This window comes from Saccostrea cucullata, unplaced genomic scaffold (genome assembly GCF_032062105.1).
Source record: "Saccostrea cucullata isolate Sc308-1 unplaced genomic scaffold, CSIRO_AGI_Scuc_v1 ctg2987, whole genome shotgun sequence".
NCBI lineage: Eukaryota > Metazoa > Mollusca > Bivalvia > Ostreida > Ostreidae > Saccostrea > Saccostrea cuccullata.
The window spans coordinates 237-144,415 of record NW_026918383.1 but is presented as its reverse complement, the minus strand read 5'-3'; the positions used below and the strand labels follow the sequence as shown (position 1 = coordinate 144,415).

Here is a 144,179-nt window from a genome sequence, read left to right as displayed (position 1 = left end):
ATGTGCAGTAATTTGTGTTGATTATATAGAGCCGAAAGCGAGGCTACAGTGGCGACCAATTTACTCTGATGATATTCAACAGAAAACATGCCTAAACATCCGCCACAAATAGTTCTTGTCATTTTCTCCTGAATTGATCTAATTTTTATAATTTGAAATGTAAGTAAATGTAATAATAAAGTAATCTTATTTTGAATAATAAATTTCGTTCAAAGTAAAACTGAATTATAAAGAACCTCCAAAGTTTTTCGTAATGGAACTCGTTTTAAGTGTAGCGTCATCTATAAACACCGAAAGATACGAACGACAACTCTACATACTGACGGCAAGCGGCTAATCTAGTCTTCCCGATGCCCGACGATCTCGAATTTAGGTTTTTAGCAATTTTTTTTTTACCGGTGCACAGAATTCATTCCAACTTTTCATGAACATTTTCTTGGTTAAAATGAATTCATTAATGCATAAAAACTTTAGGAAACATGCGTATTTATTACTAAATCCGCAGTATCACCTGCCAAAAAGTGGTAAATCTAGTGCTCTGTTATAAATGTTAAAACCAAAAACGGACACCGATGTTTTCGTAGAATCGGGATTAAAAACAACAACATGAAGCATATTATTATATTTTTTTTAATTAAAGGAAAACCTCATTTATATACCAGATAATTTATACGCACACAAACTCTCACATATACCACTGCTTTTATGTTTGGTCATTTCAAAAATATTTGTTTCTAACTTTGTATTGATTTTTTCTGCACAATATTGAAAAATTTAAGTTCTGGCGCACTCCATGTATAATGTTCAATGTTCGTGTAATTGAAATTATACATTTATATTCAAAGAGAAGTTTTATATATCAAACCTGTTAGCTCTTAAAAGAATTATGTATGGAAATCCACATTTTATCAACATTGATATTATTTCTGTGAAACTGAAATTTTCATAACACGTGGGTAATGGTGCCAAGGAAAAATATATTACAAATTTGAAGATAAACAAGAGATACTGTAAGCAGTGAATTATATAAATGATCAACTGCCTCTAATATGAATATAATGGCAGTGTCCATGTTTTGCAAAGGGAAACCCAAAATATGTGTAGGATGAAAAAGTAATAGAAGGTGCACAACGGCAATATGTAAGATTCTATAAAAATTTCAATCAGTGGTGTAAGAGGAGTTGCGGGAAAGAAATGGGTATACCTAAAGCGTAACAAACAGATGGATGGACATCCCGATTGATAAATACCCTCCCGCTTTTCAAGCAGGGGGTATAAAAAAAGGACTAATGTAGGCAGGCAAGAATTGTGGCCTATGAATTTTTTTTTTGCTATTCAATGTCTCTGAATGTCTTTCTCAAGATTGTTGCAACACAAAAAAATCTTAAACAGTTGTCTGTATTTGAAATTATAATATTGTTCACTCACTTAACCTCCCGATCAAAGATTTTATTTTAAACCATGTTCAACTCCCATGAGTACTTTCAGTACTTTAATTTTAAAAATATAGTTGTATGTTAACACTGGAGTTTTATGAAGAGACTTACTTTTACATTCGACAGCTAACTTTTACATTTTAGTAATGGGAGTTGGTCACAGTTTAAATTGTAAAAGTCAATCGTCGATTGTAAAAGTAAGTCTCTTCTTAAAACTCCAGTATTAAAGGAATAGGCTATTATTTTTTTTTTACTTTTCTTAAAAGAAAAACAGAAAAAAACATCAGTCGGCGATTTCCTGAAGAATTACCTCACTTTATTTTTCAGGGTTGGATGTTCTATATCTTGAACTCAGAAAAATATTACTCCGTTGTTTACTTTATGTTCTCTGGTTTTATTTCTTTTATATTTCACTAACATACATATATATATATTTTTAAGGAAAAATAAACTTGCTCAATTGCGCTATTATGATACTGTAGATTCTATCATGAAATATATCTCAGATATCATTTCAAACCTGTAAAAGGATGGTAAAAAACAATTTATTTGTTGTTGTTGTCTAATTTCTTTTGATGAATATGTGAAATATATACCTCCAAAGAAGTAGGCCAACATTTTTGGAATGTTATACCTTCTCTTATCTGAAAAAAAAAATCATGTAAAGGATAAATGATAGTTCAATCAATTGCAATCATTGGCTAAAGAAAAACTGAACATATGGATAAAATTTTCAGTCCAACTATTATATCTTAAATTTTAAGAATCTTTAAAATTTAAAATACATACGTTTACAATATACCTCAATACTTTTGGGAATACTTGCATATTCTGAAACACAATCCTGTAAATTTTATTTAAAAAAAAGGATAAAATAAAATTTTATATAAAAAATTCATAAATGAGGCATCCAAATTTTGGATAGATATACTTACTTCTAATGCATTGTTCACCTGAAATTTAATAGAAAGATATTCTAATAGTCATCCAACCATCAGTTTAAATGTTAAAGAAGCTTAAAAGTTGTTTATAAGAATAAATGCATATTATAATTTGTTGTTAAAGTCTATGAATTTATCAAAATTAACCGCTTTGACTTTGATATTGAAAATTGAAGATCTATCATAATTCTGATATCTTACCTCAATGGCTGTGATAATTCTTTCAGAATAGGAATCCTTTCTGACAATTCCAATGAATGTATACTTTCGTCCTATTTTTAGAGCCTTTGTGAGTTCATCTAGAGTAATAATTAGACAAGGAGGCGGGTAGGCCTCAATGCTCACCTGGAACCCAATGCTAAAGCTCAACTATTACAACTGTATTACAATTGTAAATTGTACTCTAATCACTCCCCTGTATACGAATATCTTAACTTTTTGTATGGAAATGGTATCTTAAGACATTCCCTGTTGTCCAATCCATTTAAATTTATATATAAAATAAATATTGCTTAAAGTATTATTCAACTATATCAAATATTTCTCATTAAATTAAAGGCTCATTAAGTTGAAAATATTTTATATTCATTATTGATAAGAAGAGTTTTATATTTGGGTGTTTATCTTGTACATTGCAGGAGTATAATAATTATTATAAAGCTTAAGTAAATCTGCTTAAAACTTAAATACCCCCTTTAAATTGCAATTTATAAGAAGACTTCCATTGGAAAATCAGAGTGCCAATTAAGTCACATGTCTTCTAGTAGGTAATATGTGTACATGTATTAGTGAATTGTAAATTTTTTCAGAAAGAAGATGACAAAAGTTATTCCTATGTGTCACTAGCTGTTTTATTAGAGAAAATAGTCACAGTTTTCTAAATGCAAGTTTGTGCTGCCAAGAGGTAAATTGACAAACTCTGAAAAGATGGGCAAAAATTTCACGAGCCATGAGCAGTTTAGATGAGTTTCACTGGCAAAGTTGTTATACAAATATTTGAGAGAAACAGTCATTGCTAATTTAAATGTTACAAATCAAAAAAGTATGAAACTTCATGTTTAAAGTCAGTCTTCTTCAGCTTTTTACATAAAAAGATAAATTCATTAAATGTGAAAATGCAAGTAATACAATTGTGTAAATTATTTTAACTAATCATAGCCATAAAAGAAAAGAATAAGCTCAGTACATGTATATGTAATTTAAGTCCAATGAACTGTGTTTTCATTCTGATTCATGTTTAAAAACTATCTATCAATACTCATGCAGTCATTTACAGTTTTACCTCTTAACAGCAATGTTATAATTTGCTGCTTGAATCTTGAGAAATTGTTAAATTTCAAGTAGCTCTCTGGAATCACTTCTGCCATCATTTTATCTATAATGATAAAGTTTCTTATATCATACATTAACAATCATTTTTCTAAAGTGCATCATTGCAACATAATCTTTCATGATGACAGATATATTACAAAAGTTTTCACCAGATTGAAACTAGAATTTCTTTTCTAAATTTCCTGCATTGTCAATTAATTCATAATACATGTAGTTGCTATTGTACAATTTGATACTTAGCTAAAGAGTTCTCTCACCTGATAGATGCCTACAGGAGACAACTTCTTCTAAAATCTGACCACAAAATCGGCATTTGAAATCTTTCCTGTAAATTTTGAAAAAAAATTACAACTGTAAATCATTTTTTATCTGCAAGAACTTTATTTTTGTGTAATTACGCGAGACAGTGTGCTCGTGAAATTCTAATTCTAACGATAGTATTCCTTAATATTAAATAGAGCGATAACCACAATTTGAAAAAATTTTGCCTCGCTCATTAAGACTACTTGTGAAAATAAGATGTCATGAAAGTATTGAAGTCAAATAACATTATCTCAGAAAAATATCCCTCTTTACATAATAGAAAAAAAATTCTTCTCACCTAATGGTTTCAATTTCTAGAGCTCCAGGCACATGAATTCTAATGTAATGATTTCCCTCATTCCCTTCACAAGACGAATCTGTGCAAATGTATCGCGTACTTTGACTGAAAAAAATAAATCAATTTATTTCATGGCAGCAGGGAGGATCAAGGTCTAGGTATAACAATGCAAATAATTATTTAAATTACAATTTCGTTGTAAAAGTATAATAATTAAACTAGAGGTACTGTGAGCAATGAGCTCACTAAATAATATCCCCGCCTCTCATATGAATATTATGGAAGAGTCCATGTTTTTTTTTTGTGGGAAACCCAAAATTTGTGTCATTCAGGCAGATCAAAAAGTGAATAAGGAGGTGCACAATGGCAATATGTAATAAAGATTCTGTGAAAGTTTCATCAAATTCCATCCAGTGGTATGAGAGAAGTTGCAGATGAAAGATGGGTACACCAAAGCGTAACAGACAGACGGACAGACAGACATATGGATTACTATATATACCTTCCCGCTTTTCAAGCGGGGGGTATAATAACATTTGATAAATAAAATTAAATAACTGGGATTTTTTTAAATACAAATTTTAATAATTTATTGATAATGAATACAGTACATGGTATTTAATGCTCAGTCTCTACACTTATTGTACAAGAAATGAATATAATTTGGGTGTTGTATATTTTAAAAATTAAAAACTTTCTGAACAATTAAGTCTGAGATTATTTTAATTGCTTGAAATGTTGGTGTTCCTAAACATAAGAACTAAATATACATATGTATATCAATTGATCAAGTGTTAACTGCTATTTACATATATATTTTAACCATACTTTAAAATAAAAAGATACAAAAATATGCAATTATATGTAAACATCTGATGCAGATAAACATACTAACGTGTATTTTGAAATGTCTGTTTTTCCAACTACAACACCAGTGCAGCAGACGTACCCTTTTCCACAAGAGCTCAGCTGACTGTATGTTTTAACTTCTGTAGCTGATAAATAATCCATCAATAAAATGTAATGATCAAAGTTATCCAAATAAAAATGTATATTTGTATGTCACAGACGAATTTTTTTTTTATAAAAAAGGAAAATATATGTAAACATTTTTTTTTTTCATTAAGATACCTCTAGATCTCGGTAATGATGTTAGCGTTGTTCTCACAGTGATCTGGTTTTCCGAGACACATGGTGATAATAAACCTAGCTCTTTTATGACGGTGCAAACCACCTTAAAAAAAATTAAAATTCTTTAAATTTGTTTTTTTTAAAATTACTTACAATGTTAAAATTTTACACACAATAAATTAATTTCTCTTAAATCTATGATTTTAAAGAATCAAAGCCTTTTTGTCTAATAATTAACATAAAGAAATTTATTATAACAAGACAACACTTACCTTTTTAAATAATGTATTTGCATTCATAGGATCAAAGATAAGGAGATTTCCAAGGGAAGCTATAATTTTGAAATGACAAGTGTCGAGTTCTAAAGATGCTTTTCTGATGATAGTATGAACAAACCGTATATACTAGTTTTTCATGACATTTAATTATGATGAGACTTAAAACTTTGCAAACTTTGTGTGTACAGTAAACATCTTCTCCAGTTTTATTACCGGTACTAACTTTATCAGCACATATTTATAATCGAAGTTTTAATACTTTAGGTCTTTTAAAATTCATACCATTGAAGTCCAACAACTTAATGGCATCAACAGCAACTTCAAATCTGTAGACCAACAATTCCTAAAAAAAAAAAAAAAAAAAAAAAAAAAAAAAAAAAAAAAAAAAAAAAGAAAAGAAAAAAATATTAACAAATACATAAATAAAATTTACTTTATTTTGCATGTACTAGATGTAGGCCTACCTAACCCACCCTGCATCACCTGCACTGGTTTAATTGGCACTTGCACTGCAGGGCAAATTAATAATTCAAGTTTTTGAAAATTTTAAATGACTTATAAAAGACAATTACTTTTACGTCATATTTCACCAAAATATATCATTTTGCCCTGCAAAAGAGTAGTACCGCAGTTATCGTGAAAGGGTCTCTATTCAATGAAAATTTTATCATTTGCTTCATGAAAGGTTTAATTAAAATAATTAATTAAGAAAAATGAATAGATCTTTTATACATATGTAAACTATATGTCACATAAAACTCTCTTCTTCAAGTTCTTGTAATACATAGCTGTTTGAGCTTGCTTGTTATAAAGCCTAGAGGAAAAGTTGCACTCTGACTTTACATTTGCTTCTGAGCCACTGTGGGCACATGTTCATGTCAACAACATTCATGGATGTTTTTTCATTTATCTGACGAACCTTTGACATGTTCATAAATTTGAAAGCTGTCTCTCTGATTCGCTGAAGGTTTCCACTAACATCCAAAAACTGCACAGCATCTTCAGTCAAGGAATCGGTGGAAAATTCTTCCATTCTCTAGAAATTAAAAGTATAAAGTATGGCTAAAGAGCTGTATGACGAATGATTGAATACCTTTCCTATGAACATTTTCTTTTCAACCCATTGCATGATGATGAAGATGACAATAATGTAACAGACTGACAAGACAATATATCGATACTGTTCAACAAAGAATAATACTCCAGCTATAGATTCCAAAAATTTACCTAGATGTATTCCATTCCCTTAAAAACAAACGCTGAAATGGAAAATCTCTCGTCTGCGATATGCATACAAGGTAATAGCACTTGCAGACGTGTTTACTGCTTGCAGACGTGTTTATAATTCCCGCCATTTTGACTTTGTTTACGAAGTGTTATTCGTACGAATTGCTCAAATGCGAGAAAATGAAATATTCATTGAACGACTTAATACAAAAATAGACGCATTTTTTTCATCGTTCATCCCATTTTAAAGAAAACTGTTTTAAATATGTCTACAGAGGTAATTATTAATATGAATTCATTTTTATATGATGTCTAAATTGACAACATTGTTTAAAATGCACATTTGTAACCATCCATTCGTAAAAATTGATAATATTGAAGTGTTTGTTTTTACTCGAATTTCCTCATATGTTTTAAAACAACTAAATATAGTTTTACTTAGTTGTGTTGCATTTCATAATGATATTTGTTTGAACATTTTCTCCGAATATCTTTGAAATCTTTTTTTATATAAATTTATCAAATTAAATCATGAGGCTAAAGTGCTGTTAAAATCACAGGTGCTTGCTCCTGGAGTCATGCTCCAAGTACTAATAATAATTAACTAAGGATAATTTCATTTCTGATTTAATTGCAAGTTGTGTATTATATTTGCAGGATGTACAGAAACATTCAGTACACACACTATTGGGTTAGATCCCTAGATTTCGTTTGAACGTCTTAGGTATACCATACGATGGATTAGGGTTAGTTTTTATCAAGTTAAGAAATTCAGTTGTTTCAATAATTTTTCCACATAATTCAGATTCATAGGCATTTCTTTCAAAAGGTTTGTAGATTGATGGAGAGGATTGATAGATATTTTGTACAGGATATGAAAAGTTTTATTAATATAAAAAATTTGTGAAGAATATGTCTTTATGTATAATATTATACCAAATATCTGATTTGATCTCAGTAGGTATAAATATTCATTGAATTAAGAAATAAGGTATCATTTTTTGAGTTTTATTGAGATGTAAAACGGGTTGGTCACATGATCAAATCCCATAAAGATTTGATCCTGTGCCAACCTATCTGATTTGATCTCAATAAAACTATAAATATTCAAATGATAAATTGTGTCAAAAAATGATACCTTATTACTTATATTTACATTTGTGACTTATTCATACTTTTAAGTCTTTAAATTTGCCTGATTGTTACTTTTAACGTGCGAAATGCGTTATTTTTCAAATCCAACGGCATGTATGTTATCCACTAAACGCGCGTCGACCCTTTATGACGTCACACAGAGATTACGTCAAATGTTTATCCAAACTCACATCTATGACCTCTTGACCCCGTACCTGTATTTATACAGTTATAAAATCGCTTGATTTCAGTAGTGTTATATAAAGGAAAACATTTGCAAATGTTAATATTAAATTGTATCAAAATTAATGTGAATAAATCTTCATGTGCTATGATGTGGACAGTTTTTCTGAAAACTTGCTCAGTTTAGGAAAGACCAACCCCCTGATGATTAAGTTAAAAAATGTGTTATTTTCCACAGTTCAATGTGTTTGTTTTATATAAAAATGATACTAGTATTCATTTTTCGAAAATTATGTGCACATTTTATAAATATGATATTTAGAGTCCATATTATATACAGGGAAATTTTGCCTCTATATTTTTTCTGACCCTTTCATGCTTGTTTGAAGCAGCACTCTTAAAACAGCTTGGACAATTCAAAGAAGACAGCATTATGTCTTTGAATACATCTGTTTCTAGGTGAATTAAAACAGGACAAATCTGTATGGATTTAAAGTGTTAAAGGGCTAGAATTACAAAAAAAACATGTATACAGTATTTTTTGTCACATCATTGAAACTTTACACCTGCCAAATACACAAACACGGGTACAAACGTCACCTACAAGAAACAGAAAAAAAAAACTGAAATAATTTAAGGTAAAAGTATTTTACTTTCCAAAATTTAAATTTAGTATAATTGCTTTAATTTCAGTGAAGATATAAGAAGAAAAATAAAACTATCAGATGAATACGGACTTGTCAAGGACCTTCCAAAAGAGGGACAGAGAAAGAGTCATGGCAATGTTGTAGAGCCATACAATGATCATCAGTGGCAAGGTAAGTAGAATTCAATATGTTTGCTAGTCCTGGATTACTATGCCCATCAATTTTGTATACAAAATATCCATATTTTAGCTGAATATTGTGCTATAAACATTAAAATTGTATTGAGTTTATATCAAGTGTGTAGAAATACCATCATGCACTATTATTTAGATGTTATTTTGCTCAATGAATGTCTTAATTAAATTACATTTATACTTTGAAGCTTACAGGTTTTCTGTATTTCATGTACATTATGACTATTTCTTTTTTCTAACTTTCTTCCAGAAAATGGAACATCAATTCAAGGAACACATCCATATCCTTCAGGACCAGGTAAATTATGCAAGATATTTTCTCTCCACTCCATGTTAAAAGTTTACTGACTCTGTCAGTCTGTTTGTCGACTTTATTTCATATCTGAAAGGATATTTTTAATGCTCTGTTCAGGTTTTTGTATGAGTGATCGTGTCATTTTCCAGAAGCAAAGTCAATTAAGCTGGGTCAAGGCTATAAAATAGATGTAATTTTTTTAAAAAGGTTTTTATGCTATTTAAAAAACGTAGAAAGGAGAAGTAAAAATATTATAAAACAATTTTGATTTTAAAAGTAAGATGATGTCATTTTGAAAAAAAAATGCTACAAAAAATTAGAATTTCATTCTTAATGGATATATACTGGATAGATATTCTACTGAGAGTACAGTATAGTTATTTATTGACAGGTGTCCAGTTAAGTGATGGTACAATGATGCAGACAGACCCCAGTCACACCGCACAGATGGAAATGGCTATTTACGAAAAAAACAGGTGACCAATCAGAATTTGTTTGCAACTTGAAATGAAATCATATTCCACCTGTAGTTTCATAAGCATATATAATATGTAATGTTCTTCAAACACGTACATGTATTAAAATATCTATATTAATTCTTGACAGTTAGTTTATCAATGTATAGTAAATGTCTGCGTTTAAGATACATAACTTGTGAGGCTTTTTCTTTTCTGTAGAAACAAAGAAGTTCCAAGTGGGGCTGGCATGCATGATATCAGGACACATCATGAAAAATCTGATCCATCAAAGGTCTGCTAAGCTTCAGTATATTTTTACTAATAACATATTTGAAGGTTTAAAATTGTTGAGCACTATGTATGATTTGAAAAAGAACAAATTGAAATTTGAAATATTTAGGAAGCAAAGAAAAATATGAAATAAAACGTATTTTAGCATTGAAGAAAGTAACAGTTTTGAATTTGTTTTGCTCCTTAAAGGCATTAGTTTCAATAGGAAATCAACAAGCACTTGTTCCAAAGAAAGCCATGACAATGCCTAAACCAGCCTGGCATCCACCATGGAAACTTTATAGGGTAATTTATCCACTAAAAATGTAATTCTTAATATAAATCCAAATAAACTTCCATATGTACTCTCATATTGTGTGTTGTGTATACAATTTGGGCTTTAAATAAAATAGCACAAATCTTTGAAGATCAACATTTTTAGCTTATAAATTGAATTTTTGTACAAAGTTTTTTTTTCTCTGACCTCCAATTTACCGGTAATTGTATTAAATGTTTTCTTACTCCTGAACTGTGAGTTGCTAGTATTAAAAGTGTATTTTTATTTCCTTTAAATCAGGTTATTAGTGGTCATCTTGGATGGGTCCGGTGCATTGATGTAGAACCAGGTAACCAGTGGTTTGTTACTGGAGCTGGAGACAGGGTTATCAAGGTGATTTTTTTTCTAAAATAAAAACTATATAATCTAAAAAGGGGGAAAAAATTCAAATCAAGAATACATGAATGTAAAACAGAAAAACAGAAAATTCACAATTAATTTTGAATATATTTAAAATTTTTTTTTGGGGGGGGGGGGGGGGGGGGGGGGAGAAGATCACTGAATGACTGATTAGAAAATATGATATTTAATTAAGATTGTTCATAATTACTAGATATGGGATCTGGCCTCTGGAACTCTCAAGCTCTCGTTAACTGGTCACGTCAGCACTGTACGAGGGGTGAAGGTCAGTCATAGACAGCCATATTTGTTTTCCTGTGGAGAGGACAAAATGGTTCGATGCTGGGATTTAGAGTATAACAAAGTAAGCACTTATTCAAATGAAAGTGGTATTTTCTCTATTGATAAAAGCCCTTACTACTTTAAATTACTTCTTATTTGCAAGAACTTAAATTTCATGTAATTGCAAATCTGTCATCTCTCTGATATTTTATTCTTGCATATATTTGTAATGAAAAGAATTATATGCCACAATTACAACAGCTTGCAAAGATGTTGTTTTGCTTATAAATAATTGTAACAAGTAGCTATCTTATATATATATAAAGTCATTATGGTGCAAAAATATAGTAATCTACAGTATTTCATTTCATAATATGTTTAATAACTGTCATCTCTCTTTGTAGACAATCAGACATTACCATGGTCATCTAAGTGCTGTGTACTCAATGGACCTCCACCCCACAATAGATGTGTTACTGACCTGTGGTCGGGACGGGTCGGCCCGCGTGTGGGACATCCGGACCAAGGCATGTGTTCATACACTGGTGGGTCATAACAACACGGTGGCTGAGGTCAGGTGTCAGGCAGCAGAACCACAGGTGAGAGAGATATTTAAAGTTATCAGTTAATTTGACTTGTGAATTAATGCAAAGGGGAATAACTTGAGCTCTATGATTACTATTTGTTTATAGTTGAAGAGGGTAGAGTGCTCGCTCTATTGCTAGAAGGTCATGGGTTTGTTCCCTTTCTGCAACAGATCTTAAGTTGATTTAATTTTCAAAAATATAGAAAATATTCATTGCAAAGTATTTGACACTACTGAAGTGAAAGTTGCAGGTCTTTTGGATGAGACCATAAAAAATTAAGGCCCATTGTCTGACAGGTATGAAACCGTCACTGCTCATTGCCTGTATGCCAAGTAGTCTATCATGGTTATGTTTCACAAAATTGAAAAATCTAACATGTAAAGCAATAATCAATCAAAATATTGCTGACAATATGATACTGGCCTTGGATTTTAACTTTTAAAATGGCTACAAAGAATTGTTTATGGGATATTTTCAATGTTTTTCGTTTGAATTTATATTGCTTTAAAATAAATGTATAACCTTTAAAGATGACCCAGACCATTACATTTGAACATTTTTATATTTCTGTTACATGTAAGCAGCAGAATGTAGTTATGAACATTGTTGACTGTAGTAATCAGTGTTTATCACTAAAAAATATCTTGGTCAGAAATAAACCTAGAAAAGATTTCTGTCCAAATAAAAAATAACAAAGAAAGGCTTTTGATGTCCTTAGGCCAATTAGAACTCTGATGAAATCTATAAAACACAAGTGAACACTTTTAACTGCAATCATTCCAATAGAAAACCTCTGGACTATTTTTGAGCTCATTGTTAAATCAGATTCTTTTGAAGCAGAATGGAGATCTTAGACCATTTTGATTTTTTGAAGGATCCTTCAGGGGTAACATAGTTTCAGAGAAATCTGTAAATATTTTGACAGCTTTTGATTTTTCAGAGTAAAATGAATGTACATTGTGTATAATTTTGTTTTTTTACAGGTGATCACTGGTAGCCATGACTGCACCATCAGGTTGTGGGATTTAGCCATGGGGAGGACACGAGTCACACTGACCAACCACAAGAGGAGTGTCAGAGCACTCTCCCTCCACCCCAAGCTGTAAGTATGACCCCCCCCCCCCCCCCCCCCCCAAAAAAAAAAAATTAATAAAATAATCATTTACACTTCTAACCAAATTCTTATGAAAAAAATCATGAACAGGTCCAGGAAAATCACTATATTTAGCTAAATCTACCTATATAGCTTTATTTACCTATAAAATATAGCTTTATTTAGCTATTTCAGAGTAAATTTCTGTTTTATGAAAAGCAAACAAAAAGTTGCATAATGAGGCAGTATTAGTTTTCAACTTTAAAATGGACTGAAAACAATTCACCAAAGACCCACTTCTAAAAATGTTTCTCCTTTTGTGCAATTGCAATCAAAGATCTGAAAGTTTTGGGGCTATGTATAACAGTTAATCTGTGATTAAGCAGCTATTTTAACAAAAAAGCAGTTTTTGGTCAACAAGATAATTGATTCAATGGTAATAATTCAGCACAATGCAAGGCAATCACACTTAGTCATGCCTCACCACACTTCCAGTGAGCCTTGAGTGAGGGACAGCTATCCAAACAATAGAAGTGTCTAAAAGAGACAATGTTTTTATCATCCCTTCGAGCAACTTGTTGCGGAGGGGATATAGCATCGCGAATGTGCGTATATGTGTGTGTTAGTGTGTTTGTGTGTGTAATTCAGTGTTATTTTGATTACTGTTCATCAGCATGGTACGAAAGTCTGTCCAAATCTTTGAAAAATAAGTTACAAGTTCTTCAAAACAAAACAGTAAGATTTATTTTAAATCTGAGTCCTAGAACCAGGATCAAATTGCGATATTTTAGATTCAATAAATACACTACGTGTATCTGATCGTGTAAAACAGTTAAGACTAAATCATGTTTTTAACATCAATCAAAGCCTAGCACCAAATTATCTAAATGAGAATTTTAATAGGAATAATAATGCTACTAGGGGAGCGTCCAATTTTAATTATCATGTACCCAGGGTTGGAGCATACAATGATTCAAATTTTTATTATCAAGCCATTTTAAACTGGAATTCTCTTCCATTGGAAGTAAAAACTATAGCCAATAGAGCTAGTTTTAAATCTGCTGTCAAGTTGCATCTTACACAAGAAGCTCGAAGGATGGAAGAAAGTATTTATATATAATATTTTTACAAGGGAATGAAACTTTTTAAAAATAATTTGTATTAACCTGAAACTGTGATTATGTATATACCAGGTATATGTCAAATTATTTTATTCAGGCTAGGAAAATTATGTAATCCTTAATTTTATTTTTTATTTTTTGTCTATGCTGTCTTAGTCAATTAGATTATAATCAACTGGTACCATCTTAGGACCCCATTGGAAATAAGCATGTTTTATATATTGCTTTCGTGGGTTATCCTAGGCAAAGATTGTGTTGTATGTGATAAGATCTGGTTCTGAGATCCGTTTAATTAATCCTGTGATAATGATAACTGTGATAATACCTGGAGTGATATTGTTTTAATGTGATAGCTACATGTATGTGCTAGAACTTTTAAGCGATCCCTAATTAATTTTTGAATGTAATTTGTGTTATGATTTGTAATGAATTTGACTCTTTGCCTGAATAAACATAATTATAACTAGGGCTAATTGTAACGGGGACCGTTACAGATGTTCCCCAAACGCTCCCCAACTCCCTTCTGGTGCCATATTCCCTGTAAGTTCTATTAAATAAGACATACTTTATGCAATTTAGACTTAAACAACGTTTTCCAAGAAGAATACAAAATATATTTAAATCTTAGCATTACACGCGTGCTCATGTGAATGCATGTGCGTCATGACCATTTCATCTTGTGTACACTATCTATATATTTTAATATACTTAATATCAAAGCATTTAATCCAGAAGTATTAAAAAAAATACACTCATTTAAGCGTATTTTTAATTTTACTCATTTCACGTGCACACACGTGCATGCATGTGCATGATGACCATACCTTCTTGTAGGAGTTCATTATGTCTATCTATATTCTAAATCCCATCCTGTTTGGTTGAAAAACAAGGGAGTTATAGCCATTTAAAGTTTAAGCCAATCAGATTGCAGCGCACGTGCATGCGCGTGTTTACATGATAATTGTTATATATCCTATTGTAGGACATCCTAAAGTATGTCTATGTTTTAAATTTCATCGCATTTCGTCAAAAAACAGAAAAGATACTGGGATTTTTGTTTCAGCCAATCAGAGCAAAGCGCACGTGCATGCATGTGCATGATGACCATACCTTCTTGTAGGAGTTCATTAGGTCTGTCTATATTCTAAATCCCATCCTGTTTGGTTGAAAAACAAGGGAGTTATAGCCATTTAAAGTTTTAGCCAATCAGATTGCAGCGCACGTGCATGCGCGTGTTTTCATGACAACTGTTATATATCATAGTGAAGGACATACTAAAGTATGCCTATGTTTTAAATTTCATAGCATTTGGTCAAAAAACAGAAAAGATATTGAGATTTTTGTTTCAGCCAATCAGAGCGAAGCGCACGTGCATGCGCGTGAGTTCGTGCTAATTTGACAGTGTCACGTTATCTACACTATTAAGATATCTTTATATAATGAGTTTCAAATCATTTCATTAAAAAATGTAAAAGTTATAGCTATATTAAGTATATCAGTCATTTCACTCTTATCACGCGCGCGCACGTGCATGCGTATGCGCGCAAAATGACCTTCGTTCCGCACACCTACACTACACACCTATTAACCCTAAAAAGGTTTTAGGTCAGTTGGGTGAACAGTTTCTGAGAACACTCGCGGACAAAAAAGTACCGGAGAACAAAGAAGAAAAAAAAGAATAATAATAATAACTAGTGCTAATTGTAACGGGGACCGTTACAGATGTTCCCCAAATGCTCCCCATCTCCCTTTTGGTGCCATATTCCCTATAAGCTTCATTAAATAAGACAAACTTTATGCATTTTAGACTTTAACAACGTTTACCCAGAAGGGTACCAAGTTCATTCAAATTTTAGCATTGCACGCGTGCGCATGTGAATGCATGTGCGTAATGACCATATCATCTTATCTACACAATCTATATACTTTGATATACTAAATATTAAAATATTTAATCCAAAAGTATTAAAAAATACGCTCATTCAAGTGTATTTTTGATTTTACTCATTTCACGTGCACGCACGTGCATACATGAGCATGGTGACATACCTACTTGTGGAAGTTCATTACATCTATCTATGTTCTAAATCCCACTCCGTTTGGTTGAAACCAAGGGAGTTATAGCTGATTAAAGTTTCAGCCAATCAGATTGTAGCGTACGTTCACGCACGTGCATACATGAGCATGGTGACATACCTACTTGTGGAAGTTCATTACATCTATCTATGTTCTAAATCCCACTCCGTTTGGTTGAAAACCAAGGGAGTTATATCTTATTAAAGTTTCAGCCAATCAGATTGTAGCGTACGTTCACACACGTGTATGGATGTGCATGGTGATCATACCGTCTTGTAGAAGTCCATTATATCTATCAATGTTCCAAATCTCATCCTGTTTGGTTGAAAACTAAGGGAGTTATAGCTATTTAAATTTTCAACCAATCAGATTGCAGCACACGTGCATGCACGTGTTTTCATGAAAATTGTTATACATTATGTTGTAGGATATCCTAATGCAAGGCTATGTTCAAAATTTCAAAGGATTTCATCAAAAAACAAGAAAGATATTGAGACTTTAGTTTCAACCAATCACAGCGAAGCGCACGTGCATGCGCGTGAGATCTTGCTATTTTGACCATGTCATATTGTCTATGCTACTACTATATCCTTATATTATGAGTTTCAAAGCATTTCATCAAAAAGGTAAAAATTTACGCCTATATCAATTAAATCGGTCATTTCACGTGTTGCTCGTGCGCGCTCTTGCAAGCACGTGCATACAAAATGGCATGTTGACAATGTTATCTTATCTACATTTATTATATGTCTATATATTCTAAATATCAAAGCATTACATCGAAAAAAGTAAAAGTTACAGCAAGTTCAAGTATATTGGTCATTTCACGTGTTGCACTTGCGCGCTCTTGTAAGCACGTGCACGCAAAATGACCTTCGTTCCGCAAATCTACATAACATGCCTACTTACCCTAAAAATGTTTCCCCTTAATCGGATGTGTACTTTACAAGATCATTCGCGGACAAAATTTTCCCGAGAAGAAAAATAATAATAATAATAATAATAACTAGTGCTAATTGTAACGGGGACCGGCCGTTACAGATGTTCCCCAAACGCTCCCCAACTCCCTTTTGGTGCCATATTCCCTATAAGCTTCATTAAATAAGACAAACTCGTTGCATTTGATACTTTAATTAACAATGTTTACCCAGAAGTGTACCAATTTCATTCAAATTTTAGCATTGCACGCGTGCGCATGTGAATGCACGTGCGTAATGACGATATAATCTTGTCTTCACAATCTATAGATTTTAATATACTAAATATCAAAGTATTTAATCCAAAAGTATTAAGAAATACGCTTATTCAAGTGTATTTTTGATTTTACTCATTTCACGTGCACGCAGCTTGTAGAAGTCCATTACATCTATCTATGTTCTAAATCCCACCCTGTTTGGTTAAAAACCAAGGGAGTTATAGCTGTTCAAAGTTTCAGCCAATCAGATTGCAGCGCATGTACACGCACATGTATGCATGTGCATGGTGACCATACTTTCTTGTAGAAGTCCATTATATCTATCTATGCTCCAAATCCCATCCTGTTTGGTTGAAAAACAAGGAAGTTATAGCTGTTTAAAGTTTCAGCCAATCAGATTGCAGCGCACGTACACGCACGTGTATGCATGTGCATGGTGACCATACCTTCTTGTAGAAGTTCATTTTATATATCTATGTTCCAAATCCCATGCTGTTTGGTTGAAAACCAAGGGAGTTATAGCTATTTAAAGTTTCAACCAATCAGATTGCAGTGCACGTGCATACACGTGTTTTAATTATAATTGCTATACATCATGTTGTAGGATATCGTAATGCATGGCTATGTTCAAAATTTCAAAGGATTTCGTCAAAAAAACATGAAAGATATTGAGACTTTAGTTTCAGCCAATCAGAGCGAAGCGCACGTGCATGCGCATTAGATCTTGCTATTTTGACCATGCTATCTTGTCTATACTACTAATGTATCCTTACATTATGAGTTTCAAAAAATTTCATCAAAAAATAAAAAAGTTACGGCAATATCCATTATATTGGTCATTTCACGTGTTGCACGTGCGCGCTCTTGCAAGCACGTGCGCGCAAAATGACCTTCGTTCGGCAACTCTACATAACATGCCTACTGACCCTAAAAAGGTTTCACCTAAGTCGGATGTATAGTTTACAAGATCACTCGTGGACAAAATTTTCCCAGGAAGAAGAAAAATAATAAGAATAATAATAACTAGTGCTAATTGTAACGGGGACCGTTACAGATGTTCCCCAAATGCTCCCCAACTCCCTTTTGGTGCCATATTCCCTGTAAGTTTCATTAAATAAGACAGACTCTATGCATTTGAAACTTTAACAACGTTTACCCAGAAGTGTACCAAGTTTATTCAAATTTTAGCAGTTCATGCGTGCGCCCGTGAATGCATGTGCGGAATTACCATATCATCTTGTCTTCACAATCTATATATTTCAATATACTAAATATTAAAGTATTTAATCCAAAAGTATTTAAAAAATTAGCTCATTCAAGTGTACATTTGATTTTGCTCATTTCACGTGCACGCACGTGCATACATGAGCATGGTGACCATACATACTTGTAGATGTCCATTACATCTATCTATGTTCTAAATCCCATCCTGTTTAGTTGAAAACCAAGGGAGTTATAGCTGTTCAAAGTTTCAGCCAATCAGATCGCAGCGCATGTACACGCACGTGTATGCATGTGCATGGTGACCATACTTTCTTGTAGTAGTCCATTATATCTATCTATGTTCCAATTCCCATCCTGTTTGGTTGAAAGCCAAGGGAGTTATAGCTATTTAAACTTTAAGCCAATCAGATTGCAGCGCACGTGCATGCACGTGTTTTCATAATAATTGCTATATATCGTGTTGTAGGATATCCTAATGCATGGCTATGTTCAAAATTTCAAAGGATTTTGTCAAAAAACAAAAAAGATATTGAGACTTTAGTTTCAGCCAATCAGAGCAAAGCGCACGTGCATGCGCATGAGATCTTGCTATTTTTACCATGTCATATTGTCTATGCTTCTAATATATCCTTATATTATGAGTTTCAAAGCATTTCATCAAAAATTGAAAAATTTACGTCTATATCAATTATATTGATCATTTCTCGTGTTGCACGTGCACGCTCTTGCAAGCACGTGCGCGCAAAATGACCTTCGTTCCGCACATCTACATCACATATCTACTGACCCTAAAAACATCTCACCTTAGTCGGATGTGTAGTTTACAAGATCATTCATGGACAAAATTTTCCCAAGAAGAAAAATAATAATAATAAGAAACAGAGTAAAAACAATATGTTCCCAAACTTCGTTTGGGGAACATAATAATAATAAGAAACAGAGTAAAAACAATATGTTCCCCAACTTCGTTTGGGGAACATAATAATAAGAAACCGAGTAAAAACAATATGTTCCCAAACTCCGTTTGGGGAACATAATAAAAGTGTGTTAGTTACACCTTGTGGGCAAGATTGACAGAAAACCTTTGCATTAACCATTCTCAGTGTTTACATACATGAGTGGCAGTATAAAAGGACGAAGCCTATTCATTTTCAAGTTCATTGATGAAATATTTCTTCAGATATCGCGTTTTTACTGCCTCAAAACTCTGATATTTTATGTACGAGTTGACAATAATCATTTGTGGGCAAGATTGACAGAGAACCTTTGCATTAACCAATCTCAGCATTTACATACTTGTGTGGCAGTATAAAAAGATGAAGCCTAGAGTTTGATGAACGTCGCCGTTTCATTACTGAAGTCCAACAGGTGTCTGGGAATTTGGGGTGCACGTTATTCCTAAAAGCTGTAAATACAGTCCACAAGTTCAATTAACCTCTCGATGTACATATTGTGTTATTTTTCATTATGAGAAAAAAATGCATATTGCTTGGAACTGTGAGATATACTTAGGTAGGTAAATAATTAAAATTACTGAGACTTATACATTTAGCATACGTGATATGTTTCTGCTAGGTATAAGGGAAACTGCTCAATTATGTATGCATATTATTATTATGCCCCCCTCCCCACTAAAATGCTATGCAATTTGATTTTCGTTAAAGATAGACACCCCAACCCCCGTTGAAACAAGTTAATTAAGGAATCACTGTCTAGTTTTGAGAGTATGCCAGGGCATCAACAATAGTGGGAAACATGGGATAATTTGCATAACGGGCGAAGCCCGTTATGCTAAAATTATCCCATGTTTCCCACTATTGTTGATGTCCCTGGCATACTCTCAAAACTAGACAGTGATTCTTTATATTTCCATTTCATTGTGAAATAAATTTGTAGACTTAGACATTAAGAATTTAGACTAATCAATTTAAATTACATGAGGACTTCCATGCCGATTTCAATAGTCCTCGCACACTGACTTCAAACACAAAGGCAGTCGCACGAGATTTATATGCATATTTGGCCTCCTTAGCATCAGACACAGAGACAGATGCGCATGAGATTTGCATGCGTATTAGGCCTCCTTAGCTGCTGACCTATCGATCTGCCTAATTTACATTCCGGTAGAATTATCAGGAAATCAACTCTGCTTACTTTCAGAGGGTTATTATAGTAAAAAAAATTAGAAATGGAAATATTATCATATATTAAACTTTACTACCCCAAATTAGGTATCCATGTTATGCCCCCTCCCCTTTACCAAGACGCTATGCATTTTGCCTTTGGAAAAACTGGATCAACAACAACACCCGACTAATAATTTTGTCAAAAGTAAGGCAGTTGATCCTAATGTGGTTTTGAATCCCTTTTTGGGACGTGGAGACTGGTCCTTTGAATGAGACCGTGTAAACCAAGGGCCCATGTCCCAATAGATGCTGGCACTAAAAGATTCCTCACTGCTCAATGGTCGTCAGTTCCTATTATAGAAAAGAATGTGCATCTCTCCAACGAAAAACCTTCATATGAGCAAAAAAGTCCTGGGAGGGACATAAAACAAAACACATTTAACTATTAATCTTTAACATGTTTTACGTCCCTCGAGAGAATTTATCTCTTATGAGATATTGCCATTACCAGTAAAGTTCCTGTCGCGAGGGGATGCTCCGCTTAGCAGTGCCCTTGTTTTCTATGCCCCAGGTTGTTTTTATCAAACCTTTTAAAAAAAATATCAGCCATTATTTTCATGCGACTTTTTGTTTGCTTTTCACAAAACAGAAACTTATTCTAAAATACTAGTAGCTAAATAAAGCTCTAATATATAGGTAAATAAAGCTATATAGGTAGATTTAGCTATATAGCTAAATATAGTGATTTTCCTGGACCTGATGAATATTTGGAATTTAAATAGCCTTAAACACTAGTATTCTGAACATTTTTTCAGATATACCTTTGCTTCAGCATCACCAGATAACATCAAACAGTGGAAATTCCCCAATGGAGACTTTATACAGAATCTCTCTGGTCACAGTGCCATTGTTAATGCGCTGGCTAGCAATGCTGATGGCGTCCTTGTGTCTGGAGGTAGGGTACATTTTAAACTTACACCAGAAATAATGGTTTAAACTTTATCATGCAGAGGGATTGTTTTTGTGTTTTCAAGTTTTTAAAGATATTTACTGGTATAGACCACCTTATATGTGTACATGTATATAATTGAAAAGTGTAATTTACAGCCAAATCATACATGTTATAAGTATTAGAAGCAATGATAAAGCTTTCCCAGAACCCCCCCCCCCCAAAAAAAAAAAATGTTTGGGACATAGCTATGTACATGTACATATGTTTAAATGAAGCTCTTTTATTCTAATCAGCTGACAATGGATCAATGTACTTCTGGGATTGGAAAACTGGATACAACTTCCAGAGAGTCCAGGCTGCAGCCCAGCCTGGATCCATCGATTCGGAGTCTGGAATATTTGCCATGACCTTTGACCAGAGTGGCAGTCGTCTGCTGACCACAGAGGCAGACAAAACCATCAAAATTTACAAGGAAGATGACTCTGCTGTAAGTTTCTGAACTTTTAAATTTGGGTTCTTGTTTTTGCTGAAACCATGTTGGAATTTAGTATATTTCTTGCATAAAAGAAATGGGATCATGCAGAGGGAAATAATAAAAAATAATTTTCCAAGAAAGATGCAACAAATATGAAAATATAATTGCATTGTACAGCAAAATAATATATGCAGTTGTCAAAGAGCAATTAAAATATGATTTTTGCAAATTAATAAGCAAAAATTCAATATTAAATGTTTATAAATTATTAAAATGAAATATTTTTTTCTAGACTGAAGAAACACATCCAATAAATTGGCGTCCAGACATCGTGAAGAAAAAGAGATACTGAGGAGTGAGGAATCAGAATGTGAGGATGAGGAGTGAGGAATGATAGAATGACAATAATGGATCAAAACAGGTGTCATCCATTTATTTAAATAAAATTGGAAGTGATTTTAAACACTATCAAGAAGAATAGAGAAAATCAATGACGACCAACATTTCCAAAGATCAACTTTTAAGATTGAAGGATGGTTTAATGAAGAATTCTCTTCGTGCAGTATTCAGTAATGTGGAGTCAAAACTGATAACACAAAACAAACATTTAACAAAATAATTTTAATAACATGAAACAATAACGAAAAACACAATATGTGAAAAAAGAGTGACTTTTCATCATTTTGCTATATTGTCCTAGACAATAATCATCAAAAATCATCATCACTCATGAAAAATTGTCATCTTCATGTAAATAAATATGTACAAAAGGAGATTTTGGTGTTTTCTTATGAATTTTTAATACTGCAGAGTTGATCATTCTAGGAGGTCTTAATTTCCTGTCCTCTCATCAAACAGAATGTCCCTGACTGTTTTCCTCCATTTCTATAATCTGTATGATGTCCTCTAAGGGTAAGTCGTCATTGTTTTGTGTTGGTGTTGTCATTTCCTCAAATTCTCCTTTGCTCTGTAATTTATACAGGTACACATGTACTACATTGTAGCATTTCTTACTTTATTCTGTACAAGAGGGCATAAGTTTTAATAGTAGGGAAAACAATGAAATTAACTAGAAAAAAAGATGACATGCCATTTTTTGTAACATTTCATAACTAGATTTGAGTGCCCACATTTGAATGCATAGATAGACTATGACTGAATAAAAAAATAAAAATAGTGACAATATTTTGTGTACGTTAACAAAATTTTTCATTCTAGTTTGATCTACTTGTGTAATCTTGATTTAGTTTATTTCACTTTTACTTACTTTTTCTTAGTCAGCTGCATGCTTAACTTGTTACTGTTGAGACTAAGAGGGAAGAGTTAAGATCAAAGAAATAAAATAGTCAGAATTATTTTTAAAATATAGAATTATAGAACAACAGTAGAATAAATAGACAAGTTCAGGATTAGTTATATAACAGAAATGTTTTTTACAGAAACATGCAAAAACAAATCCTGCATTTCATTTTCATATTACAGTTAATACATTATACACAGACACTCTATGCTACATATTTTTCTTACTTTAAAAAATAAACCCGGGGCATGCCTAAAAAAAATGTAACATCAAGAGCCTGTGGTAATATACGTTTTATGATAACATTAGGAAAAAACATTACTTTATTTGCGTCGGAAACTTAAATGTAATATGAGGTGTTTGAGATTAAGGAGTAAGAGCTTTGAAAATTAACCCCTTCCTTTTTTCTTAAACAAAATTATTTTAACAAAAATTGAATTATGTAGATATCTCCATTTTTATTTAAAAGGAATCCTATTATTTACAAACAGACATAATTGTTACCGTGGAAAGAGGTTGTCGCTCAAATTCGGACTGAATCAGTCGCAGAACTTGCTGGACTTTCGGGTGATTGTGATGTTGGTGTATTGTGGCGGGGTTATTTTCAATTTCAGTCAAAATCATCTGAACCTCTGGGTCCTAAATAAAACATTAATACGACTACAGTATCACTACAGAAAGAACATTCTAATTTTTCAAGAAATGTTGGGCTTAGAAGAATATACAATAATAATAAAATTCTGTATATTGATATCGCTCCTGCAGATATGGAGATAAATCTGCAGATATATAAGATGTATATTTCAATATACAAAGGGTCCTTATAGAAATAACAGTAGAGATTATTTATCGTACTTGATAGAGACGCCTGAGTTCTTCATTGTTCAGGAAGTCCTCTAGTTTAGGTAACCGCTCCTCACCATCTTGTGGCACGCCACCTCCACCCTCTGAAAGAAAACTCCATTTTTTCTAACGGTTCGAAATTATTTTTGTTTAAAACTTAGCTAAGGCATATTATCATTGTGTTGCAAAACATTTTGCAAACAAAATGGACGTAGTTTTTGTACCAGAACAGAAATTTGAGAGAGAGATAGAGATTGGTTTTGTAAGCTTTACTATACCTGCCATGTTTATGTTTCAGACACAATATATTAAATGCGGAAGTTTATTGATTTTTATAAACCGAAAGTACAGTCAAAATTAATAGACTAATCCCATGCTATTTTTAGTACCCGAAAATTATAGATAGAGATTGGTTTTGTAAGCTTTACTATACCTGCCATGTTTATGTTTCAGACACAATATATTAAATGCGGAAGTTTATTGATTTTTGTAAACCGAAAGTACAGTCAAAATTAATAGACTAATCCCATGCTATTTTTAGTACCCGAAAATTACTAAGTCTACATGCCTCACAAGTTATTACATGTATCTTTCTAATATATCTCGGATCCACTTTGGTGGGATAAACCCTATAGTGCTTGCACCACAATCCATCCACATTAAGACATATACTTGTAAAGTCATTTAATTACACAATAGTAAAATTCATCAAATCACCGGATTCTTTCATTTGATATCTTACTCGAGAAAACTAATAGGCTCACAAATATACTTTTTCTTCCCACTTTAAAATTACAGTAAAACTCGTTTAGTACAAACACAGATATTGCGAATTCACGGATATAGCGAAGTTATATTAGATACCCAGCTTTATAAACGAATTCCTTATACGGATATAGCGAATTACGGATATAGCAAAGTAATTTTTTAGGTCCCGTGCAGTGACTTCGTTATAACCGAGTTTTACTGAACAAAATACTGAATGTTGTATAATGAATATGATAATTTACAAAATTGAAACCTCATGACTCATTGAAGTTGATGGAAATTAATAGATTTTCAGAATTATTAAAGAAATCATTGCAAAATCATAAGCTTTACAATCTTTGCAGACACGTCATATTTCAGCATGGTCGTACATGCAGTAACTTTCATCAAATCGTCATGTTTGGTTAAACATTTGTTGTCTTTCGTACGTATTCGTTTATTTGCCACTTACTCTCGTACAGATGAACTTTTATCTTGTGAGGTAAGGATTATTTTAAAAAAAAAAGTTTCATAAATGTGACTACAAAAACTGGCCAAGAGAAAAAGCGGGATGATTTTTAAAAGAATTCTTATTAATTTGGAAAGGACATGAGAAAGGCCCCTTTATATCTTTCGTACAAGTAAGGTAAGGTCTTTGCAACTATCAGCAGAGAAATTTACTCTAGTTGTTTACTTGAGCCTTAGCCTAAATGTCATTCTGCTAAGAAAAAACGAAAACCTTTAAAAACTTATTCTTGTGCTTTTACCAATGCATCGATCAAGTATTTCCTAATGGCTAAGCATTAGAAACAAATCCTTTATATTGCAATTTTTTACGACCTATACCCAAATTTAAAAAAAAAATAAGCTTTTATTAGTCAGAATATATTGCAATTTTGATTTCGCAAGAGAAAATGAAAACTTGAAGGAATCATTAAGGTTTTGATTAAAACTGGTGCCAATGTTAATGAGAGATATATGAGTTATTTGTTCTTGTTCTAATGTTCATATTAAACTTCATGCTTGTCGTGTAAGCAACCATTTCAGGTAAGTCAGACGTCCATCAGTTGCTCCTTGTTTTCTACTTTCTTTCCTTCTGGAAAAAGAGACGATGGCCAACTTCTAGAACGAAATATACTTAACGAGACCCAATGTAGTTGGAAAATTTGAAAATGGAATATCCAATTCAAGCATTACTTCATAATATATAATACTTGTATGATTGTTCTCAATGTCTTTCACTAACAGAAACAAAACGGCAATCATTTCGGTGGAATTTTGAAGAAGAGTGTTGTAATTTTCCAGACATTCTGGTGGCATTCAGACATCCTGGTATTATGCATCTTCAAACTTTAGCAGCAGTTCTTATTTTTACCCTTTCTCTGACGCATTCAGCTGTATTGCCTCTTCTGAATACCACCATTTCTACACCAAGCAACGACGAGGTATCAACCGATGAACAGCAGACGAGTATTGCAGCTGCGAATGAAGAAAACCTTTCGGTAACTACTTCTGTTTCATTAGAGTCAACATCGCTGTCATCAACCGAAACGTCATTTGATTCAACCATTGACAGCCATGGCATGTCATCATCGACGGTAAATTCGGGGAATGTGAGTACCACAACTGCGCAAGAAGAAAGAGTTCCTTCGCCTCTACCAGGTTACACGTTTCCACGGGTGTCGGAAGTTGGTCAAGTTGATTTCATTTACGGTCCAATCGTTATCGGTTTGTCTTTCCTGTCTACCATTATCATTGTCATAACATTTATGAGGAAATCAATGCGATCCCCAACGACCATAATTTTGACCGGGATAGTAGTTTCTGATACCCTTAAATCCCTCCTCAGGTACGGAAACTATCTATACATTTACTTTACTTACGGATCGGGAACGGTAGATATTGTTCTGCCATACTGCATCTTTCTGTTCTACAGTGATTTCGGCGAAAACGTCTGCTATTCCGTTGGGCAGGCGCTGTGGGCATGTCTTGCTGTTCAGAGAGTCTTGGTAATAAAATTTCCATTCAAAAGTAGAGAGATTTTGACCACCAAGGCATCTCTTTTGACCGTTGTCGTGAGCGTTTTGTTGGCCTTTCTTTACCGATTCCCAGAGCTTTACTTTTCGGGTAAGTTCACTTCCTACCGAGATTATTTAATTTCGTCTGGTTACAGTCCTTCGGACTTCTATTATTACTACTACTATTACTACTATGAAGAAGGCTCAAACGAACCCGTGGGTTATGAAACCTATATTTACTCTACCATCGCCGGAGACGAGGATCTTTGTATGGTTTACCGCGACCCTGCTTTCAGCAAAGCGTTCGATACATACCATCCAATTTGTTCACTGGTTCCCTTCTTCGTGTATTTGATCTCAAGTATTTACATTATCTACTCCGTGATCACCCGAAACGAATCCACCGACATCCACGAAAGCAAAGGTCGGATGCAAAAAATAGAAATGATGACGCGCTCTATTCTCATAATCCTATTGGTCCAATGTATAAAGAAATCCATTGGCCTATTCAATCTCATCATCACTTTTATTACCAAAATGGAGATCTACGATGTTTGGGGCAAAATGGATCTGGAGGCTATGAAAGTACTGTACAAATTCCGTGAAATTGTTTCCGCGGCTGCTGCTTTGATCAATTTCTGGATCATTGTGGGAGCATGTGAGCAGTTTCGCCGGGAGATTTTCACCATGTTCACGGTTTGCTGCAGAGTTAGAGGCATCTTTTCCAAAGCTAAGGCCAAAAAGCTAGAGGAAAGTACAAGCAGTACATCTACTAAAGCGTCTAGTGTTGTGAATAAAACTTAGAGGAATATTCTAGCTGTATCATCAGTGTAAATCTTGAATCAAATTGCGGATGTACTGAACACATCTGTTAGCTAAGGAAAGACTGAATCAAGCATAATGCTTATTAAAATTTCTGTCTCATCTTCTGATCTAAAACTGTTCATAAATTGTATGAAAATCATTTTAGTGAGCAGGACTGGTCCTTCTTCCCAAAAAATTGTTCTTATCCTTTGTTTGTTGAAGATGTAGTCGGTTTGTACAGTGGAACTCTACTTTGTTATCTTTATTTGTGGACGACATAATGTACCTGTTATATAAAGTCGTACCTAAATTGCTCTGATTCCTTTATTTGTTGATAATATGCACGGTTTGTATTGTGACATCGATTGTTATCCATTTATTTTGAAAATATCCAAGTTATGTTCAATGGTACCTTCTTCATCCTTATTCCTTTATTTGTTGACTATATACCCGTTATGAACAGTAGTACCTTGATTCGACAATCCCTTTTTTTTACACAGATGTTGATCTATTATACTTTGAAGCGAGATCCTGTGCATGTCTTATTAGTGCCTTGTGATGTACTTAAGTTTTTATTCAAGAAACAAATGTGAATTCTTCTAAACTGATGAAAATGTCATCTGAATTCACAAGGTGGAATTAAACCTCTTAAAAATTTTGTATTGACATGTACTTTCACCCATTTAATTGAAAATTAAAATATGATGATTAATATAAGCTTTTGGCATTGCCATTTACATGTATATAGCAATTAGTTATTGTCATTTTGTATTATTTTGATGTTTCTTGATGTTACTTCATATATTAAAAAATAAAGCATCTCATAACATATTACAAATTTTATTGGCAATTTCTTTAATGCTTAAAAATATTTTTTGCAGCAAATATTTTCGAATACTGCCTCGGAATTTATACTCAACAAGAGAAAGATTTATACCACGCATATCTTATTTGAGAAAAAAACCCATAACATTCTCTCTAACTTCACAAAAAACAGTTAAAAATCAGCATCAAATAAATTAAATGATAACAGAAGTTCTTTTGAGAAGACCCCTGTTATAAAAATTAGACATTGATGACGATATCCTAATGATGACGTTGATCAACTCGTGAGATCATCAATAAGACTTTTCTTATACAACTCCCAGTTCTCTTTTATCTGAAGATTGTTTTGGAACGTGTTTTCATCTGGGTACGGTCGGACTTGATGACGTATCAATTTTTTGACTTGTTCGTTGGCGTGTTTGGCAAAAAATTCTTTGTTCAGCATTATGCATTCTGCTCCTCTGGATACCTAAGGAACAAAAAAAATTAATGGTTACTTAATTAAACAATTTAAATTTTTTTTTTCTTTGAGAGAAAACATGTGAGAATTTCAATTTTTCATATGCGTCAAGATTTAGTGTTGGTGGTGTTGAAAGAGAGGATAAAGAACTTGAAGGCTGTGTGGTCAGTATACGTTTTTGTGCAAGACTTTTTAATACCTACAAAATATTTTAAAGAGATAAAAACCTTAAGAATTGAATTGAATGATAAATCCTTACCAGAGTAACCACTGTCTTTGGATTTTCTATAGAGTCCTCGAACTGTATCGTCTCTAAGCCCTGTAAATGATGCAAAAAGTTTAGGCAAAAACTCTTTTCTATAGATCTTTGCTAGCTAAGATTTCAGATCCCAAAACTTTTTTTTCCTGTAGAATCTTCGCTAGCTTAGATTTCTGATCCGCTCCGTTCACTATCACCAACACCTTATTAGAAAAGGGTTGGATAAAAAAAAATCCCAAAGTTATAATGCAATAAAAGTATTCTATTTGAATGAATAATTTTGCTCTTACAAAGACATCCTTAGGTTTGAGACTTCCAACCTGGACGAACACAGGAGGGGGTTTGCTAGGGGGTATGTCTTTTGGGGGCTCCTTTGGTTTGGGAGGTTTGCATTTCTCTGGAACTTCGTATTTTTTCTTAGTATCATATTTTGACATTTTTATGGGAGACTGAAAAAAAAATAAAAATAACATTGACTTTTTATCCTATCACCACAGAAAGGAATTTCCTTGACACTGCATCTATAAATATAGTCACCGATACCAATTTGAAGCAGAACAAGGAAGCTAAGGGCATACCAGATGGGCCTTTCGAGTGACAGGGTTCAGTGAGTATTCAGCTTTTGAGAACTTTTTGGTAGAGGGACCGGGAATGGCTTGTGGCACAGAAGCAGGTTCTAAGTTTTCTTGGTTTTCCTGAAATAGAATATTTTCAAATCAGCATATATATTTTTTCTTTGAAATTCAATTTGTTGTGTGAAGTTTGGGATCAAAAAGATTATAAACTTACTAGCCGTCTTTCATCACCGGCAGATTTTGTTTTTCTTCTCTTCCTTCTCCAGGTATCAACTTTTGGACCTGGAAAAAGGAAAAAAAAACATTTTTTAAAAAAGAAGTGAAATGGTCAAGTATACCTTTTTATGGGCAATACTTTTATTGGAAAGGGGAGATGGGATGGTTGGGTGAGTGAGGTTTTTAACACCATGGCACACCATACCTGGTAAAGGAGTTTCAAGTGTTGGAAGTTCTATTTTACTTTGGTTAGGCTTTTCTTTCCATCCAATTTTAGGCGTTACGCCTTTCAGCTGCTTTAAGACTTGACAAAAGCCCTATTGAAAGAACAAAATAAATCCAGTGATTTATTCAAGGTTTCGGCAAAATGAGGTGGGCATATTCTTGCGTATATCCAAAGAAAAATCATATTTACCGATTTTACGACATACAGCCATTCGGAATTTGTACTGTCTCTAACTATGACCACATTCCTTCTGCAAGAAAAAAATCAAACAGAAACTCAAACTAATGATCAATTATTAAATAATAATCAATAAATCTGTAGTAAATCAAAGCCAAAATACTGGTCAACTTACTTGAAGAAATGTAGGAGACAGTGTTGTGGATTTTCTAAGAGTTGTTCTAAGGGCCAATCTTTCATAAAATCACACGTGCTAGAATGGGATAATTAAATTTTCAGAAGTATAAATTCAATTTTAATAAATTACTTGAAAGAGTAAACAAAAAACTGAAAAAGAAATCGAAACACGAAATATTGCAGGAAATGGAAACACTTCATGAGAAGTGCATGGAACTAGATGGTTCACGAAATCCCAGTTGAAGTGGGAAAAAAAAACTTTAAAAGTATTAGTTTAAACATTGATGACACGTATGTCCTGTGAATTTAAAATGCATTATCACCAACATTTCAAAAGATGTTACCAAAGTTAACGTTTTTCAAAAGTGGTTCAAACTCCCAAGGTCTAAGTCAAACGATCAAATTTGGTATTCAAGGGAAGAGATCATCACTCAAGGTATATATTTTTTTAAAAGTAGCTTTAACTGCAAGATCACTTAAAAAGGTCAAATCTGTTGGTACACAAAGGAAGGTGTGTTAAAAGACATACAATGTGAAAGTCCCAGCACAAATTGTTCAAAAGTTCAAATACATGTACATGAATATCGTCAAAATTGTTGGTATCCAAGAAAAGAAATTCTTAAAGGAAAACAATAGTTCTGACCGTTTTAAAAAAGTTTTAACTGTAGTTAAAGAAAGGTCTTATACGGAAAAAAAGATACAAAGTGAAAGTTGAAGACCATACGCCTACTGGTATGTTTTTGGGAGGGGCAAAAAGGAATTAACACGCCAACTAAAATCTAAATGCCCCCATATTTTCGCTTACCATAAGCATAAAAACCAAGATGTGTTTATGAAAAACTGAAACATAGATATGGCATGCAGCTCAAGACAGAGGTTTATGTCAAGGTAAAAAGTAAAAAAAGCCAAAGAAAGGCATTGTCTAAAAAAAACGCATATAAAACATTAACGCACCAATCAGAAAATTTGTCAAAGATTTTTTTTTTCAAATGTGCATCATAGTTTAGAATATTGAGAGAAAAACCATTGGTACCCTAAAGATAGTCTTGTTACAAGAAATACACTTTTGAAATATGAAAGCCCAAGCACCAACTGTTGGAAAGTTATGGCTAAGGTTAAGGTTTTTCAAATGAAGGTCAATCTTCAAGGCAAAATTTTGCGACAATAGAAGGTCAAATTCCATGAGCATATATGTTGGTACCAAAAGAAAGCTTTTGTCTAACAAGGAATACACATGTAAAATATGAAAACCTTAAAAAGCACCAACTATTCAAAAGTTATGGGCAAGGATAAGCTTTTTAAGATTTTGCGTTTTCGGACAGATGGACTGACATGTAAAAAACTGCCCTTGAATCTTGTTTACCTGGGGAACAAAACAGGTACTAGAAATACAAGTGTATTAGATGTTAATCTACCCTTATCACCAGAAAGGATTTTACAAAAAATGAAAGTATATAACAGCAATCAATCTTAATTTGGATAGGATTTAATCTCGTGCATGTTTCTGACATGCTGAACAAATCTTAAACAAACATAAAACATTTGAAAAACAATCTCCTTACATACAAAATTCATCTCCTTACACATGAAACTCAAGTGTCTTAAAAGGATTGTAAATAACTGTTATTATTTCTAACGATACCAAAAAAAACATGACGATGCATTTTAGGAGTTAAAAGTACTTCAAATATACATGAAGAAGGACGGGTTAAATATCAATCTATTTTTTCAATTATTTTTAAGTCCAAGTCACAAATTTTCATGCTTTATTGACAAAACAGTTATAAAAAAAATCAGTACATATCACTGTGAATATATTTTAATATTCTGTGTAAAATGTTTAAAACGTTGTTATCAATTGTGACTTAAAATTACTAGTAGCCATTCCAATTCCAATTGCATAAAAAATATAATTGCAAGTACATGTAATTTTAATTTCACACTTACATTTAGAAGTATGTATTACCTCAAATCATCCAAATTAATGACATATGAAAATATGGCTTATTAGAATGCTGTTTCAATCGTTGATAGTAAGTACAATCTATAGAAAACTTTTTTTTCATAAAAAAAACACCACCCTTCCCTTTTTAATAGACCTTCCTTTTCAAGAAAGTCATAGGCAAAACACTTACCTGATAAACTTGATATGCTCTGGTATTTCCCCAGGACCAGCCCCACTCATGAAAATATCAAAGAAATCCGCCCTCCCCACGGACAGTAGCTGTACCTCCCCTTGACTGGTGACGGTAGCTGTCCTACGAGAATGGTGGAGGAGGGCCAACTCCTACAAAATAAAAAAATGCTTGAAAAATGAAAAAAAAAAATCAGCAAATGACAAATTTTAATCGTATAATTTATATGAACAATATTTGTGTGACAATTTAGTTGAAGTGGATCAAAGATTTTTATTACCTACCCCAAAGCTCATGCCCCTTCTCATGATTGTGGCAGTTTTTACAAATGAAGCCCCGGTTTTTGGATCTCTAAGCAGAAGTGTTACGACCGCTGCAAAGAAAAATATTTAGCAATTATTATATTTTATAAACTTTATAAAATATAAAATCATCTTTATCATCTTGATTCTTTCTTAATTCAAATTTGTAAACATGTTCTTTGTATGTTTTTTTTAAAAAGGTTCAATAAAAAATATATATTCAAATGGACAATTTGGCTTTTTTGTTTTGGAGTTCATGTACATGTATATTGAAAGAACACAAAAAGTATTCATCGAAACTGTTATTGCCAATTCTCTTTAACCGCTGATTAATTCTACATTTAGCTTTTGTCGTTATAGCAAATTTATATAAAGACAAAAACTTGATAAAAGACAGAGAGAATTATTGGTTGGCAATAACAATTACTATGGCATGAGTTGGCATTGCTCAACATTGCAAAACGACACTTTCAGGCAATTTTCCACGAAAGCAATATGCTCAGGATGTGTTCGAATTACACGTTAAATGTTAAAGTATAATTTGGATAGCTAGAAACAATTAACACCTGTATTTACTTTTGATTAATGCCCTACCTTGACCTGAGACGATGAAATAGAAATTTTCTGCAAAATGTCCTTGCCTAATGATAATTCGTTTTGGTGGAACCCTGTAATTAACAAACCAAATTTGATTTAGGTGAAGTGTTTGGGTTTTTTGCCAATCACTCCATAACAATTGGTTACTTTCTTAAAAAAATGTAAATAGGATAGAATATTTGGAGTATGAAGACAGTACATGTAAAGAAAATACTAGCGAACACTGTCCATACAGTAAAGTCATACTTTTTAATTCTAAAGATTTGGATTTAACTAGTAACCGGTATTGGTAGAAGTATTTTGGATTCAAATTATTTTCAAAGAACTCGTTTTTAAAGTGATGAACAAAACCATGAAACCGTACGACGCAACGATCTAGATTTGGTTAAATATTTGGCAAAAGAAAAAAATTACAAAATACGGAATGACAGGCGTCCGCAATTCCACATATCAGCAAATTCCTTGTGTAACAGAATTTTTTCAATGGTATTTTAATCAAAGTACAACTTACACTTCAAAATACGCTACTTTGGCCAATTTCTCCTGCATATGGAGAGGGTATTCAGCAAAGGACCGCATTATTTGTAGACCAAACATTGCCTGTGAAAAAAAGTTAATAAACTCGTGATAAGTTTAACACTCCCGTAATCAAATCATTAAAAGTACTTTTTCAAAAGTAATTTATGTGAAAAGGTCGACTGAATTAGGCCATTGCTCAATATATTTCGCACTGTGAAAGTTATTAAAGTTGAAGAATTAACGGCAAGCAAGCCGATGATGGCTTTTTGAATTGGAATTTAAAGGTAACTTTTCAGCACAAAAGAAGTAATTATATTCTGGTCATGCATAGTTGGACATAGTAAAATAAAAATGAAGGGAAGTTTTTGCTCAAACCAGCTGGCTAAATGCTCTTTACTAGAATAAAAAAAAAATTCCATCTCTCTCTCTCTCTCTCTCTCTCTCTCTCTCCTCTGATATCAATTTAGATGTATCAAGGACCATTTTAATTGTTTTAAGTATCGTACACTATACCGTTTGGACTTGTTCAGGCGATCTTTGCTCCGATGGTAAACTTAAGATTCCTTTGACCTCGGTGCTGAGATTTATCTGAAAAACAAATTTACATAGCCATACATCTAATGTTTTAAGGCCATCAAAGATCTATATCCCCATTTTCCTTAGGGGACGCGCCGATTAACGCTCTCAATATCAACAATTTCTCTTGCCATGAAGTCTGTATTATGGATAACAATTTTCATTATACTAGCTTGCAGAAAAATTCGTCGACAAGGTATCCATGTTTGGGGCATTTTCATGAAAAACATTTTGGTAACTTTCATACATGAAACAAAGATCTGTTTTTCAAATGCTCATATCGGAACCATTAGAGGAAACTTCTTTTCCACATTTTTTAATACTTGGAGGAGGTTTTTTTTTCCGGTGAGCCAGTTTCCAACGAGATGTGTTAATTGGTCATTTAAAATACATGACCCCCTCCCCTCCAACAGAGTGATGACAAGTCTTGAACGCGGATACCTTGTCAATGAACTTTTCTGTATGCTTGTAATGAAAATTTAATCCCCAAAACCATCTTTTGGGAAGACATGTTATGAATAGCAAACTTGAATAGATGACAAATTACTTTCAAATTTGAATTTAAACGATTGCTTGACTTTTGGAGATAATTGATTCTGGTTTTTGTAGGGAAAATGCAAATTTGTATTTTTATTTTTATACTAGAAAGTGAATTATATCCATGGATAGGTTTTTGGTGATATGGTAATATGGAAGAATTCACAAGTTCATTGTCATCATCATTATTATTTACAATGTTGAATTCTGAAAATGAAATTTTTATTTATACCTCTTTGTTTGCCTTGAAATAATTAGGATCAAATGAAAGTCCGGAACTTTTCATACTGGAGGACTCCACTTCGCTGGAGATGTCCATGAAAGTCTTCATACCCTCTCCTGGGTCGCTGTTTCATGTTAAAAATATATTATAAATGTATAATGTAAAATTTAGTATCTCATTCGAACTTCAGAAAAAAAGTTCTATATATATTACTAGTATTTGATTTATGTGGTACATGTTGCATAATTTATAACATTTCACCCGTAATTATTAAGTTTTACTTCAGTTCTTATTAAGAATTACTATAGGATATATAACCTACTGCGTTCATATTTCGAATTCAGTGAATTCAAAAATTAATGATTAATATCACATGATTATATACTACATATTTATAATTTTTAAATATTTTTAAAAATGAATAAATTTCTTACCTGCCAGAGGCTGAACTTGAAAACTTGAGAGCAATTTTCACCCAGAAAATAGCTTTCCGAAATTTTTCTCGAAGCTGCAAATATTAAAGCTACTTGTCATGCAAAGCAATGATGTCTTATTTCGATGACGAAAATGTACACATAAGACAAATAACAGAACTTAGCATTTAAATGCTTTATTGTTAAAATGCAAGTCAACATCCTTAAAACCATTGTTTTGTAATTTTTAAATGTCATCATGCCCTTCTTTTCAGATTTAACTTCTGGATACATCTCTTGGAGATTTTAAAGTCTTTGTTTTTAAAAATATTGTTTGCAACTATCGTAACTTTAAACCTTTACACATCTACTTTATAAAACAAAAATAGCTTTAGATTCGACATAGCATTGTAACTTATTAGATTTACTGAGTGAAAATTGCTTTAAAAAGTAAAGTAAAAAATACATTGTATATTATTTAAATCATAACAGATATTTAGACATCGAAACTATATTTTAAAACTGTTCATACTTATAAGTTATAATTCATTTAAAACCATCCCAGTCAGTAACATTATTAATGTACGTAGTATCTAAATGATATTTAAGCTGTCAGAGATAATAAATTGGAACAGAGGAAAACGCATGATATTTACAGTTCTAAGATTTCTTTTTTTTCAAAAACAAAATGTGAATTGTACTCACTGCACTTGCACGTAGTTCCTTAGCAATCTGCTGTTGCTTTGTAAAACGCAGAGAAACCGACGACCGTCCCCCAGAAACATCTGGTTGCCCCCTGGGTTTGGGGGGAACAGGTGAGGTACTGGTGACACTGTCTCGTGGGGACGGGGTCGATTCGAATCCCGGTGGAAAAGGACTTGCACTCGAACGCCTCCTGGAATCAGCCGGAGATTTTGGAGGTTTATCTCCAGAAGGTGAAACAGTTTGATCAACCTTATCTTTCACATCCTTTTTCTCTTTGTCTAATTTATCTTCACTAATTTCCTCACTTTCCTCCTTTATATCTTCGAATTTAGTTTTCTTGGCGGAATCTTCCTTCGCTTCCTCTGTTCCTCCATCTTTTCCTCCTCCTCCTTCTTCCTCTTCCTCATCTTCTTCTTCTTCATCTGATACGTATCCTTTTAAGATGTGTTTGTATCTAGCGAAGAGATCGAATCCACTCTTCTTCTTTTTAGTTTTTAGATTCTGGTCACCTAAAGCTTTGTCCTGCTTTTGCTTGGCAAGAGTGAACTTCTGCAAGGACTGGAGGTTGCTACCGGTGTAATTTTCGGGTCTGGAATAATAATCGAGATCTGTTTCCGGCGGTTCACTCATCTCGACTTTATCCAAAATCTGGCATCATTTAACACACTTCTGTTTTAAGAAATAGGCAATAAAACAATGTCATTATAAAACACTTACACATCACATCAACAAACTCTTGTTTCGTTTTTTTCAAGAAATTAGCTTTTACATCTCGGCAACTGCTAAGAGTGATATGTGGTCAGAATTTTTTTTTTTTGGTAAATTCCAAAAGTTGATAACAATTGCTTGTTTGCCGTAAAGATATGGATGAATTGGACGATACGACGAATTTTAAACTGTGAAGTATCTTTAAGTATCACTCCAGTAGATTTATTCCAGCCCAATTTTACCGGTTGTCTCCTAGGTATTGGCAAGAGTCAATGCTCTCAAGCAGTTGACAATGTTTTGCCATCACTTTACAATGGGACAAAAATTATTGATCAGTAATCTGAAGTAATAAATCAAATGCGCATTCACACCTTCGAAACACCAGCTAGCAAAAATAACTGGTCATTTTACCAAATCAACGGAAAACTTTTCTTGTGGGGTAATTGCAAAACAATTTCGTAGAAGAATATTTCTCAAGAAAATATTATTTATCAATTGTTCCATCTCTAAGCACGGGGAAAACGGTAGATTGCAATTTAATATATCAAAACGGTAAAATATCCAGTTTGATTGACCTAACGGGCGACAGGATTAGGCTGTGATTTAAATTGGTTTATATTGAAAAGTGAAAATTATATTGAATATATGGGATACAGAAACGTAAAATGTCTGATATACTTGGTAAGATCCCATAAAATGACGACTTTACTTTTCTGTGGAAAATATTTTTTGAATCTAAAACGTTTTGATCTACAACCCCCAAGTTACTAATATTTACTGTTTTCATATCAAATTTTGCTAAAGAAAATTAAACTTGGTAATTAAGTGAATCAATAATAGGTTGAGAAAAATGAAAATTTTATTAAGGTTTTAAATTCGTGGAAAAAATCTTATTGGGGGAGGGGTCATTTTATATCACGGAACAGACAGGCATTAGTTTATTTTTTTTCTCAGTCTTGGTTAAGTAAATTTACATATAAAGATATACCACGCATGTGTCAACATACGGAACGCTCAAAAAAGGTCTGTATTCTGTTTTTGCGAATAGGTGTAAGGTCTAACTGATTTATGTCGAAGTTAAGTATCATCTTGTCTTTAAAACCAAGACGACATCAAATGGTTTCTTCATTTCTAAGTAACGTATGATGGAGTAATGGGTTTAAATTACGCAAGATGCAATTTTGATTTGCTTTTTTGAACACCAGTGTCAACATTAAGAAATGAGTTTGATGTACTCTTAACAGATAACCCATATCCATATATTTGTAAAATAATTAGGAACAAAAATAAGAACAGTAAGATGAAAAGGACTTACCTTTGTTTTTGTCCTACGGAATTTAACAATTAATGAAACGTCACAATCGGCATTATGACGTCACAATAACATATCTTTCAAAAACAATAAAAAGCAGAAATTTTTAGCGTCAGAAATAATATTTTACTCCCTTAATGTCACTTGGGGCAATGACTGACATACACTTTCATCTTTCAAATCTATTCGATACCAGATCTATTTAATCAGGACAAAAACAGAACAAAAAAAATCTCACACTGGTTTCATTATTTGTTATATTTGCTATTAAACTCAATCAAACAAAGATTGCTGTGAAGTATTGCTCTATTCAACGTTTTACAATAGAAAGTGACCAGCCATGTTGATTATACTGAGTCAATGTTGCTATTTCATTTCTGTAGATTTTTTCTGCATTTTAAAAGTCTGCGGGCCCTTTAAACCCTTTAAACCCCCGTCACACGTTCCTCAAACCCAAAGAGACTTCATTACGAGATATTTATGCGATTGTCTCGAAGAAACAGGCATACTTCAACGTGTTTCTTCTGGAGACGATATTTTCTTGTGTGGGTCAACTTAAATAGCGGATTATATATTTACGCCTTTGACACATTGGGTCGAATTTTCAATATTTTAATATTTGTTTTACGATTGTGACCTTTTTATACTTTCCTCATTAAATACCTTCCATCTTAATTGGTAATTTAATCACATAAACACGGCAGATTGAAGATCCAATCCTTTTGTTCTAACATTTAAACAATAAAATATGTTTATGTTCAAACCGAAGGTACATGTACGTAGGAAGTAAATTTAGTTGAGAAGGGGGGGGGGGGGGTTGCATACTATATACTGTATGCGCTATCGAGATAAAAATTTCTGACAAGCAAAATTAAAAAAAAAAATCCTCAAGTGAACGCAATTATTGAAGGGACATAGCTATAAAATGGCTTTTTAAAATTTTTTAATATACATTTATACAATATAAAAATATATGAAAAATTAAGGGGGTGTCATTTAAATAATGAATCAGTCATAATTTAAGCGTGTTTATAAACAAAAATATTCAATAAAACATTAATCTATTTTTGTTTCTTTTCTTGGTTAAGTTTACTTTAGAAACAAGAGTGATGTGTGTAATTTTATTACTACTATCTGAAACGTATTTATCGACTTAAGTGGTTTCATGTTCGACTTTTTATTTGTTTACACAGTCAGTGAGAGATTTAGCAAATAGTTCTGCACCATAACAAACCCGAAAGAAATTTCATGCAAACTGTAGTATCAATGTCGGGGATTCAATATACAAAAAATTTAAAGATTTGCAAAACTTAAGAAGAATTGATATGACATAAAAATAATACATTTTTACATTAATCATGTTCGATCAAACTTAAAACTATTCTTCTTTTTAATAAAGTTTGATAAATATTATTCATTTGTTGTGAAGAGTCCATTCTCTATCTTTCCCCCTCTATTGTCGTTTATTTATCAACTAAAATTTTCACTGTAGAATAATGTGCCTTTCATTTATGGTATTCTTTATTTATAAGTTCAGACTAACTAAGATTAAAAAAGATCTTTTATATAAATTTGTTTTGTTACTTTATATAAAGAGAGGACTTTCCTGTAAATTATATATTATGCAATTTAAATCAATCTCCTTTTCATAGATATCCGAGATTTAAAACAAAACCCGATTTATTTACCGACTCCACAATTAAATACCAGGTATCAAACACAGTTTAAAGTTAATTTAATTAGAGAAACATTGAGATATTTAAGTTCAAAATCGGTGAATTTGATTGTAAAAAAAACAAATATGTTAATGTACACTTAATCTCATATTTTAATTTTTTTTTTTAGCTCAGATACGCCATATACATGTATACATGTAGCTTTAAAAATATTGCTAAGGTATTACTGTAGTACATTTTTTTTCTATTGCATATATCATCTGAAAGAACCCTTCAAAGAAGCTAATCATTAAAAATTGATTTAAAAAATTGAGTTTTTGAAACAGAAGTTTAGTTATTTAACAAATACATTGCTGTACAATTTTTTAAAATTTGTTTATTGTAAAAAATAATCAACAGAAACATAACATAAAGCATCAATGTAATTTTCATGAACATGCAAATAATAGTGGCTATTTTATATACATTTGTAGTACTGTATTTGTGTGATTTGATTAAAGGAAAGTAACAATTTAACATTTCCACATTTTCAATTTTCACACTTCATTTCAATAAGAAACTTATTAAACCTTAACAATATTGGATAAATAAATATCTGACATGAGAATAAATATTATGATGACTTCAAACAAATTCAGCTTATGATTTGAAGAGTACAAATTAAAAAAAAAAAACTATATAAGTATTGCATTGTGAGTATTATCTTTATCACAGTCACATAGCTATGGAATGTTTTGTCGTCTGCTTGTTGTCCTAGACTAAAATGGCTGACAAGGATCAGGACAATACTGGAGCCAGCTCTCCAGGTGACCAGAATTGACTTGCATCACAGCTGAGTAAGTAGTTAACTGTAAAAAATATTCAGAGGGGAAGTTTGAAAAATTCAGCAGGTCAAACTGTTTCATTTGAATATGACTATCAATTTATCACTGAAATATTAGAAGTAAGCATGTACCTCAAAGTAAAAATTAAATAAATGAAAGGTAAGTTGAGTAATTCAGTGGCTTACACTTTTGATATCAATTTCTGTTTTCCATTTTGAAATATAAATCAATTGATCACAGAAAAATTGGAAGTAATTAAGTGTGTACCTTAGTGTAAAAATTACATAAGAGGCAAAGTTTGACTAATTTAATAAATCACACTGATATCAATTTCTATTTTTCATTTTTATATCAAACTCAATTTATCACTAAAATATTAGAAGAAAGCCTGCACCTTTATGTAAAAATTATCTTAAAGTTAAGTTTGAGTAATTCAGTGGATCACACTGTTTGATATCAATTTCTGTTCTTTTTCAATTTGATATAAAATCAATTTACCACTGAAATATTGGAAGTATACATGTACCTTATTCAAAACAGGCTTTGAAGACAATACATTGAATAATCCTTTGATTGACACATTCTGAAATGAACAATTCAAAACTTTAATTAGCTCTGTTTTTAATCTTATATGCCTATTGAAAATCAATATCTGACAAATATGATCTGTTTTTATTGAAAGTTTACAAAGACAAATATCAAATCAATGAAAACTTTGCTAATTAGGGAAAATTCAAAATTGACAAATGACAATTATATAAATGTATTTGTAAATCTAACACACATTAGTCAATGAATCCAGCCCAAGATACTGATCTTGTACATGTATTTGTTTATCTTTTATGTTTATTTTTAATAATATTTGAACACTAACCTGTGATGTAGTTTTCTGCATACATCTGTGGGCTGGAGTACGCCGGTCATCTAAGAAAAGGGGGTTTTCCCAGTGGTCATAATTTGTCTCCAGAATGTACCAACCATTGGCTTTCTTCATCTCCCATACATCAATGGCTGCCTCACGAGATCTGGTGATTACACAGCCCTACAGAAAAATTTATCATGTTTGATAGTGATTAATCATGTACTAACTTTTTTCTTGGGGAGGGGGGTATGTGATCCCCCCTTTCAATATCGTTCAATACATATATTTTTGTTTTTTATAAGCCTTCATCATTTTTTAAGAAACACCATGATTTAAACCTGCAGTTTTAATTTTTTGAATTTTGAGTAAAATTTAATTCAAGTATATGTCAGGAAGTTTTCTGTTAATCAAAGCACCAAAGTGCTTCAATTTCAAAACATTAACTGAAATCATTGTATACTGTATGGTTTAACAGTGCATTTTATTTGGTAACTTTCATCAGTTTGATACACATGTAGATTAAATAATATTTCTCCCTCTCCAAATTACATTTTTATATTTTGTTGAACACAAAAACCAACAGACCTCTCCCGACTTGTTGCCTCCCACTATGAAGTAGGCTGGGGCCAGCATCTCTGTCTTAGACAGCATGCCTACTGCCTCCTGGTAAGAACCAGCATTTAGCATTGTCTCTCTGGTCAAAAATCCCATCCATTTCCCTGTTCTGATTCCCAGAATCCATTCAATGACTCCTACAGGTAAATAAAGAAGTGTATGAATTTTTTTTTTTTTTTGAAGATTGTCAATTTTCAGGTATACAGTAGTTGTACTTTTATATGTAGTTGTACATTTACTTCACTGCATCACCATCAAACTACTTTATTGATAGATAATTCTTTAAATAATTATAATAAAATATCTTTCAATATGCATGATAATCATACCAATATATCCACCATCCAGACCAAATCTCTCATTCATAGTCAATGTAAAAATTCCCTGAAATAACACAAGAAAGAAGTCTGTTATACCATGACTATAACACAAATACATGTATATGGTACATGTACTAGACAGGTACGAAGACGTAAGAAGCATTTTAAGATGGAGGTGACAAAGTATAGTTGTCCATCACAAATTGAAAGATGGAAGAGCTAGATATGCTGATGTATCCTTTTATCAGTAATGAATACTAACTGGCTTGATGGCTGTAAGGATTCCAATGTATCCTGCAAAGTTAACAGACTTGAAGACAGTTTTTCCTCCTCTTTGGAAGTCCAGATTGACGATCGTAGGTCGCAGGGTATCTGTTATTTCCCAAGTTTTTGTTCTGGTGTCCCAACTACAACAAAAACCTTATATCAGTCCTAATTTCTTTCCAAAATCTTACTTATTGGTCTTAAATGCTCACACTGTGCAATCATCTTGCTCGATATACTGGATAAAAATACTGCTGTGTTTCCTCTTTGTAGCTTAATGTCTCTCAGATATTGCACAACTAAAATATATTTGCATAGTTATCCCCTTTCTCTCTTTGTCCTCGGAAAATACCTGAATGAATACTTTCTTGAATTAAATTCTTCTCTATTAAATTTAAAATCAAAAATGTGTAAAAAGGATATTTTCAAAACCTTGTGGTAAGCCAAGGGATATAACTCACTCAAAGTTGTGCAGCAATCACAACTTCTCCGGCCTTTCCGACTATAGCGGAAAAACGACCTTGAATGTATATGGTAGACGCCATGACAACCCTCCCTTTTCATGATCTTTGAAATAAATGCATGGAAACCTTTTATCTGTGGAATATGGAGTTTAACTTTATTCAATGTAATGATATAACCTAAAATATATGATAGAAGGGACTTCTAACTCTGTCTATCCTATATTTGAATAAACAGGAAATGTATAAATTTTTAACATCTGGTGATGTTAATACATTCGAGGTTGTTTTTCCGACCTCTGAAAAGAAATGATTCAAAAGGCATATAAGTACAAGCTTTATAATAATATGAACATTAGCTATTATAGATTTTAATAGTGATGCTTAAAATAAAATCAAAAGTCATAATTATTAATTAAGCATATATCACTTCTAAATCTGCAGTACATGTAAAAAAAAACTGCTAGGTGTATATTGTATCTTTCATTCTTCCTCTTACCCCAGGAACAGCCCAAAGTCAAGATTTCTTGCATGGAATAGTTTTCCTGAAAAATAAAAATATGAAAATAATCAAAATGTCATCTCCATTAAAAATTAAGTAATGGGAAAAAACAGAATTTCTCTGCATTCAGCTGGCTCAAGAACAAAATTTAGATGCTAGAATATTCACATTGAATCAAGATTTTTTTTTAAATTGTCTTTATCTGTTCTTTTTACAGAATATTTTTAACAGTTAATTCAAATTAACAAGAGGCCCACGGTCACCTGAGGGTCATGTAACAACTTTTAACAATTGAATTTATTTCGTGTTTTAAACCAGAGGCCATGAAATTCATAATTTTGAAAGAGGCACTATTGCTTATCATAATTATACACTTACCATGCTTACTCTAGTTACTTAATACCCAGACGTAGATCAGAGTAACAAAGAGAAAATGCTCTTCCACTTTATAACCAGTTATGCACCTACACACAGAAAAAATTTTGGAAATTTTATCATAAATTTTATTTCATCATAAATGGTTGATTAATACCAAAAAGCAGATTTCAAAGCATTAATTTATTTTCAGACTATGTACCCCCCCCTATACCCCTGACCCAGGGGGCATGAAATTAACTGTTTTGCTAGATACACCTTTTTTCATCAAAAATATATATATATACTTAGATCATTGGCATAATCTAATACCCTGGAGCAAAGGAAAATATTTCCAAAGAATTAATGCATTTTCACTATATAATCAAAAGTCCCCCCCCCCCCCCAAAAAAAAAAAGCAAATGGCAAAACCCCTGACACAGGGGACATAAAAAATCACAAATTTGGTTGAGGTGCCATTCTTGCTCATCATAACTATGTACTTTATGTTGTTTATTTAATACCCTGAAGCAGAGAACATTTTCAAAGAATAAATGCATTTTCACAATATAACCAATAGAGCCCAGCCTTAACCCCAAAACCCCTGTCCCAGGGGCCATAAAATTCAAAATTTTGAAAGAGGCACTCTTGCTCATCATAACTATGTACTTAGTTTATATTATACCCAGAAGCAGAGAGGAAGATTTTCAAAGCATAAGTGCATTTTCACTGTATAATCAATAGAGCCCCACCCTAACACCAGAACCCCTGACTTTGGGGCCTTAAAATTCAAAATTTTGAAAGAGGCACTCTTAATCATCATAACAATATACTTAGTTAGTTTATTTAATACACAGGAATAGAGAAGAAGATTTTCAAAGAGTTAATGCCTTTTCACTAATGCCCCACCCTAGCACCAGAACCCCTGACCCTGGGGCCATGTTCACAATTTTGCATTTGTTCAAACTTTACAAGTTTATTTAATACCCAATTTTCAAAGAATTAATGCATTTTCACTAAAAATGTTAGCACCAAACCCCTGACCCTGGGGCCATAAAATTCACAAATCTGAAAAAGGCACTCTTGCTCATCATAACTATGTACTTAGATTGTTAATTTGATATCCAGGAGCAGAGAAGAAGAAAAGAATTAATGCAAATATTATCAATAGAAATTTGGGGCCATGAATTTTTTGGTAGAGGACTCAATGCTGATTTCATACCAACAGTTTGTCTGCTTGATGTCCAGGAGTAAGAAGAAAATTTTTAAAGATTGCACTATTTTTAGTGGTTTTGGCCCCACCCCCAAGGCCCCAGGGGGACAGGGACCATGAAATTCACAATTTTTGTTCCCCTTCACCCATAGATGCTGTATGCCAAAATTGGTTAAAATTGGTTCAGTGGTTTCAGAGAAGAAGCTGAAAATGTTCAAATGTTAACACACGACGCACGACACACGACGACGGACGAAAACGGATAGCAATAGGTCACCTGTGTTTACTCAGGTGACCTAAAAATGTCACTCTAGAATTTAGAAGAAGATAGATCAGAAAATGGCTAACCAGATGGGTCCTCTGCCACAATGGATGTACACACAGAAAACAATTCATAAAATATGTTGTACAGCACAATTTCTCCTGAAAAATAAAATGAAATCAATAAATGTATAAACACAGTCTAATTAAAATTAGATGCTAGATCCGCTCGCACACTCGCTACATCTAACATCTAATTTAATAGATTGTTATAAACATAAACTCATTTCAGAGCCAATCTGGAGCATTCAATTTTATGTACCGGACCGGTAGATACAAACCTAGTGGTATCCCTGTAGCATCTGCCAAACCTCTCATCTCATCAGCATAAGGTTGTGGTAGTGTATCATCTAATTTACTCTGAGGAAAATTTCAAAATTAAAAATAAAATCCTGTTGGACAACTTCAAATTTCTGCTTTAGCAGTACCATCTTTAAAAATAAAAATCATTGTAACTAAAACTTACCCCTTCTTTGATTAGATAATTAATGACTTTTCCAGTGGCATTCTCACTCCATGCTTTGGCAAAGTCAACAAATGTGTCCACAAGCTTCTTGATCTAAAACCATGCAATGAAAGCAATGTGCATCACAACCTTTTTTTTTTAAATTGAAGGTAGTATTTACAAAGTGATAGTGCATGGATATGAGATATTCAACAAATTTACTGCAAATATCTTTCTATATATAAATTAAACACACAAAAATTCAGTAGCAGTTTATAATGATACACTTCTAGGAGTAATTCATAAACCACTGTAAATCAAAATTCAAATCTAGAGATATGCAGTTTACAGGCCATCATCATTTTAATACTTATGCCAGATAGGTATATACCATAGAATTGACTGCAATACAAGACTATACATATATATCAAGATGGACAAGTATGTGACATACATGTAAATTTTATATAGATACTTAAATCCTTCTTAAGAAAATATATATCTTACATTACTTGTATATGTACTTATGGTATTAACTAATGAGTAGATTTTAACCCCCTCCCACCCTCATCCACCCTATTAAGGAGACAATTAAAAGATCTGATACCTCCACTTTTTTATCTTGACCAACTTGAGTCCATCTTTGCTTTGCTGGTAAGTCTAAGTTTATGGTATACCATGAAACTGCATGACTGCAAGATATAAATATATATTTCACATACTTCAAATGAATAATAGCATTTAAGGTCCACTTAGTATCTAATTATTCTAAGGGATTATAAATCCAGTTCTGCTGAAATTGTATATAATTATTCAAAAATAAAAATTGTTATAAAATGTTTTTTTTAATTTTTTTTTTTTGTATTAAATCATTGCACTTCATTTTTTGCTCCTAAACACACACTATCATTCTTAGTGATTATAAACAATATATCAAATTAAAGAAAAAAGAAATGATTGGAAAAGTCCACTCTTTGTGGTCACAAAAAATTCAAAATATAAATATTTATAATGAACACTATAATTTCAAATAGGTTATCATAACCTACATACATGTATCAAGTTTACTTTGTTGATTTTGAAATCTGATAAGTTTGATTTTGAAAGTGGCTATGTAAGCAGAGACAAAATTGATAACTAAACAATGCACAATTATCACACAACATTTACTTTAGATAAAATTGTCTGTTTATGAATATGTATAGACTGTGAATATAGGAAGCCTTTGAATATAGGAAAAAAATATAAACTTACGTCTTATTTGGAGGATATGCATTGTAAATACACGTTTCATTAAACTGAAAAAAGGGTAAAATATATGTCAAGAGTCGAAAAAGTATACATTTCAAAATGATATCCATACAATAATGTTTATGATTATCTAATTCAAGTTTCAATACAATACTGCAATAGAAGTAATAATTATCTACCGGTGGAAATTGACAAGTTCCAAAACAAAATAAAACTGAAAGGATAAACACGACTGGAAACCACATTGTTAACCCTTCCCCTTTGATGTTGAACAATGATTAAATGAATCACAAAAACAAAAACTCGTGACTTTAGACAAAGTGAAAGTAGATTATACACAAAAATACTGAAATGTGAAAATAAAAAATTCGGGTTAAAACGGAAAAAAGAAATATTGAAATAAAAAAGCTGGGCATTTAAAAAAATGCAAAGATATAATTTAATATCATGTTTGATAATGTTAAGTAATATAATAGTCATAAAGAATGATTAAGATATAAATTTAATTTTTATTAAACTTTTTTTCACATGAATCATTGTACGTTAAATCAAGAGTTACCGTTCTTGAGATGCACACATCTTTGACAGCTGCCGACACGTGAACAAGGAAGGAAGATGTCACAGGTATGTGGAATATTTTGTACCTGTTTTAAATTTTTGTGTAAATGTCCTTTGATCAATGTGTAAATCAGTTTTAATTTATTGAATTGACATATTTCAGACATACGAGTTTGAGATGGCGATGACTTGTGAGGGATGTGCAGGGGCCGCGAAAAGAGTGCTAGGAAAGCTAGGTGGTAAGTGAATTTTAATATTGAGTTAGGCGTTGCGGTTTTTTATCAGGAATAAAATTAAAAGAGTTTAACCTTGATCTAAAATTATTTTGCCATTATTCTTAGTTCAGAAACAAAAAGTATTTTTTTTTTTGGATTTAAAAAAAAATCAATTAATTAGGTTAGAGATAATTAATTGACTACCTTATAACTTGTACTGACATACAATACTCAGGTGTACTTATAGTTATACCTACATGTACTCTTCTTAAAACTGTTACAACGTTTGGATAACATTAAACATATATATACAAATGGTCAGAAAATATTTCACAAAACAATTACAATTGTATTCAGGTATACACCTTTACATTGTACACTTGCTTTTTTTCAAACACAATGAATCAATGTAAACAAAATGATAGATCCGGGACCGCGTAGGTATGTTATTTACACAAATTTATTTTATGTATAAACCCAACCCATCCTGTTTAAGCATTGAGTAAAGGCATTCACAGACACAATCACTGTTCGTTGAATTTTAAGTATACCATATTTATTACTCAGATACACGTAAAGAAATAAAGTTTTTAATTATATTTCACCAACAAAATCATTGTAAATGTGTGAACTGAGTGCTTTGTGGTAAAATTTTTGTTCAAATGAGATGAATATAATACGAGAACAATGTTAACAACTGTGAACAATTATCTATATATGCAATAATTCATTGTGTTTTTAATAAAAAAAAATTCTAGTATAAATGTCTTGATCATATCCCTTTCCATAATTTACAAGATAAATTGTATGTTAAACATCATTTCAACTTTTCATCAAAATAACAAAAGAAGTCTATTTTTCTGTTGACCTCATTTTTCATTAACACTGTAAAGATTTGATTATTGCAATCAAGTATATGTTTCCTGTATAATTATAAAGGAAACATAATAAATGATTGAGTCTCTATTCTTGTCCCAAATTTGATCCCACCTCCCCCTCGACTGTCTTTTAAAGTTATATAGGCCTATGACATATTTTTGATAAGATCAGAATAACTAAAATTAAAAAGATTTTTCTAATTGTTTTGTTACTTTATATAAAAATAAGACTTTCCTGTAAATTACACAATTTAAATCAATCGTGTTTTATAGATATCTGAGATTTAAAACAATAACCAATTTATTTCCAACTTGGATAAAAATATCAGACAAGGTTTAAAGTCAATTTAACATATAGAAACGTGGGGATATTTAAGTTTAAAATCAGTGAAAAATTAAATTTGAATGTTGTTAACAAAAATCATCTTAATCTACACTTAATCTCATAGCTCACTAGATACGCCATATATAGCTTTAAAAGTTTAACTGGTATTAAACCCTTGCAATACTGTTTCAATTGTTTTTTTGGTTACATTCAATGAAAATTAAAATAGAAACATTTTATTAGATAAAGTGACTAATGTGGAGACCAACGTAGAGACTAAGAAGGTCAAGGTGACATCATCACTGTCCTCTGATGAGTTGTTAGAACAGCTTAAGAAAACAGGAAAAGAGACCAAATTCCTGGGAACAGTGTAGTCAGCTTCATCATTGAAATGGTGGGTATTCAAAAGTGAAGGTTAGGACAATCAGAGTGTTCACAAACAAAGCTAAGGCTAATGTAAAATGATTAAAATCATTGGTTAAAATTTATTATATGAAGTAATGAAGTAGTGAATGATACTTAAATTATTAAATTCAATAAGCTGGATCCAGATCCCAGTAAGCTGGATATAAACCTCAGTAATCCAGATAGTAAGCTGGATATATACACTGTAAGCTGGATTTAAATCCTCAGTAAGCTGGATATAAACCTCAATAAGCTGGTTATGAACCCCAGTAAGCTGGTTATGAACCTCGGTAAGCTGGATATGAACTTCAGTAAGCCAGATAGTAAATTGAATATTAACCTCAATAAGCTTTATATAAACCCCAGTAAGCTGGATATGAACCTTAGTAAGCAAGATATGAACTTCGTTAAGCTGATAGTAAGCCAGATATTTACCCCAGTTAGCTGGATTTGAACCTCAGTAAGCTGGATAGTAAGCCTGATATAAACCTCAGTTAGCTGGATATAACACCTCAAATAAGTTAGATATAATACCTTAAGCTTGGGTTTTGTTTTCCTCCACAGATTTGACCAAGTTGGAGTGTAAATGGAGGCTAGACAGAGAAATTCATCTGCTGCATCTAATATCTTCATATTTAGGAGGAGGAAAAATAGTGATATCATCCTATCACTGCATCTCATATTTTATTTTAACCTACATGTATTGACTAGCTCTTTATGAGCATGGTAATTAGATATTGAATTAACATTATCTTCACTGATTAAAAAAAAAGTTATCATCAGAATAATGTGATGTTTATTTAAGACTTTAGATTTTTGAATTTTCCTAATCATGTTTTTTTAAAATTTATAATTTGGATTGATTTTTTAAATTATAATTGAGTGAAGAAGATTTTTATAAAATTATATTTTTGAAAAGAATCTGTCTTATTTCCGAGTTAATAAGTTTGCTTTGGTCATCTTGTGTAAGTATGCAGATTTATAACTGGTGTACTGTTAATGGATAGATGCTTCTTCATAATAAATCAGATATTATCAATTTCTACTTTTTGGGTCATTTTTAAGCTCATTTGAACATGCTGAATTGAGAGTTTTCATTTAGATCACATATAAATGGTTCTATTGTTTTTTTCTGACATGAGTTATTATAAATGCGTTTTTCTTGAAGTATATATTCACTTATTATAGCTGCAAATGTTCTTTTGATCTTAGCGAGATTCATAGCAACTAAAAACACCAAACCAAAGTTTTTAGTTTCTATGGATTTCACTGAGATTAATGTACCTTCAATGTTGTTTAAAATTTGTGTAGGGACAAAAGTTCCTAGCATTATGGTTTGTGTATAGAAATGTAATATCCTCCATTGTGCTCCTGGCTATCAGTATTTGACAAAGTAACTTGGAAAAAGATGAATTCATTTTGAAGTTATCAGCAACGATGTTAATCGGCACTGATTCCAAGATTCCGTTGCAGAGTTATATTATTATATTTATTAATTCACCTTTCTTTTTCACTAACTCATTTCATTTAATTAAGCAAAGCCCGTAAAGAATTAATTATCTCCCGTTTACAACAATTTACACCTGCCATTAATGTCATAGAATACCAAAACAGACTAGACAATGGTTCCTGATATGTATATTTATCATGAAAATATAAATTATAATATAAACCAAAATATGTTGTATGTTTAATAGAATATTAAATTAATGAAGCATATCAAATTAATTTCCATAGTGTTCACTCACTGACTTTGGGCACAACGTCAGCCCAGGAAAATGACGTGCATAGTCCGTATATGAACTTTTACTTTGCATTGCATAGATATTTCAAGGTCATCAGGATCAGTTCTCGTACCCGGCCCCCAATATGATAGAATGTTCTCTCAATGGACGTGAGTGTATTAAGAACTTTATATGAAAGTTATTTCCCACTACTCGTATATATATATATATATATATATATATATATATATATATATATATATATATATATATATATATATATATATATATATATACTGTTCACTTTTTATTCTCAATAATTACGCGTGATAGTGTGCTCGTGAAAATTTGTATTATAATAATTCCATTTATATACCGCAATAACCACAATTCGTGAAAATTTTGTCCCAATCAAGAGTCTACACGAAAATAGGTGTCTTATATTTATATATTTATAAGCTGTTGTAGACTTGTGGGATGCGACCGTTTCTGGTGATTTTAATCCGCCGATTTAGATGTCCGGGGTAAAACATGATACTTAAAGTCAACATATCGCAAGCTCTGTGAATGATACACTGACACTCTCAGCCAATACAATCTATAATAATTCTGAAGTTGACGGACTTTTTCAAACAAAATTTGTTAAGCCATTATTTTTACCCCGAATTATTTAATTTTATTTCCATTCGTCTTGTCTTTCCGACATATTTTCTATTTATCAATAAAAGTACGCATTATGACTACTTTAAAGTAGTCAATAACTGTCATAATGCATATTTTTATTGATAAATAGAAAAAAAAATGTTAGAAAGACAGTCCTATCATGGTAAAGAGCAGATGGGTGTGACTGATCAAAAGGGACGCTTACTCCTCCACCAGGCACCTGATCCCACCTCTGATATATTTCTTAGGTTTGTGTTGGCTTTGCTTCCAATTTGTATCGTTTCAATGGATCTTTGAACTTGATAACCATCGTTTGTTTCATTTATCTATAAAAATGTATGATCAAAGTATTTTATACGTGTATTATTCCACGTATTTAAGTTCTTTCCGAGGCTGTTGTCTCTTATTTACAGACTATGTTATTGTTTTACTTTCGTTTATTTCTGAAGAAAACCAATTGCTGTTCATCAGTCGATTGATTCTCCACATTTGTACAAATGGTTTTAAAAGGCATCTGTCTTATATAGATTTTTTTTAAGAAATTGAAACTTTCATCAGCGTAACGTTTGGGTAAATAAAACATTTTACATATATTTTTATACAGTCAAATGTAATTGTAATATTTACAGATACTTTTTACATGTTGTATAAAAAACAATAAACCGTTTTTAAAGGGCTTTCAGTCATAGCAGAACGAAAAACTTCCTTTTTTCAGTTGTTAACCTGTTATTAATGGTAAAAATAAAATGACGTCGCGCACGTTGTTATAATTATAGAACTGTAGTTCACACAAAGCTATGAAAGGGCACCTTTGAAGTCACTATAATTTTTTCACTCTATCTAAACTACTTGTACCAAATAAGATATTCAGGGTAGGACTGATTCCTATCATAAACAACAAACTCTCGATCTGAAAAAGTTCCACCATTGGCCACTACACTGTCATGTGACTCTTGATGAGTAGTACAAATATCCCTGCGGCAAATTTTACACGGGGGGCGTCTAAAACTTCCTCCAGTTCCCGTCAAAAACACATCCCCAAGACACATCCTAATCAGAAACATGGGATGTTCTCCTTTATTATTTGGTCCTGTAATACAAGGTAATATTTGTTTAGATTGTCCTCCAAGTTATCTTTTTATTCATTAGTTTAAGCAGAAAATTTAGTGAGGATGCAATTTAAAGCGAGAGTGTTAATAAATACTAGGTATTGTTAATATATTTTATTCCTACATTTTAGGTTACTCTTATCTTAATTTCAAGGCATCACAAAATCGCTGCAAGATTTCTCGCTAAAATTAAATGCCTTTTTTATAAAACTAAAAAACCGCTAAATTTTCGTATAACTAAAATTTTACTTATACGGTATTTAAAGAACTTTCCATTGTCGGAACCCACGGGTTTTCTCTCCGTTATACTACGTTGAATGAAGTGTAACGGGGAGAAAACGCGTGGATTCATTCCGACGTTGCCAAATACCTGAATATCCATGGGACTTTGATGCCACCTCTGCTCCATAGACGCCACTCCCGAGTCTTCCATTAGCAGCCAATCTACTGTCTAATCCTTGTGAACATATCACGTCTACAAACGGGGCTTTTGTAGCATGGAAAAAGTAATAATCGTTAATTTCTGGGTAGGTATGTCGGATCAAAGACGCGTCCAATTTCTTCATTACTCTAACAGGGCCTTGTGAACTGGGTAATTTTTCAAGTGCAACAAAGTTTCCTTCAACACTTGCTTTCCGAAATAATCTTTGGCATTCATCAGCATATTTTTGAAAAAGACCCACATTTTCTACTCTTTTTATGCTTATGATTCTTGCTCCGCCCAATGTGCTTTTCAGAGCAGCGCTTATTGAATTGAAAGCCAATTGGTCTACATTTTCTAAAGAGTGAGTATTTGTTTTGACATCCAAATTCCAGTCTTTTAATTTTTTTGTACTTGTGTATTTTGTCCAATATTTCGGTGTTCTCAGGTCCTCTCTGTACTTCCATGCAAACCAAGCTTTAGTCCCACGCTGAGGTTCCGTGTATTGCGAATACTGTCCGCTCGGTACTGGGTGACCAGCAGCGCTCACTAAAGGGAAATACACCATAAACTTCTGACCAAAGGTAAATTTTAATACTTTTATCGAGAGCACATCTATTAAACCATTTCATAGAATTGCTATGATTTCAGAAACTTTATTAGAATGAATCTTTTTTTTTCCAAATCTACCTTTTCTTCCAGGATTAGTCAATTCATCTTTATACGCCTGCAAAGATGTAAAAATTGGAAAGTTGCAAATCTTAGAAAAACAATTTGACACTCAAAATATGAGACTGAAAAACTATATCGCACCTTTTCTAACTGCTTTAAGTCCGGACTTCCGCCATACAATACGATTCGTACTTCAGAAATGCTATATTTGGCTGAAAACTTTCGAATTGCCGCCACAATGCAAGCAGCAGCTACGTCTAATGGGAACTTTAGTTGTCCCGTTCCAAGTGCTGGGAACGCTATGGACTTGTGTCCACGAGAATTGGCCGTTTTCAGACACTGATAGACAAAGCCCTCCAATATCTGAAAATATCATATGGTTCAATTCCATTAAAAACCTTGCACAATCAATAATAAAAAATGCTCCCTTAGAGACAGTACATGTACTTACAATATCAGGTTGGACGGCTTTGCCATGAGCTTTATCATACCATGACAATAAGGCACCGTGAAAAACTTCGGAGCACTTTAAATTGTAACCCTTGGTAACAACAACAGACCCTAAAGCAAGCTGATTGGGACAATTATGATGAAGCTCTTTTACGAGGTTCGGTCCGGCAGCAGCCACCAGGGCGGTGGAAGAGGCATTGTTCATGTTGAGGTCAGTTCCAACGGCATTGACCACTGCACTCACCTGGTAATATATCTCTTGCAGTTAGAAAATACTGCCCAACATTTAATTTAAGTTCTTTTAAATTATCATAGTTTTACACACAGGGCCTGTAACATGATACATGTATACACATGTACATGTATTTGATTTAACGCAATCACTTTATATACAAAAATACCTTTTTGAGTATAAACTGAAGTGATGCGTAAAATTAAATATGTAGTACGTATGGTACCGGCCCCTGTGATATTATTAGTTATCCAGGTTCAATCAAGGGTGTACGGGGATTTACCCCGGGTTGTATTCCATACACCCTGAGGCCGCATTGTATTCCATACACCCTGAGGCCGCAGGCCGAAGGGTGTATGGAATACAACCCGGGGTAAATCCCCGTACACCCTTGATTGAACCTGGATAACGAATTTATTTCCTTTGTATCCATAAAAATGCTTTGTAAACATACAGAGTGTATCTCAATCTATCGATAAGATATTTATCATAGAGAATGTATGCATTGTGACGTCTCGTTTTATTTACACCCGGCTCAAGTCGGGTGCACGGATATTTACACCCGACTTTGTAACCAATCAAAGCGTGTTACAAGCTAGATAGGAAATAATACAGTGTATGATCTTACATATAATTTGTTGAAAAGCTTACAACATTGCAAACCTCTTCTATATTTGAAATTAAACACATGATACTATTTTTAAATTGAAAAAGGCTTACATTTTGATCAGGCAGACTTCCTACTATAACATTCACAGCAATTTTGCCTATATTTTTGCTAAACTTTGTACGTGACATTCCAGTGGAAGAAGGTGCCGGTGTTGCTTTGGAAGTCGAACCTGTGGGAATAAAGAAATATACCCTGGTTCATAAAAAATGAAGTATAAAAGTACCAGATGAATTTTTGACATGGACATACCTGAAGCACTTTTACCGATTCCAAGTTCATTTAACAGCTCCTATAAGAAGACATTAATTAAACAATATCACCGAGCCCGCTTTTTTATGAATTAAATATATATTAAAATTGGGAGAAGGAACAGAAATAACTTTGGCAATTTTTTTTTTTACAATTTGATTTTAAAAAAGAGAGATAACTTTACATACAGATTGGACTAATGAAGAATCTTTGCTTCCTTTAAATATCACAATGCTGACATCTGTAAGACTAGCTTGTGGGTGTTTACTGCTGAACTTTTGGATGCTCTGTACCATAACTTTGATAGCGGTTTTTGTGGGATATTCCAAAGCGCCAATGCCTAACGTTGGAAATGCTATCGACCTTATCGAGTTTAAATTCGCCGTTTCTAGACAACCGGTAACAAACTGTTCCAAACACTAGAAAAGATACCTTTTTTGTATTAGCCAATTACGAAAAAAGGTGTTTTGGCACCATGAGCACAGAATTGAAACTTTATTTTTCAATGAACAACAGAAAAATATGAAATCAGTGTATGAACACACCCCAGCAGGATCAGGAGTGGGTGTTCCCCATTTTGGCAAAGTGCCATGGAAGACATATTTGCATGACAAATTGTATCCATTTGTAATAGCCAATCCTCCAAAATTTATTCCCTTTGCGGCTACGTTGTTGAGTTCCGTCTGCAGTCCAGACCCTGCGTCATTTAGTAAAACCCGTGATAGAGCACCGGTGCTGAGGTTCAAGTCTTTTGGTGCGCAATGAGCTAAAACATCAGCCTAGAATAATACACATTTTTTTAATTTCAAATTTCCAATGAAATAATATTAAACACACATATTTAGTGACGCTTTTAGGCTCTAACAGTTTTATTCGTAAAATGCTGTCAAAGTTTTCATACTCATTAAAGGCATATGCAATGTGAAAATCAAAGTCAATGAAATGCATGTACTTACACTCTGCTTGTTTAAGGCACCAAGAACTACTTTCACATTTACAGTTCCAAGCCTAACACTATTCCCAGAATTACTGGAAACTTTGGAAGGACTGCCGCCATGTTTTTGATCTGAAAGAAAAAATAGGTCTATTTTTCTAAAGATTTATTTCATTATTATATTACATGTAGGAAAAGTAAATTGGAATCACAGACTGTCAACTTACATTTGTTTGATGTTGATGAGGAATACTTAACTGCTGCATTTAAGAAGTCCTTTAAAATAAATGTTCATAAATTCAAAGGCAACCTTTATAATGTTTTTTTTTTTTTTACAACATTTGGATTTAACGAGGTCCAATCTACTTGATCTGCGATACGTTTTAACGCAGCGTCAACCCAGGCACGTCACACAAGCTCCAGACAGCTCAGTATTACGTTACGCTACAACTCCATATGATATTCGTAGGGCACGAAAGTAGTCCCGGAGAATCGACAGTGTATGGAGTTTGGTCACAGTACCCTTGACTGCCGTCACAATTAAAAACAATAACGTCACAATTAAAATGACGTCAAATTGCGCTAAAATGTTTCGCTGATCTTGCATACCTGGTAGCTCTGTATACTGTGCATGTTGAAAGCTGGCTCATTCTGGCATTTCTATTATTTACATTACGGTTTTTTTCTTTAAATTAATAATCACTTGTAGAACATAATTTATTTTGAGGTATCAATTTCTAGGTACAGGATCATTAATTTTATCTTGTTTTATTTCAATTAGTGAGTTAGAAAAAACAAACACTGCAACCAAATTGATTTTAGTCTTTCTCCTTGAACATGTTGAAGAGTTTATACACATCACTTTCATCATTTATATTTTTTTTATTTGTCAATTACTTTGTTTTTATGGGAGTTTAGTATGTAATTGTGTATAAAAACACGAAAAATGGTCCATATCTTGAAAGTGCCCCCATTTAACTACAATGAAGGCAAGGTAACAAAATTTCACTCTAATTTTCCTTGGCATAATACATACAAATTTATTTCCAAGAATTGAATCTTTTTATCAAATCGTTTTCGTAATTTCCAACTAGATTGGGCCTCGTTAATAATGTTTTTTTTACCCTTTGACCAGGAATGGGAAAAGAAATATTTATACAAGGAATACATGTCCAATAAGTGTCAAAATTTCCTTCTTACGAAAACAAAACAATACATTTTAACTGTACTTGTTTAAATTCTGGATCACAGTCTGTGGTGAGGATAAATTCATTTTTATTGTTAATTTTAGATCATTTTAATCTTTCACTTTACATTTCCTTGTTTGGCAAAAACAGCAATGCAATATATTGTTTTTACGTAAATTTTCAAACATCCATGTTAAATCTGAATTTGGATTTCTTGTAACTAGGGCATGAGAATTAATACAGGAAGCGTTTAAGAAACTCACGATTTGTTAATTATATTATTAATCAATCCAAGCATATTATAGATCCATATTACATGTATAATCAAAATTCAAAGGACAAGAAACTTCATCAACTTTTAAGAAAGAACAATTTAATGCAATAAAAGACTTTTTTTTAAATCAAATGCAGCCTTGCAATTAAAAAAGAATTTGTTGCTGACCAGGATATGGTTAAGACAATCATATTTATTCAATTTTTGAAAGTAATAGCCTGGTATGATTTTTAATGAACAATTTACATTTACCTTATGGTATCATTCTGTAAAGCATCATAAGTAGTAAATTGTTTATACCTGGAAAGTGCTGCTTTCTTGTGAGTATATAACAATGGCCACAGATGTTATTGATCGAGAAGTACAATCTTCAATACATTCCAACATAATTTCAGCAACTCTGGGTGAGGGGTAAGACAGGTACCCGGTCCCAATTGGTGGGAAGGCGATGGATCTGTAACCGTCAGCATCAGCCTTATCCAGACACTCTGTCACCAAGTCTGCTAGAATCTGTGAACAAGGACATATCTTCCTTAAATCGGACATAAGGTAACATTCCATTTATTTACGTCATAAAATATAGAGATGAAGAATAGTCTTCATGCTCAAAACTCGTATAGAAAGCACTAAAACTGCCTTTTGGCTGATTTACTAGTACTCAGCCCTAACCCCTGAAATCCTGAACTTGAAAGCTTCTTTTAAATTAATACATTTGTAAAACTTATACCTTTTCGTCTTTTTTGGATGAATATTTTGTCAGAACTCCATGATAGATAGCCTTACAGGTAAGATTTCCTCCTGTTGTGACGGCTATTTCCCCTGGGGATAACTTCTTCGGATATTTCTGAATGCATTCTCTCTGAATGCCCTTCCCAGCTGCAGATAGGAGAGAACTGGATGCTCTCCCTTGTCTCAGATCAAGACTAGGATTTGCACTGTGAACTATTACGTCAACCTAAAAGAAAAAAATTAAGACTATTTTCAACAATAATATAGTTTTGTACAGTTATTTTTCAAACAATAAGAGTATGTAGGTTTTTTGCATCAATCCTCTGGCATACTCATGGTACAGAGAATTACCACTACCTACATTGCAAATCTAAATAAGAATACTTATGAAATGAAACAATAAAACATCTAATGAATGAATAGGTACCGAACGACAAGTATTCTTGGGGAAAGAATGTCATATAAATTTCCATTATCACTTGAGAGATTTTAGCATGCTTTCATTTCATTTTTTAAATTTTTAAGGATTCAATCTTTTTTTCATAGTGTTACCTTTTGTCTGGTAATATCTCCTCCAACAATATTGACTGTAATATTACCGATCTGGAAACCCGATTTGACTTGAAAACTTGATCCTGGGGAACTGTGCTTGGGAAAATAGGTGGCCCCTTCTAACTCGTCGGAATCCTCAGTTGATTCTACCGAGAGAATATTTAAGTTTATCACACAGAAAAAGAAGAAAGCAGCACTCATATTACCTTATAAATATATCAAGACAGGTCTTGGCATCAATATGAAGAAGTTGAAACTTATAGCATTCATTTGAATTTTTAAAAAAAAAATAAAATTCTTCCAGAAATTTAATTTAAAGCGACGAATCTGTTTTCTTACTCACCCTCTTCGTCAGATTCTGAGGTTTCCGACGATTCCGGCGATGAAGAATCGGAATCATCTAATAAACTGCGACCTCTGTATCCAGCCATTCTAACGTGTTCAGTTTGTCGGATAATTGCAGCAGTTTGATATCACGATAGGATACAATTGCATATTTTATAATCTTTTATATTTTAGGAATTTTTATAGATCTCTTGCATCCTTCCTCATAGATTTTGCTATTTTTGTACAATACTGGTTTTCTTCCTCGAGAGAATCTCATGATCCAGGAAGTTGTCTCATGCATTGAAGAGATTGACTGATATAAATGTATTTTAATTTAATTATTGATATTAAAATATTTTAATTATGATATATACTATTTTACGACTTAGTTCTATTATCGAAGCAGCCAATTTAAAAGTATACAGCAAAAATAAAGTTGTATGCAAAAAATCTATAAAAATGATGTATCCGGTAATTGATTTTTAGGCCCTTTTTTACAATTAGTTTGTCCTGAACTGAGCGAATTTGAAAATGTAAATTCTAATGTTTTACAGTTTTATGTTTTATTTATATTTTTTGTTTTGCATAAAGTTTATTCAAAAAAAGTATTGGAATGAACTACCGGTAAATTGAACAAGGAATTGCACTTTCGGTGTCTTTGTGAGTGAGATGCCATTTTTTATGACACATTGTCTCAAATATGGCCCTAATATATGTCGAAAATATCACTGAAGGTTTTTTCCATTATTTTCAAAACATGACAAATATATTGCACACGGTGGCACATGCGTGAAAGCTGGTTCTCAATATAAGGCAGGGGATGCTCACTTCTCCATGGCAGCTGATCCAACATTGGATGTTTTAGTAGTCCGTGTTTGCTCTGTTTTGATTTGTTTGAATGAACGTTTGAGCTTGAATACTGTTCGTGATCTCCATATATTTTTTGCAAGTGAGAGATAAGAAAGAAATGTGTTTCACCTATGTAATCAGATTTTTAAATCATCATACAAAACATTGTTATATCAAGTACATATCCTTTGTATTTTGGGGTTGGCTTTTTAGCTCACTCAGTTCAAGTAAGTTTGCCGTTTTCCTAATCATCTGTTGTAAAACATTTATCCTGAACAGAGTGAATTTGAAAATGTAAATTCTAGTGAAAATTCAAAATTAACACTTTTATGTTTTGTTTATATTTTTTTGCTGATAGATGTCAGCAAATTATAGAGAGCACAAACTGGTGCAAGTGGAAAAAGTAATGGAATGGACCACGTATAAATTGCAAAAATTAGAAGCAAAGAATTATAATAATATTTGGCTAATATCGTTACTTTTCATGACAAAAATAAAAACAGAAATATTTTGTAGAAATATTTAATAATTTTCATGACAAACAAACACTTTTCTCGCAATTTAATTGCCTATCTCATGTGAAGGTAAAGGTCACATTAACACCTTTATCCCCATCGTTCAGCTGATATACCAAATAAGAAATTCGGGATAAGACTGATTTCTATCGTAAACCACGAACTCCCGATCAGAAAAGGCTCCACCATTTGCCACCACACTGTCGTACATCTCATGATGGCTTGTACAGTAAGCACTGCTGCACTTTTTGCAAGGGGCCCTCCTAAAATTAGTGTCTATATTATTTGTCAAAAAGACATCACCGAGACACATTCTGACCAAGAACATGGGTCTTTCACCTTTGGTATTGGTTCCTATGAACAGAACAAAATATTGGGGTAGTGTTAAAATTCTCAATGTATTCTCTGAAAGTCAGCATGACTTTAATTCTGCTAAATTCTTTGTTTTCCTTGTAACAAACGTTACATTCTGAATCACCAATACTAGAATATTCATTTAATACATGTACATGTAATCCAATTTTCAGATCTTTTAAATACCGGTTATATTGTTCAATAGAACTTTAAAAAACGCTGATTAAATGAAAACATAAAGATTCTAACCTCTACATAGAAGCTCGGGCTTGTTGTAATAAAGATAGCGTGTAATGTACCTGTGTATCCGTGAGACTTTGAAGCTTCCTCTGCCCCATAGACTCCCACACCTAGTTTTCCTCCCCCTAGTCTACTATCCAGTCCCTGTTCACAGATCAAATTAACAGCATTGGGTTTTGTACCATGGAAAAAGAAATACTCATTTATTTCTGGATAAGTTTGCTTCGTTAAGGATTGGTCAAGATACTTCATCACCTTCACCGGGCCCAGTGAGTTCTTTAATTTATGCAAAGAAGTAAAATTCCCTGCCATACTAGCTTTGCGAAATAATCGTTGACATTCATCGCCGTATTTTTGGAACAAACCAACATTTTCAAGCCTTTGTATACTAACAATCTTTTTTACGGATACAGATTTTCGAAGGGCGTTGGTTATGGAACTTTTAGTAGCTTGATCCACATTTTCAAAAGAGCTACCTCCCATATTCCAATGTTTTAGTTTTTTGGTGTCGGTGTATTTTGTCCAATATTTTGGTGTTCTGAGATCTTCCCTGTACTTCCATGCCAACCAAGCCTCTGTGCCTCGTTTTGGTTCGCTGTATTGCGGAAAATGTTCGACAGGAGCTGAGTGGCCTGCTTTACTCACTAAAGGATGCAATTTTGAGAATCAAAGTAAATGCAATACATTGTAATTTTTATTAACAAACATAAACACAATTCTTCGCACGAACAAGATAACGGTAAATGCACTTATTTTCAAGGGGTAATTTTTTTTTTATATTCGAGAAATTGATATTGATTTTATTGGTAATTTGGCAGACATGGCACAATACTCAGTACGTAATTTGAAATGTTGACCTTTCATTGAGTGAGTGGATTTCAGAAAACAACTAGAATTAGCAATCAATCATTTAAGATTTTTTATAAGAGAATATATCGTGAAATCATATATTTTCATGGGGGCTAATTCGAGTTATGTCCAAGACACGATGTAGTTACGATATCGACACATTACTTTTTTATAGTTTACTATAATAGTTCTATATGCTCATGTGTTTATTACAATACTTTCTGTTTTAAGCATATTTCCTTACTGTTAATATCCTCGATATCGGCACGATATCGAATCATGGTTGCTCCAAGAATTGTGATTTCCATCCTTAATATGATGTTTTTAACAACTGTTACTTAAAAATGTCTTTATAAATCTTTCCCTGATGTGTCGATATCGTCGATATCGACGATATCGCTTCGATATCGAATCATGTTTGCTCAGCCCTTGGTAAGTACCTTTCCTGTTACTTTGAATGTGTTTATGTTTATTTACTTTACTTTTACGGAGATTTTACCTGCCGTCGATATCGTCGATATCGACGATATCGTATCGATATCGAATCATGATTGTTAAAAGCATATTACTTTACCAACCTTCACCATAATACAAAAACTTTATTTATACATCACTTCTGTGTTTAATAAGTTTACCTTACTGTCGATATCAAATCGATATCGTATTTTATCGAATCATGATTGTTGAAATATTTTCAAGATTTGTCACCCTAACCAAACACCTTACTCTAAATCTAATCTAAAACAATAACAACACTAAAATTTTCTTAATCATATTAATTTATTTTTATATTCATGCCAATAAGGAATCATTTTTGACTTCACTTGTGACTTTCTAAAATTCTGTAATACATTAATGTGAAATATATACTGATGGGAATTAATATCGATACGAAATCGTCATAATATTGTCGATATCGACGACATCGACATAATATAGAGTTACTTTAAGTACAGCACCAGGTATTTCCAATTAATAGTGCTGATTTCCATGATCTTTATGCATGATATCGACATAATATTGTCGATATCGACATCGAATTCGTTCTTGGACATGTATGAAATGATTAAGAAACATTGAAAAAAAAACTCTACCTTTTTTTCCAGGACTGGCCATTTCTTCCATATATGCCTACAGAGAGATTTTTTTTTCAAACCGCAGTTAGTATTTCTTCAGTTAAACATTGATAAAATCTTTATACTTGAAAGGGATAAAATGTGTTTGATGTTTTTGACTGAAAAAAGCAAGTCATGACAGTATCAGACCTTTTCAAGCTGTTCCAAGTCTGGGCTTCCGCCATACAATAAAATTCGTACTTCGAAGTTGTTGTATTTGTCAGAAAACTTTTGAATTCCTGCTACAGTACAAGCGGCAGCTACATCTGGTGGAAACTTTAACTGTTCCGTACCTAAAGCTGGGAAAGCGATGGAGTTGTGTCCACGTGATTTGGCCGTTTTCAGACATTTATAGACGAAATATTCCAGGACCTATAATTTATTTACAAAGAATCAACTCTTTGCAGAAATAATATTTTGATAGACAATTTTCAACAGGCACTTACAGTATCCGGTTCTTGTTTACTGCCAGTTGTTTTCGAGGTCCATGGAGATAAGGCACCATGAAATACTTCTTTACAACTTAAGTTGTAACCCTTAGTGACAGCAACAAATCCAAATGGAATTTTACCAAAACAAGTCTGACGAAGCTCCTGTACGAGATTAGGCCCAGCAGCAGACACTAGGGCGGAGGACACTGCGGAATCTATGCTGAGGTCCTTACCAATGCTATTGACTATAACATCCACCTGGTACAAATGTATTGGTTATCAAATTCTTGATTAAATATGATTCCTGTAAAATTCTCTCAATAGAATATCATCCATAGTGTTTGTAATTCTTGTTTCATTATTGCTCTTCAATATATACTGATGGGAATTAATAAGGGAAAGCATAGTTACTGTTACCTAATGTTTAGCATGTTTGATATGTTCGAGGCTCTATGTAGCTAAGTTACTTTAATTAAAAAAGAAACTTTGCGATTGAAAATTGATTTCCATGATCTTTATGCATGATTACGCCCTTTAACACTACAATAGACGACAATTGTCATTATACCCTTACTTTAAGAATCATGCCAAGAGCATACCTTTCTGAAAATCAGAAATGGCAGGCTGTCGGATGCATAAACGGGTGTCAATCAATAAACCAGATTTATAGACAATATAAGTCAAAATTTGTTATTTCACGTCTGTGGTACCGCCAGACAGGGAGCGTAAAAATTAGACCAGATCGTGGTTCCAAACGTAAAACAACAGCAAGTGATGACCGTGAGCTGGTGCTGCTTTCCCTACGTAAAAGATTCAAACCAGTATCAAAAATAAACTCTGAGTTGAGGGCAGGTAGAGGAGTAAACAAATAGTGATCGTACTGTCAGAAACAGACTCAAACGCAGTGGGCTTCAAGTCGCGTCATCCTTTTGTAGTAGTGAAGATGACGGCCTCTCAGGAAAGCATGGGTTACTCAACACCAAGCACGACAACTTCGACATTGGCGTTTTACCATGTTCAGCGAAGAATCTAGGTTTACATTGGACTTTGCAGACGGTCGAATTCGCGTTCGGCGACGCCTTCGTATACGTCATTATTAGTGTACCTTTAAACAAAATGATTCCTATCGAGGTGGATCGGTGATGAAGTGGTGCGACCACAGAACTGACTTGGTTCGACTTGATGGAAGAGTGACTGGTGCCCAATAACGAGATGAGATACGGAAATTGATACAGAGTGTCCCACGACGGTGTGAGGAAGTGATAAAAAAAGCAGGGAGGACACTCCAAATGCTAAAATTTTACTTGGGATGCACATACTTAATAAAATATCATCAAAATCCACAGACAATGAAGCAAATTTAACGATTAAATATACATGTAAGTGTTCCCTTCTTAATTTCCATCAGTATAAAATACTATAAATGTATCATTATATTTTTTTTGAATTGTAGCATTTCAAGATGATTGTGAAGTCTTACTTTTTGATCTTGAAGAGTTCCAACAGAAATATTCACATTAATTCCGTTTATATTATTATTAAAGTTTGCGAGGGGGATTACAGGCGATGGAACTTTAGGTTTATGCTTTGTATTTGAACTCAAGCCTGAAAAAAAATGGAAGCATGTTTTAAAATTTGAACAATTAAGACAAGTTGGGGCTTATTTTAGAATTATTACAAAAATACTTACTCTGTTTTGAGGTTGATTTTGAGGTTGAAAACGAACATTTCATAGCTGCGTTTACAAAGTCCTTTGAACGAAATATTCAGAGAATGATTATTTCCAGAAAGGGAATTGCAAGAGAAAAGTTTAAAGGTGTACAGTATCTTAAAAAATACGAGTTGGTCTTGTGATAAAATCCCAAGGAGCCTGAGAATATTTTATGGTAGATCATGCTTCAACCCGTATGTTTAAAATTATACATGTACCTTTTATAATACATTTGTTCTTTTATAACAAATGTTTAATATCTTGAGATATACTACTATAAGGAAAGAAGGTACGATTCTTTTTTCTTTGGAGGAGACTAAATATCATGTCACAGAATTTTTCTCCTTAGTATGAAATGCCCTCCATCTTTCCACCCAAAATTAAACTACTAGATTAATCATGGTAAAATTGTTCATTCTTCATTCATTTACCGTCTTTAAATAGTCTTATATGATGGAAACATTTGCAAATGTTACTTTTATTAATTTATCAATCATTAACATAATTTCGATTTAAAAAAATTGTCTTCATATAATTTTCTCAAAAGATTCGATGTATGAATGCATAATATGTAATGATTCTAATCAAGGGGGGAAAGAAATCTCGGAAATGCTTAGACAAACTTTAAAGAAAAAAAGATTAAGTGACTATTAGCTCTCTAATAAACTTTTTTTCTTTTTATATCCAGTAACCAGTATCAATGAAGAAAGATTTGCTAGTGTTTACCTGAAAACAACTACTTTCTTGTGAGTATGTAACAATGGACACAGATTTAACTGTTCTTGAATTACAATTTTCAATACATTCCAACATAATTTCAGCTACTCTTGATGGATTGTAAGACAGGTACCCGGTCCCAATTGGTGGGAAGGCGATGGACCTATAACCGTCAGCATCAGCCTGATCCAGACACTCTGTCACCAAGTCTGCTAAAATCTGAAGAAAATATTCTAAATCAAATGTCATATGAAAGAAAAAAAACATTTCCTTTGAGTCTAATATCGAGTTTCTTAAACTGTTTACATGATTTGCCTGAAAATTTCATTTGCTTAAGCTTTCATTGAAACCTTTAATAAATTTGAACAAAGTACAACATGCCCTATTTTTATCAAAAGAATTGCTTTGAAGAGTGGTTGTAATTTCAAATTTTCAATTCATTAAATGTTCATTTTATTCTTGCAAACACAACATTACAAATGTTCAAATCAAATACTTAATAATTATAGTTTGGTGCTTCTAAATCTATATATAAATGCTAATGAGAAATATATTTCAGATTTTATTACTATGGAATCATTGAAATTCTTTGGGTCCAATTTACGTGGATTGCCTAAATTTTACAGGTTCGTGGAGATTTGTGTTCACTCAGTCTTCCAATAAATATTAGACATTGATCGTTAGGATGTACTCTATTGCAATGAATTTCCACATTTTACCCCTTATCCTACTTAAAAATGGATAAAACTTGAACATTAATACCTGTTCGTCTTTTTTAGAGGAATACTTTGTCAGAACTCCGTGATAGATGGCCCTACAGGCGAGGTGTCCACCTGTTGTGACCGCTATTTCTCCTGGGTCTAACCTCCTAGTATAGGTCTGACGGCACTCCCTCTGAATGCCCCTCCCTGCCGCGGCTAGGATAGAACTAGAAGTTCTCCCCTGGCTCAGATCCAGACGAGAATTCGTAGTGTTAACTATTGCGTCAACCTTCATCGAAAAATTGAAAGTGAAGAAGACAAAGGTAAGTAATTTTGTAATGGTAGAAAATACTTCAGTTTAAAAAAGAAAAAAATATATCATGTCTTATTTTTACTCAAATGTTTTGAACATTTCCTGAAAATGTTTTTAAAATTTTATGTAAATGACAAAAAATATGTATACATATGCCACCATTACCAGAGCTAATATTTCACGCAGACCTGCTACTTCTTTAATCAAATTTATTAATGAAATGTGAAGATAAAAACACTATCATTTATTTTTAAGAACAGTTAATTTTTAAAACATTTAATATGTATGTTAAGTTAAACAAAATATTTAAATAATTTTATTGATTTATCTCTTGAAAACTTCCACCTTTTGTCTGGCAATGTCCCCTCCAACAACAGTGACCTTTATATTACCGATCTGATACCCTGATTTGGTCGTGTCACCAGAGCCCCGAACCCTCCGTTTAGATCTGTACGTGGCCCCTCTTAAATCCTCCTCCGATTCCTCTGATGATTCTGAAAGTGAATTAAAATTTTTAAAAACATACAAAACTAAATTAGAAAAAAATATAACTTCTGTATAAATTCAGTAGCTCCGGACTTGTAAAGTAGGCTATTCTGCTGCATGAAGAATGCTCATAAAATATGACACAATGAAGCACCATAAAGAATACGTTTTTTTCGTGTACTCGTTATCTCCAGAATATTAAAATACGTGTTCGGTACTTGGAAAAACACTAGACATACAATTTTAACTTCCATGTTATCATTAATCATCATTTTTCGATGACATACCTTCATCGTCGACACTCTCAAAATCAGACGACTCAGACGACGAAGAATCCGAAAAATCTAATAATCTCCGAGATCTGTATCTGTGACTAGCCATTCTAATTGTATATTGAAGCTGGTGATAACAGCTGGAAATAACACGTCAAAAAAAGAGCATTCCTATTTCAGTTATGCATTTGTAAAGGGTATCCTTCCGTGTATGTTTCAATAAATTTTCCTCTAAATTTCGCGTAAAGGCAAGGGAACTTTTCTTCCGCGATTATCCAATGGACAAGGAAAAAAAATGCATGAAGAACATTACATCTCGAGATATTCTGTTCCTGTCGTTTATTTGAAAATTAAGAAAATATCGACATTAATGTATAACACTTTGATTTCAAACGCATTTTTTTCATTCTTGCACCAAATAATTTGCAAAAAAATATTGAATTTTGAATTGTTATTATTTTTATTGTATAGGGTGCAGCCAAGAAGAATTGATTTTATAGACCCTGTTTACACTAAAACCATTTTTTGGACTTATAGAAAATAGTACATGCATAGGGAAATTCCATTTAAATAAAGGGGGTGCCTTTTTAAATCCAAAATAAACCTTCAAATTCTCGATCTGAAAAGGCTTCACCATTGGTCATTACACTTCAGTTTCCTGATGAGTAGCACATACAGGGTTTGTGCATACTTTTCATGGTGGCCTCTTATAATTTCCAAATATTGAGTAACGATTTTGGTTGTTACATCCTAAGTGAAAAGATGGATAAACATTTACAATTTCTACGAGCCTATAAATAATTTAATTGATCAAAGTATTGCATTAAATATATGTCAAATATTCCAATCAACAAATTTGCGAAATTATTTTTCCCGTAAAGCTTACATTAAAATAAAAGACCAAAATGACAAAAAAAGAGAGTTTATATACTCAGTATATCCTGCATATGATTTAGAGACTACATCAGAAGCGTACAAGCAGAGTTTTCCTCTCATTGCACTTCGACTGTCCAATCTTCTTGACTGCAAATGTTGTCTACGTACTGTGACCATGAGCCATGAAAAAGTAGTACTCAATGATTTCGGAAAGAGTAGGTTTTTTTCATGGAAGAATCCAACAAACAAATTCGTTGCACAGGCCCGCTTGACTGGAATTTTATCTAAGGTTGTAAATTTTCCCTTCACGCCTGCTTTTCGAAGTAGCCCCTCTATACTATATTTTTGTAATCAGGGTAAGCATTTATAGTATTCCTCGTTGTTGGACAGGGCGTGGAACAAATCAAAGTCCTAAAGACATTTTTACTTCAAATAAATTTTCATGTAAAAAATTAATATAAATAAAGTAGAAATTTTAAATTCCTTGCTATATAACCCTTAACATATTTTAAATATTGTAATATATCACTTGATTTTAAAACGTAATATTATGTGGTCGTCCAGTTCTCATTCTTGTTAAATCTATGTTCAACATGTGCCTGCCAGGAAAGTTGTTCGTTTATGATTTTATTGAAAATTATATGTCAGCTTATCTAGATACGATTTTAGTAATGGCTATTATCATCATAATTTACCTGTTGTCACTTCATGTAATATCGTAGGAGTTATAATATCAGGGAATAGAGGGTGGATTTTACATTTCATGTTTTGGAAGCCATCATACTTTACTCGGATCGTCATTTCCGGTTTGGTGACCTATATGTATTTACTAGTAATGCATTGTTCTATTGAAGTTATGAATATGGGATCGTATTCTACTTTTTAGTTTGAGTTGTTCTGTGATTTGAAGCTACAAGTTGTTATTTATTGTTAGCATTAACTTTATAATCAGTCAGCTTTATCGGGACTACATTTGTTTACGCTAGTGTCGGTAGTTACGATATTCATACGCTATATTGTTCAGCACATATTGTGCAGTCTAGGGATGTTTTATAAACATTGAAGGAATTTATTAATTCGTCTAGTCAAGCTTATTTTATGTGTTATATTTCCACTTGTTAATTTTACATAGTTTTACTAGTTACGATGTTGTACGGTAGCTTGTGTGGCAGAAGTAGTTCTGTGTTGGAACTTGTGTGGGAACTCAGCCTCCCGTACAAGCTTTTGATTGGTTAATAGTTCGTACGGCATAATTTTATTGGATAATTCGAGTCATGTGACAGAGAATAGGAGGTTATATAAGCAAGCGCGTACTACGCTACGACAGATTTCAGCTAGTTGTATGGCGGCTATATTTGAAAGTTAAAAAGAAGAAAACAAAGACGGTGAGATACTTATAATGTTATTTACGTATAATTAGCCTAGTTAGAAATCTCCTACCACACTGGACGACCTAAACTTGTGTTTCTGAAGAATCAGCTGTTTTATATTGGTATTTACATATTGTATTGTTATGATTATGAGATGCTGCACATACAATAAATGCTGAGTATGACTGATCAATCATCTTGAGTATCATTCAACAAAGAATCTACACAGAGTGGTGCCTGGTTTTTAACAAAATTTAATTACTGGTACATCCTGACAAAAGATGAATTATTTAGATGATAAACTATGGCCTATATAGATGCTGAGGATTCAGAAATACTAGCCACCCCTGGGGTAGCTTACAATATAACCAAAAAATATTTTGAAGGTGTGTTCAAAAATGTTTTGTTCTTTCTCTAGGTGTATATGTATTGCACGCCAAATTCACAAAAATGAGATAATCATAGTTTCACAATCGATAAACTAGGTTTATCGGTTGTAAACTATAGCTAACGGACTGTAAACTATAGTTAACAACGTTAATCTATATTTCACATCTGTAAACCGTAGTTAACGCAATAATCTTTATTTCACAACCGTAAACTATACTTAACACCTAAAACAATCATTTGCGATTGCAAAACATAGATTATCTAATAAATACAGTTAACTGTAGTTAACGATCTGATAAATATAGTTTCACGATTTGTGAAACTATGAGTAACAACTCTTAACTATAGTTTACGATTGTAAACTATAGTTTACAAACGTGAATCTATGTTTATCAACAAAATCTATTGTTAACTCTTTATTCAAACAGAGAAACTTAGATTAGCATTCGTAAACTATAGTTAACGACCGTTAAATATAGTTTTACAGATGAAAACTATACTTAACGAATCGTTAACTATACTTAACGAATCGTTAACTATAGTTTACGGTTTGTAAACTATAGTTTACAGTAGATAAACCTAGTTTATCAATTGCGAACTAGGTTTATCTCATTTTTGTGAATTTGGCGTGCCATAGATATGTGTTGGATTATGTCTTAGATCACAGAAAATCGTATAGAATGTTGCTAACTCGATCTCTCTTCACAACTCGATACACATGAACTTTAAATTTAAAAAAATTGATATATTCATACAATTAAAACTGCATTGTGGGTATTTGGATATAAAATCATAGTTTCGGTTTCACACGTACAATATAACAGTCGAATGAATAAGGTAAAAAAATTCAGGATCATGAAACTGAAACCATGGTATAAATCCTCCTTTACGGGTCCAGGATGCTTTCTTATTTTTGAAGGAAAAATGTTTTTTTTTAAAATACATGGTCATAGCGAGGTCACCCACCGACCCAAATCCAAACACATCCTCAAACATTCACTTTCCTCAAACAAATTAGAAAACGCAAACTAATTACGCATGATTTATTTTATTGCAAACGCAAGCAACAAAATTTTCAATCTAGAGAAGTGACAAAAAGTTGTTCTATTCTTAATACATTTAAAACTGCATTATTGTAAATAATAGCATTTATGTACTCATGTAATGATTTTTATGTACTCATGTAATGAAGTTTTGAGTTTGTACTTTTAGCTTGTTAATCAATCCGTTTTTATCCGTGTTTCAATTTTGTGTCAATATTAGAGCGATCGATAGGGGGTAATTTTACCGACCAATCAGAAGAGACACTAAATGTAGATTCTACGTCACTTCTTGTTTTGATTCGATCGCAGTAAGAACACTCGGAACTACTCGGATGTCTCGCGCACTCGACAATAACCTGAATTATGGTTAGAACGGTACCTGGTGAAAACGGCACCTGGTGAAAACGGCACCTGGATTATGCAAAACGGCACCTAGTGAAAACGGCACTTGGTCAAAACGGCACTTGGTTAAAACGGCACTTGGTCAAAACGGCACTTATAGAAAAAAGTATATATGTAATGACAATTTGATATATATATTGATATATATTTGCATGTTGGCATATAGATATGTACAGTTTATAATTTTTTTTTTCTGGGAAGGGGGGGGGGGGGTCCATTTTTTTTTCCAAGAAAACAATATATATATATAAGTGAATGTCCTTATATTTTTACATATTTTTTTATTCCTTAAATGTGCAAATTTAATTACTAAATATGAAATAAATTTCTTTTTATTTCATTTCTTTAAAATCTGGTATTAATATCCATATCGTCATTCTCATCTTATAGCCTCCTTTTTATAGTAAAGATATAACAGCATTGTTTTTTTAATATAACTTTATTCATAAAAAAACATCAATAAGCAATAACAACATCATCTTTTATTACTTTGAAATTCATTAATTAAAAATAGACAAGCATATAATTTTTAATTTGCTTATCTATAAGTAAATTCCTATAAACCTTGATAATATGTAATAGCTACTATTAATGTAAATTATTTTAAATAATAATGATGATATTAACTTTATTTTGTATTACATTATCATAAAATAGCATTGTTCTCATAAGATGTTCAGCAAAAATCACATCACAAAACTATTAAACATCACAATCACATATAGCAATCATAAAATAGCATTGTTACCAATGCGAATAGTTACATGCACTGCAAACATATAAATTAAGTTTTCATATTCATACAATCATACAATCATCAATAGGATATGTACATCATAAGATGTTCAGCAAAAATCATATCACAAAACTATTAAACATCACAATCACAATCACGTCAATAAAGTTCAGTCGGGAAAATGGAACACCTTCCTTAATTCAGTTCATCCATATTACTGGGCAGGGGGTCCATACACAACGGCGCACTCCTTCAGTAGATGACTTGCAGACAGGCTTCTCTCGCAATACCGCTCCCACAGATTGAACAGCTTCCCCTGGATCTGCCTGCTCTTCTTCCTTTGGTAGCGCTGGAGTTTCCCCTCTGTAACCAATCGGAGCTGGACAGGAATATCGCTGGCCTCCGCGTACAACTCCTGGATTAAATGGTAGAAAGGCACAGGTCCCCTTGTCAGGATCTGCAAAAGATGATCCCAAGGAGACGTGAAAAGTGGCATCAGCTGCTGGTGGCTGCCCGATGCTATCTTCAACATCTGGTGGCTGCTCGATGCTGTCTTCAACATCTGGTGGCTGCTCGATGCTCTCTTCAACTTCTGCTGGACGCTCATCGAAATCGTCTACTGCAGCCTGCTGCAAATGAAGTTATAATTGTTAATTTAATGTATTTAATAAATAATTATTATAACTTTAAGGCACAATATCACTTTTATTATGAATATTATGAATAAATGTACTAAACAAAGAGAAAAAAATATTTATATATAAAACTTTTGTCCAATTTTGATTTTATAAACAGTGAAATATGTTGAAATCAAATTATGTTTATACCATGGAGCATTGGCTGCAATTCCACTCCAGCTCATCCGAGTTCTTCACCAATCGACGATACTGGTCTCTGCTGATCCCTATAATTGATAATTTGAAAATATAATACGATATAAAATGAATATTAAGGCTTCTTGCATTACATCCGACATATAAAAGATATAATATAAAATAATTAAGGCTTCTTTAACTTCATTGATATAAAATAATTAAAGCTTCTTAAATTACATTGATCACCATTTAATAAATATATTTTCTAGATCTTGACCTTAAGAAATATCTAATAAATAGAACTTACCAGTGTTGCATGTTCTGTGCTGCCATAAATTACATGTATCACACTGAATGGCCTCTTGTCGGGGATGTACAGTAGTTTTGCAATGCAAACAGTTGTCTGGAAAAAAAAAATCACTTTTCAACATTCACATGTATATAATGTAATTTTCTCAGTAAGGAAACATACAATGAGGTTTTAACAGTGATTGATAATCAAGTACTAATTTATCATTATGCTAGCTATTACTTAAGGTGGAATGTCCCTCTGATAAGACAGACAAATCTTCTGATAAGAGAGATAACTTTCTTCAGACATTTTGTCATGAAATTCAGTGAATTGTCATGTCAGAGTTGGCAAGTTTCATTCTTGAGAATAATTTCAGAATCAACTCAAGCAACCCTATTCTATGCTACAAATGTTGATTTCTAGTTTCTATTGCTAGTATGTTGATTAATTATTTATAATAGTTTACTTAAAACATCTATACTTAGTTCCTTTAAACAGTTTAAATTGAGAAATATCTATCTCTTTAAGTAGATTTCTTTTAATTGTAAAGAAATTTCAGATGCAGTATTGTTTATAAAATTTAGTTAATATTTTGTTTCATTTAAAATTTCGTACAGAAATATTTCTTCTTAAATATTTTAAAATTTTATTTTGGTTTTGTTGATCATAATTGGGTTTAGATTACATACAGACATACCGATTAATCAAAATATCACATTTTACTTAAATGCTTACTATGCTTAAATTTTAGATGAATGGATTTTGAACAATTCTAAATAATTTTAATGTGTGAGCAAGTACAATCCCAACTTCAAATGAAACGAGATCTTTTAAACAACTTAGACGCTCTATATAACTTCGATGTCAACCAAATTGTCGATAACTTTAGTGATATCTTCATGAATTATTAAATTTTATAATATCAACATTGTATTTTTCATCTGCAGTTATATATAATTTTTTGGCACTTCTATATATAGTAATTTGTAGAAACTTAGAAAATGTATACTTATTCAGATTTTATGAATACATAAGTTTTAATTAGTTTTTCTAAGATTTTTACAAGTGTGTGCAATGCATATTTTAATATTCAATAAAGAATAGTGAAACACACAATAGTACATGTTTGCAAATTGATAATCAGCAGAATGGGGGAGGTGTGAAATGGTCTTTTGTTTCTTATTCCTACATGTGTATTCTAAGTAAACATTCACTATAACTGGCTTCTAATTAGTCATCTGTAACTGGCACCTTATAACCCCCCCAAAATATACATGTAATAAGTTAAAAAAAAAATTAAAAAAAAAAGATGAATAAACCAATTTGTTGAAAACTTCTACTATATGACACATACATTATTTTGAATATGTTGTACAAATGAAAAACAAAAATGCTATAAAATTTGTGTCAATACAACTCTAAATTATCTTATTTTTTAAAAATGTTGAAAATTATGAAGTTTAAGGTATTAAGAATATACATCAATTAAATACTATACCAAACAAATCTTAACTAAATCATCACTTTACTCTTTTGCAATATATAATACTTTAAATGATTTCTTTCACAATCATAAAAATTTAATTATCAAAAATTTATGATTATTAAATACATCTTAAATGCTAAATTTATAATTCTTGTATATATACCACCTAAAACTACCCTAAATTTGGCATCATCATGAAAAATATAAGAATTTTTTAATAACTAGCTTAAATATATTTCTTAACTAACTGAACTACTACATATACATATAATGATTTCAAACTACATTATTATTTTCATAATGTTAGAAAAATAAACTAAATAATTATTGCCTACTATTTTTGCATATATATACCACCTTAAACTACCTTAAATTTGCCATTAATTATCTTGAAAAATATAAGAACTAAATTTTAAAGAACTTTCCTAAATATTTCTTTACTAATTGAACTACTATACGTAATGATTTCCAACTACAATATTATTTTTTATAATGTTTAAAATATATAACTGTAAGGTATAATAAGTAATACTAATTTTTCATAATTCTTAACTAATAACTTACCCATCTTTCTTCTTCTTTTCTTCAGTGTAGAATGGTAAACAGGGTACACCAACCCCAAATTCCCGGCAGTGTCTCATCATTACCCCCGTAATTATGCAACCACTAGCTACTTAATAATCCCTTTGATCAATCAAAGAAGAAGACTGTTGAACACATATTATTTTAATTGATAGCAGTACCAAATTAAATATCAAAGGATCATAATTAATTAAGATTTTGTCCAGTTTGTAGAAAATAATTGACAGATAATTTACAAAACATTAAAAAATCTAACTATTGTATAATAATATATTTTAAAAGGAATTAATTATTTTTTTTCTTTTTTTTTTTAAATATTTTTTGTAAATTTTTATCAGTAATAATATAAAAATATATCATGTTATAAATTTAACTGAGAAAACACCAATTTCCCATATAAACAACTCAGGAAATAACAAAATAGAAAAAAATGAAATAAGTGCCGTTTTGACTACTCTCAAGTGCCGTTTTGACTAGGCCTAAGTGCCGTTTTGAATATTTCCCAAGTGCCGTTTTCACCAGGTACCGTTTTGACTTGTACCCTCACATCCGAGGTTTGAATGGAGCGAAGCGGAGTCAGCCGAGGATTGCCGATTGCAGTAAGAAGGGTTTTCCAAGTGTTGGAGTTTTACAAACTGAAACTCTTGTTTGCGATCGATTTTTTATTTGAAAAATAGAAGTGCGATACAGAAGTATTTGTGAACAATTGGTTATTTGTCAAATCATACGTATATCCATCAATGCCTAGGAAGCGACTGAAGTTCCCTCTCGTAGGACGAATGCAAAGGAGATAATGAGTGTGCGCCATCTGGGACATTCGTACATGTATATTCTATAGGCATTGAGTGTTCTTGAAACTTTATGAATGCTACTTGTGATGTGTGCAAATCAAATCTGGATTGTAAAATTTTCATGTTGGACATTGGGTTTAAAGGAGGTCTAATATGCATATATTATATGACACGAAAACTAATACTTGTGCAGTGCGTGGGTTTGAACAGTTGAATTAAATTAGCAGAGCCCCCACCGCGTGTCTGCCTCAGAGTGCCCGATGTATTCTGTCGATAGCTCGTTATCACATTTGGGAGTCGGAATTCGGCGTCTCATCATAGAATTACTGCTGCGAAGACAACCTTGGGCAATCTCTCTTAATTGTCATTAACTTTTGGAGGGACCTGTCATACCTAAAGCCGGATGGTTTGCACATTGCCTGTAATAACCATAGATCAGCTCCAATTAGAGAGTATTTGAGGGGTGCAGTATTATGCCATGCCATTGACAAGGCTAGTAATTCATAAATATTCCATGTAATTCATATTCAATGGAAGCAATAATTAACTATAATAATAAATAATTCTTCCAGTACCTATAATCCATGATGATATTGTTTTGGTGTCACAGTGTAGAACTCCAAATCAGTAATATAATAAATTTATGATAGATCTATATATAGTCTACAAGTCAAGTGACATTTTAATGATTTACCTTTAATTTCATTTTTTAATTGACAAAATGTCATTATATCATGGAAAGCTTTTAATATAGGTATAAGGGAAAGTTATTTACTTATGAAATGACATGCACACTTTGTTCGTGTTATGTCTTGGTATGCTCTTTATCTTCTTACTACGTGTGGTATGCTCTGCATTGTAGGGGTGCAGAGATAATTTAGCTTTTTGTAATTGATGATTTCCCATTTCTTTGTGCAAATTGGTGAGTTAAGGGTATGCATTGTAAGTCACTCTGTGATGTGCATTGTTAGTCATACAAGTTGATGTAAAGGTATGCATTATAAGCCACACTATTATGTGCATTGTTAGTCATACAAGTTTATATGGTATGCATTATAAACCACATTATTATGTGCATTGTTAGTCATACGAATTCATAAGGTATGCATTATAAGCCACACTGTCATGTGCATTGTTAGTCATACAAGTTTGTAAGGTATGCATTATAAGCCACACTGTCATGTGCATTGTTAGTCATACAAGTTTATATGGTATGCATTATAAGTCACACTTAAGTGTGCATTGTTGGTCATACGAGTTTATATGGTATGCATTATAAGTCACACTATTGTGTGCATTGTTAGTCATACAAGTTTATAAGGTATGCATTATAAGTCACACTTAAGTGTGCATTGTTAGTCATACAAGTTTATATGGTATGCATTATAAGTCACACTATTGTGTGCATTGTTAGTCATACAAGTTTATAAGGTATGCGTTATAAGCCACACTATTGTGTGCATTGTTAGTCATACGAGTTTATAATGTATGCATTATAAGTCACACTTTACTGTGCATTGTCAGTCATACAAAGCGATATGCATTGTGAGTCACTTGAATGTACACTATAAGTTATATAATCTTTTATTTAATGCATAATTCAAAAATATAAATTTATGCACTATTGAAAGAAAACCATTGGTATGCATTATAAGTTGCACTTTAGCGTGCATTGTTAGACATACATATGAGTGATTTTGTTTTTGTAGGGCCGATTTGGGATCGAAATTCATCCCCTGTCCTAATTGAAAATATATGATAATGTCTTTTTTCTCAAAATGTAGTGGAAGTTTTCCCAAAGAAAAACTACAAAATATGTGTCTGATCAAATTCGGTTTGTTTAGGCATGTTGGATATCTTCAAATATTAGTTTTTGCTTACCCCTATTAGTTCTTGATGCAAGTAATTAGATAATTCATACCAAGAAAAGTCTTATTTGGTTATAACAATTGTTTGTTGATTGAGGTAAAACAACGATAAGAACAGAGCTTTTCGACAATGTTTTTTAAGTGATATATGCATTCGGAGTCACCTTAGTGTGCATTTTTAGTCATATCTCTTTACTTTAACATATATATGCATATATTATTATGCATTGTTGAAACATTACCGGATATGCATTATGAGTAACAAGTTAGCATTCTTAGAAATACATGCGATATATATGCATTGTAAGTCACCTTAGTATGCATTGTCAGTCATATCTCTTTACTTCAACATATATATTTGCATAATTCATGTATGCATTGTTGAAACATAACTGGGTATGCATTGTAAGCCACACTTTAGTGTGCATTATTAGTCATACATATGATATATGCATTGTGAGTCACCTTAGTGTGCATAGTCAGTCATATATTATCTTTTTACTTCAATGTATATATTATGCAAGGTATGCATTGTTGAGGCTTATCTGGGTATGCATTATAAGTCTCACTTCAGTGTGCATTGTATGTCAACTCATACAGGATATATATATGTGCATTGTATTCTGTTTAATGTGTATTGTCAGTCAGACTTTTCTTTTACGTCGACGTACACATATGCCTAATATGCAATTTTCATCTTTGGCATGCATTATAGGTCACACTGGCATGTGTATTGTTAGGCATACATATATAGTGTATACAAAATGATCAAATGAGGTATGCATTGTAAGTCGCAATATATGGTGCATTGTTAGTCATACATATCAAATCAATACAGGTTGATAAAAATTTGAATCATATATCAGCAGTTCATTCAATACATATTCAAGCATTTTATTTGGCTTGTTATATTTGATACTTATTTCTGACAATTTTTTAAAACTGCTGCAACTAAGAAAGTTTATTTGAACACTTGGCAATTGCTATGTTCTGACACATTTCAGATTTTTTGCAGGAAATATGTCAAAGAGAAGCAGGTGTATGGTGTCAAAAGATACATGGCAAGGAAGGAATCCACACGAAAAAAGTCGAAAACTGGTGAAAAACATTGACTATGAAAGACTCGCTGCTGAGGTACTAAAACAACAAAATCAGTCAACAACGAGCAGCAAGGAGTCCGGATGACCATTCCTAGCAGAACTATTGAGCCAACTTCATCTTCGAGCACTCCCTAGGCAACCCCTCCTACACAGAGCACTATTCAGGCATCCCCTCCATCTACTCGGAGCACTATCCAGACAACCCCGATAGCTACTCAAAATACTGAAAGGTCATCAAGCAGGACAATAAGGGTTGGACACTGTGTCAGGAAGTCAAGATGCCTCAGTGGAGAAATTGGTGACCAGTGTATTGGAAGGTACATGTTCAGGGGAACATATCAAAAAACGGACAATCTCATTTCTTTATCTGATGGCATCCCTTAGGAGCATCAATTTCAGTCAAAAATAAAAGGGTTTGGGTAAATATGGGTGAAGAAGTTTCTGGCCAAATCATGAAAATAATTCCTTCACTTGGACAGTGACTTCAGTTACAATTATTGAACAGTAGAATTCTTAATTATCCCTCTTTTAATGTAAACAATAGACAAATACCTTTTAAGTTTTCATTTGTATCTACTTAGAGAAATTTCCAACTGACGCCCCTCATCAATTATAGTATCTTACACTGGTTAAGAAAATGTGTAAATTACACGGTTAGGTGATACAAAAACACGTGGAACACAGTTCTTCACTTGGTAGGATTGGTGGCCCCTTTTTTCAATCAGAAACCTTTTAATGATTTTCGGGTCATCCCCATAACATAAGATGTTCCAAAATTAGATCCAGGAAATTTAGGATAATCTATTACCTTGGCTTATCCCAGAAATGTTTCCATAAATTCAGGTGTTCTAGGAGTCTGAGGGCACTATGTTTAATTGATGAGATCATTAAATTATTTAGCAGGAGGAATATCTCACATATTACCTGGTAGATAATTTCTTTTTTATTGGTACAACCATTTCAAGAATATATTGCATTGGTATAACAATGTGTTTGTACGTGTCCAAATTAAAGATGATTAAAACACATTTCCTTCAACTACATAGTACATTTGTAAGTATGCTATCAAAATTAGCTCTGTTGCTTTGGAATACTGATTGCCTGGGGCTGAATTACTTAAAGTAAACATAAATTTGAATGATACTAGGTTTATGAAGAAAGTATGCAGTCTTTTATTTGTCTGCTTAGTTTTGCATGTGCTGTATACGTAAGTAGTTCCCGGAAGGACATTCCTAATGCGACCAATCAAGTTTAACTTGAGGGTACCAAAAACCTATTTCTTTACAATAAACTCACTTTTGACTGAAGCAAGGGCAGCTCTTGACACTTGGTAATATTTCATTGAGTATTACAATGGGAAATATATACTTCTTTCCTACTGATGATTATCTTTGCAATACCTCACACTTTTCACCGATGCCTCTGGGTCAGTAGATTTTGCTTCAGTCTTGGGGAATATTTCACCTTTTCTAGAAACAAGCATCAATACCACATCATCTCTTGATAATGTAAACACCAGTGGCTTAAAGCAATTTCACTGCATCTTTATCAAATAGCACAAGAGCATCTTAATGTCAATGAAGCTGGAAGATTTTTAAGTCTGGTCAGCGGTTTCAGTTGCCTAATACCTATTTCACCTATATTTTTATGCAATTTCATTACTCATTTATTTGCCAACAAATACTCAACTAATAGCATTTCATCCCACACATGTGCAATAGGGTTTATACACAAAATAAAAAATCTTGCAGATCCAGCATAATCTGTTCTTATTAAAAGAATTTACGTGGTCAATTCATTGTGGTCAACCAGTGTCTCATTCATTTGTAAATAAACATCTAAATTAAGCAGTATCTGTCATTGGTCTGAATCAAAAACTATAGGAAAGGCATAGCTTTCGAATTGGTGCAGCAAAGGATAATGCAAAATTGGGATTTTCAGAAAAAATCTATTCAAAAAATGGGGAGATGGAATTCGGATGCAATTAAAAAGAATAAGATTAGAAAGCTTTCATTTGTAAGTGACAAGTCAATTACTTATAGGCATTGTGGGATTTAATTTTTTAGAAATTCGTTGAGTTGACTCTTCAGGCCAGAAGGTGTCTGCTGAAAATCATATTGTCGGCTGCAATCTATCATAAAGTGTAGTTTTTGTGAAGTTAAACCTTCAGGCCAGAAGGTGTCTGCTGAGGTCTATCATGAACTGTGGGTTTGATGAAGTCAACTTCCAGGCCAGAAGTTGTCTGCTGAAAATTATCACGAATTGTATATCGGGTAAAGTTCAACTTTAGGCCAGAAGTTGTCTGCTGATGTTTGGAGAATATCATGTATCGTACACATATGTGGTTATCCATTTACGTTTAATAGGTGATAGCTAAGGTTTAAAGTATGGGTATTGCGATACCAAAGATTGTCTTTTTAATTGCATTTTGTAGACATGTTTTGAGCCAAACTCCTTTAACTTACATTCTAACTTACATGTTAATATCGGTTATTATCAAATATATGTAACCTTGGTGTTGCAATTGTTACCAAGGAAAAAAAAATGTGCCTACCTCTGAGTTGATCAAGTACATCATGAAATAGTCAGATTTGAATGTGCAAAATTATTACTACTCCGTCTCGGTGATTTCTAATTATACATGTAATAGGAATACTGATTATAATGTATGTCCTCGTTATACAAGTTCACTTTGGGTGGCAGTGTGTACAAACATTGCATGCTTGTACTTTGGCAGTTTTTGTCTGCCACCTTTTTTGCTGATTGTTATTTTTTACATTCTGGATTGTTTATTTGGATTTTCTTCATGTAATATGTTACACTGGGGAGATCAACTAATGTTTTGTACAAATTTACACATTCTTTCAAGAGTGATCTCCCCTTTATCTGATGTATCTTTTCATTATCTGCCGTCATTTATACATGTACAATAAATGACAAATTCATCCATCAAACTTTGTGTTTGCGTTACTTTAATATGGATGTGATATGGTCTACATAAATTTAGAAGTGTGTGCAAAAAACTAGCTTCAGTGAACTTGTAAAATTAGTTAAATTACACTGGAGAACATAAAACTGCATTATTGTAAATAATAGCATTTATGTACTCATGTAATGATTTTTATGTACTCATGTAATGAAGTTTTGAGTTTGTACTTTTAGCTTGTTAATCAATCCGTTTTTATCCGTGTTTCAATTTTGTGTCAATATTAGAGCGATCGATAGGGGGTAATTTTACCGACCAATCAGAAGAGACACTAAATGTAGATTCTACGTCACTTCTTGTTTTGATTCGATCGCAGTAAGAAGGGTTTTCCAAGTGTTGCCCACCATCCACCCCGATCATTATTCCACCTTTATGCCATACTGCTAAATTAATATGCAATGTAAAGGGTTAATGTATAAAATGTTTAAAAATACATATATGTTTATATATTTTAATATGATTTTATTTTGGCAGTTGTTTATCTGCCAAGGCAGTTTTTGTCTGCCACCTTTTTTGCTGATTGTTATTTTTTACATTCTGGATTGTTTATTTGGATTTTCTTCATGTAATATGTTACACTGGGGAGATCAACTAATGTTTTGTACAAATTTACACATTCTTTCAAGAGTGATCTCCCCTTTATCTGATGTATCTTTTCATTATCTGCCGTCATTTATACATGTACAATAAATGACAAATTCATCCATCAAACTTTGTGTTTGCGTTACTTTAATATGGATGTGATATGGTCTACATAAATTTAGAAGTGTGTGCAAAAAACTAGCTTCAGTGAACTTGTAAAATTAGTTAAATTACACTGGAGAACATAAATTGAAATGAGTACATTTGTAATACATACGTAGATTATTCAACACACGTTGAACTAAGGAGAATTGACAAACATGTGATTATCGTTTCTGATTCATGGACATTTTGATTAGTTTTATTTAATTCCTCGAAATTAATGTACTGTCTTTGCACGAGTCTCTTTGAGAGAGAGAGAGAGAGAGAGAGAGAGAGAGAGAGAGAGAGAGAGAGAGAGAGGTGTTAATATCATATATTAATATAATTTATGTGGTTGAAATTAAAGATATTTAAAGTAAAAGACAATGATATGGGTTTGATATAACAGGTTAAGGAGGCTGGGGGTCAACAAATTAATCATAAATTAACCACCAGATTTAACTTATTTTTTTACATACGGTATCTTAAGCTGTCAACTACCATTTGGCAAAGAAAAAATTCACATATTTTAGTTTTAAAATTTGATCATTTTTTATATCTTTATATGGAGCTCTTCTTTTAAAGGAGATAAAAATAGTCTGAAAATGGCTGCCACACCCTAGCCTCGTTAATATTATAAAAAAAAATCCTGAAGGCAGCTAGTAAACTAGTCTTCTTTTTGACCGGAAATGTCTGTCTGTTGCCTTCTAAGCTCTGTACCAAATAAGATATTCAGGGTAGGACTGATTTCTGTCATAAACAACAAACTCGCGGTCTGCAAAATCTCCACCATAGGCAACTACACTGTCATGAAGTTTTTGATGAACAGTACATACAGATTTCTTACACGTTTTACAAGGTTGTCTCGGATATTTTTCTTCAGTATCAGTCAGATAAATATCACCAAGACACATTCTCACCAGAAACATTCCCTGGGGATAACTTCTTTGGATATTTCTGATTGCATTCTCTCTGAATTCCCCTCCCAGCCGCAGAGAGGAGGGAACTGGATGCTCTCCCCTGTCTCAGATCAAGACTAGGATTTGCACTGTGAACTATGACGTCAACCTAAATAGAAAAAAAAGTCAGATTATATTCAACAACAATAGAGTTTTGTAAACTCGTACAGATAAAAATTATTTTTTTAAACATTGTTTTCAAACGATAAGAAAATGGTGAGGTTTTTGCATCAATCCTCTGACTGTGAGTCTGACATACTCAAGGTAAAGAGAATTGCCATTACCTAAATGCAAATCTAAATAAGAATTATGACACATAAATTTCCATCATCACCTGGAAGATTTTAGCATTCTTTCATTTCAATTTTTTAAATTTTGAAGCATCCAATCATTTTTTTCTTAACATTACCTTTTGTCTGGTAATATCTCCACCAACAATATTGACGTTAATATTACCAATCTGGAAACCCGATTTGACTTGAAAACTTGATCCTGGGGAACTTTGTTTGGGTAAATAGGTGGCCCCTTCTAATTCGTCAGAATCCTCAGTTGATTCTACCGAGAGAATATTTAAGTTTATTAAACTTATAACACACAGAAAAAGAAGAAAGCAGCACTCATATTACCTTATAAATATATCAAGACGGGTCTCTGCATCAGTATGAAGAAGTTGAAACTCAGCATTTATTTGATTTTTTTTTAAATGAAATTATTCCAGAAATTTGACGAATCTGTTTTCTTACTAACCCTCTTCGTCAGATTCTGAGGTTTCCGACGATTCCGGAGATAAAGAATCAGAATCATCTAATAAACTGCGACCTCTGTATCCAGCCATTCTAACGTGTTCAGTTTGTCGGATAATTGCAGCAGTTTGATATCACGATAGGATACAATTGCATATTATAATCTTTTATATTATAGGAATTTTTATAAATCTTTTGTATCCTTCCTCATATATTTTACTATTTTTGTTCCAAACTGGTTTTCTTCCTCGAGAGAATCTCATGAACCAGGAAGTTATCTTAGGCATTGAAGAGATTGACTGATATAAATGTATCATTTTAAATATTGAATTAAATATTGACTTAGCACTGTTTAATTTTCAAAATTCCTACTGACTAATTACTAATAATTAAATATTTTAATTATGATGTCATTATGCTATTTTACGACTAAGCCACATTATCATAGCAGCCATATTGAAAGTGTAAAGCAAAAATAAAGTTGTATGCATATATATTAACTGATAAGCCATTATTTACACACGAAGTTGTCGACGGTATTTTCAGTTATTTCCCAAATATGGCAAAGAGCACACGGCGGGTGTGACCGGTCGGCAGGAGATGCTTACTCCTCGATGGCACCTGATCCCACATCCGATGTTTCAGCAGTCCTTGTTTGATCTATTTCTGATTTGAATTGTTTGAATGAACGTTTGGGCTTATATGTTGCTTGTTATCTCCAGTTATATTTTGCCGCTAACAGATTAGAAATGTATTTCACATTTGTAATTAGATTTTCGAATCATGCTTCGGGTTTTCCTCATAAATTTCAAAAATTAGAAGTAAAGAATTATTATAATTGATTTCCTTACTTTTAGTGACAAAAAAAACAAAAATATTTTTTCAAAATATTTTATTTCTTCCAAATGACAAGACACTTTTCCCGCCATTTAATTGACCTTCTTGTGTGAAGTTAAAGGTAAAAAGGTAAAAAGATCCCATTTTCCGTATCGTTTAGCCGATATACCAAATAAGAAATTCGGGATAAGACTGATTTCTGTCGTAAACAACGAACTCGCGATCGGAAAAGGCTCCACCATTGGCCACCACACTGTCAAACATCTCATGATGACTTGTGCAAAGAGCATTGCCGCACTTTTTGCACGGGGCCCTCCTAAAATTGGTGTCTCTATCTGTCAAAAAGACATCACCGAGGCACATTCTGACCAAGAACATGGGTCTTTCACCTTTACTATTGGTGCCTATGAACAGAACAAAATATTAGGCTAGTGTTGAAATTCTCAATACAAATGTATATATCCCTGCATGTCAGCATGACATTAATTCTTCTTATTTTTTTTTTCGTTTTTCTTCTCTTTTAAGCAAAAGTTAACTTATGAATTTTTATTTTGTCTGAATCACCAATACTGGTACATTCATTAAATATATTTTTATTTGCATGCTATAGGCATCAAAGAATATTTTTTATACGTTCAATCTAATTTTTTTTTCAAATCTTCTAAATAATATTGTTCAAAAGAACTTTTAAGACCTTGATTGAAAATGAGAACATGTAAAATCTAACATCTACATACACATGAAGAAGCCCAGGATTGTTATATAGCGTGCCATGTACCTGTGTAACCGTGAGACTTTGACGCTTCTTCTGCTCCATAGACCCCGACACCTAGCCGCCCGCCCCCTAGCCTACTATCTAGTCCTTGTTTACAGATCAAATTCACAGCATCGGGTTTTGTACCATGGAAAAAGAAAAACTCGTTTATCTCTGGATAAGTTTGCTTTGTTAAGGATTGGTCCAGATACTTCATAACCTTCACCGGGCCCAGCGAGTTCTGTACTTTATGCAAAGGAGTAAAATTTTCCGCCATACTAGCTTTGCGAAATAATCGTTGACACTCATCGCCGTATTTTTGGAACAAACCAACATTTTCAAGTCGTTGTATACTGACAATTTTTTTTACGGATACAGATTTTCGAAGGGCGTTGGAAATGGAACTTTTGGTAGCTTGATCCACATTTTCAAAAGAGCTACCTCCCAAATTCCAATGTTTTAGTTTTTTGATGTTGGTGAATTTTGTCCAATATTTTGGTGTTCGGAGATCTTCCCTGTACTTCCATGCTAACCATGCCTCTGTGCCTCGCTTTGGTTCGCTGTATGGATGAGAGTGTTCGACAGGATCCGAATGACCTGCTTTACTCACTAAAAGGAAACAATTTCGGGAATCAAAGTAAATTATGCAATACCGGGGTTACATAATTTTTAAGTTTTATTAACAACCATAAACGCAATTCTTTGCACGAAACAGGTAACAGTTCGTGTTACCTGTAAAAATATTTAAGTGATTTCACGGTATATTCCCTTATTAAAGAGCTTAAGTGAATAAAGAAACATTGAAAAAAAAATCTACCTTTTTTTCCGGGACTGGCCATTTCTTCTAAAAAGGCCTACAAAGATATTTTTTTCAAAAGCTGAATATATCTCTTCGATTTGACATTTTAATCTTTATACTTTTAAGGATCTTCGATATTTTTTGTACGGAAAAGCAAGTCATAACAGTACCAAACCTTTTCAAGCTGTTTCAAGTCTGGACTCCCGCCATACAATAAAATTCGTATTTCAGAAATGCTGTATTTGGCTGAAAACTTTTTAATTCCTGCGATAGTACAAGCAGCAGCGACATCTGGTGGAAACTTTAACTGCCCCGTACCTAAAGCCGGGAAAGCGATGGAGTTGTGTCCACGTGATTTGGCCGTTTTCAGACATTTATAGACGAGCTCTTCTAGGATCTATAATTTGTTTAAGAAAAATAACTCTGAGAAAATTTAAGTCCTTCCAGACAAATTAAAAAGAAAAAAAGGACTTACAGTATCTGGTTGTTGTTTACTGCCAGTTGTTCTCGAGTTCCATGGAGATAAGGCACTATGAAATACTTCCTTACAACTTAAATTGTAACCCTTAGTGACAGCAACAAATCCCCAAGGAATTTTACCAAGACAAGTCTGACGAAGCTCTTGTACTAGATTTGGTCCAGCAGCACACACAAGAGCGGAGGACACTGCGGAATCCATGTCGAGTTCCTGTCCAATACTATTGACGATAACATCCACCTGGTACAAATATATCAGTCATTAAATTCTAAAATTAACCAATTTATGTTTGCTTATGATTCCTACAAAATTCTCTGAATAGGAATATGATCAACATTGTTTACAATTCTTGTTTCACCGGTACTCTTCGATTTTAATAAATCTTCGCTTATATGATTCCTGTAAATCTCTGAACAAAAAATGATCCACACTGTTTATAATTGTTTCATCATTGATCTTTAATATACTAGTAAATGCATCATTACATATTTTTCTCAAACATTTGTCTTGCGTTTTGTAGCATCGCAAGTTTGAGAAGTCTTACTTTTTGATCTTGAAGATTTCCAACTGAGACATTCACATTAATTCCGTTGATATTATCACTAAAGTTTGCGAGGGGAATTTCAGGCGATGAAACTTTAGGTTTTCGTTTTGTATTGGAACTCAAGCCTGAAAAAAAGTGGATTAAATGTTTTAAAATTTGTACAATTAAGACAAGTTGGAGCTTATTTTAGAATTATTTCAAAAATTCTTACTCTTCTTTGAGGTTGATTTTGAGGTTGAAAACGAATATTTCATGGCTGCGTTTAGAAAGTCCTTTAAAAGAAATATATACAGAAAATGAATATAAAAGAAATTGTAAAGGTATATTGTGTATCCAACAAATACGGGTAGGTCATGGGATCAAAAGAACGCGTCAACCCGTTCATTAAAAAAATTATACATGCACCTTTTACAATACATTTATCATTGTGATTCTTGTAAATAAAATGAATGTGTTATACTTTTAGACCATTTACGACGTCATTTTAAAAATACGTCGAGTGTGAATGACTACTACGAGGGCTGTTCAATAAATAATGTCCTCGGTGCTCAGAAAGAAGCAAAAGACGCTTTTCAATAATTTAGGTATATTGTGTATCCAACAAATACGGGTAGGTCATGGGATCAAATCCAATGAAGCCAATCTTTTGGTTGATCACGCATCAACCCGTTCATTAAAAAAATTATACATGCACCTTTTACAATACATTTATCATTGTGATTCTTTTATTACAAATGTTTACAATCGTTCCCTAAATCATTAAATGATTTTTCTTACAAACCTCTATGTTATAAAATGAATGTGTTATACTTTTAGATCATTTACGACGTCATTTTAAAAATACGTCGAGTGTGAATGACTACTATGTACACTGTACATGTAATACGCCTTATACATATAGCGTTACACTCTATATACTGAAAACATTTGCAAATGTTAATTTTTTAATTTATTGTTCATTAACATAATTTCAATCATAAAGAATATTTTTGTTCAACGAATACTTTAACAAAAGGTAAGCGAAAAATAAAATTATAAAGACTGGAAGAAAATAAATAACTTAAGTTATTTTTCAATATCGAATCTCAAAAGATTCGATATATGGACCCATACTTTGATATTGATTCAGATCAAGAGGGAAAATTATGCTAAGAAATGCTTAGACAATATTTAAAAAGATAAGAGTATACTAGTTACTATAAGCTCTTCATACAAGTTTTTCATTTGATACCCATTAACCAGTATTGATGAAACATTTGCTGATATTTACCTGAAAACAACTACTTTCTGGTGAGTATATAACAATGGACACAGATGTGACCGTTCGTGAAGCATAATTTTCAATGCATTCAAACATAATTTCAGCAACTCTTGTTGGATTGTATGACAGGTATCCGGTCCCAATTGGTGGGAAGGCGATGGACCTGTAACCGTCAGCATCAGCCTGATCCAAACACTCTGTCACCAAGTCTTCTAAAATCTGGAAAAAATTTGAAATCAAATTTGATATGAAATAAAAAAAATCCTTTCAGTCTAAAATCGAGTTTTTTTTAACCATTTAACTGTTTGTATGAAAATTGCAGTTGCGTCTATTAAAACCTTGATTACAGTTAAACAACATGTAATATGCCCTATAACTATATTCTCGCAATGCCAACCTTGAGTCGGTGGCAATGTGTTGCGAGGATGCATATGCCATATTACTAGGAAGAATTTGTTTTAACGAGTAGTTTTAGTTTCAATGTTTAAATTCATTAAATGTTCATCTTATTTTGGCAAGCACAGCGTTCCAATTGTTCAAAACCAATGCTCATTAAATATAATTTGATACTTCTATACAACTTGAACATTAGTACCTGTTCGTCTTTTTTAGATGTATACTTGGTCAGAACTCCGTGATATATTGCCCTACAGGCGAGGTGTCCTCCTGTTGTGACCGCTATTTCTCCTGGGTCTAATTTCCTAGTATAAGTCTGACGACACTCCCTCTGAATGCCACTCCCTGCCGCGGCCAGGAGGGAACTAGAAGCCCTCCCTAAGCTCAGATCGAGACGAGGATTCGTAGTGTTCACTATTATGTCAACCTGCATAGAGTAATTGAAAGTTCAGAAGACAAAGGTAAGTTATTTTAGATTTTTGTAACTAAAATTTCACCCAGACTACTACTGCTACTTCATCAATTTTATCTATGTAAGGCGAAGTTTAAAAAATACAATAAGTTTTTAAAGAATGGTTATTTTTAAAAATAAATTTAGATGTTAAGGTGACTAAAACATTTTTAATAATTCTATTGATTTATCTCTAAGAAACTTTAACCTTTTGTCTGGTAATGTCTCCACCAACAACAGTGACCGTTATATTGCCGATCTGATACCCCGAGTTAGCCTTGTCCCCAGAACCCCGAACCCTGTGTTTGGATAAGTACGTGGCTCCTCTTAGATCCTCCTCCGAGTCTTCAGTTGATTCTGAAAGTGAATTAAATTTTCTAAAACATACAAAACGAAATTTAAAATATAACTTACAATGTATGATTTAAATTGCCCCTGTGAAACCTGTGTACAGTATAATGTCAATCGGATGCCTTAAAGCCATCATATTCATATATGTGAGTCGACTCACTTTTACCAATTTCAAAACTCTATATACTGCATAAAGTTGCACATAAAATCTGACAAATTTAAGCAACATAAAGAAGACAATTTTTGTACACGGAATCTCCAGGATTGTAAAATACGTGTTCCTAATACTTAAAATAAAAACTAGACAAACAGTTTTCACTTCCATGTTACAAATAATCATTGCTCGATTACGTACCTTCATCGTCGAAACTCTCAGAATCAGACGATTCAGACGACGAAGAATCCGAATAATCTAACAATTTACGAGACCTGTATCTGTAGCTAGCCATCTGACTTGTATATTGATGCTGGTGACAACAAGTGGAAATCACAAATGGAAAAAATGCACTCCTACTCCAGTTTTACATTTGTAATCGGTATCCTTCCGTGTATGTTTCAATATGTTTTCCTCCAAGTTTCGCTCAGGCAAAGGAACTTTTTTCAGCGATTATTCAATGGACAAGGAAGAAAAAAAATACATGAAGAACTTGGATTTAAATAGTCCGATTTCTTTTGAATAATAATGTTTTTGGCTTATTTTTCTAATAAAATAAATTTCAATGAAATATGAAAATAATATTAATTTTAATCCGTTTCACCAGAAATAAAGAACGAGTGTTGCAACCACTATTGAAATAACGACCACTATTGAAATAATTATATCAATAGTGGTTGAGAGTGCATTTCAATAGCAAACATAGTTAGAAACCACTATTAAAATACGACCACTATTGAAATAATTATATCAATAGTGGTTGAAAGTGCATTTCAATAGCAAGCATAGTTAGTAACCACTATTGAAATACGACCACTATTGAAATAATTATTTCAATAGTGGGTGAAAGTGCATTTTAATAACAAACATAGGTAATAACCACTATTGAAATAATTATATCAGTAGTGGTTGAGAGTGTATTTCAATAACAAACATTATAAGTTATAACCACTATTGAAATACGACCACTATTGAAATAATTATTTCAATAGTGGGTGAGATTCATTTTAATAACAAACATAGGTTGCAACCACTAATGAAATAATGTTCACTTTTGAAATAAAGATTTCAATATGAACTATCAAAATAATTATTTAATCACTTTTGAAATTATAGTTTCAATAACCATCTAAAACTTCATTTTAGGATGGATGATACAAACAAAGTATGGATGCCTGGATTGGCACATATTTTTTCACATATATTTCATTGAAAATGATGCAAATAATAGAGAATATAACGAAATTGATGTTCAAAGTTTTGCTCAACTAGAATCATCCTTATCAATTTATACACTTTAATTATTAATCTATATATTTTTCACCCCCAAATCCAATTTTTGTGAAATTTTGGTTAAAATAATAAAAGTTACGCAGTGAAACTTTACTTTCAATACTTGTCGTATTTCAATAGTAGTTGAAACCTATGGTAATCATATTGAAATGCACTCTCACCCACTATTGAAGTAATTATTTCAATAGTGGTCGTATTTCAATAGTGATTTATATCTATGTTTGTTAGTGAAATGCACTCTCAACCACTATTGAAGTAATTATTTTCATAGTGGTCGTATTTCAATAGTGGTTATTACTTATGTCAGTTATTGAAATGCACTCTCACCCACTATTGAAATAATTATTTCAATAGTGGTCGTATTTCAATAGTGGTTACTAACTATGTTTGCTATTGAAATGCACTCTCAACCACTATTGATATAATTATTTCAATAGTGGTCGTATTTCAATAGTGGTTACTAACTATGTATGCTATTGAAAAGCACTCTTAACTACTATTGATATAATTATTTCAATAGTGGTCGTTATTTCAATAGTGGTTGCAACAAACGAGTACGTTTTTTCATCATGGAAGAATCCAACAAACCCTTTCGTTGCACAGGCCTGCGTGACTGTGAAATTCGAAATAGCCTCTGACATTAAAAAACTAGACATTTTCGAATCTTTGAATACTGTGTTATGTTCATTTTCTTTGTTTTTTCTTAAGATTTGCGATGTATATGTGTGTTATTTGTTAAATAGCTTCTATATAACACTATTTTTTCAGTAGATTTAAATCGTATATTTGGTCCAGTAGGTTGTTGTGATTGCTTCGGGAAATATATGTATTCTAGTAAAGTTTTTGTTCCTCGTTGTAGGAAGAATGTGGAACAAAGTTCAAGTGACTAATTCGAGGTGATAGGTCAACGGCATGTTTACTTTAAATGTACGTGTAACTAAATAATATTGATAAAGTAGAAATTATTTCTAATTCCTTGCTTTATAATTCTTAACGTATGTTTCATATAACCCACAAATTATTTGAAGGTGTGTTCGAAAATGTTTTGATTTTCCCATTTTAGCAAGTATACAATGCTGGAAAGAAATGACTTGAGGTGTACATGTGTTTTGTTACTTCTAAGGTCACAGAAAACCGTAGAGAATGTTGCTGACTCGATCTTTCTTGATAACTCGATGCACATAAGCTGTAAATTACAAATTTTGAGATATCAATATAATTTAAACTGTTTTATGGTGTTTTGGACAGATAAAATCATAGTTCAGTTTCACACTTAACGATATAACAGTCGAATGAATAAGCTTAAATATCTCAGGATCATGAAACTGAAACCATGGAGGTTCACTTCTTTTTTAAGGATAAAAGATGGTTTTTGAAAAATGTATGAGGCCTGGAAAGGTTATTAAGAGAGAAACGTTTTATTTATTTTTTGAACATTTTAATTTTGAAATGTAATTCCCAAGGTTCTAATTATTGCATGCGGATTGTGAAATTTTGTCGACAAAGGATATGTCAACACAATATGCTCAAGAAGAGAACACCCTTGTCTAACAGTTAACATCCAAATCGTTAATTGCAATTAGGTCACTCATTGAAAAGATTTCGGTATCAAGAAATAATTTAGAGGTTAGGAGGTATTTCTGTTATTGATTAAAATTGATTTTAGATGCTTATGATATGTCCGAAAAAAGAAAACAATATCAAATTAGGGCCTTCCAAACTTCATTAATCAACCTAATTTTGTCACTATTTTGATTTTTTATGTGACATAATGTAAATCTTGCCCCAAATCACAGTTTATAAGAATAAAAACAGTTTTACTATTTTTAAGCACCAAATGTCCAGACCCGTGTTTTACAGTCAAAGGGTTATTAAGTTTTCATTTCTTGTACTTTATTAAAGTGGCAAAAAATTTAATCACAGCAAGCTTTTCGTATGAACAATTTCTAAAACGAGGTAAATTATTGACAAACAAGTTGATGAAACAAGAATATCAGCAGTCTCGTTTAAAGTCATCATTTCGTAAGTTCTATGGTCAATACAATGACCTTGTCAGCAAATTAAAGAGGGATATGTGGTAAGTGTCTCAATTGGCCCCTTAAAATGAATATCTTAATTTTACTTTACATATAGCTTTAATTTGTACAGCTATATATGCGACATTTATTGGTCATTTTCATTTTGATCACAATGACGTTATTTTAGAAATATGACATCATAAAAATCACGTTTTCTCGCCATTTATTAGCATATCTTGTATAAAACTGCTTATTTTCAAGCAGTTTTTCTTCAAGAAAATATAGAGCGCAGCTTAGAACAAGCTTTATATTTTTACCAAAGATGTATCTATCCAATACTAATTATTGACAGAAAAACATCAAGAAAAAGGCATATTTTTGGGTTTTTTGTTAGATAGCAAAAATAGCATTGTTTCTCATGTCATTTACAGCTAGTGAGTGCATATAAATGTGAAAAATAAATTGGAAATATTTCTAATATAATCTCCTCTACAAAATAAATATCAATTAAACATATCTGAATGTCATTCTAAAATGTTGACTTTTAGAGGGCCAAAATTGGCTCTTATCATATATACTCCTTTATCATTGAGGCAAAAGCTGACTGACTTTTTTCATACTTATTGTTAGTCCATTATTTATACATTGAATTGACGACGGATTTTCCGTTATTTCCCGATCATGACAAGGAGCACACGGCGGATGTGACAGGTCGGCAGGGGATCGTCACTCCTCCGTGGCACCTAATTCCACCTCTGATGTTTTGCAGGTCCGTGTTTGCTCTGCTCCTATTTTGCATTGTTTTATGAAATTTTAATATTGAATACTTTTCTTTATCGTTATCTTAAATAAATTTAGGCATCTTTTCTAAAATACATCATTGTTCAGATCCCAGTCAGTGTAACTGTGAGTGTTAAAATGAAGATTGCAGTTGCACCACCAAAGTCGAATCGATTTTTAGATTACTTAATTTTGAAGATCAAAGCTTGAGGGAGTCTTATCCTTCGATAACGTACAAAATTTACAATTGTTTTTTTTTCAAAATACTTTTCACAGATTACAATTCATTGAAAGAAATTAGAATAAATAATAGATTTAAAAATTTAAGAGAACTTGTAATTATTTTATAATCTAATGCATTTCTTCATTCATTTACACACACTCAAAGATCACACCGACGCACACTCTTCCTCTCTCTCACACACCCTCACCTTATCTCACATTCACTTCCCCTCAAAAACAGAAGAAGACAGGATCTGATCATGCATCCATGATTTATTTTATTGCAAAATATTCAGTGAAATTAACCTGTTCTCGTATACATGATAAATTTATTTTTACATTGAACTGAATAATACATATAACACGACATTTATGCTGTAAGCCAGGCTAGCGGGAGCAACTGGCGTTTATTTAAGAAATAAAGTCCGCGTTTTCGTGAATGTTGCAGAATAACCTCCGAGGTCGAGAAATGTTGTTTGAAAGATAAAAGCCGAGGCGTTATCCGAGGCTTTTATATTTCAAACAACATTTCGAGACCGAAGAGGTTATTCTGCATCATTCACGACAACAAGGACGTTATTTCTATTCTCCCAAGAACGATAAATACGGCTGATCGTTTCCTCTATAGAGAAACGAATTAGGTCACCATGTCTCGATTACGCTGTTCCATTTTACACCAGAGGTAAAATTTGTTTGCTTACCTGTGTATAGAATGCAGACGATTTGCGCTTTCGTTACATTAAAAATAGCCTTTTTAGATTACAAATTTGTTCGTAATATGTATTGATCAGTTAGAATGAATATACAATAACAAAATCATGTTCCTGTTTTACTGCTAAAATCACGTTGTTTAATGTGTAGGGAGGTCCGTGGAATAGCCCCGCTTAGCTATAAAAACCGACATTCATCAGAATTTACAGTGTTTATAATGCAAAAGACGACATATCGATGCGGTCTAAACAAGTATTTCATTCTACAGCCAAACATGCATTTGAATTGTTCAGATTTGATACGTATTTCTGATCTGATAATTTTTTGATGACGTTCGTGATTAATTGGAGAATAATGTCCGGCGGTTTCCTTTGATGTTTTGAATAATCGTGGTAGAATTGATAATAAATAGCAAACAGGCATACATTAATGTGTATGCGATCAATAAAGTACTGCAATGTTTTTTGTTTATAACTGTACGTTACATGTTATGCATATTGCATTAACCCCTATCAAAGACATTAAAAACCACCCAGGAAAAACATAGACGAGTAACTATGGAAAACATTTGTCCATCGCTATTCAAATAATGTTTCAAGGGTATTTGAAGTTGATGGGATTGTTAAATTAAAATGGCGTCCCATAATTTTGTATTTTCTTATGCCACAGCCAATACTCGCCACAATAAATAACTCAAGTATAAATTTTAAAATTGCGTTTTGTGTCATTTTCTCTGTATATATAATGTCTCATCGGACGTGCGTTCTTTGCAGTATTGGTATGCATAAACACCGTATATAACATGTACGGTAAAGCAGAATAAAAAATATAATTATTATGACAATAATGTTGTTAATATTATAGATCTATATATAAATGTACTCATTTAAATAAAGAGACACGTATAAACAAAACACATGTGCATTATGCAGAGCACTGGCTTAGAATGGTCCAACATCTTACAAAATAGTAAAAATACCACCTTCTCATTGGCCTCCCTTTGGCCACGCCTATCATAAACAGGCATTACCAATAAAATACGTTCATATCATACAATGTGTTCCCGCTATTCTACGGAATGCGGGAAAACTATATGATATGGATTTGACACATCAGGATTATACAGTCCAACATTTACATTTGCAAATATCTTTCTTAGATGAACCTATTGAACAGAAAATATGTTCAATTCTGTGTGAATGTTATTTGGGGGTCAGAAGTCATAGCGAGACCGAATCACATCTATAGCGATGTGTTATTTTGTCTGCATATTTTCTGTCACGGTGCAACTTGTTTTGGAACGTTTCTAAGTTAATAACGATGAAAAGGATAAAATGATAGACAATATGGATATTTTTCAATACAGAGATGTATGATAATTCTTTTTTTTGATGTGAATAAGGTTTTGAATACTGTAGTACTATAGATTAGCTTTAAACCGCACTTAGCTTTTTGACCTGAAATTCCTATGTGGTTATGTAAACTAAAACAGGCGATACCGCCGCTTTCGACTTCAAATATTGTAAGAACTTATGAAATAGTTAGATTATTCTCAGCAGCGATCATTGTTCTTTCACTTTCTTCAGATATTTCTTAAATTGGATTGCTAAATATGAATGTAATCATTCAAATGTTGGAGCGAGGTAAACTTAATTTGACCAAACAACTTCTAGGTCATTGCGCGTCACAACATAGCAATACGATGGCCCGTTCGTGTTATAAATGCAATTTAACTCGAAATTTATTCGTCTTAAATGTAAAATTAAGTTATAAACAACAATGTTAAAAAGTTCACTGGGAAATGATCTATTAGTTGGTACGGGATCAAATCTACTGAGAAGCCTTTCGGGCTTCACACAGGATTTGATCACGTGACCAACTAAAAATTCATTTCCCAGAGAACTTTTTAACATTGTTGTTTATTTCTTAATTATATTATGATGATGACTATTACTACATTAGTATTCATTTTGACAGGAAATTTTTATTTGTTGCCTTCTAAGGACTGTACCAAATTAGATATTCAGGGTAGGACTGGTGTCTATCATAAACAACGAACTCGCGGTCTGCAAATTCTCCACCACTAGCGACTACACTGTCATGGATTTCCTGATGAGTCGCACATACAGGATTCGTACAGATTTTGCATGGTGGCCTCTTATAATTTCCACTGACATTTGTCATATAAATATCACCAAGACACATTCTTACCAGAAACATTGGAAAGTAGTTCCGATCGTCACATTCTAGATAAAAAAAATCTAAATGTTAAATACTATATATATCAAGTTGATTACATTAAACTAACATAAATATATATTTTGTTAGTCCTAATTAGTAAATAAAGTATTGTAAACCAAATATTATTCACGTCATATTATATTCGCGATTCGTCTATTGGAAATCAATCCGCGACGATTAATTTTCGCTACTTAAGAAACATTTTCTACAAACATTAAAGGAAAATGAATGGCTCGTGGCGATGAATATTCGCGAGTTAGAATATGTCGCAGAACTTGCAGATATTTCTCGCACGCGAATAAAAGTTGATAAATTATGTTGTCAAGCTTGATAAGATAATCTGATGTGTAATTATGAGGCTTCATCTGATGTAATACATAAAACACTCAATTTTTTTAAAAATAATGATTGCAAAAGTACCTGCATATTTATGTGATTTGGAGGCAACTTCAGCGCCATAAATTCCTGGTCCTAGTCTTCCAGAGGCTGCCAGTCGGCTATCTAATCCTTGACCGCAAATGACCTCAACATTCACGGCCTTCGTGCCATGAAAAAAATAATACTCGTTGATTTCGGAATGAATGTCTTCTGTCATAGACCGATTCAGTGATTCCATTACTTTTACAGGGCTCAGGAACGATGGAAATTTCTTAGTTATGGAAAGTATTGGGAAATTTTCTTTCTTTGCTTTACGGAATAACCTCTGACATTCTTCTCCATACTCAAGAAACAATTCAGCATTTTCAAGTCTCTGAACACTGAGGATATTTGCATTAGGTAAAGACTTTTTCAAAGCATTTGCTATGCAGTCGTATGTTATCTTGTCAACATATTCTAAATGGAACGATTTTGATTTATCTTGCAAATTCCAATCCTTTAATTCTTTAGTCGATGTAAATTTGGTCCAATAGGAGGGTGTTCTTAGTGTTTCTTTATATTTATATTCTAAGTACTCCATTGTGCCTCTTTCCGGAACTGTCTGTATGTTTCTGAATCTGACTGACGCTGAATGAATGAAAGAACACATATGCATATAAAATCAAGGACATACCTATTATGGATAAAATTAGTACGATCTCTGGAGTACTTCTTGTACATAAATTTATATTTACATATATGCAATAAGCATCTCAAAAATTTGTTTGCAGAACTTTTAAGGTAAGTCACTCCTGAAATTTGTTAAATCAAGGATATTTTAGAAGTATATTTTGGATAAGTACTCAAAAAGTGTAACTCAAAATTGCAAAGAAAATAGGGGGTCAGTGTGCATCCTACTGATGTACGGTACATTTAAGTTGACTTTTTGCACTTAAATTTTATCTATTTGGTTAATTACTTTAACCCTTATTATATTTTATCAGATGTAAGCATGGCAATAAATATAATCTTATTTTACGTAAAATAGTTTGAATAATATTCATCATTAAACAAATCTTGCAAATTAATGCGCGTAAATTATTGCGTGGACCTTTTTGCACTAAAAAATAACATATTTGGGGTATTCAAAAACTTAATAGGCAATAAAAAAATTTCTTATATTAAACTTTATACGACTTAAGTGCTGATCAGTAACAAAAATCGAGTAGTTTAAAATAATATAAGAAAAAGGTGGGGTCAGTTATGTTAATTTTGAAATATTTGTCAAAATATGTGATTTGCAGGCAAAAATGGTGTAAATTTGATCTTGACTTCTTAATCATATTTTCATTTTTTGGAAAATTTTGTTGAGGAAGGTGTAAAACTTAGTCTAAAAATATAAATTAAGACCTATATTAAATATTTTTTGCAATATCAAAACAGAAAATATTCTCCGAGTAAAATTATGTGAGGCTAAATTTACATTACATGAAATTTTATAAATGTTTAGATTTGCAGAATTTTCTGCTAAATATCCTTCCACCAAAAGAAATAGTCCCTCATAAATCTTGCTTCTTTGTAGATTTTTGAGCTGTTTTTTCATTGAATGTTAAAAAATTTACATTGTTTAATTTAAATTTGTTTTAAAAATTGAATTTTAATATGTAGTTTTGAAGTAAAAGCTTCTGCGTGAAATTTTCTAAAAAGCTGACGAGTGACTTACCTTAAATGCAAAGTAGATTCAACCCTCCTTTATTTGTTTTTCTATAATGAGTTAATACTCTTTGAAGAAGTGCAGATTGAGTCTTAGAAACATTACCTGAAGCTGTTCTCTTTTTTATTTCGTTCTGAAATGCCTGCAAATTATCACAGGTACATAAATAACCATTAATCATTAAATGGAATGGATTAGATAAAAATCCTTTCAAGATATAATTGCCTTTAAAATTGAAGAAAACATATGTTCCTATTTCCTATTAAAAAAAATTAGTTATGTTTCATTTTCTTTTAGTTGCAGGAAGATTAGAAATGCCTCTGAGTTTTTGAGTCGAACATTTTACACGTCTCTAATTTGGAAATGACCAAGGGTAACTAATGATACTTATTTAGTAAAAAGATTAGATTTTTTAGATTCCGAGATTGTAAGAACTTTAATAGAAAGCAGTAACCATAATTCTAAGGTAGGTCAATCAACATTAAAGTACTAGTTAAACAATATATGAATTTAGAAAATACCTATGATATGCTGCAATGATAATACAAGATTCTTACACGATATATTTTATAACAGTAGAAGTAAATAGAAGAACTGAAATACGGTCTAGATATTAAAAAAAAACATGCAGTTTTCTACGAATGTCTGGGTATCTATACATGTTTTTATTTTTTATACTAAAATATAATGCTAAATCAATTCTTTATTGAAAACGCAAAGCTGGTGTCTTTATTCACGTTTCCTTGAAAAATATTTTGATGTTTTTTTTTATGTTTTTCCCTTGTCCCTATACTAGTATATGATTAATGTTGTGATACACATCACTTCGTAAATTCAGACTAACTTTTGTGAGCTTTTCCTATTACTTATCTGTTGATTTTCAGAACCTGAGGATCAGACTAGCTTAACGCAGCCAATGCAAAAAGTGAAAGGGGATTAAACCATAGAAAGAAGGTAAAACATTTTATTAAAATAATCGTCTATGTTTAGGGATTGGTATGATCTCCATCTTGCTTTTCGTGTGTTTTCTATCAACTTGCCAAAGACTTGTAGATAGAAAATACGCGATTCATTTAATAAAAATAATATCCATTCAGAGAACTTGGGAATCTACAGGTATTGTACCTAATATACTGTGTGAAGAGTAATATGAAATTACTTTATTATTGATATATGTATATAAAATGTACATGTAGAGTGCATATACTTACTGATACTAGTTCAGGTAAATCACTGTTTCCCTCATACAACACTATTCGCAAATCTGCTACATGTATGTTTTGCTGTTGTACTTGGTTTGAGAACTTTTCAATACCAGAAGCAATGCATGCAACAGCCACGTCTATAGGAAACTTATGAAACCCAGTGCCAAGGGCGGGGATAGCAATAGATCTGTAACCATGAATATTTGCCTTCTCTAGACAAGCAAAGACAAAATCCTCTAACACCTGCAATAGATAACTACAAAACATATACTTTGAAGAAAATACAAATGTGTTCATCATTAATAGGGAAAATAATTAAATACAATGTACATGTATATGCAAATTTGATTTTGATTACCTCATGAAGAAGTTTAATGTGCTCAGAACGTTTTGAGTACCATGGTAATAGAACACCATGATAAACTTTCTTACACTTCAGTGCGTAACCATTTGTTACAGCGATTTCCCCATGTTTAATTTCGGAGGGGTAATTTTTAGTAAGCTCATCCTGTAGTCTATTTCCAGCCTTTTCCAATATTGCAGCGGCTGCCCCTTGTGTCATCTCGCGATCGTGAGCAACACTGTTGATAATGACATCAACCTGTATGAGGAATCAACACAAAAACTTATCTGAAGTTAAAGTATGGTCGATACTAGCAAGTACATGCCACAAGTAAAATTGAATTTTGTCTCACCTCTTCTTCAACTATACTCCCGACCATTACTTTGACAGGAATACCTCCAAGGTGACCAGAATATGAATGTAGGGAAACAGAGCTCTGAGCTATGAAATGACAAAAACTGTAAAATTTAGAATATATTTTGAAAGATCAAATACAGATTCAATACTTTTAATCCCTTTACATGGAAATAAATCAAAATCGCGTGTAAACAGGTGGAAAGTGTACATAAACCAACAAAAAATTTGCATATGAAGAAATTGGAAGAAAGTTACTAGATGACAATAGTTACTAAATACCTGATCAAAATTCATTTTTAAATATAAATCTCCATACCTATGGCAACTTGTGCCCCAGGATATCCCCTTCCTCCACTTAATTCATTCATAAAAACCTAATATGTAAAATAAATTTAATTTATTTTGTTGACAAATTTATTATCTATATTTCATATTGTTTTTTTGTCCCACCTGGGTTTCAAAAAGCTTCTAAATCTCCAATTTAATTTAAAGGAAAAAGTAACATTTATTTTTTCTGCAACATTTATCAATAATTTTCTATTGAAAGAGATAACAGAAATATTACAATTACCTTCTGAACATTGAACCATTCATTGCTTCCACTATACACTACAATGATAATGTTCTTGATATTCAAAGGAAATTGTTTGGAACCAAAGTCTTGTATTGCTTTTATCATCAATTTTGCTGTTTGATTACAAGGATATTGCAAAAACCCAATGCCAAGCGTTGGAAAAGCAATGGAGCTTCTATAATCAGCGTTTGCTGTTTCCAGACATTTCGTCATAAATTTCTCTAAAGTCTACAAATTTCAAAATAATATCGTAAACTACGGAAGCCCAATAGTGCAAACCAAAAATAAATAAAGAAAAAACGAAAATATTAAATAAAGAGAAACGAACTGATTTATTTAATAATTTCGTTTTACTTTATTTAATAATTTCGTTTTTCTTTATATATTAATTTCGTTTTTCTTTTTTTAATAATTTCGTTTCCGTTTATATAATAATTTCGTTTTTCTTTATATATTAATTTCGTTTTTCTTTATTTATTTTTGGTTTGCACTATTGGGCTTCCGTAGTAAACAGTTTACTTAAGAAAAACAAATGCAAAGTGATATATCTCATAATATAAAAATCTAGAAAAAATGTAATTTTTGCTATACATTGTTTCTAATTGATATAAACAGTAACAATGTAATTCTAAAAAAATACTGAGCAAGGATTGGGTTGACTGGTTCTCCATTTTGGCAGAGCCCCGTGATACACAAATTTGCAATGAAGTTGATGACCTTCACTGATAGCAATGTCTCCGTATTCAATGCCGTTTGGATATTTTTGGTTTAATTCTTTTTGCATTTCTCGTCCAGCAACTCTCAACAAAGCTTTAGACAATCCACCATTGCTCAGTTGCAAGTCTTTTGATCCACTACATACTAACACATCTGCCTGTATCATTAAACAAATAATTTTCATTGATTCAAGAGGACATTTCTTTGATTTTAAATTGTAGTTGTACATTAATTTTTAAAGTATTGAGAATGTTATAATTCAGTTCAATTGCTCTTTTTTTTCAATTTTCATCGAACTACGAAGATTTGGAATGTCAATGTGCTTATTTACGTGAACATTCAGAGTACTTAAGGACCTCAAAGTCTACTTTCCCAATTTTATTGCTACTATGTTTATTTTTTATTCGACACATTTGAATGATATTCAATGTTCACCATGACATTTTTATTTATGTTTTCTAACATACAAAACCATTCAAGTCAGGACAGTTTTGAATATGTTATAGAAGGAGCTTATTAATGTGCAGCTCATAGGTCAACTGGTGAAGCCTGTCGGTTTTATTAATAGAATACAATGTATACCGTAAAACAGTTTATTTTCCTTTTGCGAAATTTTCCGAATGGGACAAATGTGTGACCAAGGAAATTAGTGTTAATCCGGGACAAAGATCAAAGCGCCTCCGGGCAGATCAATTATAAATTGAACAGGTGTCAAGGACTTCAGAGTTAAAGACTTGAGTAAACATTTATCTCTGGACGATACAAATAATTGCTTAATTGATTGATAAATAACTCTATTGTAAATATTATGTAATTGTATGTAATTTGCTGTTTAACCCTTCGATAAAACTTAAATATTGCCTCGTGCGCTTTGACTGAAGATTTTCTAAAAAAAAAAAAAAAATGCAATAAATGAGACAATTTACCATTTCAGCAGTTGTTTTGGTTGGTACTTTTGCAGTTGGTTGGATTTTGTAGCTCAATTTAAGGGCACAATTTAGACGGTTATAAATGCATCAAAAAATGCAATAGCAAAATTATCTATAGATATATACTCAAAGGAAAACAAGCGCAGATTATACTTTGGAAGTGATTAAAATTTCCAGCATTTTTTGTAACATTTAAACTCATTTTTAACTGATAAGTATAACCAGAATCTCATTTGATTTTGATCGATAATTTATGAGATATTGTAAATCATATGAAAGTAACCCCCCAAAGTGAAAATGACATTTTTTCTATCTTCTATTCCTCCCTCATGCATTTGTCACAGCTTTGATTTTTTTTTTATTTATACAAGTTTTATTCACATAAGTGAATGGGATTGGGCAGCAGGCAAAGCCTATTTTAGCCCTCTCCCTAGATTTGATTTTCTTGCATGGGAACCGAGTTCATCATGGTATTTGCCTTTCTCATGAAGACATTGTTGAACCCTTTTGACATGGGTGCCCTTAGTTTGTAGAGAATAGCTTGAGCATTCCGACGCCTTCAAACTCTACAGTCCAGGTAGTTCCATAGATGCTCGATTCGAAAAATAGGTGGACTTTCGGAGGGAGCTGAGTGGGTCACTGTGATTGAGAGAATACTTTCAGACCTATGATCATCAAACATTGTCAGTTGATGCATCTTGGGACCTCAAACAATGTCAACCAGAATGTAGGTCCCAGTGGCCTATTTTTGAAATGTTATGGTTATATACTTCAGGTACTTTTTTACCTTATCGAACTTTGAAAGTTGATGCATCTTTGGACATGGGAGAATGTCGACTAAAGTAGGTCACTGTGACCGTCGTTTGAAATTTTACCTCATGTACTTATAGGCTTATTATCATCAAACTTTGTTAATTTATGCATCTTAAGTCTTCAGAGAATGTCAATCAAAAAGTAGATCACGGTGACCTACTTTTGAAATTTTGGCTATATTTATTTATTTCAGGCCCTAATTGGCTGAGAATCTGCAATCTTTGTCAATGATGTATTATGGACCCTTAGAGAATCTCAACTAAAAATTAGGTCTCGGTGACCTATTTAAAAAAAATATGCCTATATTTAATTTTTTTAGGTCCTGATTGGCTTAAAATCATCAAACGTTTATCAGTTAAGGCATATCAGGTCCTCAGAAAATTTTGATCAAAAAGTAGGTCACAGTGACCTTCTTATAGACTTTTTGACTATATTAAATATTTCTGGTCATAACTGGCTAAGAATCAACAAACTTTGCTTTGTCACTTGATGCATCTTGGACCTTCGAAAATGTTAACAAAAAACGTCATTGTGACTTACTTTTGAATTTTTTTTAAATATTCAAAATATTTCGGGCACTAATTAGCTAAGAATCATCAAACTCTGTCAGTTGGAATGTCTTAACTAAAATGTAGGTCACACGGACGTTTTTAATTTCAAGGCATTATCAAATATTTCAAATAATAGGAATGCTAATAATATCAAACTTTGTCACTTGAGGCATTTTGAGGTCTCGGGGTATGTTTTTGACTATATATTTGAATATTATAAGCGACTTCTTTTCATCAAATTTTAATTTTAAGTTAATTATTCTATGCTCTCAGTGTTTTAACCAAGATGCAGGTCATGATGACCTTGTTTTGGAATTTGAAGGTTTTATCTTACTATACAGGACACTTAAACGCTTTAATTACAAGTGATAAATTGTACAATTCATAATAAGGGCGATTCAGGGCCCTTTGAGATCATTATACATTCACGGTTGGAGTAAGTCTGAACACAGATTTTGGTGCACAGTATCAAAAATACATGTATTCATAATTTTTCATAAGTTTTCATAATGTTCGGGCATGCAGTGGAAAATAGATTTACAGATACATGAATGGATGAATGGAGAGATAGAGAAAGAGAGAGAGAACATACATGTAGTAATTAATAAGCTCGAAAAGTTACCTGTTGGTCACAAAGGTTTCCCGTGATAACACAGACTTTGAGGTTCCCCATGGTAAAAAATTGGTAACCATCGTCTGTAGCCATTGTCATGGTGCCTTAGGAGTCTATACAATCACATTCAAACAGAGATTGGTATTATGTATATCATTCAGGTACATTTGATAAGTGATGTTTGAAATTCTGATCATCTAACAAAAACATTTATAAATTCAAAGTCTTACCTGTGATCATGTACGTTGTTTTGTGTCCAAATTGACGAGTTACAGTGTTTCTGAGAAATCTAAATAAAAATGTGTGTAATTGCGAAATAAATTTTACATACTAGCACTTTTAAGAGGTATGGATACAGTGTAGTTTCAGATAACATTAGGAATGTCAGAAATGTCATTTGTATCATATTTTCCTTGTTAGGTAAATAACTTCAGTTAAAATACTTTCATGACTCAACTTGACTATCTAATTACCTTTTTCTCCTTATGTAATGCGATGTGCAAGATAACTTTTTTTAATGATGAATACATGTGTAATGTTTGAAGACGCCTATTTTTTTTCAAAAGAAAAGTAAAATGCAGAATGCTTACTATTGTGGTACTAGTATTAGGTATCAGCTAGTAACCATGAAAAGATGGAATGATAAAATACGATGATAAAAGGAAAAGATTGACGAAAACAGCAATAAAGAGAAAACCCATGACAGTTTTATTTCAATCTTAAAGTCAACATTCCGTATTTATGAAATAATATCACGCTATCACCTGCAAATGGTGTTTACATCTCAAAACTTACTCGATACTTAAGAGCGTGCTCCGATTTCAATCAAATTTTTAAAGGGAGACAGACTACTGATTAATAAATTGATGTAACAAGGATTTCAGTTTTAAGTCTGGCATTTTGGAAATTCTGTTTATTATCATGACCTTCTTAGAAAATGCAACATAAAAATTAATTTGGTAGTATTTTGGTTGAGTTGGTGCATATGACTTTGTTTTTAGCTCACCTGAACCGAAGCCTCAAGTGAGCTTTTCTGATCAAAATGCGTCCGTTGTCTGTCGTCGTCGGTGTCGTTGTTGTTGTTGTTGTCGTCGTCGTAAACTTTTCACATTTTCATCTTCTTCTCAAGAACCACGGGGCCAATTTCAACCAAACTTGCCACAAAGTATCCTTAGGTGAAGGGGATTCAAGTTTGTTCAAATGAAGGGCCACACCCTGTTCCAAGGGGAGATAATTTTGAATTAGAGAAAAATTAATGGCATTTTTTAAAAATCTTCTTCTCACAAACCACTGGGCCAGGAAAGATGAAACTCATGTGGAAGCATCCTCAGGTAGTGTAGATTCAAATTTGTTCAAATCATGACCCCCGGGGGTAGGGTGGGGCCACAATGGCCGATCAAAGTTTCATATAGGAGTATATAGGGAAAATCTTTAAAAATCTTCTTCTCAAAAACCACTGGGCCAGGAAAGATGAAACTCATGTGGAATCATCCTCAGGTAGTGTAGATTCAAGTTTGTTCAAATCATGAACCCCGGGGGTAGGGTGGGGCCACAATGGCCGATCAAAGTTTCATATAGGAGTATATTGGGAAAATCTTTAAAAATCTGCTTCTCAGGAACCACTTGGCCAGGAAAAATGAAACTCGTGTGGAAGCATCCTCAGGTAGTGTAAATTCAAGTTTCTTAAAATCATGACTCCCGGGGGTAGGGTGGGGCCACAATGGCTGATCAAAGTTTGACATAGGAATATATATAGGAAAAATCTTTAAAAATCTTCTTCTCAAAAACGACTGGGCCAGGAAAGACGAAACTCATTTGGAAGCATCCTCAGGTAGTATAGATTCAAGTTTGTTCAAATCATGACCCCCGGGGGTAGGGTGGGGCCATAATGGCCGATCAAAATTTTACATTCAAATATATATTTTAAAAAATCTTCTTCTCAAGAATAGCAAAGCCATGATTAGTGATACTAGTATTTATATGGAAGCATTTTTGGGTAGTGTAGAATTAAGTTTGTTCAAATCCTGATTTAAATTTATTCAAAGCATGGCCCCTTAGGGTAGGGAGGGAAACAATGGGGAATCAAATTCAAATTTTTATGAAGTTATATATAGGAAGGAAATGTTTTGAAAAAATCCTTTTATCAAGAATAACAAAGTTATATGCTGTATTAATATGAAAGCGTTCTCAAGTAGTATTAAATTCATGCCCCCTCCCTTTCAGTAAACTTTTCAGTTCTGATCAGATTTGTGCTTTTTCTTAGCCGATTTGCTCAGGTGAGCGATGTGGCCTCTGGGCCTCTTGTTGTACTGAGTTTTACTACGGAATGTAACGTCTCCCTGATGAATACAAAGAAGATATCTTTGAAGACAATAAACTTGTTCTTGTCTTCTTAAACAGTAAATACATGTATGTGTAAAATGGTTTTTTTTTCGACATTTTAGCTTGAAGCGTCACGTCTATGAGTATAAGTGTATACAAGTTGCTAGATTTATAATTTTGATTCAAGATTGAAAATATATTTCAATTGTTATTAAACGGTACTATTGTTTTCCATGAAAGATCTTATTAATTGAAAGGTGTATGTGTGCGTTAAACATGCTTTTTTGACAATGATAAAACACATGAAACATTTTCTGTCATGCATCTTTCCTATTTTAAAAGTTTTGATATATGCTACCCGTTTTTACGATTTTGTCATAGTATTTAATTTCTATTCAAAGACCCATCCACTAGAATCATAGTCATCCCGAATATGAATACTGGTATTTGAAACAGCATACAAAGACTTGATTGTTAGTTTTATAAATGTCAAGTGTAAATGAAGAAAGCAATAAAAGTAGAATGTGTTTCAAAATTGTATGTTAAAAAAATGTCATATGACAGACATGCCATGTATACATGTATAATAGGGGATCTCATCTGCTATTTAATGTCTCCTATGAGTCATTTAAACATATGTCAGATCAAACCCTGTGCTGAGCAAAATGTTAATTTGAATTTCTTATCATAGTGAGATGCATATCAAAACATATGCACTTATTTACGTTTTAAAAAACAAAGTGATCATTTAGCTGAAAGAATGGAATTTATAAATGTCTTTCTTTGCACACTTTCCTTCACAAGACATTATAAAATATTTTTACCTTTATATATGTTCTTACAATACAAGAATATTTTTTTCAAGAGAGAGAAAAACAAAAACGAAACATACCACATTTTTAAAGAAAACAAATTGTGATTCTTCCTGTGAATGAACAGCGGATGTATCCCATCAAATGTTTTTGCTGAAGTGGAGAGTTTCAGTTTCAGTTGGAAATTGTAAATGAGTGTATTTATGGAAAGTTAGAAAGGGCTACTGAATACAACTGTTTGAATTCTACACTAGCCTTGTAGCCCAAGATTATCCGGCCTGATCTCAACAGAATTTTATGCCCCATTTATTCGGGGGGCATATAGTGATTTCCATGTCCGTCCGTCCATCTTATACATGCACCTTGCTCATAAATTTTGATTAGTTGGAAGTTTTGACTTTCATACCTTACAGGTGTATTTCTTGTAACAGGGTCTTTCTTTGGGTATATACATATTATACATCATGACCTTGACCTTTCAGTTTGACACACTTTTGAAAAAAAGACTATATCCTTGGCCATAACATTTAAACTAATAGTGTTATGGCTTTCATGTTTCACTTGTATATTTCCTGTGTTAAGATATTTTCTTCGGTGCATATATTTTTACCTATACCTTAGAGTTGACCTAATTTTAAATTTATTGCGTAAACCCCGAGGTCCACGTTGTAAATATATAAGCGAGGTTAAACCGGATGCCATGGGTAAACGTCAAGATATACGTGCGCGAGATTGTTGAGAGTTCGCCCCTAAGACAACTTTTTCGTAGAATAATTCGTCAAGGTAGTCGAATTAGAATATACCATTCATTGACAATTCTTGCTTTTAAATCTACATATCGTATTTATATATTTATTGCCGAATCCGAATTTCCCTCATACATATATTTTTATATACAAACTAAACATTCATTCTATGGCACAAGCATTTGAAAAAAGTAAGAAGAATTTTCAGTATATGCTCGAGTAGATAACAACTTGAAATGAAAAATTTATGGAACGCCGTCACAGCCTTATAGCAGAACACAACAATTGGATTGCGTCAACCTTCCATTACATTATGTCAACTCTTTATGACATTTACTCACACTACTATTGCATAGTGTGAACTTTCCTTTACATAATGTCAACTCTATATGACATTTACTCACACTACTATTACATTGTGTCAACCTTCCGTTTCATCATGTCAACTCTTTATGACATTTACTCACACTATTATTACATTGTGTAAACCTTCCTTTACATAATGTTAACTCTATATGACATTTACTCACACTACTATTGCGTTGTGTCAACCTTCCATTATATTTTGTCAACTCTTTATAAATTTAACCCACACTACTACTGCATCGTGTCAACCTTCCATTATATTATGTCAACTCTTTATGACATTATCCCACACTACTATTGCATCGTGTAAACCTTCCAAACATTACATTTTCTATTGTAAAGTTATGTTTGGGAAAAGAGGGGGACTGATATTTTGTGACTGTAATTCTTCCTAATCAATCAGGACACCCCCCCCTCCTCTTACCAGTCATAAAAACACGGTCGTCAACATTCATTTTATACCACATATACAGCTTTGATATGATGTAAATGTATTTTTACATCAAGTAATGCACTTTTGGAATCAACCTGATAAAGAGTTAACACAATATAAAGATATTTTAAGATCACATAAGAAAGAGTTGACATAACGTAATTATATATCCACATCACGGAATGGAGTTTTGACATAATGTAATAAAGAGTTGATATAATATAAAGATATGTTCACATAATGTCATACACTTTTTACACCACGGAATAAAGCACTGACATAAAGGTTAGATGTGTTCACCTCACATCATGATGCTCTCGCTGTAAAATAAAGATAAATCCATATCATTCAATAATGCTTTGATATAATAGAAATATACACAGTCAAAAAGGAATGGATTTTTGACTTCATGTGATGATAAGTTTAATTATAAAACACAATTCACTTGACGTAATGCAATTTTGACCTCACATATTTAAGAAATGAAATGATGTAAAGAAACATTCCTTTCACGTAATAAAGTTTTAACACAATGTAAACACATTATCACTTCACATAATGAATTTTTGACTTCAAGTTATGAAGTGCTGACATAACGAAAGGATGTATTTACTTCATGTAATGCAGCATTGACATGATGTAAAGATATTTTTACATAATCTCATAAAAAATTGACATAACGTTAAGATATGTTCACATCACGTAATGATAAATTGACATAATAAATGCATAGTTCTATGCTATAAGGCAGTGATGGCGTTCCATAAAAATTCATTCAACGAATAGTCCTACCTTTTAAAAGATAGACCAAGTCTTCGTCATTATTAGTTTTTTGCATCAAGGCTCGCAAAAAAAATTTGATATACAGCAATCTAAATACAGCTTGATAGATGACTGTAGCAACAGTTTTCCATATGGGGGAGGGAGGAGGGCTCCGAAAATTAAAAAAAAATCTGCGTACTACTGAGCTATGCTACACGTGTACCATCAGATCTATTTTCCAATGATAGATCTCATCCGTATCAATCCAGGACAGATGCCCCAGCCGATATGTTTACATGTATCAAAATACTTGTAGTCCGATTTTTTTAAATTAGAAAATTATAGGCTAATTCAAAATAAAATTTGATAACATAGCAATGAATTTACTTTCAGTCAAAGTAGGCAGATCATTGTGTAAATGTGAACGAACCTCCAAAAATATTCACTTAACCTAGACATTTTCTCTAATGAATTTCGCATAGAAACACATGCATATGGTCCACGTATTGCAGTCCTTTTTTAAGTTCTTCAACTTGTTCAAAATTACATTAGCCTTTCTTATAACTTTTGAATGCTTGGTTGTAAAGTGACAAAGCATCTCTAGAGTATCAACAATTTTGATTTTTTGATCTTGGTGGTTGACATATTTTTGAAAATATTGCTGGGTCGTACTACTTAAACATTTAGTGATCGGGCTTTTATGTTTCACCTGTGTATTCTTTATGACAAAACCTTCAAAATTTTAAGCACCATTAATTTGGACTCTTTGACTTTGACCCTGGAGGTGTACCTCCTTTTAAAATACTAAAAACTTCGCCGTAACCTTTAAACAGTTGTTGCAAGGATTTTTCTGTAACAGACATTTTCCTTGTGGCAATACTTTTCTTCATATTCGTCCTCTTAGCCTAAAACTTGGAGGTGCACTCGAGAAGCTTTAACCTTTCTTCATGATACAGAGGTTTTAATGTCTCACAAAGACATATTGTTTTCTTTCTTATCTGCTTAAACTTTTCTAACGTTTTCTTTTTTCTCTTGCAGCAAAAATTGTATAAGGTATTGCAATCGTTATAATTTCCAATTGATTTTTATTTATCATAATATACACATGTATTATCTGTCGCACGCAAACACTGTACTAACTAGAAATTTAAATAATATATTCATTAATAATATTAATTTATTCATTTTCAATATACATAACATTCATAACTAAAAAAAAGTCAATAAAACAATGGGTACAAAATCAGTAAAACATGTTTTTAATTTACAATTTTAAAAATGCAGTAAAATTGAACGTACAGAAAAATACTAACAAAAGGATGTCAACGTCATAAACAAAATATTCATAGTCAATATGAAATCTTATCATTTCCAAAGCTTTAAACATAAAAAATATAAAAAATAAATTCAACAATTATTTTTCATAATGTTTTCATACAAGGCTCCGAGAGAAGGAGAAAAAAGCTTGAGAGAGTCTCTAGACATAAAATTCCAGAAAATTGTTTCAAGTTATAAATTTGATTAAACACCGGTAGAACTGGATCTAATATCATACAAGGTTTTAGAGTATAGTAAAAACATCCTCTGTTATCTTGCATAAATACTTGGTATTCAGTGTCTCATTTTTGTTATGACAAACAAACCCAAAAAATAAAAAAAATAAAAAAATAAATAAAGCAATATATTAATCGCAATTCTTGGGAACAATTATGAATTATTGAGAAACGTGTCGTCTGACTTTTTAGTAGTTTGTTTTTATTATACACATCAGCACAGAAATTTTGAAATGAAATAAAACAGAAGCCTACTCTAACAAGTGTACCAAATAAGATACTCGGGATAGGACTGGTTTCTATCATAAACAACAAACTCTCGATCTGAAAAGGCTCCACCATTGGCTACTACACTGTCATGGATTTCCAGATGAGTCGTACACACAGGGTTCGTACAGATTTTGCATGGCGGCCTCTTATAATTTCCGCCTGAACTGGTCAGATAAATGTCACCAAGACTCATTCTTACCAAAAACATAGGGTGACGGATTTGGCTCTCATTTCCTAAATGAAAGAAACAGACAAATTTACAAATGGTTGTAAATTTTTTTTAAAAGCGACATAACCAGTTGCTCAACTGTTTCATATTTTTTGGATTTATCGAAAAATTGAATGTGTTGAATACTCTTCAGACACATTTTTGTCGTTTTTTGTTTGCTTGCATAATGCATGGTTAGCAGTTAGAGTCCAGAAAGCTGGGGGTTATAAATCGTTTTATGAACGTACTCTTTGCTCAAACTCATACTTCGTTCTCTAGAACCTTACTTATGCACAAAATTTAAAAACACAAGCAAGAGAGGAATTTTGAGCATGAGTATGGTTTTGTAGTACGGAGTTTGAGCACTTGGCACATACTCAGAAATTTTTATATAGAAGTTCAGTGAAGTGCTTGGGGATTACTTGTATATGAATGTGACTTTGAGGCTACTTCAGCTCCATACACACCCGCCCCAAGTCTTCCGTTCGCTGCAAGCCGACTGTCCAATCCTTGACTGCAAATGGCGTCAACATAATTGTAATTCGTGGCATGGAAAAAATAGTACTCATTTATTTCGGAATGAGTATGTTTCGTCATGGAAGGATCCAATGATCCCATTACTTTTACAGGCCCACTTGACTGTGGAATTTTATCCAGTGGGGTGAAACACCCTTCTCTGCTTGCTTTTCGGAATAGCTTCTGGCATTTCTCTCCATACTCAAAAAACAATTCCACATTTTCAAGTCTCTGAATGCTTACAATACGTGCATTTCTTAAAGTCTTTTTTTAATGCATTTTCAATGGATCCATGAGTTACTTGGTCAATATTTTCCAAATGGAACTTCTCTGATTTTACTTGCAGATTCCACTCCTTGAGTTTTTTGTCGGAGGTATATTTAGTCCAATAAGATGGTGATCTGAGCTCTTCTTCAGATTTATATTCAAGGTAAGCTTTTGTGCCTCGTTGTGGAATTGGTTGTAAGTTCTTAGAACTGTTTGGGGCTGGAGCATCTGCAGGAGTTTTACCTTTAAGTACAAAGATAAATGAATTAAATGAGTGATCGGTAATTCCTTTACAATGCATTTCTAATTTGTTCAATGTATTATATTATACCTGAAGAATTGACGTGATTTATTTCGTCCCTGAATGTCTGTCAATATAAAACCAAAGATACAGAATTTTAAATTTATATATAATTTAAAATATTATTGCATTACTAGCATATTTTTAATAAAGATATGTTGAATGTAGTTCAAACACAGAGTAATCACATTATAATACTATACATGTATATGATATATAAGTTACATGCTTTTTTTTACTCTTCGACAAATGAATATTTACCGATTCCAATTTAGGTAAATCACTACTTCCCCCAAACAATACAATTCGTATATCTGAGATACTCTGTTGCTTTCGTTGCTTAGAAAACTTTTCTACAGAAGATACTATTTTTGCAGCTGCCACGTCTGCAGGAAATTTAAGATTCCCAGTTCCAAGAGCGGGAATTGCTATGGACGTGTAGCCACTTTTATTTGCTTTCTCCAAACAGCCCAAGACGAAGTCCTCTAGCAAATACAATGCAAATTCATTAACTTAAAGATCCCACTAGCATTTTTTGTTTTCTTTTTTTTTTCTTTTTGGCATCTCTGTTCGAAGTTACAAGATTTAATTTTTGCTAACCTCATCAGGAAGCTTCGTACTTCCGGAACGTTTTGAATACCATGGTAACAGGGTGCCATGGTAAACTTCGTTGCAGCTCAGATTGTGTCCCTTTGATACAGCGATGTCGCCATGATTAATTCCTTGGGGATACTTTTGAATCAGTTCTTGGGATAACCCAGGTCCAGCTGCTGTACGTATTGCAGCAGATGTTCCTGACGCCATGGCCACATCATGGGCAACGCTGTTAACAATGACGTTCGCCTATTTAAAAAAATATATCTTTGAAATTTTGAGACTCGATATTCAAATTTTAGCACATTTCTGTATTGTGATATTAAGTTTAAATATAAGAATTTCAATATTTATTATTATCAGTAAAATTATGTCTAGATCTATAAATAAAAATTGATCAAAGAAAAATATGACGAGATTCACCTTTTGTTCGACAAGACTCCCAACTAGAACAGTGACAGGAATACCCCCAACCTGACCAGAACATGACTGTTGGGTCACAGTGCTACTGGCTTAAATGATACGGAACACTCATACTTTTTAAGGTTTATAACTTATGCAGAATGATTTTCCACAGATATAAACATTTAAATCACATAAAAATATGTATAACGCCTATGTAAATCAGATTTATTATCAAAATAAGGGGGGCATGGTTTTTTATATTTTGGACTCTTTTTAAATGCAGGTAAAAAACTTTATTTGTGTTTTTATATCTTAATATTTAATTAGTAGCTAATGTTACAGACCTGAGGTCCCTCGAACAACAGTGGCCCTCGATGATCCTACCTTTAATTCCTTCATAAATTCCTTTAAAAAAAATGAAAAAAGCAATATTTCCATTCCTTTAGTTTATAGTTTATATTGTCTTTAGCCAATTTAAAGAAAATCAATGAAGATGCATCAAATAAAAATGACATTCTTTTTGTATAAACGACTGAGGAGCAATATAAAAACCAGTTATCCTTTTGTATTTAATAATCCAGAAGTGAAAAAAGAATTTGATAGATTACATGATCACTGATCAGTAAGTACTTTTCCCTGCTGACAAAGCATGTTAACAACATTGTCTTCGTTTGTAATGCTCATTAAAATTGTATTTTAGAACTTGAATTTAATTCTACAAGTGGTAATCCAATATTCACAATAGCCTTTTTAAGGAAGAGGTTCTTTAAAATCATATGTCAATTTCAATATTCTTGATATCCCAAAGAACCAAAATGAATTTGAACTACAATATATATATATATTAGATTCCGAAACTTAATAAGAATCCTTACAAGCAAAGATACATAGCAGGTTCCAGTCAATATTCAACCAAGCCTCTTTCATTACTCCTCACTAAGATATAAACGGTAGTGAATGAGAAACAAGAGTATTGTGCAACAATATATTCAAGAAGTAGTGTATATCAGATGTGGATACTTAAAAATTCCAAGCAACTTTTGGACAATTTGAAATCACAAGATTTTACCAAAATCAACAGCTTAAACACTTACGACTTTTATTACTTCAATTTATACACAAACCTTCCCCACGATAAATTAAAGTCCAGGTTTTTTGATATCATTGACAGCTGCTTTTTCAAAAAAATGGAACAATATGTATGTTGTTTTTTGGAGACCAGGTCTTCTATTGGAATCTATTGGAATCTTTTGAAATTCCCATGGGTACTAATTGCGCCACTTTATTAGCAGACCTATTTTTGTGTTCATATGAAGTAGAATTTGTACAAAATCTTATGCGTGAAAAGAAGAAAACACTTGCCGTGGCCTTTAACTCGACATTTAGATATATCGACAATGGTACGATGGGCGATAACAATGGTAATTTCCATTCTAATGTCGATACGATATATCCTGCTGAGTTTGAGATAAAAGATACCATAGAGTCTGACACATCTGTTTCATATTTGGATATTTTACGTGAAAAAGACGTCAATAGTAATCTAACAACCAAGCATTATGATAAACGTGATGACTTTAATTTTCTATCGTCAATTGCAACTTCCCTTACTTATGCAGTAAGGGTAGTTGATGATATTCGTCACCTGCATACGGAGTTTATATATCTCAGCTGATTCGAAGGGCATGCTCTACGAATGAACAACTTCTAAAACGAGGTAGATTATTGAAAAATAAGTTATTGAAACAAGAATTGCAGCAGTCTCGTTTAAAGTCATCGTTTCGTAAGTTCTATTGTCGATAAAATGATCTCATCAGCAAATACAATTTATCATTGAGTCAAGAACTGAATGACGTTTTTTCAAATAATTGCTAGTTCATTATTTATACACTGCCTGCCGACGGTTTTTCCGTTATTTCCCGATCATGACAAGGAGCACACGGCGAGTGTAACCGGTCGGCAGGGGATGCTCACTACTCCATGGCACCTGATCCTACCTCTAATAATTTGGAGGTCCGTATTTGCTCTGTTCCTGTTTATATTGTTTTATGGACTTCTGATCTTGAAATACTGTTCGTTATCTCCATATTTTTCATTTTGTAACTTGTGCTACTCTAGATCTTTTGTGATTTCCTGATGTAAGAAAATGTAATTAATTTCCACATAATCATTGTTTGTGTGATCTTTATATATAAAAAGCTAGTTTAACAATTGTAAGAAAATAATTAAAAAAAAAACAAATTGTTATAACTTTCAAAAATACATTTTTATATTATCAACGTATTTTTAACTCCAAAAAGATATTATTACAATTAATCATTTGCAAAGAACATTCGTAATCTGACAGTTAATTATTTTTCTCTCAGCAGAAGTGAAACTTCTTTATCTTAAAAAAATATAAACAAAATGGAATGTCACAACTCACATTTTGAACATTGGACCAATCATGGCTTCTATTATACACCACAATACTAATTTCCCTGATATTCGTCCGAGAATGTTTCACAGTAAAATCTCGTATTGCTTTAACCATCAGTTTTGCCGATTGATCACTAGGAAAATGTAAAAACCCAACTCCAAGAGTTGGAAAAGCAATGGATCTTGTAAAATACTTGTTTGCTGTTTCCAGACATTTCCCCATGAAATTCTCTAACGTCTAAAAATACCAAAATAATACCATGATTATCAATCGAATCAAAGCAATTTACCAAAGAAAACAGGTGTGTAATACAACCAAAAATTTAAATGCGTTTATCGTCATGTTTAAATTATAGTATATCAAAAACGGATCATAATATTAAAATTACTGATAATGGATCAGGTTGACTGGTTCCCCATTTTGGCAGGGCTCCGTGGTACACAAATTTGCATGGAAGCTGATAACCTCCACTGACAGAAATGTCTCCGTATTCAACACCATTGGGATAATTCTGGTTTAGTTCATCTTGCATTTCTTTACCAGCAAATGTCAACAAAGCTTGAGATAACCCGTTATTGTTGAGTTGTAAGTTTTTTGGTCCACTACTCACTAACACATCTGCCTGTATCATTAAACAAAGCATTTTCATGTAAACAGGCTAGCCCCCCACTTTTTGTGCAAATCTATATAATACTAGTATGTAGGCATTGAACATTGGGATTTACTTTTTTTGTTTGTTTATCCCCCCTTTCAATTAGCCCCCCACTTTCAATTTGTTTCCGACGCCTATGGAGGTGGATCTAATTCAGGTTTTGGGGTCATTTGTTTAAGTTTGTTTGGAACTAAAGAGTTTTGGATTTTCTATATGTTTACAAATGTTAACAATGACTTTTGAATCAATGCGAATAAATATGATTTAGAGTTCTTGAGGAAAAGGTTTTAGAGAAAATTAAATCTCTTCATCATGATCTCATCCTTCTCCATCCTACCCATGATTTGAAAGGAATTTAATTTACACTTCCTTAAGATGTTTCCATTTCAATATGACTAAACATGGCTTTGCTGTTCTTATGACGAAAATTTCTCCAATAAATTTCTTTGTAAAAATTTGTTCCTCAAATGTCGCCCCAACAAACCCTCGGGACCATGATATGAACTAAATTAAATCTACACTACCTCAGGTTCTTCCATATTAATATGATAATAGTGGCTTTCCTTTTCTTTAGAAGAATTTTTTTAAAAGACTTTTCCCTAAACATTTCCCATAACAGTTGAATCCTCCATTTTGGCCCACCTTACTTAAGGGGTCTTGATTTGAACAAGCTTGGATCCACACTATCTGCGGATGCTTCAGTATCAATATGACTTATCATGGCTTTGTTGTTCCTGGGAAGACTTTTCTTACATTCCTTTCTTTCAATTGGTTCCCATTTGTCACCCCAATCTACCCCGGGGAGACATGATTTAAACAAATTTTAATCAATATTATGAAAGGTTTCATATAGATGTAAGTTTCAACTTTCAACAAATTTTGTCAGGAGAAAAAAATTAAAGATGTACGAAAGCCCAGAAGGCTCATTCGAGATTCAAGGTTCGAAATACGAAATTCGAGATTCGAAATTCGAGTTTCGAGATTCAAGATCCAGATTAACCAATCAAAAGCTCCCAAAAGGCTCATTCGAGATTCAAGGTTCGAAATACGAGATTCGAAATTCGAATTTCGAGATTCAAGATCCAGATTAACCAATCAAAAGCGGGTTCAAGATTTGATTACTCCCCTTTATTATGATTTTACTATCAAGAAATCATTATATATAAATAACAAATAAGTCATTTAATTAAATTACAATGCAAGAAAGAGTGTTATATATATATATTAGAAGGAAATTTAAATAAACAATTGATTTTTGATCAGCAAGACATACTTCAATTTATATAATGGCTTCTTAAATATTAAATAGAATACATATATCAGGAATATATATAATTATATATTTGTGTTGTATACTTTGTTTACGGGGTTGATGACATATAAATAAAGTTATGAATAGGTGTCAAGTGTCTAAAGATTAACAATAACGCCACCCCTTCCCACCCCGCCTGCCCATTTTTCCAAACACACTGAAAGGCTTGAAACTTGAAAGACGACGTAGTATTGATAAACAAAAATCGCGTTCGTTTTCCTGATAGAGGAAATACATAAAAATTAAGTATTAATTACTTATCTTCATCTAAGGCTTTGATTTCTTGAATTAATTAACAATTATATCTACAATACAGCTTGGCAATATGAATTAAAATAAATGCGGCATTTATTTTATCTTATATCAAAGAGTAGATGAGTTTAAAAAAGATGCACAACTATATAGCGTTATGGTATTATATTTTAGTCTCTGACCATAGCTTTATGGCCAAAGTCTAAAAGATACTCTTATAAAACCTTATATAACGCTACAATTCGATTCGGCAGTCAAGTCTCACTGCACAAATGTACCCTTCATAAATGTAATGAAATATATACCCTAAAATTATTATGCATTGTAGATAAGATTCATAATATTTCATATCTAATTATAATCAAATGCAACATTCTCCATCAGTAACAATCTGATGAAATAAAATTAGTTGACCTACTTGTTCTGCAAGTCAACGATAAGACCATATAATATTCCATATATACGAGGGCCGTTCAAAAATTACGCGGACTTGTTGCACAGAAAAAATATTTGACGACATAATCGAGCACAATGTCACACATAATATAAAAGAATCTTTATTTATGTGGTCTTCAAAATTTCATATCAATATGTCGTAAACTGGTATCAATTTTGAGTGATTTTTAAGGACATATCATTGAGTCACGGAGCAGCAAAATCTTCGACGTCACGGGCATTATGAAAAATATGTGATTGAGCTTTCATTTTCTCAACATTTTCCCAAGAGTACCTGTATAGTTTGAGTTACCTTATCTACTCAACATCCAAACACCATTTCTTGTCAAGCTTAAAATCTATTAAACAAGTAAAGAATATTCTTTTTTTGTTTTAAAACCAAAAACTACAGGTATTTATGAGATATAGTGTGATATTGGTGACTCTCAATCACGTTCTTTACAGTGCGGATAAAGTTTTTGTCTATAATCTTCTTCCCGTCCTCCCGTATAGCCTTTTTAACAGAGGTCTAACGGTCTAAAATTTCAATTTGATATTTGTGGACGAATGCCACGAATACCCTAGTTTACTACATGTTTCATTATGCATATTTTGGGTCTATGTTGGCGATATCTCGAGCATTAACATAATTTAACAAAAGTGTGGTGCGCCGTCAATTCAGGAGACGTCATTTTCACAGTCGTTTTCACGGGAATCGCATTAGAGAAAAATCACTATATTTCTGTTAGTACTTCAAATATCACGTCAGAAATCTAAATACATAATAATAGAACAATTTAAAGGTACATTTGAGAAAATTGTGGAAAAAAATCGCGAGTTTTAGAAAATTAATGAGTTAAATTTTTGATCCCGCATGCTTTTGCTTCAAATTTTTTGTCGTACTCCGTACCTCTCCATCAGCGATATCAACATACGTATTATTTTAGTAGAATTTTTTTAAAATACAGAAATTTTGCCCAAAATTTATTGGAATCTTTAGGATACATATTTCTGTGAAGTTTTATAACTGTATGACGTCTGTAAGAGTAAATAATAGCACAGTCCGCGTAATTTTTGAACGGCCCTCGTACGTATTTATTATTTTGTTAAATTAGAAAAATAAGATTATATACGTATTTTTCAAAATGTAAATTAAATTTTATTTTTATTTCGTTTTAATACATAAAACATTTTTTCTTGCATTATCATTTTAGCAAATGATCCATTTGTTATAAATATATTCAACGGTTTCTTGATAGTAAAAACGTAACAAAGGGAAGTAATAAAAGTTGAACCCGCTTTTGATTGGTTAGTTTGGATCTTGAATTTCGAAACTCGAATTACGAATCTCGAATTTCGAATCTCGTATTTCGAAACTTGAATCTCGAATGAGCCTTCTGGGCTTTCGTAAAGGTGCCACTTAATTTTAACTTATTCTATATTATCTACTCTTAAAAACCGTTCACGGTAGTTCAGTCGGTAGAGCGCTGGCTCCGTGATCGGGAGGTCGTGAGTTCGAATCTCGGCCACGAGTGACCCAAGTCAATAAAAAATGGGTAGCAACTGTTCCTTCGCTATGCACTCGGCACTTTGAAGTGAAAGTTGCGGGTCCTTCGGATGAGACCTTAAAAACCGAGGCCCCGTGTCAGCGGCAGGCGTTGACACAATAAAGATCCTTCACTGCTCAATGGCCCTGAGGGCCGAGTAAAGGTCAAATTTTGAAGCCCTTTACCGGCATACGGTGACGTCTCCATATGAGTGAAAAATTCTCGAGCGGGACGTTAAACAATACACAATCAATCAATCTACTCTTAAAAAAACGAAAAACGAATATGGCCAAGAATGTTTTATGGCATCGGTTGAAACTGACCCAATGGTTCAGGAGAAGTCTAAAATGTGAAAAGTTTACAGACTGATGGGCAGATAGACAGGTAGACGAACAGAGAGACATACATACGAGGAGAAAACTGATAGAGTCCATTACTGTTTTGCCGATAGGGGACTAATAAGCTATAAAATTTACCTGTTGCTCACAAAGATTCCCTTTGCTAAGGAGGACTCTAATATTGCCGATATTAAAAGATTGGTAATCTCCGTCTGTGGTCATTTTTAACGATGCCTCAGGAAACTCTCTGTTGATCACTGAAAACTGAAGATTTTATATTAATAATTCAAGTACTTTTGATAAGCCATGTTTGAAATTTTTATCAGCCAAGAAGCAGAAGATTTTATAAATTCAAAGTCTGACATGTTATCACATACATTGTTTTGTATCCAAACTGACAAAATACAGTGTTTCTGAGAAATCTACATAATATGTGTGTAATTGCCTAAAACATTTTACATACCAGTACTTCTAAGATACAGTATACTTTCAGATAACAAAAGGAATGTCATGTGAAGTTTATCTTCCTTGTTAGCGAAAAATGTAAGCAAAAACAAGTTTGTGACTTAACTTGACTATATAATTTTCTTTTTATTTACCTTTTATGTAATGTGATGTACAAGAGAAGAATATTTTTATCTGGCACGACTATATTTCTATGAAGGTATCTAAAATTGTCTTTAAAAGGAAATTTGTTTAGTTAATCTACAAGTAACCATAACAGATGGAATGGGGGAAAATGTTGTCATAAGGAAATAAGCGATTGATGAGAAACAACAATAAATAGAAGACATTTTACAGTATATCTTCCATCTTTTCGTCAACTTTCCTGATTTATTAAGCAATATCACACAATCACCTGCATATGATGTTTACATATCTGAACTTATTCGATACTCGAGAAAATGCTCCGAGAACGATCATTCTATAAAGCAAGGCAGCATACTGACAGATAAGTTTATGTCACATGAACTTCAACAAGCCCGTTCAAAGTCTTCATGATCGTAATAATGACCTTGTTAGCAAAGAATGGGTGGACTTAACTGGCCAGAAAAAATGCCGTAAATTTAAGTTACAGAAAATGGTTATTTTTTCCCATCATATAAACCCCCGATATCTTAACCGTATATTCATGGTACGGATGTGAATTTAAAACGCTCTTTTCGAGGTAAACTAAATAAATATCGAAGGCATGGTGCCTTAAGATTTCTTGAATATCAATAGATAATCAAGGTCGCGCGTTTTTCATCGTCTGAATACATAGTCAACACATGTTTGTCGGCTGTTCTTAAGAAAACTGTAGTTGTATATTGAACAAAATAATGTTATATTAAAAGGAGAAGAGCCGACAAAAGTGTGCTCACACTTAATTTATCAAAAACATGTTCAAAACAAACTTCTCGCTTCCATTGTTATGTTTTCGTTTGACCTGTTAAATATTACAATTCATCACGTGATGTCCACCTGTGAGTGTCAGTTACATTGTATTCTTCAACCTGACCTCGATCTAAATCATATCTTTGAGCATATTTGGTTGCCGTTTTCAGAATTTAGCAAATTAAATATTGTTTAAATTTTGCGTGTCATCACATTTGTACAATAGTTTCGTACTGACATAGCTGTAATATGCTAAACACGTATTCGAATTTTTGGAGAGAGAGGGGGATAGAGAGATGTCAACAATGACGCTAATCGATAGCCCCGCCTCCTATAAATATTGATTGTGTGACATAAAAACCACTCCGGGTACATGTCGAATTCCGGAAGACGACACTCATGTATCGTTGCTTCAGTTTTGATACATGACAACAAGGCATTGTTTTTGCACAAATGTTCCACTTAATATAACCAAGTATACGTAGCTCTTTCCTTTGCCCATAATATATTTTGAATTCACTTCATTTACAGCTTCGTAGAGGAGCCGCAAAAAGATCCAAAATAGGGCGTTAAGTCCACCCATTCTTTAACCTTTCGTCGGGTCGTATTTTGGCTGACCTGTTCATATAGATTTTTTGGCCTTTGTTTTTATTCTGAATTGACTATGAAATATCATGTCCTTTTGATGAATACAAAGGGATCACGATCGGTGTGACCAGTCGGCAGGGGATACTTACTCCTCCTAGCAACCTGGTCCCACCTGTAAAATTTCTATTGGGCCGTGTTTGAAATCAAGTGGGACAGATTGACGACAATTAAAGATACATTTAGTCAAAAAGACATATAGAAAGGAAACCTATGGTTGGCTTCACCTGTAGAGATCACTCGTTATGAGTTTGATATAAAAATTGAAAGATTATTGCAGAAAACTTTAGGAAAAAATGACGTTGCATACCCTTATAAAAGTAACATGATTATACAGCTGTACATCTTAGATAGAAATATAACGAATAAACACCTTTTTTTTTAAACAAACCCGAATATTTTTTTCTAATATTTGGCAAGGGGGAAATAGTAATCGAACTATAAATCGGCAATCCATAAACCTCGCGTTTGGGGGGGGGGTATTCAAATCTTGACGCGAAGCTAATAAGGTCAGCTTTGATATAATTAAGATATATTCATCTTGTTATTTTTGCCATTTAAGGAGTGCAAACAGTTTATACTAATTTCATATTTGCTCGGCCATAAGAAATTATACCGTGTTCTTTGAATTTGCGCTATTTTAAATTCGCTGACAAGTAATGTTTGTAGGACGCAAGTGCACACCTTATATGAAAATTTATCCTGTATATTTCTCATTTATCTACTGAAAATCCGGATAAAAGCAAGTTTATTGTGTCCTTTTGGACACCATATATTTCCTCCGCTTTGCCTTTGGAAATAGTTGCTGTATTTTAAGACAATGAACTTGCTTTTGTAACTATTTTTCCTTGTGGCTTGTATGATCTATGGTATTTAATATATATCTAGATTTACAAACTAACATATTTGCGTTATAGTTTGTAATAGATTTTAAAGTATTAATTCAAGATGGAAACTTAAGTGTTATTAAACAACACAATTCTTTCCCATTAGAACTCTTTTTAATTGAAAGGTTATGATACATTTATGCATGCAAAACATAAAACATGATTTTTTGAAAACACACAAAAAAATAAGATGAAGCATTTTTTAGTCATGCATGGTCTTTCTTATTTTTAAGTTTTTGGTCTTTTTTATTTCTCAAGTTTTACTGTTGTACCTGTTTGACAATTTTGACTCTCCTTTCAATGTAGAGACCCCTCCCCCAAAATCATAGTCCCTCTTCAATATGAATATTTAAAAAAGAGATTGAAACTAAAAGATGAAGAGTGTGCCTCGCGAGTGTATGTTGGAAAAATAACATATGACATAAATGTATGCAATAGGAGATCTCATTTGCTGCATTAATGTTTCCTTTGAGTCATTCGATCATTTTTCAGATCAAACCCTGTACGGATTAACACTATAAGCACATTTTAAGGATACATACCATAAAAAATTTTCTTATCTCCAACATAGAAGAGTCCCAATGGTATTTTTTTTTCAATTTTTCTTTCAATTAAAATGTAATGAAGAAATTTGAATTGTATAAAATGTTTTACACTATTGAAAATACCCCATTCTCTTATAAATTCTGCAGTTAGAAAACTTCATACATTTCTAAAACATTTTGAAATTGTTTCACTTGTGTTTATTTTTCATGACAAGACCTTCCATATTTTTTTTTACCCTTTGACTTTGACCACGAAGGATGAACTCCTTTTGAAAAACATAAATTTGGTCGTAACGTTTCAACGGTTGGTGCAAGAGTTCTCCTATAACCGGTGTTTTCCTTGTTGCAAAACATTTCTTTGGGTACCATTATTTTCGTTCTCTTGACCTTGAACTTTGAGTTTTACTTGCATTAAAAAAATCACCTTTCTCCATGAGCTGTCATTTTGTGATTCGTAAACACACACAAATATTGCTTTCTTTCTTATCTGCTCAAGTTTTCAAACTTTTTTCCCATTTCTTCTTGCTAAAAATAATGTATTAAATTTATTGCACTCGTAAGAAATTCAAATATATATTTATTTATCAAAATACATTCTCTTTTCCGCGTTCTTACACTGTACTAACTAGAAAATTTAACAAAATATTCATTTTCATTGCAGACAAAATTCAAAACTAAAATAAGTCAATAAAACAATGGGTAGAAAGTCAATGAACATGTTTTTTTAACTTTAAAATTTAAAAGTCCAGTCATAAATTAACCTACATTAAAATACAACATAAATAAAATGTTCATAGTCTATATGGAATATTATTAATTCAAAAGTTTTGAACATCCAAATACTTCAACAATTATTGTCAACATTTTTTTCATACAAGGCTCTAAGATAAGGAGAAAAGATTTTGAGAGAGTTTTCAGGACATAAAGTTCCATTTATAGTTATACTCAATTAAATAGAACTAGGACTAATATGATACAGTAAAGAAAATTTTTCTCTTTTCAAAAAAATTAAAATAAACCCATTACATTTAAAGTCTCACAGATGTCTTAGAATAAAATAAACGGTGTATACACTAAACGTTGAGATATTAGCAATTCAAGTGATAATCAGAAAGATTTTATTGGAAACATCATCCTCTGACATATGTCATAAATGCTTGGTAATATGTGTCTCACTTTTATTATGAGGAACTAACACAACAATAAAAATTCATAAAACTTGATAATAGTGAGTATTAAAAGACGTGTCGTCTGACTTTAAAGTCGTTTGTTTTTATCATACATATCAGTATAGAAATTATGAAATGTGATCAAACAGAAACACACTCTAACAAGTGTACCAAATAAGATATTCAGGGTAGGACTGATTTCTGTCATAAACAACAAACTCTCGGTCTGAAAAAGCTCCACCATTGGCCATTACACTGTCATGGATTTCCTGATGAGTCGCACATACAGGATTTGTACAAATTTTGCATGGTGGTCTCTTATAATTTCCGCCTGAATTGGTCAGATAAATGTCACCAAGACTCATTCTTACCAAAAACATTGGGTAACGGTTTTTGCTGTCACATCCTATATATAAAAGAAACGGAAATATATGTAATAACAAATGGTTTTAAAATTTCTTGAAAGCGATATGACCAATTGTTCAACTGTTTAATTTTTCTGCAATCTTGGAGTTTTCGAAATATTGAATGTATTAAATATTCCTTCAAACACATTTTTGTCTGTTTCTTTTGCATGTGCAATTTTTTTTTCTGTAATGCTTATCAGTAAGATTCTATAAACCTGGCAGGCATATTAAAAATATTTTGAGTATGTAATCTGGGCTCAAACTCATACTCCGTTTTCTAGAACCTTACTTATACACACAAGATTCTCTACATACAATTAAGGGAGGATCTTTGAGCCTGAATATGATTTTGTAGTACGGAGTTTGAGCACTAAACTTGCACATACTCAGAGAAAGTTTTATAACTTCCCAAAAGATCAGTGTAGTGGTTAGAGAATACCTGCGTATTGATGTGACTTGGAGGCTACTTCAGCTCCATACACTCCCGCCCCAAGTCTTCCACTCGCTGCAAGCCGACTGTCCAATCCTTGACTGCAAATGACGTCAACATAATGGGACTTCGTGGCATGGAAAAAATAGTACTCGTTTATTTCGGAATGAGTATGTTTCGTCATTGAGTGATCCAATGAACGCATTGCTTTTACAGGCCCATGTGACTGTGGAATTTTATCCAGTGACGTAAAATTTCCCTCTACGCTTGCTTTTCGGAATAGCCTCTGGCATTCTTCTCCATACTTCAGGAACAATTCTACATTTTCTAATCTCTGAATACTGACAATTTGTGCATTTCCTAAAGTCTTTTTTAACGCATTTTCAATGGATCCATGAGTGACTTGGTCAATATTTTCTAAATGGAACTTTCCTGCTTTTACTTGCAGATTCCATCCTTTGAGTTTTTTGTCGGAGGTATATTTAGTCCAGTAGGGGGGTGATCTGAGCGCTTCTCGATATTTGTAATCAAGGTAAGCTTTTGTGCCTCGTTGTGGAACTGATTGAAAGTTCTTCGGTTTGTTTGGGACTGAAGCGACAGCAGAAGTTTTACCTTTAATAATACATAGATAAATGAACTTAAAAATGAGTTGACGTAATACTGACCGGTAATTCCTGTACAATGCATTTCTAACTTGTTCATTCGTTGTATTATGTTATTCATTGTATTACAAATATGTTTTACCTGAAGAATTGACCTGGTTTATTTCGTCCCTGAATGCCTGTGAATGTATAAGCAAAGATAGAGAATTTTAATTTTATATAATTTAAAATATTTTTTAATCATAATTTTTATCAAGGTATGTTTACAAAATTGTAGCTCAAACACATATTAGATGCTATAAATACTATAAATTATATATAATGTGTGGGAATGGATTGCTAAAATATATACTTACAATTAATTCAAACTAAATCATGTTTTTTTCAAACTGTTATCTTACGCAATGAGTATTTACCGTTTCCAGTTTAGGTAAATCAGTGCTACCCCCATACAGTACAATTCGTATATCTGAGATACTCTGTTGCTGTCGTTGCTTAGAAAACTTTTCTACAGAAGATACGATTTTTGCGGCTGCCACGTCTGCAGGAAATTTATGAAACCCAGTTCCAAGAGCTGGAATTGCTATTGATGTATAGCCACTTTTATTTGCTTTCTCCAGACAACCCAAGACGAAATCCTCTAGCAACTACAATGCAAAGTCATTAACTTAAAGATCCAACTAGCTGTTTTTGTGTTTATTTTTCCTTTTGGCATCTATTTTCGAATTTACAAGATTTATTTTTGCTAACCTCATCAGGAAGTTTCGTACTTCCGGAACGTTTTGAATACCATGGTAACAGAGTGCCATGATAAACTTCGTTGCTGCTCAGATTGTGTCCCTTGGATACAGCGATGTCGCCATGATTAATTCCTTGAGGATAATTTTGAGCCAGTTCTTGAGACAACCAAGGTCCTGCTGCTGAACCTATTGCAGCAGACGTTCCTGACGTCATTGCGAGATCATGGGCAACGCTGTTAACAATCACATTCACCTATTAAAAAAATCATGGAAATTTTGAGACTCGATATTGAAACTTTAACACATTTTTGAACTGTAATATTAAGTATAAAGTGAAGCAATCGATGTTCATGACTATTGGTTGAAGTATGTCTTTGAGCTCTAATTAAAGAATAACATAGTGGTGTTTACCTTTTGTTCAACAAGACTCCCCACCAGTACTGTGACAGGGATACCCCCAACCTGACCAGAACATGACTGTCGGGTCAGAGAGCTAGTGGCTTAAAAGAAAATTACAATGTGAAACAAATATATAAAAGTTTTAAAGCTTAGTGATTTTCCACATTAAAAAATATCATTGCTATGCAAAGAAAGAGCCATAGCGCATTTGATAGTCACTTTCGCCTACTCTATTAGTGATTTTTTAAATACTTTGTTTTACCAAAATTTTGTCATACAATGTTAGTTAATTCATGCCTTAAAGCAACTCACACAAAAATAATGCTCAATTATTAATAGTGCCCTCATATGATAGTTATAAAAAACGTTCAGTTTATATGGAGAATACAGTAAATACTGAGGTACCCCCTAAACAATGACAAACTGTAGGAAAAGACCACCCTTAACCAGAAAAACAATTTCTGAATAATTGTATTTGGATATGACTGCACTTCATTACGTTTAGATAATTTTGAAAATATGCATTTAATTTTTCTTCTAAAATTACTTCAAAATTCAACAATCTGTCTTAATTTTATCCGTTTGATTACGAAGACTTCGTGGCGTAGAGGTATGATTGCTGGATAGAAGACATAATGATCGTGAGTTCGAGTCTAACAGTGCGTGTTACTTAACCAAGATTTAACTTTCTATGTGTGCAATTTCCTACGTTTTCTTTTATTATTTTATAATACATATTATTATAAATATTTTTAAAAGAGATATATAATACAACATTTTACATTGAAAGTTTCTTGGGGAAAACAGTCTTAAACTATTTTGATGACCCAAAGTCATAGCTGCTAGCCTGTTTTATTTTTAAAATTTTCAAACAATCTTATTTAGAATAAGAGTATTGGACAAGTAAAATTACTGTCATGCAACAAACTTGCAACTATGAAAATATAACACTGGTTCACAAATGATTACATACATGTAGTATGATTTTGAATTGACTAGCAAATTCAAAGAATTGTGGTCCCCCGCTTTCGGTGTCTTTGTGGGTGAGATGTTATTTTTTTGACATATTGTGTGTAATACGAACATCCTATCATATGTCACTTATTTAGAAAGTAACACTGAAGTTGATTTTTTTGAAGGATGAAAACCCTAATCCTGACCGTTAAAAAAATATGGCCAAAGTAAAAAGTTTTTTAAAAGTAGGTCAACTCCAAGGTCAAGATCAAAGGGTCAAAGTTGTTGATATCCAATGAAAAGTTTTCTCACAAGGATTACATATGTGAAGTATGAAAGCCCAGGCCCTTACTGTTCAAAATTTATGGTCACGGTTAAAGTTCTTTCATAAGTACATAAATCTTTAAGGTCAAGGTCAAAAGGTCAAAGTTGTTGATATCCAATGAAAGGATTTGCCACAAAGAATACATATGTAAAATATAAAAGTCCTAGTATCTACCGTTCAAAAGTTGTGACAAAAGTTAAAGTATTTTTAAAAAGTAGTTAAAACTCCAAGGTCAAGGTCAAAGGGTTAAAGTTATATGTATCCAATGAAAGGTCTTCTTAAAAGGATCACATATGTGAAGTATAAAAGCCCTAGTCCTCACCGTTCAAAAGTTATCGTCAAGGTTAAAGTTTTTTCATAAGTACATAAATCTCCAAGGTCAAGGTCAAAAGGTCAAAGTTGTTGATATCCAATGAAAGGATTTGCCACAAAGAATACATATGTAAAATATAAAAGTCCTAGTATCTACCGTTCAAAAGTTGTGACAAAAGTTAAAGTATTTTTAAAAAGTAGTTAAAACTCCAAGGTCAAGGTCAAAGGGTAAAAGTTATTGGTATCCCATGAAAGGTCTTCTTAAAAGGATCACATATGTGAAGTATAAAAGCCCTAGTCCTCACCGTTCAAAAGTTATCGTCAAGGTTAAAGTTTTTTCATAAGTACATAAATCTCCAAGGTCAAGCTCAAAAGATCAAAGTTGTTGGTATCCAATGAAATGTCTTGCCACAAGGAATACATATGTGAAATATAAAAGTCCTAGTATCTACTGTTTAAAAGTTGTAACCAAGGTTAAAGTTTTTAAAATGTAATTTAAACTCCAAGGTCAAGGTCAAAGGGCAAAAGTTATTGGTATCCAATAAAAGGTCTTCTCACAAGGATTACATATGTGAAGTACGAAAGCCTTCGTCCTCACCGTTCAAAAGTTATGGTCAAGGTTAAAGTTTTTCATAAGTACGTAAATCTCCAAAATCAAGGTGAAAAGGTCAAGGTTGTTGGTATCCAATGAAATGTTTGCCACAAACAATACATATGTGAAATATGAAAGTCCTAGTACCTACTATTCAAAAGTTATGGCCAAAGTAAAAGTTTGGAATTTTTGTGTAAAAGTGGGTCAAACTCCAAGGTTAAGGTCAAGAGATCAAATTTGGTGGTACCTAAAGAAAGGTCTTGTCACAAGGAATACACATGTGAAATATGAGAGTTATAGCTCCACTAAATCAAAAGTTATGGGCAAGGTTAAAGTTTTTGTGACGGACAGACTGACAGACTGACGGACAGACGGACAGACAGACAGACGAATGAGATTTAATGTCCCCTCGCTTTTGCGAAAGCGGGGGACAAAAAGGTACATGTATCTATAAATAGAAACAGGTGATTTCCTTTTAAATACTTGAGTAGGCCGAGTCGTCGGTAAGACAGCTATGGCTCTTTGCATTCAAAATCAAAAGGAAACGTTTTATATGAAATCTCGTTGAATGCAGATGAATTAAAAAGATGCTATGTATTTGAATAGTGATACATGTACTTACACAAACCTGGGGTCCCCGGAACAGCAGTGACCCTCGATGGTCCTCCATTTAATTCTGACATAAATTCCTAAAGAAAATAAATTTAAATTTTCAGTCATTTAACTAAAAGCAATGTACAATTAATTTAGAAAAAATATTATTTTATCAATCGAATATGATTTTAGAATTGATTACTGTTTCTTTCCTACTCTAGATCTTGCTTGTGACTTCTTGATGCAAGAAAATTTAATTTATTTCCAAATATTCATTGTTTTGTTTAATCTCAATATAATAAAATAAACTCTTTAAGCTGTTGGAAGAATACAAGTATTTAAAAATAACACACACACACACCCCCGAAAAAACATTTGTCTTTCCAGAATACATTTTAAATAAAATTTTGCATACTATTATTATACATGTATTTTTAACGACAATCTCAGTTGTTTGGCAGGAAAACTGAGGAACATAAAGCCGATTTCTTGACAGTCGATTTGCAAACTACACTGATATTCAGTTTTCTTCATAGCAGATGTTATACTTTTTAATCGCAAAGCAAAACACAAAACGGAAGCGGATGTCACAACACTTACATTTTGAACCTTGGACCAGTCGTGGCTTCCATTATATACTACAATGCTAATTTTCCTGATATTCATGCGAGAATGTTTTGTAGTAAAATCTCGTATTGCTTTAACCATCAGCTTTGCTGTTTGATCACTGGGATAATGTAAGGACCCAACTCCAAGCGTTGGAAAAGCAATGGATCTTGTAGAATGATTATTTGCAGTTTCAAGACACTTTTCCATGAATTTCTCTAACGTCTGAAAATACCAAAAGCATCATAATTACCAATCGAATCAATGGAATTTATCAATGAAAATGTTTGTATAAAACAACCTGAAATTCAAATGTGTTTATCGTTATGTTTTATTAAATTATTATGTATTTAAGAAATTATTATAATATTAGAATTACAGATGATGGATCAGGTTGGTTTGTTCCCCATTTTGGCAGGGCTCCGTGGTACACAAATTTGCATGGAAGTTGATAACCTCCACTGACTGAAATGTCTCCGTATTCAACACCATTGGGATAATTATTGTTTAGTTCATCTTGCATTTGTCGACCAGCAATTCTCAACAAAGCTTCAGACAATCCTCCATTGCTAAGTTGTAAGTCTTTTGGTCCACTACACACTAACACATCTGCCTATATCGTTCAACAACATCACATAAAAGGAATGTTTTTATCCATTTTGATTGATGTTGAAATATTACGGCTTGAAAACCCTAGGAGAATCTTAATTCGAGATAGGTGTTTATTTAGGTGCCCATTGAGATTCTAGGACTCTATGGATACTTACCTGAACATTATTTAACGCGCCTACAATGATCTCAACTTCTGGTTTGCAAATTTTTGGGCTATTTTGTGGCACTGTTTTCGATACTTGTGGCTGAGCAGTAGGTTTATGGACATCTAAATTATAGAGAACAATATATAATACGAGGGCTGTTCAATAAATAATGTCTTCGGTGCTCGGAAAGAAGCAAAAGACGTTTTTCAATGATTTTGTTTTAAATATTCTCTTTAAATTAAAACAGATGTCCGTAACATTTTTATCCAATCTCTTATTGTTTTTAGAACTCAATTTTGGGTATGACCGATAGCATACTGGAAAATGGCAGATTCTATGATTTCCTTGACTTGTTTCTTCCTTCTGAAAGGTGTTTTTTCAAGTTTGGAAATAGAAACAAGTAAAATGGTCAAAGATCTGGCGAATATTGTTAATGTGAAGAAACATTAAGTTTCTGTTTATCCCCAAAACCCCTTTACTCTTCAGGGAGTGCGGGTTTGAACTCTGTCTTAAAGAAATGTAGTGGATTCCTGATTCTGTGTCCTTTCTCTAATAAACCTTTCGATTTTTTTTTTGCAAAATTTTTACTTTCTAGGCTCCTCCAGAAATTAAACTGTTTCCCCGAATACGAATTTGAACAACAATACCATTAATATTCAAGAAAATCGCATATAAATCTGTCTTTGTGCTCTTGCAATTCTTTGCTCTTTTCAGACCTTCGCTGTTTTTGTCAAGTACATCTTATGGTAAATTTTGTTTCATTATCTGTTTGAATTTCAAATAAACGTGTATAATTACAATTACTGATATTTTAAAATAATTGTAAAGACATTCGTACATGCTGTCGTTTTTACTCATTTTTCAAAATATAGGGTGACCTTTAAGTACTACGGTTTTTTTTTTTACCGTCAAACGATTCTTAAAAACAGTGTAAACTGCTCCCGAAATAAAGTCTATCAAACTTGCTATGTGTCTTAAGTCAATCAAACATCATCAAATATTATTTGTTGAAATTTGGCAAACAGTACATAAGTTGTTCCTATTATATAATTTTTTATCATTGAAATCCACCTGCTATTTTATCTATAAAACAGGCATTGGTTGCTGTAAATTTCACATATTTCAGTGAATAAGTCTTAGGGGTTTTTAACAAGTTTTACTGCAGCTTTAATGAAGCTTTTATTTTCACTCTAGTTTACTGATTCTTTTCCATTCATTTATAATGCAGTGTCTCGAATAGCCTTTTTTTTTTTTACAGCTCCTCACAATGAAACTATGTGATGAAAAGTGGTCACATAAACTGTTATAAATTCCTTAAAGATTCAATAATGGGAGAAAGTCAAACTTAATGTCATATGATATCTGTATTGTATGTACGAAAGCCCAGAAGGCTCATTCGAGATTCGAGATTCAAAATACGAGATTCGAAATTCGAGATTCGAAATACGAGTTTCGAGATTCAAGATCCAAACTAACCAATCAAAAGCGGATTCAACATTTGATTACTCCCCTTTATTATGTTTTTACTATCAAGAAATCGTTTAAAATAATTATAACCGATGGGTCATTTGATTAAATTTCAATGCAAGAAAAAGTGTTTTATATATATTAGAAGGAAATTTAAATAATTATTGGATTTTTGCAGCAAGATATACTTCAATTTATATTATAGCTTCTTAAATATTAAATAGATTACATATATCAGGAGTATATATATTTTTGTATTATCTTCTACACTTATTATTTTTTTTTTGTATTTCCGCGCATAGGAAAACCACAGGTACTTGTGGACAGGACCCCTCCCCCCCTCGATATTCAATACCAGGGCTTACTGGACAATTTTTTTAACAAATTATATTTATTACACTTATTAATGTGTACAATACGAAAACATCACGGGCGTAAAACCCCCAGAATAATCGTTTAACCAAAAAAAAAAAAAAAAACATTATACATTACCCCACCCCACTATACAAGAGAGGTGTCATTTAAGGAGAAAATATGGGATTATTACGAGATGCAGAGTCAATCCGATAGCATGGACTAAGACAGAAATATATGTAGAGACAGTTAATTTTAATCAACATTTTAAGTTAAAATAAATGCATGGTTTTAAACCTAGAAATAGCAGCGGGCGTACAACGTAAACAAACTGGAGTGCACGTGGCATATTTTCTCTCTTATAATGTATAGTGGGGTATTTTTTGTGTTGAGCGATTATTCTGGGTTTTTACGATTTTTTTTTTTGGCATTGAACACACGATGAATAAGTGTATTAGATATATGTTGTGAAAAAAGTCCAATAAGCCCTGGGGTTGAATATCGAGAGGGGGGGATGCCCTGTCCACAAGTACATTTGGTTTTCCTATGCGGGAAAATACATAAAAATTAAGTTTAGAAGACAATACAAATAAATATATATACTCATGATATAAGTAATTTTTTTAATATTTAAGAAGCTATAATTTAGATTGAAGTATATTTTTCTGATCAAAAATCCAATAATTATGAAAATTTCCTTCTAATATATATAACACTCTTTCTTGCATTGTAATATAATTAAATGACCCATTTGTTATAATTATTTTAAACGATTTCTTCATAGTAAAAACATAATAAAGGGGAGTAATCAAAGGTTGAACCCGCTTTTGATTGGCTAGTTTGGATCTTGAATTTCGAATCTCGAATTTCGAATCTCGAATTTCGAATCTCGTACTTTGAAACTCGCTTCTGATTGGTTGGTTTGGATCTTGAATCTCGAAACTCGAATTTCGAATCTCGAATTTCGAATCTCGTACTTTGAAACTCGAATCTCGAATGAGCCTTCTGGGCTTTCGTATGTATGCCATACAGTTCAGGACATTATTTATTGAACAGCTCTCGTATTCATCGATTATTTAAACTCAAAAACTACCATTCTATTTATTAACTGTATATGTATATGATAATTCGCGTTTTGTTACAATTCCTCAACCACATACTAGCTCACCTGCCTGTGAAGGTATGTAAGTTTTAGCCACTGTCAAAAACGTCTGCAAGAAAATGAATAAAATGAGTTGGAGGAAATAATAGAGTTAAACAAGTCTATAAAACTGCTTCACTTCTAAAAGCATAATATGAATCAGTCTCGAAGTACTGAATGATTTAACCTTTTAGCAATTTTTAAAGCCGAGTCATTACATTATTATATTTTTTAGTTCCTCATTACAGATTAAAAACATCTTTTAAGTTGCTTTAGCTATCAAATCTTAGTAATAAAATATGCTAATAATATCACTTATCTTCATGTATCTATAATACAAAAGGCAACAATACTAGTATTACCTAACAAAACTAACATTTGAAAGCACTTCTAAAAAATTATTCCTGGAAAGCAATTCCGTTAAGAAATTACTGAAGAAATGAAAAATATTACACTCTCAGAATACGAAGGCCGATATGAGCCGTCAAAATACAAGTAAGAGTAGCTCTATTATATGTACGCAGAATAAATGACAACACGTATGAAGTAGTAATATAAATTTTTACATGTACAAATCTTGAGACAAAATACATTCGATACTACTTGACATTCATTAGATTTATTGGGAAGATTATCTGTAAACTTAGAAGGGACAAAATCAAATACATGTGTTTCTGATTTTCCCTCTATTTTCTCCTGCTCACCTCATTTTTAGTTGTTTATTAAATGTTGTACACATTATTTCAATTGATTACAAAATGCAGAAAGATTGTTTTTTGTTTTCGCCTTTGATCCCTGTGTGTTTTTTGGTTGTTGTTGTCTGTTTTATTTTATTTTTATTTCCGACAACAAAATCTTAACCTTCATTCGTAGGCCCCAAAATACCGATAAAAGATTCCAGAAACAATGGAGCTGTATCTTTAATATTTCTTTTCCAGCCAGGTGAAAATCTGTTGCTTGATGGTATGTGTAAGAAATGGGGACACACTGGTTGACTGTTCTTGATGCAGTTGTACGCATGCACTAATTGGTTAATATTGATTTTATTTTTCATTCTATGCTTTCCCTTTCCATATTAATTTTTTCTTCATTATTTTTTTTCCCTCATGCATTGGAACGAGGAAAAAAAATAGAATGAGGAAATACATAACGTTTTACATAAAATGCAGCTCATTTACTATGGAATTTGAAAAACGATTCTCGTAAAATATGCACTCAGTGATGGAAAAACCCGACAGATTAGATTGCTGACAATATATGTAAAAATAAAATCAGTGTTGCTGTTTTAAATATCATTTAAAGCATTGGCATACATCATTTACATGTATTTACCCATTCTCAATAAAACAAATTAAGAACGAAAACACGTGTTTCTCCGTCTCCGTCTCAGTTTACAGAAATCTAGGGAATGTTTAAGATACACTCCATTGTTTCTGGAATCAAAGCAAATATATTGAAATAAGGAGAAAACGAAAAGTAATCAAGTTCAAATGTTCATTTAGATAACTATAATTGAGAACAAAACAAACATTAACCGCTAAAGACATCAGAGATGGGATCATGTTCCATAGAGGAGTAAGCATCCCTTGTCAACTAATTAAAATCATTAGCAGATTTCCAGTGGGTCCTTAATTTTTAGGCAAAAAATGTATATTGTCGAGAGATTTACAATTTACCTTGAAAAGATCGTGATCTTTCTTGAAGATCACAACGAGGACTTCCTGAAGTGATTGTGGCGTAATATTTTTTACACAAGTTAACATGATTTCGGCAACAGTTGCTGCAGGGTAACCAAGCTTTCCAGCACCAAGCGCGGGAAAGGCGATCGTCTGATGACCATCTGATTCCGCTTGTTTCAATGATGCATCGATGAGATTTTGAAGTATCTAAAAAGATAGTAGGTGTGGATTTAATATATTTATAGGAAAGAAACATCGGTAATGAAAAAAAATTTAATTTAAATGGTTTCTGCAATTTATCATATGTAAAATGTAAAAACAATTTCCATTCCAAAGATCATAAATGGTTTTGAATACATAAAATTATAAACCTGTTCATCTTGTTTTGAAGAGTATTTTGCCAGCGCCCCGTGATAAATTGCCTTGCAAGAAAGCTGTCCCCCGGAGGTAATGGCAATTGTTCCGTCCTGTATCCCATTAGGATATCTCTGTTGGCATTCCAACTGAATTCCGAAACCAGCAGCATTTAACAGAGCCTTAGAAGCACGACCTTTACTCAGGTCAAGGTCAGATCCATTGCTATTTACTATAACATCAACCTTGAATTACATTGAAAGGACAAGGGGTCAAGACAAACAAGAATTTTATCTTCAAATAGAAGAAAACAGAAGTCCTCATAGGAAGAGGTATTTCTAAAGATACTAGTAATCTTGCATATCTCAGAATTGTACTGAATCCTATTTCTGAAAGACAGTTAACTCTTTGATCTTCATTTCTTTGAAAGCAGAAGGAAATGAGATTATTATTTGTGTAACTACTTAAAGTGCAGATTAAGTAATAATTTAGAAAGGACAGATGTTAAAATAATTGACAATTCTCTCGGTTACCTGTTGGTCAGAGAGGTTCCCCTTGATAACACGAACCCTGATATTCCCCACAATAACGAACCTGCTACCGCCATCTGTAGCCATTACTTTACAGTATCAGGAAATTCTTCTTCACAGAGATACCGAAGCTAAGTGACAGAAGTCTGGAATTTTGAAAAAGGAAGGAAAAATTGTACGCTAATCTTTGATAAAAATTTCAATTTTTATATTGATAAATATTAAATTATAATTGAGGCCAATTCTATATAGACATGTTTGAATATCACGCTCCATTTTCCTACTCAAAACATTACAAAATTACTGAAGCTTTTCGTGTTTCTTTTTCTTTTATAGACATGAGGTAGGAGATATATAAATAACCGCTACCTCGCTGATAAAAAACCTTACTATTGTAAAATATCCCTGAATTTTTGTATGTATCCAAACTGTTTTAGTGGTATGTTTTAAAGTTAATTGGCCATACAATGCAAGATCCGACACATGTTATACTAATTCTCTATCTTTTTCTGATAAAAAATTAACTGCTGTAAATGCTGAACATCAGACTGCCTGTGCTACAACATACTTAGTAATCTAGACGCCTTGAAAATAAAATTTTGATTCTCAAAAACTACAAAAAAAAACATAAACAAAGTTTGAATTATGAAATGTTTTCAAAATAAAACCCAGGTACATATTTTTTTTTAAATGAAAGACAAATGCCGAAACTTTTGGATAATGTTGAGATATTACTGAGGGTCGCAAAATTTTTTATCTTTCAATGCTTGTTCAGTGTTAGCCATGATCTCTTGGTTAACATCTCGATGTCTTTACAGTCTGCATGGTTTCTCAAAGCGTTGAATCTATCCAAAACAATTTTTTAATGACTGCAAAAGTAAGCAGTATGTACACTTGCCTCAGGGTAATGGTAGAGTAAAACAAGATGTTTTTGTGAAACACTATGCGCCCGACGGCAACAAAGTTTAAAAAAATATTTTCAGAAGATAACTCAAGGTCACAAGGTCATTGACCTTGGTGTCATTTGAAGAACTTCATGAGTGGAGTATGCTCACCAAATATGAAGTCTCTATCTGTCATGGTTCAAAAGTTATGGAGAAAGATTGTAAAATCTATTTTTAGCATAAAGGTCTTAGTTAAGGTCACAAGGTCATTGACCTTGGTGTCATTTGAAAGAACTTCATTGGTGGAGTATGCATACCAAATATGAAGTCTCTATCTTTCATGGTTCAAAAGTTATGGCGAAGGTTAAAGTTGACAACAGACAGACAGACAAACAGACAAATAGACAAACAGACAAACAGATAAACAGACAAACAGACAGGACAAAAACAATATACGCCTCGGATCTATCGATCCGGGCGCATAAAAATCAATCATCTTTCTTTCGTTTTAGAAAATGCTTGTTTATAAAATCAAATCTTTTCCAGCACATGAAGGCCACTTATATGTGTTAATTATTTAACTGGAATAAAGAAGGGGTGTAGTTTGAAGAACAACAGAACCAAGATCCCAGGTAAGCGTTAGATTCATGAGCCTTTTGTTCTATCTGCTTTTATTATTAAAAAAATCTCGCTTGTATTTCACTCTTTAAACTTACCGATGATATATATACAATCAATACAAACAATGAACCCCTTTACTTTAAAAAACGTACTAACTTCTCACTCTGAATTTGAAGAAAAGAATGAATTTTCAAACAATGTCGTATAATTTGATTTAAATATTTCACTACGCGAACTCCAATCCAAATGTCACTTCACTTTAGGTACATGTATTTATTAAAACGAAAGCGGACATTTGTAATAATGAGGACATTTGTAATAATTTCACTTTATGATTTTTAAGGTTGAATTTTTTGAATTCTCTGTAAAATTCATTTTTGAAATTAAAATTTTGTTTTTCATTTACAAAGCATGTTAAATCTTACCTGCTGTTGACTTACGTCCTGCTGTTTTTTTTTTTTACCAAAGCCAAACCGAAAGTAACATTCCTCAAGTGGATATATACTTTCCAGTGAAAACCTTTTTGATAACTAAAGGAATTTTTTTTGGGAATCCAAAAAATCAAATCAACAGACAAAAAATAAATAGAAAATGATACTTCAAAATAGCTTTGTCTAAAAAATTGCACGCCAAAAAACACGCGTCAGGAAAAACAGTGCTCTTTTTCTTTTATTCGGAAGTTAATCAATAGAGAACATGAAAATAACAAATGTTTGCTTCAAAATCATGTTATAAATGAAGGGAACATAAAAAAAATAGCCACATGTTAAGCATGATATTGAGATGTTTCATTTTTTAAATTGAAAACTTTTATTTTGCAGATAGTAATGAAATGTTTACAGAAAATATAAAAAAAACAATCTTTTTCATGTTTTTCGCTTTTGAAATAACCCAAAGTAAATGCATAGAATCGATATAAAATAAATGTTTCTAATATTTGTTCAGTATTTTCATTACATTCTACTTGAGAATTTTGCTAGCATTGTATTCTAAAATGAATAGTCGTATAAATCAACAATGCACTATACACATTAACTAATTAGTGCATGCAAGTTGATACAAGATATATAGAGAAAGCTTGTTATAATATTGAATACAAAAAAAAACCACACAAGCTAAATGGAATTTCCTTGATGTAACACTGGCTGAAAGGAAATTACTTCCTATATCTGTCATATGCAGTGCAGGAATATTCCTCTATCCCACTTTAGAGTTAATTTGCAAACGAAAATCACTTCGGTAAACTAAGGAGCTTTTTTCTTCATTTGAAGTGTTCTAAAGCTGGTTTCCGCTAAAACACAAGGGCTTTTAAATGTTAAGTAAATTTACCATCCATGAAACTATTTTTTTTTTCAATAAAACATTTGTCAATTTTTTCTCTAGAGTGGAAATGGAAAACAAAAGTAATTTTTAAATTGTGTTTTTACTTAAAATCATAACACACGAATAATTACATCGCTGCATTTCATTTCCGGAAATATGCATAGTATTTCCGACATTTATTTATTTCATTTCCGACATTTTTTGTTTTCATTTCCCACATAATTTTTTTTTCATTTCCGGAATTTACCTGTGCGGCAATTCAATGATTCCTAAGTAAAAGAAAACGGAATTTTAAAAGTATTAATGCCAAAATATTAATAAAATTTAAAAAAAAAAAATCTATACATATATGCATACATGTAGTAGCACTAAGTCTAGGTAAAAGAGTTTAATGAGCATAAAACTTTATCACCATATTTAATGTGCACTAAATCAAATGTCAGTAACAGCACCATACTTATGTCCAGCTCACTGATATATTTACAAAATTGGATTTCATTGATTTATGATTTATTCCTTTAAATTT

The 144,179-nt window shown here is 32.5% G+C and overlaps 11 protein-coding genes, 2 long non-coding RNA genes and 1 pseudogene across 15 annotated transcripts; 3 read left to right on the top strand and 11 right to left on the bottom strand.

The window, feature by feature from the left end:
- Nucleotides 1-2,032: 2,032 nt before the first annotated feature.
- Nucleotides 2,033-6,763, bottom strand: LOC134264229 (minichromosome maintenance domain-containing protein 2-like; the record flags this gene model as incomplete). The annotated part of the gene is made up of 12 exons (XM_062746532.1): nt 6,639-6,763; nt 6,002-6,062; nt 5,714-5,772; nt 5,442-5,544; nt 5,206-5,305; nt 4,311-4,415; nt 3,967-4,034; nt 3,660-3,752; nt 2,579-2,676; nt 2,372-2,389; nt 2,226-2,280; nt 2,033-2,080 (listed from the first exon to the last, which is right to left on the bottom strand). Coding segments are annotated over exons 1-12 (922 nt in total), but the record flags the coding sequence as incomplete, so codon positions are not given.
- Nucleotides 6,764-6,777: 14 nt separating this feature from the next.
- Nucleotides 6,778-22,563, top strand: LOC134264220 (pleiotropic regulator 1-like). The gene is made up of 13 exons (XM_062746521.1): nt 6,778-6,791; nt 8,957-9,081; nt 9,355-9,402; nt 9,791-9,875; nt 10,077-10,149; nt 10,338-10,433; nt 10,705-10,797; nt 11,018-11,167; nt 11,490-11,684; nt 12,656-12,774; nt 21,323-21,462; nt 21,753-21,946; nt 22,227-22,563. Exons 1-13 carry the CDS (start codon nt 6,778-6,780, stop codon nt 22,284-22,286), a joined length of 1,392 nt encoding a protein of 463 aa, XP_062602505.1. The 3' UTR covers nt 22,287-22,563.
- A 139-nt stretch (nt 22,564-22,702) lies between these two features.
- Nucleotides 22,703-24,470, bottom strand: LOC134264338 (hsc70-interacting protein-like). The gene is made up of 4 exons (XM_062746638.1): nt 24,356-24,470; nt 24,090-24,181; nt 23,739-23,873; nt 22,703-22,901 (listed from the first exon to the last, which is right to left on the bottom strand). Exons 1-4 carry the CDS (start codon nt 24,360-24,362, stop codon nt 22,785-22,787), a joined length of 351 nt encoding a protein of 116 aa, XP_062602622.1. The 5' UTR covers nt 24,363-24,470; the 3' UTR covers nt 22,703-22,784.
- Nucleotides 24,471-28,497: 4,027 nt separating this feature from the next.
- Nucleotides 28,498-38,661, bottom strand: LOC134264329 (cyclic nucleotide-binding domain-containing protein 2-like). The gene is made up of 17 exons (XM_062746627.1): nt 38,592-38,661; nt 36,569-37,237; nt 35,885-35,958; nt 35,460-35,574; nt 34,628-34,702; nt 34,107-34,195; nt 33,593-33,666; nt 32,981-33,069; nt 32,697-32,848; nt 30,560-30,637; nt 30,397-30,457; nt 30,187-30,298; nt 29,980-30,047; nt 29,769-29,885; nt 29,481-29,639; nt 29,191-29,250; nt 28,498-28,940 (listed from the first exon to the last, which is right to left on the bottom strand). The coding sequence occupies exons 2-17, from the start codon at nt 37,196-37,198 to the stop codon at nt 28,749-28,751; spliced, it is 2,145 nt and encodes a 714-aa protein (XP_062602611.1). The 5' UTR covers nt 37,199-37,237; nt 38,592-38,661; the 3' UTR covers nt 28,498-28,748.
- A 2,178-nt stretch (nt 38,662-40,839) lies between these two features.
- LOC134264279 (acid ceramidase-like) lies at nt 40,840-48,013 on the bottom strand. Its single transcript, XM_062746584.1, has 13 exons — nt 47,876-48,013; nt 47,700-47,743; nt 47,053-47,137; nt 46,467-46,559; nt 46,282-46,360; nt 46,028-46,102; nt 44,110-44,155; nt 43,148-43,292; nt 42,895-42,949; nt 42,536-42,702; nt 41,963-42,130; nt 41,615-41,671; nt 40,840-41,112 (listed from the first exon to the last, which is right to left on the bottom strand). The coding sequence occupies exons 1-13, from the start codon at nt 47,939-47,941 to the stop codon at nt 41,023-41,025; spliced, it is 1,170 nt and encodes a 389-aa protein (XP_062602568.1). The 5' UTR covers nt 47,942-48,013; the 3' UTR covers nt 40,840-41,022.
- A 256-nt stretch (nt 48,014-48,269) lies between these two features.
- LOC134264311 (uncharacterized) lies at nt 48,270-51,116 on the top strand. Its single transcript, XM_062746611.1, has 4 exons — nt 48,270-48,320; nt 48,418-48,493; nt 49,916-50,066; nt 50,642-51,116. The coding sequence occupies exons 1-3, from the start codon at nt 48,312-48,314 to the stop codon at nt 50,044-50,046; spliced, it is 216 nt and encodes a 71-aa protein (XP_062602595.1). The 5' UTR covers nt 48,270-48,311; the 3' UTR covers nt 50,047-50,066; nt 50,642-51,116.
- Nucleotides 51,117-53,164: 2,048 nt separating this feature from the next.
- On the bottom strand, nt 53,165-60,535 carry LOC134264300 (protein mono-ADP-ribosyltransferase PARP15-like). Its single transcript, XM_062746603.1, has 15 exons — nt 60,287-60,535; nt 59,944-60,089; nt 59,390-59,617; nt 58,963-59,172; nt 57,429-57,477; nt 57,224-57,351; nt 56,813-57,046; nt 56,456-56,686; nt 56,268-56,307; nt 56,069-56,187; nt 55,118-55,360; nt 54,808-55,029; nt 54,685-54,721; nt 53,944-54,543; nt 53,165-53,554 (listed from the first exon to the last, which is right to left on the bottom strand). Exons 1-15 carry the CDS (start codon nt 60,372-60,374, stop codon nt 53,310-53,312), a joined length of 2,820 nt encoding a protein of 939 aa, XP_062602587.1. The 5' UTR covers nt 60,375-60,535; the 3' UTR covers nt 53,165-53,309.
- Nucleotides 60,536-61,564: 1,029 nt separating this feature from the next.
- LOC134264270 (protein mono-ADP-ribosyltransferase PARP15-like) lies at nt 61,565-92,322 on the bottom strand. The gene is made up of 11 exons (XM_062746572.1): nt 92,212-92,322; nt 68,411-68,559; nt 67,814-68,041; nt 67,061-67,270; nt 66,314-66,374; nt 66,104-66,228; nt 64,639-64,881; nt 64,343-64,564; nt 64,172-64,208; nt 62,288-62,872; nt 61,565-61,988 (listed from the first exon to the last, which is right to left on the bottom strand). The coding sequence occupies exons 1-11, from the start codon at nt 92,303-92,305 to the stop codon at nt 61,738-61,740; spliced, it is 2,205 nt and encodes a 734-aa protein (XP_062602556.1). The 5' UTR covers nt 92,306-92,322; the 3' UTR covers nt 61,565-61,737.
- On the bottom strand, nt 74,094-74,842 carry LOC134264213 (uncharacterized). The gene is made up of 3 exons (XR_009991475.1): nt 74,763-74,842; nt 74,468-74,544; nt 74,094-74,269 (listed from the first exon to the last, which is right to left on the bottom strand). It is a non-coding gene; the product is annotated as an uncharacterized LOC134264213 (long non-coding RNA).
- Nucleotides 78,440-84,271, top strand: LOC134264321 (uncharacterized). The gene is made up of 2 exons (XR_009991496.1): nt 78,440-78,528; nt 80,490-84,271. It is a non-coding gene; the product is annotated as an uncharacterized LOC134264321 (long non-coding RNA).
- LOC134264290 (uncharacterized) lies at nt 84,394-86,085 on the bottom strand. Its single transcript, XM_062746595.1, has 3 exons — nt 85,990-86,085; nt 85,652-85,797; nt 84,394-85,351 (listed from the first exon to the last, which is right to left on the bottom strand). The coding sequence occupies exons 1-3, from the start codon at nt 86,075-86,077 to the stop codon at nt 85,184-85,186; spliced, it is 402 nt and encodes a 133-aa protein (XP_062602579.1). The 5' UTR covers nt 86,078-86,085; the 3' UTR covers nt 84,394-85,183.
- Nucleotides 92,323-98,933: 6,611 nt separating the features above from the next.
- On the bottom strand, nt 98,934-107,869 carry LOC134264258 (protein mono-ADP-ribosyltransferase PARP15-like). Of its 2 annotated transcripts, XM_062746553.1 has the most exons (11): nt 107,679-107,869; nt 107,458-107,561; nt 104,466-104,699; nt 103,823-104,053; nt 103,568-103,625; nt 103,247-103,335; nt 102,910-103,152; nt 102,558-102,794; nt 101,452-101,488; nt 99,696-100,280; nt 98,934-99,280 (listed from the first exon to the last, which is right to left on the bottom strand). In XM_062746553.1, exons 2-11 carry the CDS (start codon nt 107,545-107,547, stop codon nt 99,033-99,035), a joined length of 2,052 nt encoding a protein of 683 aa, XP_062602537.1. In that variant the 5' UTR covers nt 107,548-107,561; nt 107,679-107,869; the 3' UTR covers nt 98,934-99,032. The 2 variants fall into 2 exon arrangements, with proteins under 2 accessions (XP_062602537.1, XP_062602545.1); XM_062746561.1 differs by lacking the exon at nt 107,458-107,561.
- Nucleotides 107,870-114,604: 6,735 nt separating this feature from the next.
- On the bottom strand, nt 114,605-120,613 carry LOC134264203 (protein mono-ADP-ribosyltransferase PARP15-like; annotated as a pseudogene).
- A 7,771-nt stretch (nt 120,614-128,384) lies between these two features.
- LOC134264241 (protein mono-ADP-ribosyltransferase PARP15-like) lies at nt 128,385-140,990 on the bottom strand. 2 transcript variants are annotated; one of them, XM_062746540.1, is made up of 14 exons: nt 140,829-140,990; nt 140,313-140,540; nt 139,939-140,148; nt 138,290-138,332; nt 135,310-135,422; nt 134,922-135,155; nt 134,537-134,767; nt 133,965-134,031; nt 131,172-131,260; nt 130,771-131,013; nt 130,437-130,667; nt 130,163-130,199; nt 129,428-130,030; nt 128,385-128,987 (listed from the first exon to the last, which is right to left on the bottom strand). In XM_062746540.1, the coding sequence occupies exons 1-14, from the start codon at nt 140,910-140,912 to the stop codon at nt 128,740-128,742; spliced, it is 2,661 nt and encodes an 886-aa protein (XP_062602524.1). In that variant the 5' UTR covers nt 140,913-140,990; the 3' UTR covers nt 128,385-128,739. The 2 variants fall into 2 exon arrangements, with proteins under 2 accessions (XP_062602524.1, XP_062602530.1); XM_062746546.1 differs by having other exon boundaries at nt 133,971-134,031.
- Between the last annotated feature and the right edge of the window lie 3,189 nt (nt 140,991-144,179).

Coding starts and splice junctions, on each gene's coding strand:
- LOC134264241 (XM_062746540.1), bottom strand. CDS start 140,912: ATGGCTACAGATGGCGGTAGCAGGTTCGTTATTGTGGGGAATATCAGG. Junction 131,261..133,964: donor TCCGGGGACCCCAGGTTTGT/GTAAGTACATGT, acceptor TTTTCTTTTAAG/CCACTAGCTCTCTGACCCGA. Junction 128,988..129,427: donor CAAGTCACATCAATACGCAG/GTATTCTCTAAC, acceptor TTTTATATATAG/GATGTGACAGCAAAAACCGT.
- LOC134264329 (XM_062746627.1), bottom strand. CDS start 37,198: ATGAGTGAACCGCCGGAAACAGATCTCGATTATTATTCCAGACCCGAA. Junction 35,575..35,884: donor TCAAGTTCAGCCTCTGGCAG/GTAAGAAATTTA, acceptor AACATGAAACAG/CGACCCAGGAGAGGGTATGA. Junction 29,886..29,979: donor CCGGTGATGAAAGACGGCTA/GTAAGTTTATAA, acceptor ATTCTATTTCAG/GAAAACCAAGAAAACTTAGA.
- LOC134264220 (XM_062746521.1), top strand. Junction 10,434..10,704: donor CACCATGGAAACTTTATAGG/GTAATTTATCCA, acceptor CCTTTAAATCAG/GTTATTAGTGGTCATCTTGG. Junction 11,685..12,655: donor GTCAGGCAGCAGAACCACAG/GTGAGAGAGATA, acceptor GTTTTTTTACAG/GTGATCACTGGTAGCCATGA.
- LOC134264300 (XM_062746603.1), bottom strand. CDS start 60,374: ATGGCTGGATACAGAGGTCGCAGTTTATTAGATGATTCCGATTCTTCA. Junction 56,687..56,812: donor CCACTCCTGATCCTGCTGGG/GTGTGTTCATAC, acceptor TATCTTTTCTAG/TGTTTGGAACAGTTTGTTAC. Junction 54,722..54,807: donor ACTTAAAGCAGTTAGAAAAG/GTGCGATATAGT, acceptor ACATCTTTGCAG/GCGTATAAAGATGAATTGAC.
- LOC134264311 (XM_062746611.1), top strand. Junction 48,494..49,915: donor AGTGCTAGGAAAGCTAGGTG/GTAAGTGAATTT, acceptor ACATTTTATTAG/ATAAAGTGACTAATGTGGAG.
- LOC134264258 (XM_062746553.1), bottom strand. CDS start 107,547: ATGACAATGGCTACAGACGATGGTTACCAATTTTTTACCATGGGGAAC. Junction 104,700..107,457: donor GAAACCTTTGTGACCAACAG/GTAACTTTTCGA, acceptor TTAATGATACAG/GCAGATGTGTTAGTATGTAG. Junction 99,281..99,695: donor CAAATCACATAAATATGCAG/GTACTTTTGCAA, acceptor TTTTTTATCTAG/AATGTGACGATCGGAACTAC.
- LOC134264270 (XM_062746572.1), bottom strand. CDS start 92,305: ATGGCTAGCTACAGATACAGGTCTCGTAAATTGTTAGATTATTCGGAT. Junction 68,560..92,211: donor TGAGAGTTTCGACGATGAAG/GTACGTAATCGA, acceptor ATTCACTTTCAG/AATCATCAGAGGAATCGGAG. Junction 68,042..68,410: donor GGGACATTGCCAGACAAAAG/GTGGAAGTTTTC, acceptor TTTTCGATGAAG/GTTGACGCAATAGTTAACAC.
- LOC134264290 (XM_062746595.1), bottom strand. CDS start 86,077: ATGGCTGGATACAGAGGTCGCAGTTTATTAGATGATTCTGATTCTTTA. Junction 85,798..85,989: donor CTCAGAATCTGACGAAGAGG/GTTAGTAAGAAA, acceptor TTCTCTCGGTAG/AATCAACTGAGGATTCTGAC. Junction 85,352..85,651: donor GAGATATTACCAGACAAAAG/GTAATGTTAAGA, acceptor TTTTCTATTTAG/GTTGACGTCATAGTTCACAG.
- LOC134264279 (XM_062746584.1), bottom strand. CDS start 47,941: ATGTGGTTTCCAGTCGTGTTTATCCTTTCAGTTTTATTTTGTTTTGGA. Junction 44,156..46,027: donor TGTGGCAGAGGACCCATCTG/GTTAGCCATTTT, acceptor TTTATTTTTCAG/GAAAACTATTCCATGCAAGA. Junction 43,293..44,109: donor GACTTTGGGCTGTTCCTGGG/GTAAGAGGAAGA, acceptor TTTTTGTTGTAG/TTGGGACACCAGAACAAAAA.
- LOC134264338 (XM_062746638.1), bottom strand. Junction 23,874..24,089: donor AACTCAGGCGTCTCTATCAA/GTACGATAAATA, acceptor TGTTTTATTTAG/GACCCAGAGGTTCAGATGAT. Junction 22,902..23,738: donor AGCGACAACCTCTTTCCACG/GTAACAATTATG, acceptor TATAAATTACAG/AGCAAAGGAGAATTTGAGGA.